Below are 106,944 nucleotides of genomic sequence, written 5' to 3'. Positions count from 1 at the left end.
AATTCCAAGCTTCTGGGTGGAGATATGCATCAACTCCACATTCTACCCACACCCCACCTTTTTCTTTCTTTTACAATATTTTATTATTTTATTCTCATCATGCACAACTTGCTTTGATTGATTTATTTATTTGTTATGAATCAATGTAGCTTGCGAGCTAGTCTTCCTTTAAGTTTCCTCTTTCCTTTAATCCAAAGATTTAACGCAAAGAGCAAATGTTAGCCTGGATTACCTTTAATTAATCTCTACTTGCTTTGTGCTTAGGTCATCATTAATCGTTTCCGGTTTTCTTCTATCGTTTTTTTTTTTTTTCTCAATTCTTTGATTATTTTTTGTTGCTTTTGGTTGGAACGAGAGACCAACTTGCACTTTGGGTTGGCTTTTGAGATTCCGAATGTTGGCTATGGTATCTTATTTCCACCCCAGTTTTAATTAGTATATATCTCTCTCACTTTCCTGGTCACCAGTGGGACGTTTACAGCCTTCATCGGCCGTATGGGCTGCTAAAAACAGGGCATTTTACCCTTTTATTCAATTTTAAGGCCGTTGATTACTATTAAGGTCCTGTTTGGTTTGCAGGAATAAGAGTCTGAAATTGAAATTGGAACAAATTAGAATTTCATTTTCATTTTCGGTGGAATGGTATTCTTTCATTTGATGGGATAGCATTTTCTTCCTCTCCTCTAGGAATGAAATTTCATTCTTATTGATTCTAATTTTTATTCCCATTTCTATCTGAACCAAACAGACTATGAGAATAGACCAATTCAATTCCAATTACAGATCTAAACTTCATTTGGCCATTTCCATGTATATATATAAAGATAAAATAAACAATAACACCGCTACGCAATAGGCGTGAAATGTCAGAATTTTATGTGGTATAAATAAATTTGTATATAAGGGATGACACTTTGCCCATGTTCAGATGCACATACCAAAATTGCAGAAAAGAAGCCTCTGCTCCGCTGAAATATTAAAAAGGCACATAAATGAGTTTAACATTATTCAGTTCAGATGAGTGGGTTTCTGCTCTCTAGGATCACAGATTTTGTGTTAATGTAGAGTTAAGGATGCATGCAAATTCTAACAATCTATGGAAGACTAAGGTAATATCTTCAATTTTTTCTTGAAGCCAAGGTAATATCTCTAATTAATCGAACACAATTGCAAGTACAGCCAAAATGAAGATAAGTGAAAGAAAATATCGTGTCCATCAGATGTTTGTTTTTTGATGCACAAATGGCACCCATCAGATCACCATAATTGATTGGCGCTTAAAAGATGGAATATGTTATATGTCAGCACATTCCAATATACCCTAAAGGTTACAAACAAATGAATACACCACTTTCATTAAAGGATCCTAAGTAGCTTATCTAACCTAAGATTTTAAGATTTTAAAATCTTAAATTCTCATATTTTATGCATTCATGTTTGCTTGTAAATTGGCATCAATTTCAATTTGGCATTTACCTCAAATGTATTTTGAACTTATAAATTCTGACCTTAGGCTTAACCGTCATTTTCCTAATAATCAACCCCATAAAAAAAATATGGCCAATTAGTCTTTGATTTTATTGATTTTTTCACAATTTGCTTTCTCGTAATTACACATGGATCAATGGATCTTAAGTTAAATCTTTGAAGTTTGAACAAATACAAAGAATTAATTAATAGGTTCAAGGGCAGTACTAGTGACAAAATGTTGAGAGAGAGAGAGAGAGACAGTAATAATAATAAACATCCTACATTAAAAGGTTAAATTGTAAAATCTACGCGTTTCTTGTCAAAGTTATACGCATTAATCAGGGGTTTAGCTAACCAGAGTTTTCTTTTTTCGAAGCCTAACAAGGCAAAGTGTACTATGATTGAGGTAAATGCCCTTTTATAATTAAGAGAATGTATGTGGACATTAGTACAGTAGCCAGATTTTATGTTAAATTTGCATAAATAAAAAAAGATGATTTGATTAATAAGTTTAGCTAATTGAATAATTGATGATGTTAAGAATCTGCTCGTTTGCTCTGAAATCTAACATCTAAAAGTGTAATAATTACATTAAGAGGTATATTGGTATTGGCAAATTTTTCTTTTTTTTGAATTTTAAACATAGAGAATGTTGTTTCGAACTTTGAATTCTGAATTTTAAAAGTTATCAAATATCCATTTTAATCTCATATATGAAAGTTTTTATTTGTCTTTTTGGGTGTATCATTACAAAACAAAAAATTATATGATTGCAGTTTAAGAGATAAGAGAAAACTAATAAAGTTAAAAAATTACTATTAAGAGATAAAATGGATAGTCGAAAAGCCGATGATTAGAGTTGGGCCGTCGGCCATTTGAGTAGGTCTCAGCAAGCGGAACAATCCCAATACAAACAAAGACCCATTGACACATTTCCTTCGTGTAATTCATTCATTCATTCATTGAGTTAATGATTGTTTGGACAAGTAGCCTGTTACAGTCACGTCCGCTGGAAGCAAAGGAAGGACAATCATGTCAGCATCATCGATGTGCATGCAGACATTATTGTGTGAGGTGGACGATGATGATGTTTATGTTAGAATATAGAGGTGAGTGGGCGACCATGCCCATCTCTCGCAGGAGCAGTGTCAGAGAGCTAAGGTATATTGATGGCAACGGACACGGAAGCAGGTGGCCGGAGAAATCAAATGCTGATTTCTTCTAATAAATCATTTACTATTATGGCCTCTGAAGACTTTTCAGATTACATAACTGTAGCACAGCGGAAGTGGGGGGTATTCCAGACGAAGAAGCATCATGACCCAAGTAAAAGGTCCACACCTCCCATGAGAAAGGAAAGGAATCTTTTGGTACCTAGCTAGTACGTACGAACAAAATCGGTCGGCTCTGCCATGGACGGGCGGATGCCATCCCCCCTCTCTTTCTCTCTCTCTCGCTCTCACACAACTCCCAAACTCCAAGGCGTACTCGCATTACCTGCGACCGTGGTCTGAGGGTAATGTCGTCGCTGGGTTATCCATGCAACTATGTAGATTGCACATCTGTAGCCAATTGATACAGTTTTGGAGGGAGGGAGATGGTCTGGTGCACTACAGTCTGCCGGTGGCCTTCTTGGAAGCTAGAACTTGCACAGTAACGAAGGTGGGACTTTAATTTCTGAATTGAATATTGGAATGTAATAGAAGGGGGGGGGGGGGGGGACGACATAAAAATTCAAAATGGAGAAGTGGGGGATGTTGACAATGACATCCAATTCCTATATATATCTTCAACTATCTACCAAATATCAACCGGAGGAGAGGAGGGAGAACTTGCTACGTCATTTTCCACATGATCTTTGTTTGGGGGATCTTCTCCTCGTCTTTAAAGTCTTAAACTCATACCAAGGTCAACGTCTGCCTGCTCTCTCATGATGAAATGAGAGAATATATGTGTATGTGAGAGAGAGAGAAAGAGAGGAAAGAGTGAACAGTGAACCTAGTACTGAACTCGTGGTTTAGTGAATAGTGATGGCAGAGGTCTCCCATACACCAACTTCTGCACGTTCAGGAGGTTCTATAATCTATATTAATTGAGAGTAGTGAGCTGCTGCTGTTCCCAGTATCCCCCGAAACCCGTTTAAAGGAGACAAGGTCCCGATAACAGAGAAACCCTTGTGTAAGTAAGCAGCTATACCGGGATAGATGGAATGCTCCCTGCCGGCACTGGCACACCCCTCCAGAAAACCAGACTTTGGCTTTGTTCTCTCTCTTGGAAAGTGAAAAACAATAGAATGGGACTGACTATTTTACTCCATTTGGAATTCAAACTTGGGGGAACAAGTTGTACTTAAAAAATCCAAACTGTGAAAAAAAATTTAACCCTACCCTTTGACTATTACTTTACTTCGGACGCAAAGGGGAAAGCGTGTGGTGGGTTTGGATAAAAAAACAGTAGGATATGGATGGAAAAAGTTTGGGGGGAAAACGAATAAGGAAGACTAGGCAATAGATGATTATCAAGAAAGTAAGACAAATAGTTAGATAATCTAATTCGTATATAGGGAAATAATGAAACTTTAAATTGTAAAGGAAAATGACAAATCAGATTTAACACACGGATTTCCATTTCCTTCGTTTTTTCCAAATAAGCTTCTACCTGGTGCCCTGCCCATTCTCAGTTTCTCACCTACCTAGAGTTCTTTTCCAGGGTTGGTTTGATGGTCATGGTACTCTTCTCAGCAAATGCACTCCCAGCTAAAATAATTCCCAGGAACAAGCAAGGCAGTATTCTGATTCTATGGTATGGTAAAATCACTACCATTCTATACAGGTTCTTGTCAAGCAACTAATTTCGAACAAATTAACTCTTCAGTCTTAGTTCAGACAACCGACGCAAACAGAAGACAAGCCAAATCAATCACTCTCACCTGCAAACGAACTTGTTAAATCCTTCGGGCTAGTTAAAGTCACTAGACACCGCAAAAATTCAAGGTTCTATTTTTCAAAAAAAAAAAAAAATCGTGGTTCTGGCTCTGCACACCTTTCATCCAATTCGTTTGCAATGCAATTTCGTTACACTGAAAATTATGAATGCAAATGAATTGAATGCAACTCATGGATTATTTTTATTTTATTTTTTATCTTAATTTGTTTGTTTGCGGCGAAGAAATAAAACAAAAACTAAAAGCAAAAATAAAATTGAAGTATTGAACTACAATTTGTACTCCTCATGTGTAAAACCCATGCATCTGTACTAGTACACATGAAATTGCATTACAAACAAAAGGAAGCACGGAGCCTAATACACAAGCAAAACAGAAATGCTTTTCCTTTCTGTGTTGATCTTTTCAAGTGGAGAATAGGTAATAAGCACCTATCACAATGATAGACAAGCTCAGACAAGAAAACAAAAAGTTGGTAAAAATAAACTGAGAATAAAGGAGAAGGGGGGAATTGGGAAACATCATACACATATTTACAGCAGCCTTCCTTTTTAACTATAGGGGTAAAAAGGAGAAAAAAAGACAGATTTGTTTACACCTAATATGAATTCCCGAGAGCAAAAAGCCATTTTCTGTAATCTGTGCATACAAAATACATGATACAGCTGGTCTCCAACGGGTACCAAAGAGGACAAATTAGAGCTCTTGTTTTCTCTCACACGCAACCATTCAATACTCTTACAGCCTCCGGTGCTGCCTCCGGGTGAGAAAAAGAAAGTTTGATGTGATGTTAGCATTTAGAGTAGGAAGTCAGATAAGATCAATCTACACTTATGTTATCAGGCTTGTTGGTACACGTTTTAGTTGTAATATATGTGTTCTCAGGCTACAATCCTTCACCTGTTACCACAAGTTTTATCAGCAATCAACCCAGAGAAACCAAAGCAAAGAAGAAATCCGAGCAATACTTACCTGTAAAGCTGCTAATGTGGACAAGAAATCTTTGCACTGAAATAACAAAGCCCGCTCTTGAGCGGCAACATTTGCAAGTTCAGCCACCAAGGAGTTCATCTCATCCACCTGCAAGTGACAGATGGTTTTAACGATTAACAGGTAAACTGGAGTTAAGTCAAAGACAAACGATACGTCCTCCAAGTATTTTCTTTTTTTTTTATTTTGTGGGTGAGGGAGTTAAGGGTAAAAGAAGTATAAAATAAAGGGAGAATGACTGTTCAGTCCACCCCCAGAATTCTTAGCTCCACTGTTACATGGACGGATATTGGTGTTTAGGGTGGGGGTGTTTGACATTTTGAATTGTTGTAAATCTGCAGTGGAATTCAGAATTCTGAGGTGGAGTGCAGTGTACTTATCCCTAAAATAAAATGAAATACATGTTACTATCTTTGACTTCAACCATGTTTTAAAGTATCGAATACACTCATTCACTTGAAACTCTTGCTTCTTTAACTTTTTGGGTTGGTGATTTGTCAATAGACATGTCACATCACCTATTGATTTTATGTTAGGAAATTCCATTAAACCAACCAAGGACAAAGAACAACAACAAACAACAAGACTTATTATCCTTTAAAACAATTGAAATCACCTAGGGTCACATGGAGAGGGGGGGGGGGGGTCTTACATGATAGCTGAATACTAAGATTAAAAGAAAAATCCTATGAAATAGCAACAAGGCCACAAGTGCTGAATGGAGCCAAGTGGTGGGCAATCAAGTAACATGTCAAAAAAATGAGTGCCAGAAACGTTTACGCTAAGATGGATTTGTGGAAAAACTAGAAATGATAGGGTCAGAAATGAAGTCAACTGAAGGAAGCTAGAAGTACCTCACGTGGAAAAACTAGAAAGGATAGGGTCAGAAATGAAGTCAACTGAAGGAAGCTAGAAGTACCTCCAATAGGTGAAAGAATGAGAGAAACGTAGACTAGATGGTTTGTTCGCATGCATAAAAGACCATCTACAACACCCATTAGAAACAGCCAACTGTTGGCAAGTTGAAAGGGCTAAAAGTGCCAAGGGCTAGTATAACAAATGGCGATAAATGATTCATGTGCTGACCCATATAGTTGGGACAAGGCTTAGATGAAGTTGAATGAAAAGATGATGATGGTTTCAGGAAAAGAAGAATTCTTGTTAAAGTTATCAAAAAACAAAAAGTTAAGGTTTGCTTTAGTGGAAGAAAGTAGAGAATAAAAAAGACGAGAGTAAAAGTAGGGGATCCCGAATATACACATAACTTGTATCATGCTGTAAAAAGGCCATTACCCAATGATGGTCCTAGCTATCTGGGGTCTTGGGAGGGGTGGACTAAATTCCTAATGTTTGGCACTTAACATGATCAATTTGTATAAACAATATGTTGATCTTTGTACTTTAAAGACACAAATGCCACCTCCCTACGCAGACATGTATGTAACATGGTAAGGCCCCAAAATCTAGAAACCCATATATATAAATAAGTACAAACACAGACACCTAAACACATTAATGTAAGTAGAAAAATAAGCACATTTATGCACCAAATCTAAGCAGGTCATAACCAAACTGCAAATGACACACTTATTACACTTCAGAAGTAAAACAAGATATACAAGTTCTCATGTGACCAATTGTGTGTCAAATGTGCATTGACAGGGCATCATGTCAACAAGATTCTTAAGGGCCAGAAACCTATAGGAAGAGTTTTCCCACATATTATAAAAAAAAAACACGTTTTCCCACATACTATAGGCTTGTTAAATATCAAATCAATACTGATGATGTTCTAGCAAATGATAGTTACTGCTGCATGTTTGAGAGACACACTTGTTTATGTTAATGTTGTGCAATTTATGTGAAACTATGAAGTGTTAATTCTAATTTTGATTTGCAACTTTCCAAGTGATATTGATTGGTTATGATTCTTATATAATTATGGAAGGTATACTTCAGTTCTCTATTTAAATGTGATGGTTATATTATTAGAAACTGCAAACATAAAAATGTCTAATTTCTCATAAATTTTCTATTTGTGTGGGATATTTACCATATTTTTAGTTATTTTGTATTAGTTTAATTATTTATTAATTAAAGTAATCAATGCTCAGGAGACTGCAGGTTTATGCCACACGCCTTAGCATGTACAACTCCTCACATCCTTTCTCTATGTGAAACATTGGACTTACAACACCAAGTCAGAGTTTTGGTTTCCAAATAAGATTGGCCATTTCAACGTCACTAGTCCTTATGGTCGTGGTTATTCCATTTTTTGTTGGGTGGCTCTTTTATGTATCCTATGCTCATATCTCCTTCACTGTGGTACAAACTGCTAGTATGCTCCCCTTTTCTCTTCCAATTTATAAGGTTACTTGTTACTGATTAAAAAAATCAAGAATTTTGTAACTGATAAAAAAAGAACACGGATGATATTTATAAGGTTACTAGTTCTGACCTGACTAGGAATGTTGGTCAAAGTTCTGATGGAATTTCAAGAAAGTTAAGCCTGATCCAGAAATACAAAGAAAAATAATACAAAAACCAAAAAGTTTAAGCCTCTACTAATTCTTCTTTTACTTCATTTTACATCTCCTACCTTTTCTCTATTTCTTTTATACCTAAACATATTTTCCTATTGTCTATCCATATTAGGTCAGAGCCATAGATATTTCCATTGTTTTTCAGGGTTTTATCCAATCACCCCCCAAGGGTACAGAATCTTGAAATTCAAACATGCTCCCAGAATTTAGAATCCTGGTCAGAAAGCATACCATGCGATATGCTAAACAAGGATGATAGCTATTACTGCATCCAGAAAAATGCTTTGACATGGACAATTAAATAGTGTACAAATAAAACTTGCTTCTTCTAACATTCCAAAAACTTGAATTTGATATGTTTAACAGCCAACTCCAGTACCAGTTCAATTAGCTTTACCTTTGACAGCAAAGAGCATATTGAGGATGCCATTGCCTGCATAACATCAACTGCTGAACCAACAGCATCCTTCACATTTTGGATATCTGCCTGCAAAAAGAAAGAGCATAGAAAAGTTTTGTCAAGCATCATATTTCCAATCGATGGGGAGTTTGAGGTACACCTCATTTAAAAATCTCATGACACACACCTTTGCTCCACTGACAACTGGGAGGCGGAGAGTGCTAGCCTTGAGAGCTTCAATAGCACCTGATAAAGAATTTGAGTGTTCTCTATCCAGAAGGGACCACTCTTCCAAATAGGTCGTCTGCACACATCAAGTGTTAACAAGCTTCAGATGTAGATAATTAAAGAGTTAACTTAAGTGAAGTCCATCCATCCAACCCTTTTTAGATCAAGCATGCATGCCAATATTTTAACACAGTTAATAGAGTAAAACCATGACAAAATAAAACTTGGAAAAGCCAAGGTGTTTACTCATACATACAGGGAAGTTTCTTTCTTGTGTTAAGTTCAATGCCATACTTTCAGTCCCTTAGTCAAAGTATCTAGATTGCTCAATCAGTCCAATTCAAGAGGGAGCTCAACTATTAGGTTTCAAAAATCTATGCTTGCAAACAGAAACCCATACAAAACCAATCTAGTCAATATGTGCCCAATTGCTTTGTGATCTCTCAAGCAAACCATGCATGCATACCTACATGGGAAAGTGATAGTTTCATACTGTTGCATCAAGTTGTTAAATCGGTGTGATCCATGATTCAAATTGTATGATTTGAATAGAACCATAACTTTACTGATTCAGGTCTATTCCCTCAATCTCATTTCAGCAAAGATTGCGGTTCAATCATGAATCCCACATCTATACAATTTTACATAGACCAAAGAGTGGAAATTGATTAGAAACATAAGATTTGGGGGGCAGGGTGGGTTTCAAATCACAAAACCCTACTATACAAAGATCTTCATATCTACTTCATTTCTTAACAGATCTGAATTCCTTTTGTTGTTGTTTTCTACTTCAAATGGGAGAAGTAGTGAAATTTTTGTAAACTCCAATCTTGGTGAATGGTCTAAATCACTTTCTCCATTTTTTATATTTTTGGTTGGCAATTTCTCCATTTTTATATTTTTAATCAGCAATTTCTCCATTTTTCATATTGATTTTTTGGATCTTCTATATTTGGGCATAGAATTGATGAGGGTATCATGACCTTCTTTTGTAAACTTATAACTAATCTTCTTGCAGTCACTTTGTAAAGCTCAGGTTGGTTTTGGGCATTGAAACATTTAGAGAACTCAAAACTAGTTTGTTTGGATCATGAGTTGCATTTTGTGAAGCTTAGTGTGGTTTTTGGGTTGGCGTTATAGTGAAGTAGTGAACTCACGATTTGCCTTTGTTCTATCACAAGTTATAACTTTTATATCTATCACTTACATTCAAAAAGAAAAAAAAGTGACAATGGCTTAAATTGATAAAACAGTCATTACCCAATGTTGGTTCTAGGGTCTTGGGTGGAGTAGAATGGATAGTCTTAACCTTTGACATTTTTGCACAAAGTGGTAATTCTCAGACTCGAATCCACATTCTCACACTTGCTAGCACAAGATTTTACCATTACACCAAGTTCATTACACTGTTGTTAATTAATAATCATCTTTGAAACTTGTACAATTCAAAAATCTATTTTTTAAAATTTAATGATTTTCCATAATTTTTAATAATCCTAACAAAGTCTCAACATTGAACTTTATGATTTACAAGTTCCATCTTGAATTAAATCTCAACTATTATCCAAAAGAGAAAGTGAAGAGAAGAGAGATCTATGAGCAAAACTCCGTGTTGGCAACGCTAGCTTTTTTGGTATTTATATTAGGGCGACCATAACATAATATAAAATAAGGGGAATTACAATAGTACCCCTGTGATACTAAACAGAAATAAAAACAAAAGACAAACAACCTATAAACAGCCTTTTAACACTCCCCCTCAAGTTGGGGCATGGATGTCAATCATGCCCAACTTGTCACATAGACCATTAAGACGCAAGTGATGTAACCCTTTTGTGAAGATGTCTGCAAGTTGATCTTCGGACCTGACATACCCCTTCCCCTTTGACAACCTTTTCTCTAATAAAATGCTTGTCTACCCCAATGTGCTTGGTTCTATCATGCAATACTGGGTTAGCAGCAATATTTATGGCTGCCTTGTTATCACAATATAAAGTCACAGGTCCATCAACTGTAAATCCCAGCTCACTCAATTTTTTTAGCCACATTATTTCAGCCACTCCATGAGACATTGCTCTATATTCAGCTTGAGCACTAGACCTAGCCACCACATTCTGCTTTTTGCTTCTCCATGAGACTAGGTTTCCTCCCACAAAGGTACAGTAGCTGCTGGTAGACTTCCTATCATCCAGTAATCCTGCCCAATTTGCATCAGTATACACTTCAACCTTCAAATGCCCGTGCTTTTGGAACAATAAACCTGCACCTGGAAATTTCTTAAGATATTTGAGAATTCTTTCAGCTGCTTCAAGGTGGGTGGTCTTAGGGGCATGCATGAATTGACTAAGAACACCCACTGCATAAGCAATGTTTGGCCAAGTCATGGAGAGATATAGCAGTCTTCCTACAAGCCTCTAAAATTGCTTCACATCTTTGATGAACTCACCTTGACAATCACTTAATTTGTGATTATAAAAGAATCAACGGGTTTCACTCCTAATTTTCTTGTATATTGTAACAGATCTAAGACATATTGTGTCTGAGAAATGAAGATACCCTTTTGTGAGCGAATAACTTCATTTCCAAGGAAGCATCTCAAAGGACCTAGATCTTTCACCTTAAACTGAGTATCAAGAAATCCCTTCAATTTTTGAATTTCATCTTTCCAATCATCATTGATAACTATATCATCAACATACACTATTAGGGCTGTAATTTTCCCTTTTTACAAGTAGAGTATTCTGCCTGAAATTGATAGATTTTTGCATAGTGGCTTAATTTAGAATAGGTTGACTTTGCTTGTTCCCAAATCTCATAAGTTGTTTCAGCCCACATAAAATTTCTTCTCACCTGAGATTGCATAGACACTAAGAGCCATGACATTACCATGTTGTTTTCCCGGTTCCATCAGCCATGTTCAACACTTCTAGAATTAGGTTCTTTAATTCTTCCATTTATATATCCTATCCTTCCCCTTGCAATAATGTATAACCTGATCACCTTCGACCATTCTAAGTAATTGAGACCATCAAGAGTTATGACAGCCATAGGGACGGATAAATCCATACCCCCACTCAATCCATTCTACATTGAGGAAACACAAGATGTGGTAGATTCTTCACTATTCATGATAATTGGTTCAGATCACACTCAAAAGAGTTCCAAAAAAAAAAAGAAAAAATACAGTCCAACTTGTTTCCCTTTCACACACTGTATTATTTCTGGAAAAAAAAAGCACCAGGAAACTAGAGCCAACCACCTTTTAGTTTGAACATAGTCCCTTTTTTTATCAATAACACAATTCATTAATTATCACAATAAGAATTACAAAGAGGAAGCCAAACTTTTTATCTTCCAACTTCATCTTGAGCCACAAGAAAGGAAACAAGAGAGAAAGAGAAAAAAGAAAATAAAGAAATTTAAATTACATATGTGCCTAGAACATTGAATCCCGTCCACCCCTTGTTTAGCTAACCCATTATACAAAGAATTAGTTGATCTTTTTACCCAACTAATTTTAACTTTCATTTCTCGAACCAGCCATCTGAATTTCCTCCTCACATTGCTATAGCTCCATAAACCACTATCGTCTTTATTCAGCCACCCTACCACCACCTTTGAGTCCCCTTCAATTATGAGTTTTCTAATATTCATCTCCCTAGCTTTCTGGACTCCTTCCATAACTACATGTATCTCATCTTTGAGAGAGTCACCCACTCCAGTTGGGCCTGAGAACATGGCAGAAACAACCTCATTCTCATCCTTGAAAACACCCCCAATCCCTGATTGTCCAGGGTTCCCTCTACTACTTCCATCAAAGTTTAGTTTTATGAAACCCGTAGGTGGGGGGTCCAAGACACACTCATTACTGCTTTAGCCTAGGTACAGCTAGCAATCTCACCCCACTTCCTCAGCATGTCATCCATTGTATAATCTGTGAATAGCTCTAGGGATTTCATCCACTATACAACCTTTATATGGATCAGAGCCCTTAGATTTTCGCCACCTCTCTCTACTTCAGAGAAGATCCTAGAGTTTTTTCTTCCCATAAAGACCAGCATACTACAACCCCCAGTCCTCTCCACATAGTCCTTCCCCTTTTCATACGCCACCTAAAGAAAGAAGAAAAAAAGACTTTGCAAATTTGATGGAGGATTCCAACTACACCTAAAAAGATAGAAAGCCCACTCCCAAATAGACTTTGCAAATTGGCAAGACACCAGTAGATGAAAACCAGTCTCCCCATTAGCTTTACGAAGAACACACCAATGAGGGGACAAGCATAGTCCTTCAATCACCAAAAAAAAAGTTTTACTGCTGTTACGGCACCTACAAGTCATCACCGACCTACAAACTAACAATTGGATTGCTGTCACAGCACACACAGGTCATCTTCGACCTACAAAGCTGTTGTCACAACACATACAGGTCACCTCCGACCTACAACCACCACAAGGATCACTCGATCCTACAAAAAAGGAAGGTACAGGTGTTGATCACCTCACATCAATTGATCGATCCCCTTGTTTTGGTTCTGTCCTGATACACGATCAGGAAAAAAAAAGGAAGATAGAAGCTTCTGAGATCAGTCCAAAGATTTACCTTGGTTCTTCAGAGAAAAAAATTCAGCAACAAGTGAAGGGAGAAGACAAAAGAATGCTTTCTCGATATCCTTTCAGATCAAATGGGCTTGCTCTGATACCATATTATCCAGAAGAGAAAGTGAAGAGAAGAGAGAAGGAAGAGGAGAAAAGAGAGATCTGTGAGCAAAACTCTGTGCTGACGGCGCCAGCTTTTTTGGTATTTGTATTAGGGAAACCATACATAATATAAAAGAGGGGGATTTACATTAGTACCCCCTATGATACTAAACAGAAATAAAAACAAAAGACAAACAGTCTTTTAACATAACCCATTAGGAATTTCTAAATTGATTCCACTTTGACAACATTACTATACATCTTCACTAATACTCAACCCAAGAGGAGAATCAAACTTCAAGGAATCAAGTTCAAATCCTTTCAGCACAAAGTAGCAAATTAAGATGTTAGAAGATGACAAAAGAAAGGATTTTGGGAGATGACACCGCTATTTTTAAGAGGAAAGCATTTTTGAGGAATTCTATCAAAGATGCATATGTGAGGAAGATGAGAAAAGCAAAGAAAGATGGAAAAAATATTGTGAAAGATTATTAAATAAAGAACATGTAGAGGGTGCTAATGGAGGAGAGATTAGTAGCTCCAATAGTATCAAAACTAACATGTAACCTTTGTAAAATTAGAATTACCGAAGTGAAGGAAGTGTTAAATAATATGAACAAGGGAAAAACATTAGGGTTAGAAGGTATCACAATAGAAGTGTAGAAAGGTATGGGAGAGGTAGGATTGTTATGGCTAACTAAACTATTTAATAAGATAATGAAAGAAAAGATGCCTAATGATTGAAAAAAGAGCAGTACGATGCCTATACTTGAAAACAAAGGCGATATACAAAGTTGCAATAATTAATGTGGGATTAAACTCATGAGCCACAATATAAAACTTTGGAAGAGAATAGAAAAGTTTGGGATTTTGACAATAAGATGGAAAAGTTTGGAGAGAAGAAAAGAGATCTTCATATAGTGTTCATTGATCTAGAGAAAGGATACAATAAAATCCTTAGAGAGATGATGTGGTGGGTTTTCAAAAGGAAAGGAGTTTCAAATAGGAATGTGGGCCTAATTAAAGATACTTATGAGGGAGAAACAACCTATGTTGGAACACTTGTGGGAGAGACATCAGATTTCATAGCTATTGATGGGTCTTCACCAAGGCTCAACACTTAATCCTTACTTATTTGCACTAATTATAGATGAATTGACCAAATATACACAGAAAGGGGTTCCATGGTGTTGTTGTTTGCTAACAACATTGTATTAATTGATGAAACTATAGAAGGATTAAATGCAAAATTACGTCTATGGACAAATTACTTCAGAAAATTAGTAGGGCCAAAATAATATATGCTATGTAAATTTAGAACAAATCAGGATACACTTAGAATTAAAGACCAACAGATAACTCAATGCAACTTTCTCCATTACCCTGGTTTGATTATTCATAACAAGGGAGAGATTGACAAGGATGTTGACCACAACATTAGAGCAGGATGGGCAAAATAGAGTGGTGCATCCAGAGTCTTCATTGATAAACAAATAACAATTAGGTGAAAAGGAAAGTTCTATAAAGCAATAGTAAGACCAGAAACATTGTATGGAGCTATGTTTTAGGCAATCAAGATACATGCCAGAAAAATGAGTGTTGCAGAAATGCGCATGTTAAGATGGACAAGGGGAAAAGCTAGAAAGGGTAGGGTCAAAACGAAGTCATTTGAAGGAACATAGGAGTACCTCCAATATGTGATAAAATGAGAGAAAGTAGACTAATATTTTTTTGGAGATAAAGTAGACTAATATATAATTTATTCACATGCATAGAAGACCATCAACATCACCCTTAAGAAGAAGCAGTTTGTTGCAAGTTGTGGGGCCTAGAAGGGCTAAGGGCAAACCAAAAAGGACATGGGTTGGAGTAGTAAGAAATGACTGCTGATAATTTAACAATGGATATGGCACTAAACAAAACAGAATGGCTAAACAGGTTTCATGTAGCCAACCCCATCTAGTTGGGATAAGGCTTAGATGATAATGATGATGAAGCATGTTTGGGGAAGAAATATTGTCCATAATGCATACCCCCTTTTTACTAGAGAGTTTCTTTATTATCAACAAAAGAACATAATTGTCAACAACTACACAAAAGATATAACAAAAGAACATAATTGTCAGCAACAACACAAAAGATATGCACAACTCTACGCAATTTGTCAAAACGGATTGATAAGTTGTCTTCTGTTCATACTAACTCAACTAAGCCTTGTCCCAAATATATGGGGTAGGCTACATGAATTTGTTCTTCCACCCTTTTGTTTTCAAAGCCATATCCACTGTTTAAGTTATGGGCCCTTAAATCATTTCTCACTATTTCAACTGATGTCCTCTTTGGTCAGGCCCTAGCTCTTCTAGACCCTTTCAACTTATAACAAATAACTTCTCACTGGTGCTTAGAGATGCAATCAGGTTGGATTTGGATTGGATCAAGCCAGCAGCCACATTTGAATCTGATCCAAATATTGAAACTTCAAATCCAAATCCAATCCAAAATCTGATATACCGGACTTGGAATGGATTCAGATTTAAGTTGGTCCACTTTATTGTCTTGAAACTAAATAAAAATTAAGAAGTTTTTAAATAGTAATTACCTATTAACTTATACATATAATAAATATATATAAATATAAATATTGAATCTATTAACTATAAACTTTACTTATTATAACTTTTATATATGAATAACTATATTACATATCTATAAGTCTAACAAATTAAATTTTAATCACATTCATATCTTAATCAGATCAGATGGGGTCAAATCTGCATCTGATCTGATTATTAAATGGATGTAGATTATAATATCTGATCACAAAATAATTGAATTGGACAACAGTATGTGTTTTAGACTTGCAAAGTCCATTGACAGCCCTACTATACATGGCTTCTCTGCATGTTATCATTATCAAACCATCTTAATCAATTTTCTCTCACTTCATTGACCAATAAGCAACAGTACAACTTAGTATTACTGCTGGCTAACCACCTCCTCCTTTATGTTAACCCCACCAACAGTAACTCTTGTCTAGATTGACCTCAAGACTGGACATCCTCTTATATACACATATTATATCCTTCAGACTCCTTACTTCTTCATTTCCTCCTTCAAAGAATAGAATGATATTATCTGTAAACAGTGAGTGACCACCACTTCATCTCTTCTTACTCTCTATCCCCTAATCAATCAGAATCTGTTAGTCCCCGAGATCAGCCTACTAAAAACATCAGCTACAAGGATGAAGAGGAAGGAGAAGGGATAACCTTGTCTCAACCCTCACCTTGCTTGACAGAAATCTTTAACCACCTCATTAATTAGATAAATTGGCACATTTTTTGTTGCAATTCAACCATACTACATCAATGATGAAATAAAATTTCAAAAAATTCTAAAGCTAGCTGGTATTGCTTAAGTTGTAGCCTTCTGCTGGGTCCTAGGAACTTTGTCCGATTACCTAACTTTGAGTATTTGAGACTCTCTCAATGATTATTGCACTATGGTCATTTGTGCCTAAGTTGTTACAATGCACTATATAATGCTTCTTTTTTAGTGCCCATGCTTTTGTTGGCCTCTAAGGTAAGACTTGGGAAAAAAACCTTCCAGCACCATTTTTATATTTATTTTATTTAATTGATTTGCAATAAAAAACAAAAACAAGGTGTTAAAAAAAGGAAAAAAAGAATGAGATGCAGAAAAGTAACAAGAAAAATGTCACCCAACCAAAACCAAAACAGAGGGCAGTTATAGGAAGAGAAAAGGGGTAAAAACCAAGTTAAGGTTCAATGGATGTCTATAAGAAGTAGAACAAACTTTGATCGAATCCATGACTCTTACTTGTCCCTTAAGGATGGAAGTGAGCTTCAAGTTTTGCCTCAGCAACTGTAACTTCATTTTCTTAACTGTAACTGAATTACGCAATTCTGATGTAGTTACCCATGCATTATATAGATTTTTCTGGAACATAGAAAAGGTACATATTTAAATGAGCAAAGAGAACTAATTAACATAAATGAAGCAAATTATCAGAATAGTAATCAGCAACAGGTGCAACACAAGCAATAAGTATGACGTTGGAAGTGTTAATAGTTTGAGCTTTGAGAATAAAATGGGCCTGGCATTGCTACTTAAAAATCTGTAACAGATTACTGTTTCAAGATGCGTTGGAAATGTTAAAATTGCTCATAATGCAACTTATCATGAACTACTTATTATTGTGTTAACATAATAAAACTTTTTCAGATTAGCACAACAAACAAAACTTTGTATAATGCACCCAATTTTCAGAGTTGGCACCTTATATAATGAACCCAATAGGTACCCATCGCCCAACCCTTACCCACCCACTTAAAATCCACCAATGGGATGTCAGCCATCTACAACCTGCTACGCAAATGGGTAGTTTGGGTCTGAATTGCCACCCCTACTTGGAAGTGTTTTCAGTGAGATATTACATAATAGATCTTCAGTCTTGTAACTCAAAACAAAACTCCTTTTGATCCAACTTCAGATCTACAAACTCAATTTATGAAATCCCAAAGAGCCTTTGATCTCCTTGTTTCCTTTTGTGTCATAACTAATCTTAGGAAGACAAGGAATAATACTTAGCAGGCAATTTAGAAATTATGTTCCTCTGTTCTTCCCACCTTCTCTCCAAAGAACCATTAGATTCTTGGTTTCTTTTTGTTTTAATATTGAGTTAATGACTACAATACCATGGATGTTTTACCATTGGGAGGCCAAGGAAAAATATCTAGCAGGGAATTTAGAATGTCATAGAATGCCATCCCTCCCTCCCCCTCTCTTTCTCTCTAAACAACGGTTTGGGAGGTGCACTGACGAAGAAAATATGAATTAAGAAATCAATTCCTTTTTTAAAGCAAGTATTGTATTAGATAATTAACAATTACATCAAAAACCCATGTACATTGAGGAACAGACCAATGGAAATGTATAAAAAGCATTAAACAGTATTCTTTCACCCTATAAACAGCCATCCTTGTAAGAAAAAGAAAAAAGAACATTGTAATCTGAACTGTTCTCTTGGGAGGGTTAAGAGTTTTTACCCCTCCCTTTGTATTTTTTGTTGTGGATGCTTTTACAGCCGCAAACAGCAGCAGTAATGGACAGCAGCAGTAATGGGCGATTAATTCAGTGTTCCTATCTTATCTCTTAGCCAAATTCAGTGTTCCCATCTTATCTCTTAGCTAGATTCAGTATTTGTATCTTATCTCTTAGCTAGATTCAGTGTTCCTATCTTATCTTTTAGCTAGATTCGGTGTTCCTATCTTATCTCTTAGGTAGATTCAGTGTTCCTATCTTATCTCTTAGCTAGATTCAGTGTTCCTATTAATTAGGCAGTAGCATTATCATTTAAAGATAAATGTTGTTAGGATGTCTTCCTAAAGAAGGACTCTATCTTCTTGTAATCTCCTATTTAAAGGAGCAGATGTTATTCAATGAAATCATCGAAATTTTCAATCAAGAAAGAGCAGGGGAGAGTTGGTGATCTCTTTAACAAATCACCATTAAGGCGCCAAAGATAGGTACCTCGAGGAGAGGGAGAAATAAGGGAAAACAAAAGGTTTTCCACCGACCTGTGACGAGATCCTATTCGCAGGTAGGCCCATAACAATTTGGTATCAGAGCAAGGCGTCATGGGTGACTTTGAGCAATTGAAGACTAGGGTTCATGATTTGGAGCGCAAACTCATGTAAAACAGCAAGGAGGTGCACGAGATCAAGGACGACGTCCGAGAATTGAGGCGCTTGATGAAGTTATATTTTTCCAGCAAAGAAAAGAGTTTAGAAGGGGCTGCAACCACAGACGGCCGCCGACCAGACATGGCAGAATCATCCGATGAGCAGCAGGTCGTGGCCCAAGGAACTGCGATCGTTCCCAAATACAACAAGCTGGAATTTCCTTCCTATAATGGAGCTGGAGATCCTTAGGGATGGTTGTACAAATGTGAACAGTTCTTCTGCAACCAACGGACAGAGGACAGGGGCAAGGTAGGCTTAGCCGCATTCCACATGACAGAGGAGGCACAACTCTGGTTTTAAAAATTGGAGCAGGAGGAACCTAGGCACAGTTAGACCCAATTCAAATCCTACTTCCTTCTCAGATTTGGGCCCCCATTAACAAGCAATCCATTAGGCGAACTAATCAACCTCAAACAGACTGGAACTGTGGTTGAGTATCAGCGTCAATTTCAGACCCTCCTTGCAAGAGCATCTTCGGTACGACCAAACCAACAGGTTGACATGTTCACCGCGGGGTTAGCGAAAACTTTGAGGGTGGATGTGGAGATGCAAAATCCCCCCAATCCGGTTACTGCTATGAATTTGGCTTGCGCTTTTTGAATGCAAATTGCAACTCAACCGCGGAAGTATCAGTATAGGGCGGCTGGCTCCGTCTTCAGCAGCCAGCCAAGAACAGAAACCACAGACGAGCAACAAGTCCAGATCGGCATCCAGTGTGGGAAGCAACGTTGTTGCACCCCCTATTAAGTGCTTATCGAGGGTTGAGATGGCAGAACGCAGGGCGAGGGGACAGTGTTTTAATTGTGATGAACTTTACTCAGCAGGGCACAAGTGCAAGAGACTTTTCTGCCTCTTGGTGGAACAAGAGGAAGATGAGGATGAACCCTCTTCATTGGAACTCGATCCACGAGGGCAAAATCATTCCACCTATCATGGATTCCTTTGACTGTGTTCCAAGACACCTATCCTGAATTTGAGCTTGAGGACAAGCTCTTACCCCAAGAGGGAAGTAATGTTGTGGATGCTTTTACAGCCGCAAATAGTAGCGGTAATGGGCGATTAATTCAGTGTTTAATGGACAGCAACAGTAATGGGCGATTAGCTCAGTGTTCCTATCTTATCTCTTAGCCAAATTCAGTGCTCCTATTTTATCTCTTAGCTAGATTCAGTGTTTGTATCTTATCTCTTAGCTAGATTCGGTGTTCCTATCTTATCTTTTAGCTAGATTCAGTGTTATCTTATCTCTTAGCTAGATTCAGTGTTATCTTATCTCTTAGCTAGATTCAGTGTTCCTATCTTATCTCTTAGCTAGATTCAGTGTTCCTATCTTATCTCTAGGCTAAATTCAGTGTTCCTATCTTATCTCTAGGCTGATTCAGTGTTCCTATTAATTAGGCAATAGCATTATCATTTAGAGATAAATGTTGTTAGGATGTCTTCCTAAAGAAGGGCTCTTATCTTCTTGTAATCTCCTATTTAAAGGAGCAGATGTTATTCAATGAAATCATCGAAATTTTCAGTCAAGAAAGAGCAGAGGAGAGTTGGTGATCTCTTTAACAAATCACCATTAAGGCGCCAAAGATAGGTACCTCAAGGAAAGGGAGAAATAAGGGAAAACAAGAAGTTTTCCCCGTTAACCGACCTGTGACGAGATCCTATTTGCGGGCCCATAACATTTTTCTATATTAATATCTCTTAATAAAAGTCTTTGTTATTTATCAAAAAAAAAGGAAAAAAAGAAAAAAGAAAAAAACATTACAATTTACAAGGAATAAATTTGAAACCAATTCCTAACACTCCATACACAACCAAGAACACAGTCCACATTTGCGATAAGAAGGCTCCAAATGAGTCTATTGGGAAAGGGAAAATAGTTCTTTGTTAACTTTTTACTAGTCAATAGTGTTGAGAGCATATGGAGGCATAAACCTTCTTCCCCTGTGCAGGTTTTGCCCATCTTCCAGGGCATCGACTAGGGCATACTTTTTTCCTGCAGTATTCTGAAATAAGGCTTTTATACAATGTGTTGCATGGACTTTCTAAAATGAAGGGTCTCTGTCAAGCACATGTTAGATTCAAACACCATTTTTCTCTTTTATAATTTGGTATTAATGAACAGCTAATGTACATGAAGGATGCCATTTTTCCTATAAAACATTAAGTAACAAAATTAGACATCTAAACTTTTTTCCCATAGTCATGTAATGTTAGAATTACAAATATTTACACAGAATCCTGGAAATGTTGGATTCTGATTCTGTGTCCAATATGCAATCAATACTAGGTACACCCCCCCCCCCACCCCCCTCTCTAAAGAAAGGATGGAAGAGGACCATGACTTCATGACTGACAAAACAAATAAGATTATATAGACTGCAACTACAGATGCCCTGGAGCATGGGATCCCCAATAATGAAAATTCTTTTTTTTTTTTTTTTTGCTTCATCCAATAATGAAGATTCTATTCACCCCTTTCTCTAGCTAAGCTAGCTGCAGGGTAGAAGGCAGAATTTGGACCGTAACTGAATGAGACAAGTGTATGTTTACTTGCCAAAAGAGAAACTAGGATACGCATATAGAACATACCTAGAAAATAGGTTCTTGCCCTCTACTATCAAAACGATTACCTTATTTCACAAAGTTCTGGCATTATATAACATATTTTCTTGCCATATGAAAGCTAACATACCTATATCTTCAACAAACTTTTTTAAGCTTCAAAACGATCCTGATGAATGTCCAATCAATTTCAATTTTATCAACTTTGAGGCTGTAGCTCCCAATTAAGGTAATCTTGTTTCATGAATGCTATTCTTGTCAACTAAGAGTTTTATTTATTTAATTTTTTTGATTGGTATCAAGTGATATAAGATTACTGGAATTTTTTATAAATTTACATCCAAACCTATAGTTGGTCTTATCGACGGTATGCCCTCCTAAAAAGCAGATAGTCTGTCTGAACTCTGATCTCTGAAGCAATTGTATTCATAAATTAGTTATGCTTTTGCAAGAAAAGGCTATCCATGGCACATCCTATTTTCTGAAGATCCAAGATGACCTAATTCAACCAATTTCCATGGTACAAGAGATCATGTCAAAGCCAATTATAACATTGTAAGTACTACCGCTAATATGCATAGATTCTCTGAGCAATAGCCATTTTACTAAACTGCACCTCCTCTCATCTTCGTTGATGGAGCATAAAGAAAATGAAAATTCTAAGGTTTAGTTACAACCATTGTGCTTGTGATGACAAGGCCGAAAGGAATTGATAAATATAACAGTTGCATCCCAAGAAAATAATATGGGGCAACTCAAACGAAACCTTTACCATGTGTGCACTTGCATTGGTTAACAAATAGCAGAGAAGAAAGAAGAGAGCTCGAAAGAGACAAATAAAAATTTAGAAAGCCATACCTCTGCAGTTAACCTCTGCAACAACAAGGCAGCGTCTGCTCTCGCATTTACAAACCGCCACTGCAAGTGGCGGTTATACAGAAGCCTCAACAGATGTGCATCAACAATCCGGTTCTCCCCCATCTTCCCTCTCCGAACGTCAACAGAAAAGCTAAGAATTGACGGATTGTTGACAGAGTGACTACTCAGGGAGATTGCTGCTGCATTCCTCATCCGTGAAGGACTGGGCATTCCCCTGGACGGAGAAGAAGTTGAAGTTGTCATTAGCTTACTAGGGGATGCAGGTCTAATCGGCCCCCGGAGAGGTGATGACAACGTTCTGCTGCCGGTAGTGGAGATAGTCCGAGGAGATGATATGGGACTATCGCTTAAACTCAATGGTTTCTTGGATGGAATAAGTATTGGTGGAGCGGTCGTCCTTGAACCAGTGTTCGTCGACAATGGCGAACCAGGGTCTTGTAAACGCCGCAACCGGCTATTTGTCTCCTGCCAAAACCTAGCAGGGACACTGATTCCACGAGGCCCGGTCCGAGCTCGAGAAACCCCGTTGCACTCCTGTACTCCAGAAGTGCTGCCAGAGGAGACACTCTCAGTATCAGATGCAGTGAGATCGGAGGGAACTGATGACCCGTTTGTGGAATTGGCATCCATTGCATGCTGAACAGTCTTCACAAAGTCGGCGATGCTTGAATCCCGATGTAATCTACCGTCAAACGATACCCTCCTACCTTCATCAATCATTGATTGCTGCAATGCGCGAACTACGGTTCCAGATCCAATGAGTTTTTTCTTGTCAACCGTGTAATCTAAACTTTTTGTTAAAGGATTTGCCGTTCTGGTTCTGCCAGGCCAACGTTGCTGATCAATGGGTTTTGAGTTCTCCATCTGATCCACTCCTCCAGAACCATCAGTCTTCCCTCTCAATGAAGTCGTCCTCCTCCGCTCCGGTGTAGCCTTTCTCGTATTACTCAAATTGGGCGTTGGAGCGGCCTTCGTCTTACTAATCGGAAGTGAGAACGATTCCCCTTGAAACGAAACTGACAAACTCCGCGTAGAAGTGAACAACATTTTTGAAGCTACTGAAACTTCGGCAGCATTGCCCGTCCTCGTCGAATCAGGCAGTGGCGTGGTGGGTCGAGGGGTGACTGGACGCCTCCGCTCGGCAGACTGAGACCGTTTGATCAAAGACGGCAATGGTGTTGAAGCGGCTGTCGAGGTAGTGGGCCTCGAAAGAAGAGGAGATGGGCATCGTCTAGAAGAAGAAGAGGAAATAGAAGAGGTGGAAGTGGAAGAAGACATGTACCTAGAAGTGATTTCTCTGGATTTCGGTCTCCGAGAACCAACGACGCCATTGTCCTTTTCAGAAGGTAACAGGGGAGGCCTTTTTGGATTTCGACGAATCTCTTCTTGTTGTGAGGAGGTCTTGGGGTTCGATGAATTAGTTGAAGCATTTGCAGAAATGGCAGCCACCATTATCAGATAAATTGAACAAAGATTAAAAAAGAAATCTCCACTGTCCTCACATCTCCTCGCAGACAAGAATATAAAATACTCTGAAACTCTATAGCTTGACTGCTTCACTTCTCTTAGCTAGTCACTTGAACCTGCACAAATAAAGAAGACTAAAGAAACCCAGAAAGATTTTGAAGGATTAAACATGTACAAGTGAAAGCCTTCTCTGGGTCGCTCTCTTTTTTCTGGTTTTAAGAGAGAGAGAGAGAGAGAGAGAGAGGTGAATGTATGGGTATGGGAGTTGAGTGTGAGATGGCAGAGTGTTTTTTTATTAGAGACCGGGGGCGGAGGCAACGGTCGCTACGCTTTTCCGGCGAGGTTATACACCGGAAAATCGGAAAGAGAGGAGAATGAAGGTTGTTTTGGGCGAGAATTAAGAGCAGAAATGTCGCCGTAGCGATTGGGAGTAAAAATCCAAGTAAATGAATTAGACAAAATGCATTTTGTGTATATGGATCACAATTTAGATCCTTAATCTAAACCCTTGGATTAGAATCTTGGCTTATGCAATTTGAAAATTTTACATTATTTACAACTGGTTATTTCCAGGCTTTAGATCTCATAATTCATGAACGGTTGAAAACAGGTGTCTGTCATCGTGGCCCCAGGAAACGTATTTATGAAAACGAAGGGAGAGAGCTTGGGTTTTGTGAAACTTTGGAGAGACGTTTTGTTTACTGTTTTAGTTAGACGTCTTTAAGTTTAAATTTCTGTAAATTTTATTTATTTATTTATATCAGACTTGAGACTTTCTTCTTTCGTTTTCTGTTTTTACGATATTACCCCTCCAGAAATATATAGACGTGGAAATGGGATAGGTCACTCCGTTGTCATTTAACCAAGGCTTTTGGTAATTTAGTCATTTACAATATTAATAAATACAAGTGCAGAAAGAAAAAAAAAAGAAAGAAACCGTACACACACATGATACATGTCAATATGTCATGTCATGAAAAGAGAAACCAAATAAAAGAGAATAAAGGGTCGCGATTCATCAAAACATATTTTTACACCGTTGGATTGGTGATTGGGTTGTAATGTCATTATTGGATTGTTCTAGTGGTCCCCATTTGACGGTGCAAAGTGTGGTAGGGGGTATTATGTAGATTCCAATCTGACGTCCAATATTCACTCTAATGTCTGTGGCCCCCTTATTCAAAACCTTCAGTTATGTCACGTGGTAAAACAAAATTTTAAATAATAAAGACTAATAAATCATAATTAATAAAATATCACTTGAAAGGGAAAAGATCGAGAGAATATACCATGTATATAATCAAGAAAAAAATTAGTTAATTAATTTTTATAAGGTATAAACACAAGATTAGTGATTAAGCAATACAATTAAGGCCCAATAATAAGATCTTGAAGCGGTTAGCTTGAAAAATAATTAAAAGGATCAGTCCTAAAACCGAACCAATTATTAATCGGTTGATGAAACAAGTATTACCTTCAGAATAAAAAAATTATATTTAACATCTATAATTACTTGTATTATTACAACTTAGAACCCCATTTTTATAATCCTACCTTAATAAACATGCCATTCAATAGTAAACTGCTTCTTAAAAAAAAAAATAAAAACAGTAAAATGCTAAATTGTTGGTAAAATCAGTATTTTTAACTAAAATTATCATATATTGTCTATAAAATGTACCTTTTTGGCTCAATTTGGAAGTAATATAAATACAAACATGCATTTATATTTGGTTAAAGTCTTAATAAAGTAGCCCCAATTATTAATCGGGACACAAATTACAAAAACCAAAATCGATATAATCAATTTAACCTCTATGGGTAGGTAGGTAGTACACAGATAACTAAATCAATTAATAATACTCTCCTTTGAATTAAAATGCAAATATAAATATGTTAAAAGTGTAAAATACAAACATTGTCATTTCAATGAAGTGTGTCCAGGCTTCTTTTTTTATTTTTTTGACTATCACCTAAAAACCTGTAAGGCCCGCCTGACCAGCTGGATATATTTGATGAAAAATGAGTAACATTTTGGGAAATTTTCATATTAGCATTTTAACTTCAAAAGGTGTCAATATTTATATTATATATAAAAGTGTGAATAGGTGTTTAAATTTATGGAATTTTTATTGGACAACAAATGCCCCCTCTTTAAAGCTTGAATTGAAAAACGGACAAAGGTAAAATTGTTATTTTACATCTTCATTTAGTGCTTATTTGATAAAAAGACACAAAAGTACTTCCTCTATTCAAGTAATTGGAAAATAAGCTATAGCAAAATGTCATTTTACATTTTCCATTTAATGCTTATATTTTTTTGGAAAAAAAATTAATGCTTATATATTATAACTAAAAGTGTAAATAATGGAATGGAGCTTTTGTTTGACTAAATTACCCTAATTTTTTTTAATTTGGTCATTGTATAATTTTAAGGACAGAAATGTAATTTGAAAAATGATTTTCTCCTTATTCAAATCCCTCTCATTAAGTCTCATATTTAAAGTATTAAATTCCATTAGCATTTATTGAATCCTATTCTTGACTAGAATACCCCTATTTTTGAATTTTGTCCCTCTTTAATCGTGAGGGCACAAAATGTAATTTAAACTACTAAATCTTCATTCAATTCTCTCTCATTAAGTCTTATCTTAGGGTATTAATTCTTATTCTTTTAGTGAATCCTATATTTAAAATATTATTTTCACAAAATTAAAACAAATAAGCTTTACCAATGGATCTATGTCCAATACTTTTAACAATATAAAATACATGTTTTTTAAAATTTACCCCAAAAATGGAACCATTTTTCCATCATGGTGGCAAGTAATCAATTCAACCATCTAGGCCAAGTGGGCTAATCCATGATGTCATAATTAAATAAAAATTTAAAATATAAATAGATAGCAAATATACAAAATTGGGCACATCTCTAATGTTATATATATATATATATATTAATCATGCGAAAGAAAAATAAGTGTAACTATTCTCATTGATGTTGGAATGAAATATAAATTTAAAACCAATCAAAAAAAATTGGTCAACAATTCAACCTTTTGAGTCAAATGTGTAAACCCTTGATATCATATCATAATTAAATAAAAATGGAAAGATATAAAAACACAAAATGTTATGTAATAATACAAAATTTTTTAAATAATAATTATGCATCTATTAAATATTTTATATTAATCATATTCAAGAAAAATAAGTGTGATAAAAATAGTTACCTTATTGATGTTGAAAATAAAATATAAAATTTAATTCAACCTAAAAATGAAAATGTTTTCCTAGTGTCGGGTCAACAATTCAACCTTTTGGGTCATATGTGTCAATTGGATTTCATAATAAAATAATAAAAATAAAAAAAAAGATAAAAATGCAACGAAATAAAAAAAATATAAACTATATAAAAAAACATTTGGACACATTTCTAATATTTTATATTAATCATATAAAAATTAGACATAATAAACAAGAATTGTTTTTAACTTTTTATTGATGATATAAATTAAATACAAAATTCAAAGCTAACCCAAAAGTTAAATTGTATTCTTATTTGGTGGTAGATTAATTCAACATTTTAGGTCAAATGTGTCAAATCATGAAGTTATAATTAAATAATATAATTTTAAAAAGATAAAAACACAAAAAATATATAAATTATATAGAAAACATTTGGGAATAGCTCTATATTAATGAGCCATAATAAGTGTGACATATAAAATAATATTTATAGACATAGAAATATAAAAAAAGTAAAAATAAAATAAAAATCAGAAACATATTATATACTATCATCATCATCACAAAACTTATCACATGCAATGCACTTACACACATACTAGTAGTACTTAAATGGGTAAACTCCCTAAAACTGCTAGTTTAGTCCAAAATCATAAACTAATGTTAAGTGGCATATGAAAGGACAAAATGGTCCTTCAAGTGTCATCTAATTTTCTTTATCTACTACTCCTACTTCCACATAAACCAACGTAAACAAAACTCATCCAACTAAAAAGCCTGTATGAGGATGAAAACAACCTTCAAATGATCATTGGTTCATAACCTAGCCTTTTTCCCACACATTGATCTCTTTCTTTGTGCAATAGATGCAGAAATTTAGTGGAAATGACCTTTCATGTTGGGCAACCATGAACACAACTCACCATTTTCTTTTTTTAACTGATAAATAAATAAAGTACTTACTTTTGATTTAGAAATCTTGACTACTTAGTTGTCATATTACAAGGCACTGACGTATTGTTGTGTTTTGTTTTGTGCTTCTTATTTCTTATAACTATAGGTAAGATCATCAATCTTTCTCCTTTTTTTCTCCCTTTCGTCCTTTTCCATCTTCCCATTTTGCATTTCTTTTCTTTTTTTAGTCAACTATATATGTTACATTCTATTTGTCCTTCATTTATTTGTTGGATTTCATTAGTTTTGAGACTCCTTTTTCTTTCTGCATTTTGGTGTTTATGTCTTTATATAGATTGGAATTTTAATTCTTTTGGAGAAAGGAAATAGGTAGTGGTTAGATAGATCCATTGATTACTCGAAATATTATCAACAAGATGGAAGAACCTATGGACCGTATAAAGATGGAAATAATGAACAATGTCTATTTTGGTTAAATCTTAAGGTATAATACAATGAACAATGTCTTCTTTCGAAGAGTAATTTTGACATTTTCAAAAGTTTTAAGTCGCACATGACATCATGTGATACAAATAGTTGACGGATTATTAACGCGATAGTAACTAAATTGACAGTTTTTGAGAGTTGAGGTATTGTAGTGGCACATTTTGAAGTTCGAGTACTAAACTGAGATTGCCCCTAAAATATAGGGTACTAATTTAAAATTTTTCCTAACATTTTTTAGCATTTAATGGGGGAGGAGCATCAGTCTCCTGTGGTCAATCCCATATAATTCAGACAAGATAATGATAATAAAGAGTATAGGAACACATGAATACAATGTTAGACATTCTACGAACTTGGATAGTTTTGTTCTGATATCTTCTACATCAAAAAGTATTTGTTGACACCATATTGATGCATGATTACAAAATGTCCTACAAATTTGCACCACTCAAAAAGTTATTTCCTTAAGTGCTACTCAATTTAAAATGAAAATCAAGCTTAGTTCTCTTTTATTTTTGTAGATAAAATGAGAAAAAAAAAATCATATTCCTCTCAAGATATTCTTAGTAAAACATTTAAAGTGATTGTAATAGTGAAGATGCCTCCTCAAGATAGGCCATTTATTAAAGCAAGGAAAGTGTACTGGAAGGTTTATTCCTTTCTTTTTTTATTATTTGTTCACTTAGGGCAGGGGTGCAAAGTTGGGTACTACTTTTCAAAAATTCACATGTATCCATGCCTGAGGTGAGCCAATTGCAATTTTAACAAATGCTCTACAAGCCCACCCAAGTGAACCTTTACTTATAGGGGTTAACTTGGAGTGGTTAGTCTAACCCAACTACTAAAAAAGTTGGGTTAGGGTTGAGGGCTTAAGCAACCCAACATGTTTTTATATAGATATTATATAAATATGTATTTATGTATATATGCATGTATATGTAATTAATTATGCATTCAAGGAGAAAAAATATTTAAAAGATAAAAAAAATCAGATTTAATATAAGTACAACATTCCTAAAGCTCATAATATTGTCCATATGTAAGAACATGACTCTACACAAGGTGTGGTTAAGCCTTGGCTTTCTGAAGGTCTCAAGATTTGGTAGAAGGAAGATATCAATAAGAGAGAAAATAATTGAACGACTAAGATGTGGAATTGTTGTTAGTTTAACCAATATGCCAAAAGCTTTAAACTGATGGAATGTGCCAATCCAACCACTTTAACATTTACCACCATGCTTCCATAGCCACGGTCTCAATGGTTTTATTTTGGACAACTTTGACTCTAGCTACAAGCAATCCTCTCCATGATGGCTCACACTCGGGCAACAAGTAACCCATTTCCCTTTGGTGGCATTCACTTTGTTCTAAGCATGGTTTTTAAAAACGAACACATGACCGAGTCGATCAGGGGTTTGGTTACCGGTTCGAATGGTCCAACTGTTCGACCCGAACGAACGGTCCGTTCTAACAAAAAATAAAAAAAAATAATAAAAAATTAGAAAATGATCAAAACCGTTCAAACGATTGACCGACCGATTCAACGGTTTGTTGACCAAAACCAACGATTTTAGGGAAAAAAGCGATTTTGGAGGAAAATAGAACCAGTCAGGTGATTGGTTCCCGGTTTTTCTAGTCCAATCGTCCGGTCCGATCCGGTTTTGAAAACTATGGTTCCAAGTGCCCCTTTTTGTGGTGGCTTTCATTCTACTCTAGGTACCCTATCCATGATTTGAACTTAAAACGTGGTGGTAGGCTTTGATACCAAAAATTGTATGTTTGACCAATACACCAAAAACCTTAAAAGCTCATGGAACATGTTAAACTAAACAATTTAACATTTAGGAGTATAACAGAAATGTTGGTGGAAGATGGAGGAAATTGTGAGTAGAGAATTGGATGGAGAGAGAGTGAGAGAGATTCAGGTGAAGGGAGGGCAAGAAGGGTTGGGGTCTAGATGTGAAAGAGAAATTTGGGGCTCCATGGATCCCCTATTGATATATTTTTGTTTTCTCTAATTAATGAACTTTATAAAATTCTTTAAGAGCTATATATGCTAGGTTAGTATAGGTGGCCAGCTGTTTACCACTAGTCAGGTTTGGTTTTGTAGCTTGGGTTAGACCAGGCCAGTTTGGTTTGTGTTTGTCCTAGTTTACTACCTTATAAACCAAGTTAACCATCAGTTTAAAACAGATTGAATTGGGTTTATGGTCTTTTTATAAGTCTATGCTCTTACACCCTACACATATAAAAATGCTAAATTTAGCAAACCTTAGTATGCCAATATTAAAAAAAATAAGAACGTTTTAACAAAATTAAGTGAAGAATCCATGTCAACCCAATCCCAACCAGACCTCAACCCAACCTAATGAGGTCCAACTTGCACCCCTATCACCCCATATACTTAGGGGCTTACCCAGTAGAAACCTAATATCATATTTCATCCTCTTTGACCCTATTTTGCTTGTTAGCATCCTTTTAATACAAGACCTATTCATCACATCCCCCTATTTTGTCAAAGCAAATAATTTAGCCACTTAGTGCTAACAATGCTTAACTCATAACAAGTTTTTAGCTTATCAGGTATCAAAGGAAGTATTTTACATTGTACCTAACTTGTCCATTGTAAGGTTCTTTTATTTTCTTGTTAGGTTTATGTGCTTTAATAGTTTTGTAAATGTATAGGTTAGGTTGAAAGTTAAAACAACATAGGAACATTTAGACATTGAAGCATGATTTGGGGCCAAAACACACCCCACATGTCCCCTAACCATCCCTCTTGTAGGGACAAATTTTAGGTTTAAAGCTTTTTTCTCAAGTATCGAAAATGAACCCCCCTTGAGGGGTTTGTTAATTGGCGATAGATCTGATGAAAATGTAGGATATAGGGATAAAATGCATCGAAATAAGTAAAACACATGGAATGCGCAATGCGGAGGATCTCCGACTCTCTTATAAGATGGGTAATTCTCATCGTCCACATCAATCTTGCTTACATGCATGCATGCAGAAACAAATAGCGTTATCTAGAAAAGAAGCCTAAAATGTCCCAAATGACATTGCCTTTTTGTCTTTAATAGATGATGACCATATCTTAGAAGTAGATTATCTAGTTATTAATTGAAATTGATTTTACAGGATGCCACAAAAGCAAAGTTTAGAGGGTATTTGGATTTTGTTTTTTCTTTAAACAAATTTATTACTAATGTTGCAATATTGCATTTTAAGGATGCAACCAGGGGATACTAAGGGGAGCCTTCGCCCCCATGCCTCAAACTTTCCCTAGGGTCCCCATCTATATTATTAATATAATAAACCACTCTCACCCTCTCCTAAAAGAGGAAACAATGACTTTTAGGGGTGCTTGACAACATGGTTGATTTTATTTTTAAAATCAAAACAACTGCCATGTCAACAAAACAAACAAAAACAGGAAAACAAAACCCTTAAGGGTGTTCTACAACAGGAATGTTTCTATTTTTATTTGCTTTTGAAATCAACACATCGGAAAAAAACAAGAATATGTTCTTGAACTTTTGTTTTCAAAGTGAAAAACAAGTTGGCTGTTTTGAAAAATAATACATACTTTTGAAACCAACAAAATATTGGTTTTTAAATCAAAAACAAATTTTCTAGTATAAAAATTATATGATTTCAGAGCATGATGTTGAACAATCAGATAAAAACATGTTTCTGAAACCAAATTCAAGAACATGTTTTTGGTTTTAGCTTTGAAAACAAAAAACATGTACACAACCAAGAACATGTTTCTTATGTTTTTGTATTAAGAAACAATCTGTTTTCAAACAATATTATTTTGATTTGTTTTTGGAACTGGTAACAAGAAAAACAATTCACGTTGTAGAACACCCCTTTAGTGTAGAAATTATATGATTTATAGAACATGATGTTGAATAATCAAATGAAAACACGTTTTTGAAACTAGACTCAAAAACATATTTTTAGTTTTAGTTTTGAAAATAGAAAGCACAATCAAGAATATGTTTTGTTGTGATTTTGTTTTAAGAAACAATCTATTTTTAAACAATATGGTTTCGATTTGTTTTTGTAAATGGCAACAAGAAAAATAATTCACATTGTAAAATACCTGCTTAATTTACTGGAAATAACACTTGAGTAGAAGTCATTTGGGCAAGAGCTCTTTATTGTGGCACAGTGGCAGTGTTTTTAAAAGAAGACATCAACCCTAATCGATTGGTGGGGTTTGGTGGCTCAATCATGCAGTTAGCCAATCAAAATTGAATTGGTTGAGACCATAAGATATATGGATAGCAGGTGGTTCACCACTTCAACCATCTTGGTCTTTAATGGCAGTTTATTGCAAATTGATGACTCATATGATCTTATTATAGGCCATTCAGGATGCTCACTCAGCCTCCAATGCATTGGAAGAAGACAAATCATTGCTAAGGGTAAGGTCTGTTGGGATGATGATGCAGAACTAAGAGCCCTTATTGTAGGACTTGAGGCAGCTTGCGACTTGAAATGTAAGAGAGATAACTATCCTCAGTGACTCTTAGCAATTAGTCTCTTTTGTGAACAACTAAATTAAGCCTACAATATGGATGGGGCAGTTTCATCGATTGAAGATATCTACATTGTTAAAAAAAGTTATCTTCAGTCTCTTTTACTTTTGTAAATAGAACCAACAACTTGATTGCTCATACTTTAGCTTTTTTTTATTGCAAATCCTAGGCTGGAGTATCCCATAACTCTAGAAGCTATCAATGTGTACAGTTTAATACAAGGTTTTAAAACTGACCCTGAATTGGGACCATTTTTGCCACCGGTTTCCTGGTTGATGTTTCAATCATTCGGTTCAAAAAGACGGCCCATTCAAACCAAAAAAATAAAAAATAAGTAAAATAAAAGGGCCTAAATCGATGAACAGATCGAACGACTAATGGTTCAACTGCCTGGGTCAACAGATTGCTAACCAATTCAATAGTTTTTGATCGGAGACTGGGTTTGGGGTTAAATGGAACTGGTTACCTGGATGGTTCCTGAACCGAATGATCTGACCATTCGGGCCAATGATATTTCAAAAACATTGGTTTGATACTTCAATGGAATGAAGCTGTCTTCTTTAAAAAAAAAAAACTGGGTTAGTGATAGTATGAAAATTGAAAAGACAAGGCCTCATAGAGACAATGGTATATGTAACTGGATCACCATTGAATCATACGAAGTATTTGTAAGAGGCTAAGAGGCTCAGGCTTCACCTGAACCATCTCTTGCTTTTTATGATTTCTATGTACCCTTAATCCCTTAACACCCCTCCCCCAAATAAATAAATAAATAAAAACTATTTAACTTGTTTATTTACTATTTTTTTAATGATAATTTCATATTCACAGTTTTGGATGGTTCAAGTCATCACTGTAAAATCTATTCCCAACAGTTTGAAGTCAATTTTGAAGCATCGGAAGGAAAAGCAACCCTTGAAAATAAGTATTTGGCTTTACCAAATATTGGGTTGTACTACCTAACCCATGTCCACCCTACCAATCGATCAATCAATGCCATTTGGGAGGGTTGATGCACAATGGCTTCTGGCCTTTCCAAGTGGTAGAGGTGTTCATCAAAAACCAAAAAACTGAATCTAAAATTCCAGTTATATATTATTTATATATTAATATAAATATATATTTATAATATATAATGTATTATTTATTATTTATAATGTAATATATATTTTTAGTATTTATATTATATTTATATATTTATTTATAATATATTATAAATATCAAGAAGTCGAATAACCAAAGAACTGAATTGATAAAAATTTGAACTGATCAATTGGTTAATTTATGATTCAATTTTGGTTCATTGTTTTCCTAAAACTGGTGGTACCAATTCATTTTGGAAAATAGGCCCATTATTCGATTAATCAAATTGTGAGCACCCCTGCCAAGTGGGCCTTGCACGGACAATCTATAAGTTGTGTTTAATAAATATTGTGGAGAACCTAAATTGACTATCAGTCGGTCATTTTTAGGGCTGTTGGCTTCAATCTCTCTAAATAACATTGAATCTTCAACTTAACCCTCCTAAATGAACACTCGCTTAATATATAAAATGTTGGCCAACCAACTACGATCTTTGTATCTATGAAACCATTGTAATATAATAGGCTTAACAAGTCAAGTCGGGTCAGATAACACCTAGCCAAAATCACATGTTGTGTATGTGACTAACTAGAGTGATATTGATAGGTAGCCCCAAGGTTCAAAACATCCATATAGGTTGATATGCCGATCGGGGCATTTCAGCTTGTATTGAGGCTCGCTTTTATTTATTTTTATTTTTTTTCAAATTGATTAAGATGGGTCAATTTAAGGCCTATCTACCCCTTGAATCAGGTCAGACTTCGAAACATCCACTGTAGGGGTGTGTCGTGAGGTCACCGATCTTGATACGTATCGATATTTTGAACCTTGGGTAGCCTAATGGGTTGGCTTGATCCAACCAATTCCTGGTCAAACTTGGACAAGATTTTAGGCCCATAGGCTCAAAATCGGGTCCAAAACACTAGGCCAGACTTTTTTTTAAGTCGGGCTTGGGCTTTCTCGAAAAGCCCAAGTCGAGGCCAAGCCCAACTTGATAATGTTTTATATAATAAAAAATATATAATACATATTTTTTCTTTATTCCCCTTCTCTTGAGAAGCCATAGTGAGATCATTCAGTATTTTTAGGTTTTGAGGTGGTTTAATATAAATATATTAGTTTTATTGTTGAGTCCAAAACACTAGGCCTAACTTTTTTTTAAGTCGGGCTTGGGTTTTCTCAAAAAGCCCAAGTCGAGCCCAAGCCCAACTTGATAATGTCTTATATAATAATAAATATATAATACATATTTTTTCTTTATTCCCCTTCTCTTGAGAAGCCATAGTGAGATCATTCGGTATTTTCGGGTTTTGAGGTGGTTAATATAAATATATTAGTTTTATTGTTGAGTAAAAAAAAAATCTTTTTACCCAACTTTCTTAGTTGGGCTTTGGGCTTGGGCCTAAATATCTATTTTCTATATATTAAAAGGAAGGAAGGAAGGTAGTCAAGTTGAAGCCTCCCCCATTCAGACATGCGGCCATAAAATTTTATTCAATTAAGTTAATAGGCCACGTACTTAAATCTCAACAAACTAAAACCCCATACCACTTGAATTTCAAAAAAAAAAAAAAAGAAGAAGTTTGAGCAACTAACAACCAATATTATCGACAATTTACTCATTTTGTAGAAACTTTCAATTCAACGATTTTGCAGCCTCTGCAATTTACTCATTTTGCAAAAACTGTCAATTTAACAAATTTGCATATGAGAAACAAGAGCTGCTGCATCAAACTTCATCGGCGTTCTGGAACAAAATCGGGAATCAGTTTTAGTAGATTATCTACCTCAATCCAGTTAGTTTATCAGTTCACAATACATGCCCTATTTTTACAGTCTTTAAATGCTTTGTTTTTTATAGTTATTAATAAACCATTTTCAAGATATAAATTTAATGTAGATGACAACCAGCCACAGACGATCACTTCTAGGTGATTGCCGGTGGTCGGGATGATTCATTAATAGTCGACCACTTGTCGGTGGTCGGGATGACAACCAGCCCCAGACGATCACTATCAATAGTCAGCCACTTGCGAAGACTTCCGGGTGATTGCTGGTGGTTGGATGTTCGGTTGTCACATTATTGTAAATTGGTTGTGATACTACTGTAAATAAATACTCAAAAAACTATTGAAAATGTAGAAGAAGAAAAATAATAAGAAATGTAGGAGATGGAAATGGACATGCATACTAGTGGAGTGACGATGAAGTTTAATGCATTGAGCCAAGAGATGGGACCAACATATTGAACATCTCACCCATCGTTAGATGATGTGTCTCAACATTTGAGTTAGGAAGAAGGTATGCATGGGTCGAATCATGGATAATCCAACCCTGTATTGTTTCGCAATTCAAAGCACTTGCATATTTACTAGTAAAACTAAAACATGCTCACAAAAAAAAAAAAAAAGAAAGTTTGCAATTCAAACCCATCCCTTTCTTCCCACGTTAGCATTGGCCTTTTTCCAACTATCTATTTTGGGCCGATAAGGGGATGAGAATTTTCCCTATTGGGTACTCCATAGGGATCAGGTTGGGGATGGGGATTTGTTTTAAAGTTGGGGTTGGAGATGATGTGTATGATCCCACCCTCTTGTTTGAGAGTTAGGAGGGCATAATGAACATTCAACTCTGGTTGAACTGTTTAAGATGCTCCTGATAAACTATCTAACGAGGCCAAATCCAACAAGCCAAAAAATGACCAACTGAGTGAGTGGCCACCCATTTGTGCTTTGCCTCTATATTAATAGAATATTAGAGAATGACCCCATACTAAGTATAGGGTTAGTATTTTTTAATACTTTTTATTTTATTTAGGCAAAAAAATGTCTATATTTTCAATTATATATATATATATATATATATATATATATATATATATATATAATGGTGATTTTTTGCCTTCCAGCTTAAAGACTTGTATCAAATCTTCTTACTTTATAGCTTATATCTATATTTTCAATATATTGTGCTAATTGAAGCATTACTTGCCTAGAGATCGATCAAATTAATTGAATAGTTACTTGATCAGGATTTTAGGTTCATTTTCTACCAAATTGCTTATTTGTAAAAAAGCATTGGCTTGACTAATAACATGGCGGCCTAGCTAATCAAATCATTGAATCATTAGATTTGTTTAGTAGGGTGATGGAATAGACATTAATTTCTTTTTTTTCATAATTTTTGTATTCCATTTCCATCATTTAACAAACATGATAGTGGTTTTATTACTAAGGAAGTTTTAAATTTTGTATTCCACTTCTATTATTCATAAAAATTCTTCTTATTTATCATAATCAAAAAGTGGTTTTATTTCCAAGTTGATTTTTCATACATTAGTTTTTATGACGAGAAACAAAAATATATTAAACATGCGATTCTATGAGGGAGAATGGAAGTTAACCTTAAATATGAGACCTAATGAGAGAGAATAGAATGAAATGAAAAATAATATTTAATTTACAATTTATATCTTCATAATAGAGAGGGAGAGGGGTATTTTAAGTCAAGAAAAAGTCTAGAGCCTTAAAGATCTATTTCCACTTCTTATAGATTCCAAGTAATTTGTAATTCATCTACAAATCAACATGTAACTCCAAGTTTAGAGTATTTAAATTTGTCCAACTAAATACTTTATGTAATTTCAATTACAACTCATTAAATTCTGTAATTTATTGATGTCTATTTAGACGCATTGTGATACATTGTGAGATATAAAAAAAAAATCAAACATGTTGTGTAGTTATTTAAGAAGCATAAAAGAATTCCATTTTTATCCTTTTGTATAATTCAAAATTAACAACGGATGACTCAATTTGTTCTATTTCTCATTTTAAATAATCAATAAAATACTTGATTTTCCCTCAAATTCAAATACAAAAGCATTAACACAAGGAAAAATACTTTTTATAGATTTTTTAGAAACTCTAGGGCTTTTTAGTGATTTTCCCAAAAATAAAAGTCATTACTTTGTAAAGCCTTTTTCTAACTTGTCTTACAGATGCCCCATTGCCTTCTTTTGGGCCTTTTAAAAGAATTGACCTTGAATTTTATCAATCCTTTTGGAAGTATTTTCATTTGAACATCATTTGAAATTGAGGAATTATATTTTTTTTATTTTTTTTCTTTTTTGCTCCATGGGGCTACACATCTGGGGTGGCCCATTCTCCAGATCTATAACCCCCAACCTAGGTATAGGTGGGATTTGATCCAAGAAACCTTACCCACTGGCCAATTGGTGTTTTGTAAATAGAAGAACCACATTCAAAAATTATTTGATAAAGATCACTCTATCATCTTTAAAAACAATTTTCAATTTCCAACCCTAAGTTTTCTTCTTAATTTTAATTGTGATGTTCAAAGCCTTTTTATCAGTTATGCATTGAATAATTGGGCACCCATGTATTTTTCTTTGTTTGTTGATATTGAGATGCTCTTTATCTTAGAAATCAATTTTTAAATCCTATCTGGAATTGTTTTTAGATAAAAAAAGATTTTTTGAAATGGATGTTTCGGATGAGACCCTCTCAAACATTTGAGATTGAGCATTAGAAGCCAATGGAAAAACTAAATTGACTTTTCCTTCTGCAGATTCTTTTCATTCTAAATTTCTTGTACACACAATCAAGGAAAGAAGGGAAAAGGCAAAGGCGTTGGAATTGCATTAAAATTGAAGTCTAATGTTCAGGGTTTTCAATCCTATAAGAGAAGTAGGCGAACTAAACATCTCCAGGGGAGGAGGAAAGTCAGGAAACCAGACATAACGATAAACAATCATTTAACATAAGAGAGGGAGAGAAAGAGAGTGGAGGAAACATGAGAGTAGGTGAAATAATTACCTGATCAGCAAAGGCATGAGAGAGGTAGAGATCTAGCTAGCTGCTTGCTTCTGGAGAAGTCTCAACTAGAGTATTCCATCTGGGTGGTGTTAGGCAAATGCGAGAAGCCCAAGCTCCCAAAAACGAAAGAAAAAAACCAAATACCACAAAGGTGAAGGAGCAGCTCTGATACTTATTATTTGCAAGCTAAGCTAAGCCCTTCCTTTCTAGGACTAGGATGACGCGTCATATTCCGTCTCTCTCTCTCTCTCTCCCCAATGCCCAATCCCCATTCTCTATCTCTCTCTTCACTTTTCCATTGCTTTCGATGGGGTTTTTCTTCTGCCTTGCCTTCTTGTAAATGTAAAATGCTCCACGCTTTTCTGTTTGGGTCCCATTCCATGTGATTTCTCCTATGCATTACCAACGTACATGATCTCTTCTCAAGGTGGTTGGTCACTATTCCATCGGTTCATGCTTGCATCCTCCTTTACAATTAGAGCATAAAATGGGCCTAACCAGGGATACTTCAGTTATGTAGATGTGGACTTGGTTCCCTTTGCAATTGGTTTAACAACCCCCCTCCAAAAAAAGAAAAGATAAATAGGAAAGTAGAGCTCTCTCTCTCTCTCTCTTAACAACCAGATGTTTAAGTTAAGACCCAATAACAACTAGTGCCTATACAGCTATACTTTAATTGTATACCCAAGATCAGTTTGACTAAAGGGGTTGGCTTGTAACTTGAGTGCGACTGCTTGGTAATTATTTCTTTAGCTGCCAAAAGAAGATGCAGAAAAAATTCAGGATGAAATATTTGAGTCAAATATATTTTCACTTGTTTTTACCGACAACTTTGTTTTCTTTTTCCATTTTATATTAAGACAAATTAAAAGGGGTGAACAACAAAGTTCTCACAAAGGAATAGAAATAATAGGTAACATCCATTCAGTTACACTAATAGGCCGGCTGGTGGGCTCTGAAATTGATCCATCAACCAGAGAGAAAATGTGAAGGCACGATTTTTATTACCTCGATATATTGAAACAAAACAAGGTACTACAAACAAACAATGTGCACAAAGAAGTCTGACTCATGGAAGCTGTATTTGGATTTTGGGGAGGCCTTCCAAGTTCCAACAATGGAGAAAGAGAAGCCGTGGTGAAGGGATATTGCAAAGGAGAAAAGAATGCGTTTTTAAGTCAAAAGGAACTCGGGCCTCAAGATCACCTTTTCTTCCAATGTCAGTTTTTTAAGGCAGTGTATTGGGCGTATTGTATCGTATCTTTTAAAAATGATATGCTTACAGGTGTTTTGGAACCCCATATTTTTTAATTAAAATAATTTATTTTTAACTTTCCAAAAAACCAAAATTTGAAAAAAAAAATAAAAAAAAGAATTTTGTGTATTTCTAAGTACCGATATGATACTGCCACTATGTTATAGTATCGATACTTTGAACCCTAAGACCAGATGGGTCTGAATCCAGGGAGGGCGGTAAAATCCGGAAATGCACCAAATAACTCAAAATTGGTTGAACAATTTAAGGGAAGACAAAGGGGTCAAAGAAGATTTACAGACCAAAATGGTGATCCTGTAGTTAAGAAAGATTACTATGCGAATAGGATGAAAAAAAAAAAAATATATATATATATATATATATATGCATTAGTTTCCTAAGCAAATGTACTAGTTTTTATACCAGACCCGAACCATTTTTTATATCAGAACAGCCCAACATAATAATGAGAGAACTCAGAAGAACAATAAGATAATGAGTTAACGAGTGAACGTATACAGATTACAGAATGGAGCATCAATCTTAGATCTTTATAATAAATATGTAGACAGGTCCTACTCCTATGTCAATAAAAGCATGTGCATTTCTGCTGTTTGATTTTTTAATGCTTACATTTGTTGGAAAGTTCATGGCAGCGGTTGGAAAGCAGAAGCAACTTGTTTAGTGAACAAAAGCTCCATTTGGAAGGAGTGTAGAGTGCAAAATATTGTATTTTATATTATTTTGTATGTATTTATATTCTATATATTTGTATTTATATTCTTTCCAAATTGAGCCAAAGGGAAAGAGATATTGCAATATTCATGTATACACCACCAGATTGAATGAGAAGTTATTTTCCGGATTCATCTCAGTCTGGGTTAATATATGTATTTATTTGCCCAAGTAATGTTCGATGAATGTTTGGTTACTTCAAATATGAAAAGGAGTCTGCCCTCCGCCCCAACCAAAATACAATAAAAAAAGGACAAACAGTAAGATGCCAGAAGGCCAAAAGCAATTAACTTCTTTTGGAGTGTTTATGAGTTGGGACCTTGGGAGCTTTAATTGCTTTGTAATTTTGCATGGATAATGAATCAGTTTTGCTTTACTTGTAACAAGGAGAATAAAATCTTATTGACCACCCCCCCTTCCTCTCCCCCAACTCTCCTTCAGATGGAGCTGCTGTATTAATTATTAATTATTAAATAGTTTGTACTGACTGAAAGCCACAACACAATTGCTTTATTTATTTTTAATACTTTGGCTGGGTTAATGGGTTTGAACTTTGAAGACATAAAAAATAATAATCAACCCACCTGGGAGAGAATTCTGTTGAAACGTAACAGTGGGTGGAGATGGTGGTGGGGCTCAAATCAGGTGCCGTTTATTAACCATAAAATGGCCAGTGAGCTTAATTAACTGATTGAACAAATAAACATGAAAATAACAAAGTACTAGACACTTGGGCCCGAGGTGAGTCATGGTGGGACGTTGCAGGTCAATTTGAGAAATAAGTAAAATAAGGAATTAAGGATGCTGTTCAGTTAAGCGATGGCTTTGTTAACAAATAATGATGGTTGGGACTTCTCTCTAAATCTTTGTCACTTGAGAGATACTCCAGGTCATATTTGGTCTTAAAGTAGACACGCCTATTAAGTAGTGTTTGTTAACCAGGTACGGTAGCCACGCTAAAAGCTATTAGAAACTAGGGATATTAATGATTTTGTCTTGGACCCCCTCTCCCTCCCCCTGTCTTTATGGCTTTGCTTCACCTTTCCACTATCAATCCCACCAAAGAGAAGATTGTGACCAATTAAGACCGAGACTGAGTGGAAAAAACTCCGGCCCCACAATGACCCACCCTATTTCCTATTGATGAGAACGTAGAGTCATAGAGAAGAAAATGAGCTTATATGAGAATTCCACTGGGTGGGGTGTGAATTGATGGAGGAGTTTCAAGTACTCTGTGAATTCAATGTTGAAAGGATTTATTGATGTTTGGAAAGAAATTTGGAGGGCTAATGGGAATAGCTTTAGGGGAAAGAAATCTTCTCTATTCTGCAAATCAAGTGGGGGAGGTTGGTGCAATAGGTAATGCACTTCTTTGGTTTATATTCTCTTATTTTATTTCGCTTCCCTTTTCGAGTAGGTGAGAGCTTTAATTTGTAGAAGATTAGATGTTAGTTCTGAACATAAGTAGTTAGACGTTGCTGTTATGACAATTACAACTTACAAGGCGGACAGTGTGATAATGCAACAGGGACGAAGAGAAATCAGGGATACATGGTAAACATTTTCTGGAGATATTTATGCTATGTTTGGTTTTAAGAAAAATGTAAGGAAAGGAAGGGAAAGGTATAGGTTTCCCTGCCCTTCCCTTCCTTTCCCTACCTTTTCCTTCAAACCAAACACAGCTTTAGGGTAAAAATAGGGCCATAGATTTGGTCTTTGTTTAGGAAATACTGATACTGGTAGAACCCCCTCTAGGCCTCTAACCACGAAATGGAGGATGTTTCAACTATGGTATAAATGAAATAAGTTTGATACCAAGTTAAACCGAAAAAGAGGCCCAAGCCCAACCCGAGATATTTGGTTCAATGAGCAAGAGTGTTAAGCATTCAGCAGTGGGATTATTTACTGTCATGTGACTCTGGTGGGCTGGGCTTAGGAGGAACCCAGATGAATCTACAGTCTAACCCAGTTTCTGGCCCAAGAAGTTCTGCAAAACTCCACCAGCAGCCTGGCTGACATTGAGACATTCTTCTATGGTTGGAACAAGCCCAAGACTAAAATAACAGACGCCTGGCCTGGATTCCCCTCGAGACACTGAAGCCCACACTCCTAAACAATGTTGCTGCGAGTTCTCTCGCTTTGTGGGTGTGTGTGCTGAAGATGATGCCAGAGGCTATTGGATACCACAGATTGTAGCTGCTGTATATTTGTGCATTCAATAATGTAATTGGTCAGTATCTGCTTATCCCCATTTACCTATTAAGAATGGACAAATTTTTGCAGTGCCCATGAACAGATAGATATTTTTTTGAAAGCAGAACAAACAGATTATTACCTGCAACCATCCTTAACCATGATGAACAAGCCAGAACTATTTTCTGGTAAACAGTTTGCTGCTGCTGGTGTGTGGCTATGATCTGTTTTGTGCACAAGGTACAGTAGTTTTCATGATTGACTAACTATGAACATCTGACTCCATTGGAAAGCCATTGGACATAAACAACGACTTTCAGCACCAGACTCCTTAACTTTTGCTATGACCAATGTGCAGTTTCATGCAACAAAAGAAAGCACCATAGGATGCGAATATGTAATGTTCAGAAAGAGGCTTATTTGTCAAAAAGAAGTTCAGAAGGAGGCTTATTGTAAGGTGTTGAAATGTATCTAGGTGAAAGTAGCCCATTGGGTAAAACCCTTGGACTGCTTTCAAGTCTTTTAAGTCGCAGATATTCTAAGAACATGATCCGAAGTAGCTCAATCTTTGAGAGTAAGGCTGGAGTGAAAACCACCTGAAGGCAGTAAAGTAAAGATGAATTTTGATGGGTGCTCATATGGAAATCCAGGCATCTCAGGAATAGGAGTATTAAGAAACTCTGACAGGAGGATATTGGGTATGTTCTCAGGACCAATCAGCAATAGAAACTCGCTGAAGGCTGAACTATTGGCATTACTACAAGGGTTAAAGCTAGCCAAACAACTAGGATGCAGACATGTTGAAGTGGAAGGGGACTCAAAAGTAGTAATTTCATGGGCAACAAATAGCAGCCACGGGGAAGTGGAGAAGTGCAAATGGGCTAGCTGATGGATTAACAAAACAAGGGCTTTGAGACAGCACTTATTTTGGGCTACACTGTAATGAGGGGTGAATAGAGTGATGAAAGGGGATCATCAGTCCCATCATCAAGTTGTATAAACTGATTACAATCTGAATTTTAATAAAATACATATTTACTCATTAAAAAAAAATTAAACTCAAGATGATGAGAGGATGTAATGATCAAAACGATAGAGATGAGAACAACAATGATGATGATCCCTTGAATTTCAGAGGGTCATCATCAACTGGAAAATTTACATGCCAGGCAGGCCATCAACTGGAAAAAAATAATATATATTAAATAAAGAGGAAAAGGATCACCACATATATTGATAATCTCCTGCATACAGACTATGTAAAGCTTGATAAAAGAAACTGCTAGTGCTAAATCACCTAAATATTATGCTACTATATTATTTAGCTTAAGCATATCCACTGGTGTGGAATGATCTCAGGTCATTCGAGAATCCAGGATGTTCTAAGTGGGTTAAGGAGACATATTGCCCTTTGGAGGACTTGGGGGTGCTCGCTTTGGAATATATGGAATAACAGGAGTTCCATACTCAATTGGTCCAGATTTTATAGTCTCCCTTGAACTTGAACTTGGAGGCGGATCAAGATGACCATAATCTTCCAGGTTCAAATTTCCCAAGTTTTTCCTCTTGCTTGGACTATAGTTTTCATCCTGAAAAAAGAGCCATATCTAAATCAGCAAAAAAATTCCCAATGGCATATTATTTAATGAAAAAATGCAGATCTATGGCCTTTTTAGCCAAAATAGACTGAAATATTTACCTTCAATTTCCTGTAAGATGAAAACACCATCATAGTATCCCCATGGCTTGGTGAGACCTTACCTGGATTTCAGTGCAGCCTTAGTGGACTTGGTAAATAGGGTGAGTCAAGACAAGAAATGGTATGAATTGTAATTTCATAGCATAATACCACATACCAAGTTTTAGAACTCAACCATGACCTCAGAATGGTTTATGACCTCAGGATCAGGCACAAGCACCATCTACAATTGAGCATGCACTCAACCATGACAACTCAGAGGGAGCATCCAAAGATGGGAACTTTTGCATGTTGTAGCTTTTAAATTTTGGTTAGATTCAGTTACAAAAATGGAAGTGAAGGCAAAGGACCAGGCCACAAGCACAATCTCCCCCACTGAGCATGGACTCAACCATGACAACTCAAAGGGGGCATCCAAAGATGGGAGATTTTTGCCTTGTGCGGTTTTAAATTTTGGTTGGATTCAGGTAAAGAGGAATTGAAGGCAGATGATATTCTGGGGGTTCCTTGAATAATAGATTCACAGGGAGTTTTTAGTGGAGGAGAAAAGGAAGTAGACAATAGCAGTTCGCATCCAATAAAGGAGAAGAGAGGACAGGAGAGATGGCACTATTAATATGGTCATTTATCACATTATGAAAATGTGGTAGTTCTGCTTTTAGATGAAAGAAAAAAGGAGAATATTTTTTGTCTCTGGTTAAACATAGATTCAAAAGGAGTTTTTAGATACTTTGAATGGAAAACAATGGAACTTGTCTAATGGAGTATAAACAGTGGGGCTACGGTGTTATTAACAGGTGGTAATAATCACATTGGAAAAAGTGATGGTTCTAGTTTTATATAAAAGAAAAATGGCAAGTCTTCAATCAGCGCCAGAATTGAGAAGTGCAAACTCTTACTCAAGAATGTAACTTGTAGGTTTCCAGTTTCCAATGACATTTATAGGATACCAATTATAGAAAGAGATTAGCAACCCAAAAGAAACTAAAATTTGCACCTGCCCCAAGATTTCCACTAAAACTAGTTTCAGCTCATAAACCATAAAGAGATAAAGGTGATCTCCTGAACTAAGATCAAAACAAAAGTTTAGAATACTATTTCATTGACTCAATTACAACACGCTACTTTGCTTCAATATCCACTCAAATTAGTGACCATGAGCAAGTGTGCAGCTCACTGTAACAGATATATATTTATGAATGTCACTTGCCATGCACTAGATATTTTATACAGTGAATATAAAATGGATGGTAGTATTTCATGTAGTAGTTGTAGACAATTTGTTTATGTATTCAACCAATTCACCAAAAATCATAATCAACAGCTATAAAATATTTGGTGAGCCTTGAATTTATTTATATATTCAACCAATTCATCAAGATCCATAACTGTCAGTTATATTGGGTTTTCTTTCAGAGGTCCAGCAAAATATTTAGATAGATCATTTAAGTCAAGGGTCAAAGACAAGGATGTTCATATCCAGTGTACCCTTCCCTAGACCCAATATACCAGGTCCATTGTTGGGCAATGGCCCTTCATTTAAGGAGTCAAGTTCATGTTCTTCTCTGCACGGGCAGAAGAAGGGGACCACCCCCATGCTCACCCCGTATGCACACAAACACACATGAAGGCACTTTACTTTTCTGTACACTGGCCCCTCAAGGACAATTTTATGAGTTCACCTCTGTCTCTCCATAGTACATACAGTGGCTTTGACTTCCCTGTTATCACCTTGTTCCCATAGAGGATTCAAAAAGACAAAAACTTTGGTTTAGGCTGCTATAGCCTCTACTATATATGAACATTCAAACCTCATGGGAGTAGAATTTGTTGAAGATGAACGTCAGCGATACAGCTATATGTGATTAGCTTACTGAAACTTATTTTTATAATGAAGAATAGAACTCTTGCCAAATTCTGAAATCATTTGCATCACATTACTTAATGGCTTGATAGATACTGGTGGTTACTGAAACTGTGATTAGAACTCCTTAAAAAGTTGTATATACTAAAACCATACACACTTGAATTAGGGGACATTGAGAACATAGAAAACCATGTAAGTGAAGTTACAGAACTCAGGACCATAGGACCCCCCAGCCCCCCACATCAATCAGTTCTTGTTCCTAAAGCCCAAGAAATGAACCAATGCTCCAGAACACGACCAATTTCATTATGCACAGCCCTTCTGGATGCAGACCCATAATACAAGCACATTTCATATACCAAATCTGTATCCTCTACTGAAGCTTCAGTGGGCATTTCTCTACCATCAACCATGATAGCACATTTTCTTGCAATGCAAAGGTAAATTACTTATACCTCCCCTGAGGTTTTGGTCAAATACTAGTACCTCTCATTGGGTTTACCTTTTAATTTACTAACCCCTTTTAGTTTTAGTGACAGAAAGATTTCGGTTGACATTAAAAACTTTAGGTCTATTTTACCTTTTATTTGGCACTTTCTTGTATATTGTATCATTTATACTTCTTGAAGGGACAAAATTTTTCCACCAGTTAAAGTGTGAACAAACAATTGAATACAGATTCAAGAAAAATAAAATAAAATCTTGATATACAAAACAGTAATTAGTGCTTGTAAATTTTAAAATATATTTTAGAGGCAAAAACTAGTATTTCATTGTTAAAAGCACTTTGGTAAAATGTATATTTCTGTCTTTTCCATAAGCAAACCACTGTAGTTTTGTGGTCGAAGTGGGTAAAGTTATTAACGTGGTGTTTGGAAGCGTGGGTGCTTTTGGGACCAATTTTCAAGAAAAAACGCCCATGCTTCCAAGACCCGTTTTTCACAAAAAACGCTTCTGCCATGTAGGCAGTGAGCAAAAATATACTGTTTGGTAAGGTGATTTTCATCATCGTTTTTCATGTATGTGCTAACAGGTAAGCACCACATAGGATACACATCAGTCAACCGTTGGGGGAAACAGTTCACCGATGCATGAAAAGCCAAATTCATCGGTGGGGTCCCGATTTTCGAGGCATGCCTGATTTTTTAACAATCAGCTGAACCAAACAATGAGATACATGGGCATTTGTTGAAATGCCTATGTGGATCCGACGTGGCACTGTTTTTTTGAAAAACGGCCACGGTTCCAAACATCCCCTAAGTAAACTCGAGGGGTGGCAATGAAACCCCAAGGGTTGGTATAAGTAGTTTACTCAAAGGTTTTAGCTACTAAATCATCTCACGCACGTATCCACTCGCATACAAAATTGATTCCCCGACCAAAGTGGGATAAATGCCATCCCTTTTGGTTCACCAGAGCTTACTAGAGGATCTCAACTCCCATAGTCCCATGTACCTTTCTTGGGTTATACTTTGCTTTGAAAGTTTGAGGTGGTACTCTGTAACCAGAAATTGCATGTAAACACCGAAAACGATTAGAAGAAGGGGGAAAGATAATAAAAGAGTAATCTAATTTTCCTTCACAGATCAATAACCAGATAATTATGAAATTATGCAAAACAGGAATTACACAACCTCCTTCCTCTCTCTCTCTCCCTCTCTCTCTCTCTCTCTCACACACACACACACACAAACTTAATAACTGTTGTTTCAGCAGTTCTGAATTCAGAACTTACATAAGAGGCGCCAAATAGGTAAATGCAGAACACACAAACACATACAAAAACTCAACAACTGTTGTTTCAGCAGTTTTGAATTCAGAAATTACATAAGAGGTATCAAATAGCTAAATGCAGAAAGTTGAGCACTGGAACCTCATAGAGAATAAAATTTTACGTTTTCATGGAGGTGGGTCTATTTGGAATCTCCCCTTATCGGTCTAAATGCAGGGTAAGTAATAGTTCCCCCAGCTTGTTCTCAGGCATCCAAGCTAACCTCACCATTTTCCTTCTCAAAACCGCAGCTTAATACGGAAGCAAATCAGAAATGAGATTCAATCAGAAGTAGGCAACAATAAAACAAAAGGCTATAGCAGACGACTCCAATGAAGTAGTACCAAAGAAACTCCAATCCAATCAACTAAAAACATTCTCTTAGTAGAACTAGCCAACAAGGTGAAAGCTTTCTATTTAATACCAGTCCAATATACATGGAAAGGGAACATCAGAGAGAGAGAGAGAGAGAGAGAGAGAGAGAGAGATACCATAGGCGGAGCTGCTGGTGAAGGCGAAGAACATCAATGCTATTCCAGTCAATGTAACAAGAACCCAGGACCCAAAAGTCTTCATTACTCAATGTAAATCCCACTTTTTCCTCAAAAGCCAAAACACGAAACGGAGTTCTTCAGAGTTCAGACAACTTTTCTCTCACAATGAGTGCTCTCTCGGCAGTCGGCACTCAACCGCTCGCTCCTTAAGTAACAAAACGCAACCGACGAAAGTTTCCTCTGGGGAAAAAAACTCAAAAAGACTCTCTCTCTCTCCCAGAATACACGTGGAGACGAGCGGAGTTCATAGAAACCCATGTCAGAATTTTTTTAATGTGTCAGTCAAAAATGTTCAAAACAATAGAAATACGAGATCTTCTTTCTCTCTCTCATTTAATATCGGTCTTTAATGGAGGTATAGAGGTTTGTCCAGACTCCAGAGTTGTAATTTGGTGGAGAGAAGAGAGGGCGCGCGTGAAAGAAAATTGAATGTTGGCTATGGTGTAAAACGAGCCTCTCAGATTGAGAGGGACTGAGGGAGCATTTGGCCGTAGGCACGTCACTCTTCTTGCTTCTTTCTCCGTTATTGACTCTACGGAACGGAGCCACCTCGGAGTTGTGTGTTTTGAACCGTGGGAGTAATCGCTTAAAATACAAAAATTTTGTTTTTTGGAGCCAAATACAAAAAAAAATAAAAAAAAAAATGACAACTGTCTCGTGATGCGAGACATCTCTACATCAATTATCTGGCTTAAATGCTCGTTTGGACGCTGGATCACGCAAGCATGTTTTTATGGGAAGTGCTCAAGTGGCAACATTGTTCAAGATGATAATATTAATAACACCTCAAATCGGTAGGTGTTTGCAATCATGCTTGAAATTTTAGCAGAGGTGTTTGCAATTATCAAGTTATCCTGTTTTTTATTTTTTTGATACAATGACATAGATTTACACCCAATGTGAAAAAATACCCCCTTATGACCTTCATTTGCTAACCAATCTGCAGCCTGGTTGTCTTTTCTATGAATGTAATTGTATACCATCTCAGAGCCTCACAGCCACCTTCACTTGTGATCCTTTTGCATTTATCTATTACTAATCAAGACCCGTGCAATGCATGGACTTTATTTATCAGCAAAATTGAAGATGGAGTTCCATGACATTTCCAATTAAATGGTGTCCATGTATATCTGATCACAATCTAAATTGCACTATAGTGAGAGTGACCAATTTTTTATTCTCTAGATAAATTTGTATTATTTTTTGTATCTTAATCCTAATTTTTATTATTTTTTGGAATATATATTTTATTGATTTTTATTGGTTTATTATTATTTATGTATTATTTTTAGGTAAAATTATAAAAAAATCCCTTTATAACAATTCTATAAACTGCCTTTGTGTTTTGACCCTAACAAAGGCCTTCCCTATAAGTTTTGAGAAAAAAGTGAAAATACCTCCTTTCCCTTAGCTCTTCGGCATCTAAAATTACCAAAATACCCTTATCATTGTTAATGCATTATTATACATAATTTAAAATTTCAACTTTACCCTCCACTAATCTATTTTGTTAGACAACTTTCAAAGAATAATTCTCTTTGCTCTCTTTAGACAAATGTAAAAAGGTTGAAGTGAAGAAAAATTAATGCATTACAACGTCTTTTATTTGAAATCCTCACAAAAGGAAGGTATTTACACTTTTTCAATACAATAGGGGGGTTGTTAAGGTCAAAACACTCAGGAGTTTCATAGGATTATTAGAAAACCCAAGGAGGTTTTTTTAATTTTCCTGATTTTTATATCAAATTTATATTGATTTTAAAGTAATTAAACTATGTTTAAAACTAATATTTTTTATTAATTTTTGAAATTAGTAAAAAATGAATTTATTTAAGTATATTAAGTTTTTATTAAATTTGAATTCTGTGTGAAATTTAATTAACTATATAAATTTTTACTTTTTAGTGGAACTTAAGTTGGTTTTAAATTAATAAAATTTAATTATAAAACTAATAATTGTTAGATAATTTTGTATTAGTATTATATTAATTTTAAATTGATATTCGTTTTTAATTTATAATATTCCATTTATTTATTAAATTCTTTTTGTTATATTAATAAATATATTTTATTATGGTTATTTAAGTAACTTACTAAGTTATTTTTATTATGGTTAATTAATTTTTATTATTTTCAAATTGAATATAAATGGAAGTAAACTATTTAGTGCAATAATATATCCTTTAATATCTCAATTTCAATATAATTAATCTTTACCGATAATTTAATACAAATATGCTTATTATAGAAAATTAAAAAAAAAAACAGAAAAAAAGATAAATGACTTTAAAAGAAGCCAGAAAAGAGGAGTGGTTTTGAGAATAAACCATAGGGAAAGAAAGTGCCAGCTTGGCACACTGCACTTTAATATATAGACATAGATTCGTTAGCGTATCTATGGCGTCAATTGTTGTCCTCGAGTCTTCTTCAATGATTACCTTCCCCGCTCCTATCATGATTTCTAATTTATGAGTTCAAGGCATTCTCTCGTTTCAACCACTATCACTAATAAGATTCCAATGGGACTAGTACTTAAGTCATAAGTATTAAGAAAATATAATATAAATTAATAAAAAATAAAATATTAATTAATGTTAACGATTAATTAATTAACAATAAAAATAATAAATCAGAAAATATTATTAATTAATTAATAATTACCAACAAAATATTTAACAATTAATTAATGGTTTTATAATTAATAATTTAATTAAAAATTAAAATAAAAATTATCAATGAAAAATAATTTAATAATTTGTGAATAATTAATGTTAAAATATTAAAATTATTAATTAAGTTATGGGTATTAGTAAAATATAATATTAATAATAACTTATAAACTAATAAAATATAAAATTAACTAAGTAATTAGTTAACTAAAATAATTAATAATAAAAGTATTATTAACTAATTAATAATTAACGTAATTAATTAACTAAGTAATTAATGAATAAATAAATAAATAAATAAATAAGGATTTTGTTTTTAATCTAATTAATAATAAAAAGTATTAATTAATTCACAGTAAATTTTGATAAAATAAATTTTAAAATATTAATTCTTAATTAATCATTAATTCAATATTAATTAATTATAAAATTACTTCATTAAAATATTAATGATCAATCATTAATAGTAGTAAAATATAAAATAATATCAATATTACGAACTAATTAATTAATAATAATTACTAGGGTTGATTTTCCCACTATTTTACCTTTTGCATCCAAACAATGGAACACAAAAAATTTTCACCCATTTTCTCTTTGCTTTTCCTATCCCAGCAAAATATTCCCATAAACCGAACACAGCGTTATGTTCCCTTAGGATTGGGAGGCAGCCAAAGGAATTGTTGTTTTCCTCATCTTTTGAGGCGTCAAAAATTATTTTGACTCCATTTTCCTCAGGCGGGGGGTCCAATGGATCCATATTCTAGTATAAATTTTGGATTGGGCCTTCCCTAGTCTTTCCTAGGCTTTAATGTATTCCTTCATGTTTCGGAATGCTTTTGTTACCATTTGTCCAATTTTTTATTTTTAATTTCTTCCCACATTTTTAGTATTATTGATTGAGCATTTAGTTGAGTAGGTGTTGGAAGACATTCTGATATATAGTAGGGCCCTTGCTTGCCTAGCCATTTTTGGCAATGCATGAACATATGACCCTCAATCGGGGTCACAATGGATCCATTTGTTATGGAGTCTCTCTCTAATTTTTGGATGGTAGCTAGTAAATTGCTAAATTTTCTATTTCTTTCATCCAATTCTTCCTCCCTTCCATATACCATTTTCATCCTCATTCTCCTGAGTTAGTTGGTATTACTATTGCTTGTATCTCTTTTGCAATTTCCTCAAGCACTGATTGCCACCCCCACCCTACCGACCATGAGAGAGATGTTTCAGATGTGCGGCTGTATTTGTGTGTGGGTGATCAATTTGGAGCTTATTTGTTTTTTTCTTTTTTTCCTTGTATAATGTCTTTGGGTCGCTGTTTAAGCCATGTTGTGAATCGGGTGGGGTGATCATAGACCAGGATTAATACCCATGAAAAGGGGATAGACAGGACCGCCATCCTGCCTGCACCCCAGGGATGGATTAGATTAAATCAGATTTTTGAGTTTATAGTTTTAAATAATCTATTACTATATATTAAAACAAAATTAGCCATGTCGGATGGCATCTCCTTTCCTTTCTCCTTTATCTAACATTGTGTTCCTAGCTGACTGCGATCAATTTGAGCTCTAATTGAATAGTTTGGGCTTGAGTTTGATTTATATTCTAATTGAACTCAAATCTACTTCCAACGTTGAGGTAAGTTCAATTAGTTATGTGAACATGAACTCGACCAATAAAAAGTTTGGTTTGAAAGCTCGCAAATCTGTCTCAATTTACACATACATACATAAGTATACTATTAAAAGTGTGTGGATAAGAATTAAGGATTTTTTTAATAAAATACCCTTATTTTTTAAATTGTTCTTTCTTTATTTTAAGTGCAAAAAATATAATTTGAACTACTACTTTTATTAAATTTATTAAATTCTTCATTATTAAGTTCTATATTAAGGTATTTACTCCCATTTCCTTTCATTAAATCTTATATTTAAGGCACATTAAATAAGCGAGCATTGTGAAATTTTTTTGACTAAAAAAAAACTATGAGGGTAAAAATATAATTTAAAGTATTATTAATTTTCACTTCATTAAATTCCTTCTCATTAAAGTATTAACTCTCATTCTCTCCTTAGATACTTTATTCAAAATATTTTTGTTTCTCATCAGTAAATTCTATAAATTTAATCTATATCCAATATTTTTAACAATGTAAAACCAATATTAAAAACCAACATAGAAAATAACTAAACAAACCACTCTTTTGTTTGAGTGTCAAGTAAATAGTTCAACCATCTGCGTCAAATGAGTTGACCAATGTTATCATAGTTAAATAATAAAAAAATATAAATATTACAAAAATTATGAAAAAAATTAGACGCATCTCTAATATTATCTATTTATCATATCAAACAATAATAAGCATGCTAGATAAAACTATTTTTTATTCAATGGAAATGAAATACAATATTTAAAATTGACCCAAAGCGAAACCATTTTCCTATTCAAGTGGTGGATCAATGGTTCAACCTTTTAGATCAAATGGATCAACCCATGATACAATAAATAAATAATGATAAATTAAAAAATAGAGACACACAAATTATTAAAAACATAGTAATTTTGTAAAATAGCACTTAGGTGCATCTCTATATTATGTATTCATCATAATAAACAAAAATAAGTGTGATAGACAAGAGTTATTTTTATTAATGGTATAAATAAAATTAAAAAGTAACTAACATAAAAAGAAAACTATTTGCATCTAATTGATGGTCAATGATCCATAGTGAGGCAAATTAGGTTGGCTTAGCTTGAGCTCAAATTGACCTATCTCATAATTTTAGATAAGTTAGCTTTGATTTTCGGTCCTTGCCTTGGCCCTAGGCCTAAGCTCAAAAGTTTGGGATTTTTTATTTTTTAGGTTGGGTCCAAGCATAGCTAGGGGTGGCAATTTATACCCTACTCGATGGGTACCCGCCCCCAAAGTTCAAAAAATTGATTTATACCCTACTCAGTGGGTACCTGCCCTCAAGGTTCAAAAAATCGATACGATATGCCTGTATCGAGCATATTGTATCGTATCTTTTGGGTCCTGAAACACTTGTAAATACTGGAATTTGAAAAATCCTTTTTTAATAAAAAAAAACCCTTTTTAACTCCCAAAAACCAAAATTTGAAAAAAAAAACACTTAAAAAAAGTTAATTCCGTGTGTATCTAAGTACTGATACCCAGAGGCGTATCGATACTTTGAACCATGCCCGCCCCTACCCTCCCTGATGGGGCAGGTTTTTTTTTTGCTTAAAGGATGGGTTTTGAGATTCTACAACTCGTATAGGTACAAATAGGGTACGGTATTAGGCTAAACCCAAACCTCCTTGGCCCGCATATTGTTGGAAAACATATAAATTTTATGTACTAAGTCTTGAATGTAACAATATTTTGAATTTCACATGAAGGATAATTGATAGTTTATGTGTTTTTTACATGCCTTAATCAAATAATTGGATTTTTTTTGTTTATTTGTGTTATTTTACTTGTTTATTTCTTATATAGGATAAAAAATAATAGGTGTAGGTTCAAAACCCAACCCACCTCTACCCTCGAATGTGGGGAGGGTAGGGTTAGAGAGGGTTTTGCATTTTCATGTGTGGGGAGAGTTTGAATTCTCAAAACCCTCCTTGAACCCGTCCTATTGTCATCCCTAAGTATAGCCCTTAGGTAGCTAAAGTTGGACCTAATTATATACATACAATCATAAATACATAATTAACACATATTTGCATACATGTATGTAATGCAATTATACACATACATTTTATGTCAAATTTTGTCATGGGACTAATTGATAGAACTAATTCCAAGATTAACCTAAGTGCATCAAATTTCAATGCAAGTTGGGCCCAAGTTGGACAAATCAGGCTTGACTTTTGATGAGGGGTAATTTGGCCCAACCTATCGACACCCGGACACGTGGAAGCAACCCGATGACTTGGCATTCTCTACCACCTCAGCGAGCCAAGTCAGCTCGGGTACCTAAGGTACCTCGGCCAAGACCGAGGTCCGAGCAACTCGTGATGGCCCGACTTTCCGATGTGACACTTAGTAAACTTCTAAAGCTAGCCAGTTGTCTCTGACCTCTTCGGGATCGCGCTATATGTTTGCAAGCCTTATCCTCATCCTGCCTGGATTATACAGACTCGATAAACCTTATCAGCTCACACGAAGTCCACCTCCTGGTGTGGAATAGATTCCTAGTAGTACGGGGTTAGGGATCTCAGAGGTGTTTTGTAAGACCTATGACAACTCACCTATATAAGGGCATCACCCCCAATGTTACAAGGTATGCGTGATTATTTGCTCACTAGCCTTCTAGCATACAAGCTTTCAGATCACACACAAGTTACTAACTTAAGCATCGGAGCACCCACACCGGGTCCTCTAATCATTCCTCTTTTTGTAGTTCGATCGGCAAACAAAGCGGACCGATGTTCGAGCTGTCCTCCATCTAAGAGCATCTAGATCGCGTACCATCAACTTTAATCCAAAGCCTTAGGTTCAGTGAATAGGGTTGGGTTAAGGTTAAGACTAAATTAAGCCCAACTTATTTGACTTGCACCATAATGGTCCAATTGTTCAAGTAAATGGTTAACCAATGTTATCATAATTAAATAATAAAAAATTTAAAAAATAGATAGAAACACAAAAAATAAAAAAATACATAATATTTGTAAAAAATGTTGACACATTTTAGATATTATAAAGTTATCAAACAAAAATAAGTGTGACAAACAAAAATTACTTTTAGAATTAATTATGTAAATGGAATATAAAATTTAAAGTTGCCCAAAAATGAGATTTTTTTTCAAGTCAAATAGGCTAGAACATGTCATAATTATATAATAAAAATTCAAAAAATAAATATAAAATCTAAAGCTCCATTTGGCGTGTCTATTCATGCGGTCAGTCGGCTATTTACAAGCTCGATATATTGTGATTCGGTCATTTCCTATTTGGTTTGTGGCAGATCTAGCAGCCAAAAGCCGATGCGACGAAAAGACACGATAAGGTTGATTTTCTGGAAGCTCCAAATGATTCTTTTGCGTTTTTTTTTTTTTCTATTTGTCTTTGCGTGGAAAGATGTGTGGAAAAACATGCCTTAACCAAATGGGTTTCAAGTTGCTCAGATCTTAATGCAAAAACTCATTGTGTCTTTTGACTGACAGAGCTACTAGAAGATCTTCCAAATTTGCCAAAAGATCCTTAAATTTGTCTTGCCATGTTCTGATGTGCAACATATATGCATATTTACTAGTACTAGTAATTAAGCACATGCATTGCACGTGGGGAATTTTTCTTCATATTAATTACTCGAATTTTGGATATATCATAGTTAAGATAGAAATTGAAAATTAACAAAAGTAACAATATGATTAAAAATAAACTTAAATATTTATTATTCAATTATGACATCATGGGTTTATTTGAAAAGTTGGATCATCGACTCACCATCTAGATAAGAAAATAGCTTTGCTTTTAGATTAGTTTTAAGTTAGGGAAAATTATAGTCTAAGCCGGTTGTACATTTAAAATTAAGCTACAAGTTGGTCCATAAACTAACAAAACTCTAACAACTTGCTCTACATTTCAAATTATAAAAACATTCGCCATGTCATCGGAGGCTTATGTAGCTGTTGCCAACATGGGAATCTTAATCCATGTCGAACACAACAAAAAGCTTATATTAAAATTTCCCTTTAATGTTAGGTGATTGGAAAATAAAGAAAAGGGTTTTTAGTCTCTCTGTCTCTCTCTCTCAATCTTCCATACACTCTCTCACTCACAATCATCTTTATCTGCTCAATGACTATGTGATTTGAAAATAAATAAAAATGATTTTTGGTTTTTGCATTTACATTCTCTATATTAGTTTCTCTTATTCTCTCTCTACCTATCGTTCTCCCTCAATCTTTCTCATTCTCCTTCTCATTCGATCTCTCATTCTCCCTTAATTTCTATTGTTCTCCCTTAGTTTCTCTCCCGCTCCCTCTCTCATTTTTTATTTTCTTACACACTTATATGGTATTAATCAGATCGTATAAAAGAACATGAGACCAACTTGGTATGGTTCAAAAATCATTACACCAATTTGATAAAAATTCACAAGAAACTCTTGGCTATGAAATTTGCACTAACTGGAGAACGATAGAGATTGAGGGAGAAGGAGATATTGACTGAGAGGGAGAGTGAGGGAGAAGAATGAGAAAGATTGAGGGAAAACAATAGAAATAGGGTTTTTGATTTGGCTATAGACCAAAGCTGAGAGAGTGGGAGAGACAGAGGGAGCGGGAGGTCGAGAGATGACTATGAGAGTGTGGGAGAAGGGAGGGAGATCGAGGAACAAAGGGAGTGAGAGAGAAAACAAAAACCTATTTTCGGTATAGGTATCTTGTTGTGTCCAACATGGACTAAGAGTCCCATGTTGACAACAACCACATAAGCCTCCAATGACAATGCGGGGGTTTTTATAATTTGAAATGTAGAGTTGATTGTTAGAGTTTTGTTGTTTTCTGGACCAACCTACAACCTAATTTATGTACAACTGACTTTGACTATAATTTTCCCTTCAAATTATATATTTCATTTACATTATATAAAATATTGTTTTACTTATCACATTTAATTTTTGTTTGTCTATGGTAACATTTGACTCAAACCACTAACCCACCATCTAAAAATAAAATTTGTTTGATTTTTAAGTTCACATTAAATTATGTATTACATTTCCATCACTGATAAAATTATTTCTTATGTACAAAACTTATTTTTGTTCAACATAATGAATGCACAATATTAGTGATGTACCTAATATTTTATTTTTTATAAATGTATAACATTAAATATGTGCCCAAAATTTTCTTCATCTTTTTTTTTTTAATTTTTGGGATTCTTTGTATTTTCTATTATTAAAAATTTTATTATGTGACTATGACATCATTTCATTTCTAGGTAGATTTTGAATTTCGTAATCCATTTTCATCATAAATAAAAATATTTCTTACATTTCATAGTTATTTATTTTAATTTTTTATTATTTAATTATGAAATTATTTATTAATCTATTTGACCCCAAATGGTTGAATTGCTTGCCCACCACGAAGAGAAAAGAAAATGATTTTATTTTCAAATTACTTTTCAAATTATTTATTTTTATACTATTAAAATTAATATTATGGATTTAATTAGAAGAATTTATTGATAAGAAAAATATATTTTAAATATAGGATTTAATGAGAGAGAATAGAAAAACATTTTTATTTCCAATTGGTTTTAAACTTTACATTCCATTTCCATCATCAATAAAAACATTTCTTACTTATCATACTTATTATTGTTTAATATGCATGTTAAAAATGTTCCCATTTTTTATTTCTATTTTTTATTTTATCTATTTTTAATTTTATTATTTAATCGTGGCAACATGGATTAGTCCATTTGACCAAAAATCAATTTGATTTCTTACCACCACCTAGATGAAAACACTATTTTTGCTAGGTAGATTTTAAAATTATAAGATTTTATGTTATTGGAACTATTAATTTATTACGTGTTGATTTAATTAATAGAACTTAATGATGAGAAGAAACAAAAATGATTTAAATATATGATTCAATGAACATGAGTGCAAGTTAATAACTTAAATGTTGGATCTAATGAGAGAGAATTGAATGCATTGAATATCTTTAAATTACCTTTTTTAACTCATTTAATAGCAAGAACCGATTACCCTATTTGCCCTCATTTTTTATTAATAAATTTAAATATACAAGGGTAAATTTTGTCCTTAGAAAATTCCAGAAATATCCTTAAGGTCATTTGTGCTTTTTAAAGTAGTATAGATATTATAGAATGCAAAAATATATTTTATAATATATTATGAAAATATATTTTTATATTCTATATATAAGAATATCTTGTATATTATATATAAATTTATTAAAATATATTCATTTTTTGAGATTCCAAGCCAAATTTGAGCTCATCAAATATTTATTGAATTGAGCTTGAATTGAAAAATATAGTCCGAATCGAATTCTAACTCAAATTCAAACTTAGTAGTATTTTAGTTGAATTGAACCAAGGTATGCCAAAATTAAGCTCAATTGCACCCCTATTCCTAGAATTTGTCCTGTTACTAGTCAAAATGGGTTGAGGGCAACACTATCAATTTGCTCCCAAGCCGAGGTGTGGTCGAGTAGTCCGAGGTCCAAAGTGGTCGAGGGCTGCTAGGCCGGTCTTGTAAGAAGTGAAGAAAGGAGAACATCAGAGGTCCCAGGTTGGTACCCAAGGTGGAGACTCCGATGAACAATTTAGTATGAGAGTGGTGCGGGATGGACGAGGCCTAAGAGGGAAGCACTCAAATGAGGCCACGAAGGAAGTACCAAGTTCTTAAGTTCAAGTAGTAGGTTCCAAATTTCAGGTGTTTACCTTGAGGGGGTTGCCCCCTATTTATACTTGAGGCCATCTGGAGGTAGGTGAGCTCGGACGGCTAGGATGCAGTCCAGACACAAGGGGTGTGGTCATCTTGGGCTGCCAAGTCTGTCCATGCCATTGGCTTTGGGTTCCCTGCTGAGCTCTGTTCTACGTGCACCCTGATTGGGTCCATTCTGAATGCTATCATTGCACACGCGTTGTCGTTTCATTGGTCTGGGCCAAGTGTGCCTACATCATTTGCCCCCACTCTCAAGGTTGTGGTGGATGTCTGAGTTAGGGACCTTGGCTTCGGCCGAAGGGAGTGTGCTGTCTACGCTGGGAGGCATAGTTGGGCCTCCATGATTAGGGCTACGGCCTCAGCTTTAGCTTGTTGGAGGTGATCTTGGCATTGTGTGTAGTGGCATCGACTTGATCTTTGCCCCCTTCTCTAAGGGATGCTGTGGAGGCTTCTACTATTTGGAGGCCTTGACTTTGGCTTAGAGATGGACGAGGGGGGTCCTTGCCCCTTGCCCTACTTCTTGCTGGTGCCGAGGCAAATCCATGGAGACCTCGTCCTCGATTAAGGATGTCGAAGGTCTAACACTTAGAGGCATGAGGTTATGACTTAGTCACATGCAAGATGGGTCTTACTATTGATAGTCCGCATACCATGAGGGGGACAGGTCTTGGTGATGGGCGTGGACCATGCGTGTCATGGGTTTTTGATCCAAGGGGTCAAGGCCGTGCCCCGACGGGTCACAATGCCGCACCCATAGGAGAGACAGGAGTTAGGTGAGCCGGGTCACGAGTTTACTGGTTCAGCATCGTTGGTCGAACTGGTGAATGTGGCGAGGGGACCAATCGGCTCGCTCAGCATTGTTTTGTCTTCCCAAGGTGAGCGACCCGTGTCGGTTGGTGGATAGAGCCGTAAAGGCGGTCATGGCATAGCCGTTGGATTGGAGACAATCTAGGCCATCCATTTTTCTTTAAATAAGGGCATTAGTCTCATTTTTCTCCCACCATTTGCCTCCTAGTGCTCTTGCTTTCGAGTGACCTTTGCTTCCTAGAGACCTCAGCTTGTCTACCTTTCTTAGAACTTTCCAACCTTCGTATTCTCTAGGTAAACACTCCTTCTCCATCATGTCTTATTCCGACTCCGGTCCAAAGTGCTATGAGCTCCCAAACCCCTCGGGGGCAAGCTCTTGTTGGACCCATCACAAACTATCCCCAGTCGAAGCTCTTCGGTGGTTGAGAATCCACTTCTGAGGCTTGAAGTTGAGGTGCTGAGGGAGAGGATTGCCTCTGTAGGTGCCGGGTGCAACTGAAGGGGCGATGACTCCCCATGAGAGCACTACATCGACGATGCCAAGGGAGGCCAAGGGATCCCCCGAAGTGGTAGAGGGGGAGGAAGTTCTTGAGCCCTACCCAAGGATGGTGGATGAATATGCTGCCCGAGGGGCGACAATCAAACGTCTCCCTCGTTCAGAGTTGGATAGTGCCCTCGACTTCAAGCAAGTGAAAACCTTGTGGATGAAATATTGCATACCTCAATCCTATAGGCTTTGGGTCCCCAACACCGGTGATCGATCGTGAATGCCAGATGAGGGGGAAATCTGTGTCTATCAACACTTTTTGGAGTTTGGCCTCAGGTTTCTTTTCTATCCTCTGATTCCCGAGCTGTTGAGGTGGTATGACATTACAATCAATCAGTTGGCCCCTAACGCTCTTAGGACAATCATTGCAATGTTGGTCGTGGCTTGGATCTATTACATGGAACTTACTTAAAAGACTTTTCGTGCCATGTTTGTGCCAAGGTCACACTCTCATGAGGATGGTATGTACTACTTCTAACCTCGGAGAGGTCGATCCATAAACAACCCTTTGTCCATACATAATTGGAAGAGCAACTTCTTCTTTATCTCTTGCCTCGAGGGTTGGTCGTTTAAGATGGACTGGAGGGAGATGTACTTAGCTACTGAGAAGCCCAAGCCTCTTCTTCGGGATGATGAAGCCATAGTGGTGATGCACATTCTCGTGTTGGGGATGATCCAGGCCAAGCCCCTAGTGGAGGAGGATCTTCCCTTAGTTTTCGCCAGGCTCAGTCCTACCCACCTCAATAGGAGAAGTCCTGTTGTTGGCTTTAAACACGTTGGTCTTTCGTTTTACTTGGAGGTACTAATGCTCATCCTGTTTTCTTGTAGAGATGTCGATCGATGTGAAGAGGTTGCTATTGGAGAGGGCCAAGGACAAGAAGAATGCCCCAGGCGAGGGAATGTCGGGGAGACAGCTGCTGAGGATGCCTGCTCTTGCACCTGCTGAGAGAACGCCTTGGCCCCAAGCTACAATTGGTGGAGGGGCTGACTGAGGTAAGAGGTCGGCTGAGGCCCGAGAAGAGGTCGGCCGATGCACCTCATCCCTCGAAGGTTGGCGTACAAAGACCGCCCAGCTGAGGGCAGTGAGTGAGGAAGGGAAGCCATCATTGCACCAAGGGGGGCTTCAACAAAGGGGCTCGTGATCGGGCCTTCATCCACCCCTCCATATTCAGTAGAGCCTCGGGGAGAGGGGGAGCTTGCCACCGATGAGTATTCCGCTCCCAGTGGCCTGCCCAGGAGGGGGATTCTATTAATGCCGAGGGGGTCGACAGGGCTTTGGTTAAGGGGATGATCCCTTAGGGGATCATCTCGCCATGATTAACGGGAACCCCCTCGCTCTTTGGGACCACGGTCTGGACCACTTGGCCGAGGTAAGTTTTCCCTTCAGTCGCTTCTCTAGTTGTCTTTTTCACATTTTTGGTTAACTTTGCTGATGGGGATGCTTTTATTGTAGGTTTGTCGGTACTTCGGTGACTTGGGTGACTGAGTCAGGTTCCTCCTCGACCACTTGAAGAAGGTCGAGGGTAAGAAGAAGAGGATCGAGGTCCGGGTCACCGAGGCTGACAGCAGTTTGGATGCCTTGCTCTTGGCTCTGGATGAGGAGAAACAACTCCATAAGATGTTGGAGGAGGACCTAATGGTGGAGAAGTCTCGAACTACTAAGCTTTAGGAGTCCTTAAATAAGTCCAAGCTTGAGCGCGTTCGGATTGATTAGGCTGTGGGGGTGGCTGAGGTGCGAGCAGTAGAGGCCAAAGAAAATGCCAAGGATGTCGTCCTCATTTGGAAGATGCCAGTGGAGTGCCAACAATGCCTCGCTGACTATGGGGCTGACTCCTATCTCAAAGGAATTGAGGACACAAAGTTGGAGGTGCTAAGGTTGGCGTCGTACTTCCTTGTGGATCAGCTGAAGGTTCCAACGGATGTTGAAGACCCCCTAGTCCTTGCTGCCAAAGACCCTGTTCTCCCTGTTGTTGAGGACTCTGTTCCCCCTGCTCCTGTTGCCGAAGGTGGTGCATATGTGGCTCCTCTGTTCTTTGCCTTTTGTTGCTTTCTTTCTTGTATTTTTGTTTATCTTTTTGTAAAGGGCTTGCTCTCACCATCTGAGGCCTTCTTTTGTAAGTGCTGAACTTTAATACTTAATGAAATATTCTTTTTACGTATCTTGTGCCTTCGTTACTTGTGCTTTCTTTTTTCTTTTTTTGCCTCCTTCCAAGAGGACACAAGTAGCAAAAAGTCAATGTCCGAGGTGGCCTATTACTTAGTCGCTCGCCTAGGAATTAAAGGGGTTTAGCCGTGGTGCTCAGGACCCCTTCCCTTGGCGGGGAGGAAAGGGAGTTATCGTCAGCTCTCTTGGCCTGCTCTTTATTCCCTCAGGAATTGGTTGGGTGAGGTCGAGGTGAACCACCGAGGTGCTCTGGATTGTGCCCCACCTGACCTTTGTCGCGCTAAGTGTGTAAAGCAGAGGTGGCCTATTGTCGTCGAGGGTCAGGGCAAGGGGTATACCTTGGCCGACTTGGCTTACATTTTTTAGAAGTGCCTTGGGGGTGATCCTTCGGACGACTTGGGTCACTGAATTTTTCCTGCTTAGCGAGTTACTTAGGTTATTTTTAGTGTGTTTGTTTGTTATAGGCTGATGCTTGCAGCCGAGGCCCCTATCATTCCTTGCCTTAGCACGAATGCGAGGTGGATGTATGGTTCATGAAGAACCGTGTGTCTTGACCACCATCCAATCCGAGCGTGGGGCTTTGGGGGAGATTGTACGTGTTGGCCGGTTGTATGGCTGAGGGGTCCTAGCCACTTATAAAAAATAAGAAATTGTACACTAAAACAGATCCAAAGGGGGAGGAACTTTGCACTTGTATTCGCTACTTAGCTTAATAGGGAATACGTTCACTGATAATACATCCGGAGATTTTTCGAGTTCCATATACGAAGGACTGATCTTCCATCTAAGTGTTCAAGGCGAAATGTATTGGGGCCAAGAACTTACTTCACTCTATAAGGACCTTTCCATTTGGGGCCAAGCTATTTCATTAGAGGAAGTGCCACCCTATTTCTGTTTCTTGTACTCCCATTTTTTTTCTCAGTTTTGTCACTTGCAGAACACCATTTACCTATCCTCTGAGTTGAAGAACCAAGCTGCATAAGCGTTTTAACTAGATCCTATATATATCCTGTTTGGCTGTTTCTCCCAGGTCAACTACATTTTATTTATCGATTTTTTTCTTCTTTTTGTTTTTTTTTTGGCGGATTTTGTGCTCTTTGGCATCATTAGAATGCATTGAACCTATCCCTTACCGGCTTACCCTGTATGTTAGGTGTAGAAGAAAGTATTATTTAATTTATATATATTTGTTGGTTTGATTTGCTATTGGACCGGCCTACCCTGTATGCTAGGTGTAGAAGAAAGCGTTATTTAATTTATATGTATTTGTTGGTTTCATTTTCTATTGGACCGGCTTAATTAAATTGTCGTAAATGAACCAATTTAATTAAATTGTTCTTTATTCTATTATTTATTTTGCTAATTATTCAAATTGGTGATTTTTTTTTAAATCAATTAATGCCAATTAACATCATTTTTGTTAATTTGTACACTTTTTTCTGCTCATTAACAATATTTTTCTACGAAATAACAGTAATTATATTATAATAATTTTACGCAAATAATTAAATTTACAAAAAAAAATTATTTAAACCACAATTGTAAATTTACAACCTGACACAATCTCACAAGTCACAAGTAACAAACTCAAGGCTGGCCTTGGATTCTAACTGATTGGAGATGGGTTTTAATTTATTAATTAATGGGTAAATAAGTAAATCATTTTCGGCTTATTTATTAATTAAACGAAGGGTTTTCTTAGAAAGAAAAAAATATATTGCTATTTTATTGATGATTGGATTAATTTGGAAAATAAATGTGAATAATTGATAAATACACGAGTGTTACAAGATCGATATGAAACTAAACTCAAGAGATGGAAATGATTTTTAATTACTTGGAAAGTGAAATGCAGAAAATTCCAAAGAATGCCATTTTCTTAGAATTGGTATGACCTTTATATGGAAAATGTTGATCAGTTGGGATGCGATTGCCTGATGGTTGCGGGAAGGAACTGTTGTTCAGTGCACAGAATAAACAGACTTCCCTCCTGTATGCTATACGTACAGGCTACAGGCTACGGGCTACAGCTCACTTAATGAATATGCTTGGGGGGCTGCACCATCAATTATGAAAATTAAAGTGGCAAATATTTTGAGTTGGACACTTACGTACATATTAGCTGATTCGGACTCAGCATTTTAGACATTTGCATGCATAAGTTCATGCATGCAGGAAAATTAAGGAGTTAACTGAACCAAGTAATGTGATTGTGTACTATATTATAAATAGAGGATAGAGCATCTCATCAATCTCGTCTATGGTGGGCGTCTGCCGTCTGCGCCTCTCTCTCTCTCTCTCTCTCTATTACTCTCTATATATAGGACCACCACAGAGTGCGACACAGCCTTAAGGCTGTAATTCTGGGCTGCTGGCAGCATGCATGCTCAGCCTTGAAGCTGCCACTCTGGCAACATGCTCGCAGTGTGCCACATCCATCAGAAACTGTAACAGACACCAAACTATAGTTAATTTATCCAAGTAAGTAACTATTACTCAATTCTTAAATTAAAAAAAAAAAGTAATAGTAGTAGTAGTAAATTTAACTGTTGAATAAAGTTTTCATTTACTTGGGCCTTTGCTACCTTCGCTTGGATGCCTGACGGATCTTTGGTCAATCTGCTGCATATCCCGAGACCAGAGTTAGGCAGTTAGTTCAAAACGTATAGCCACTTGATGAGGTTAATTTACGCCTTCAACCATTGTACTAAACGAAGCAGTCACATCATTAAATATGGGTAAATACAACAAATCAATGACGTGAAGACCGATACCCTAATTTGGGACTTGGGAGTTGCAAAACATGGCCCACACAGACGGTGGTCGGTGAAGGTGATTATTATCAAATATTGGGTGACCTTCATCATCTATGGTCCATTATATTTGCATGGCGATAATATTATAATATTAATGGCGAGGTTCTTCTTCAGTCCAGTTGCAGCGTCAACTCAGCTTTGGTTTCTTGGGCACTGTAGCTTAATCGGCTGAGTTCCCTAACTCTTGAATAAGGCCAAAAGGCCAAAAGGTGAGGGAGAACAAGAAAGCTTAGATGGGCATTTAGTTAGCGGGGCTACAAGTGGATCAAATTGAATCAGATGGAGGAGACAGGATTTGTTTCTCCACTTCAATTGTCATCCTCAAAGCAACGTCGATAAATGCTTAATTTGTTGAGTCGCATTATTATATGTCTCATAGTCATAAATTTATTTTTATTTTTATATATGTAGAGCTTCAACATATATATCATGATTTTCCGGCCTAGGCTAAGCCTAGAGCTTGGACCGCAGTACCACCAGTTATCAGTGAGGCCCTTCTGGCCTGTGACTCGTTTTCAGCAATAAAGGTAATGATTTTCTCATTTTCATCACACTATGCCACGGTTAAACCTGATGGAGGAGGGAGGGATGGAACCTTGACCCTTGGCTTGGGCAGGGAGGGACTAAGCACCACTCATTTTTCTCCCTGGATTAATGATAATAACTCCGATCCCATGCATCCCCTTCCAAAATCTGTACGGGCCGGTTTAGATGCACTGGCCGTGCTACCAACGTTCAGACAATGCAATGCACGTGTCTCTCTCTTTTACGCAACTTGTAATGGAGCTCAAGTAGTAGATATTGGCAACGTGGCAAGGATAATTTCGGACCCCATCCCCAACTCACGGTCACGGGATCGTCTCTTATTCTCCCATTAACACAAACGTAATCAGTTAATTTCACAGTGGTCCACAGATACAGATCCAACCGACCCAAGTAAAATTTAGTTGGCCTTGCATTGGAGAAGCTACAGCCACATAAATCCTTGTCCGACTCAACTGGACCACTGTAGTTTATTAATTCTTATTAATTTGTTTATGTATTTGTTCAAGGGCTGAGGCGCTGAGCCACGATCACTCCCACACAGATTGGAATTCCTTCATCGATTTTATACATCAAATTCCGACGAGCCTAAACTACCATATATATATATATACTATTGATGTAGACTCATTTGGCTGGCCAATATGGGGCTGATGCGTATCAGTCAGCGGGCGCTAATATAGGGTTGTCATGAGAGCGCAGTAGTCATTCGGTGTGAATCGGATGGGCCCAATCACGGGGCGCCGCATGGCTCTGTTGGAACATCTTGCCTAGTTTTCGTACGACTCGCATCTGAGTCATCCAAGTCCAACTACTAACTCCGACTATAGGCACCTCCCACAAGATAAATGTTCTAGAACCTCTAAGACTCTTAGAATTCTTCTTACAGAGGATTGGGTGTTTGCTAGTGGTTTCGTTTGTGCGTCTTGGCACTGAACCTTCTACTTACCTTGTGCGAATACTAATTTGATCACCGGAATCCTCGCCTTGGGTTTTCACTCGAAGACTCTGACACTTCTTTCCTTGTAGAGCAAACTCATAGGCCCCCTTCAAACCACTCGTACGCCTAGCCAACCATCCACACTTCGTCACCAATTCTTCCTAGATCATCCACCTCGACCCCTAGGCCTCAGTATCTTCAACACCCAAGAAGGTGGTCTGCCTCGGCTTTGGCATACCCCTATTGATCATCTACACGGCCTCGGCTTCGGACCCCTCTTAGAGTACACGGGGCCTCGAAGCCCTCGGTCAAGACCCTTGATCTTAGGAGTAAAATTATTGTATTGTCCATGGTCAATCTGAGCGGCAATATATATATGAAACCTTTCATTCTAATTTTCTGTTTTTAATTTTTTTTTAATTTTTTAATTCACGTATTATTAAAAGAGCCAATTAAATCAGCCTGAATTAAAAGTGGGCAGAGACGGTTGCACTTCCGATGCGTCTCCTGCCCACATCTTTACAACAGACTTCAAAAAAGTTCTTCTACTCTTCTTACAGACGTTCTATCAGGATTGGATTCTGGACTCTCCTGCTTATCAGGTTTGTTTCATTTTTTTCTCTGAATTATCCTGCTTTTAAACTACCTTCTTACATACGTGCCAAGCTTTTGGATTCGTCCACTGCTCTTCAATGTATTTCAATCAGCCCTCTCCTTGCCCCGGCATCAAGAGTATATCCTGCATTCAAGAAACATCTCAGTGTCAATTTACTCCTCGTTTGCTTGCTATGCATTAGATTTTTTTTTTTGTTTAAAAATATTGGTAATGACTGTAGATGATTGGTGAATAAAAAACGATACATACCATGGAAAAAAAAGCTGAAAAAATTTCTGCACCTATTACTTTTAACAGATTGATTTTTCACATTTATCTCCTTCATTTCTAGATTTTTCATTGAAATATGTTGAAAACGATTACAAAATGATTATCTAATAGGTAAAAAAAGTATATTGAAAAGAAAAAAGTGAAAAAAAAGAAGCATTTGAGTCATCGTAGGACTCGTATTAGCATTCGGGCAAAGAAGACAATCGAAACGGGTCATATGGACCCGATTTCGATTCGTATTCGGGTTGCGCGAGCCTAATCGTGTGGCTCACGGTTAACATCTAACCCTGTGATACATGGGTTACTTGTACTGTGTAGCCACGGTTCAACCCAAACCTTGCACCACACGGTTTTCCCATACTGTGTGATGCACGGTACAGTATTAGATAATTACTATATTATAAAATATTTATTAATAAAATAAAATAAATATTCATTATAAAAATTTGTTAAAAAATATAAAATCTATAATTAAGTACTTTTGATAATTACAGTAAATAGAGTATTTTAAAGAATTTCAATAATACAGTATTTGAAAATACCAATATTTTTAATTAATTGTATTTAATGATTACATTATTTTTTATAATTATCAGTATCTTTAGTAATTACTGAATTAATGTACGGTATTATTAACATTTAATGAAACAGTATTATTAATTAATAGTATTATTTTAAAAACAATGTTTTTATTAAGTCATTAAATAAGTAACAAACGGTATTTTAAATACACTATTTTAATAATTACTGTATTTATTAAAAATATTGTATTTTAAATAATTACATTAACAATTACTGTATTAATGAACAGTATTATTAATTACCAATATTTTTAATTAACAGCATTAAAAATAATGTATTTAAAAAAATACAGTATTTTACTAATTAGCAGTAATTTCAATAAATAATGCGTTAAAAGACTGTATTTTATTAATTAATCGAATTTTCAATAAATACTATATTTTTATTAATTAACAGTTTTAATTAAATACAGTATTTGAAAAAATTACAGTAATGTCAATAAAAATACAGTAAATTTTATAATTAGCAGTTACAATAAATATAGTAATTTCAATAAATACTGCATTTTTATTAATTGACAGTTTTAATTAAAAGCAGTATTTTAAATAATTACACTAATTTCAATAAAAATACAGAAACTTTTAGAATTAACAGGCTCAATAAATACACTAATTTCAATAAAGAATACAGTAATTAACATTATTATTAATAATTACAGAAATACAGAATTATTAAACAGTACTTTAATAATTAACAGTAATTAATATTATTTTAATAATTAACATTATTTTCATTAACATTATTAATTAGCAGTATTTCCAATAATTAACAGTATATTAATTGCAGTATTTAATGATTAATTAATAATAATTTTAATAATATTTAAAACTTATTACCAGTATTTAATAATATTTAAAACATTATTACTAATTACCAATTAAAAGGCATTATTGAAAATTAACAGTATTTAATAATTAGCAGCTAAGTAAAAGTATTTTAATAGTTAACAGTATTTTCATTAATATTATTAATTTTCAGTTTTTCAATAATTAGCAGTATTTTAATAAAAACAGTATTTAATGATTATAGTATTTTACTAATTTACAGTATTTATTAAAAATATAGTATTTAAATACTTATTAATTAATTAACAGTATTTTTAAATTGTTAACAATATTCTTTGGATATTTCCAATTTAAAAATATAGTGTTTAAATATTATATAATAATATTTACCATATGTGCATATGAATATAATATTTACATAACACATTCTATATTAATATATAGAAAAATATAAATAAATTAAATTATAAAAAAATCATACATTTATAATTAACACGGGAAAGGCTGTAGGTCTAGGCAAATATTATTACACTTAAGGTGTGGGCTGGGTTAGGGCACACAACCTTAAAAACTACTAATGTACAATCAAAATTTAGCCCAAGATTTTTAATTTATGGTTTATTATTAAAAATGATAGTATTTATTAATTAAGAGTATTTTCAACAAATAAAGTATTTAGTTAATTAACAGTATTTATTAATTCATAATAAAAAATTATTTAGTTATTTTTTATTAATTAATTAATAAATACTGTATTTAGTTATAATTAATTAACACTATTTAAATATAATTATCAGTAATTATCAGAAAATCAACATATGGTAATTTTATAATTAACAGTAATTATCAGAAAATTAACAGTAATTATTTTGTATAACTAACAGTGTATTTATTAGAAATAGTATTTCGTATTTATTAAAAATAATGTATTTATTAATTAACATTGTTTTTAATATTTATAGTATTTTTAAATAATTATCCGTGTTTATTCAAAGACAGTATTAAATAATGTATTTATTAGTTAATATAATGTAAGCTATAATTTATTAAAAACCGTATTAACAATTACAGAATTTATTAATTAATAGTAGTTAAATAATTACAGTGTTTTATTAATTAACAATATTAACTGTACTTTTTCAATAATACAGTATTTTTAATAATTACAATATTATTAATTAATGAAAAGTATTTATTAAAATACTGAATTCATTAATTAACAGTATTTTTAATTAATATAGTACTTTTAGTAATTACATTATTTAATTATAATTAACAGTAATTATTTTATATAATTAACAGTTTTTTAAATTTTTAATTAACAGTCTTTTTATTAATTAATATTAATTATTTTTATTTTAAATCTACTGTATTAATACTAATTAAAAATATTTTTAATAATTAACAGTATTAACCATATTAATTAAAAATAATGTATTTATTAATTAACTGTGTTTTTAATAATTTTAGTATTTTAAATAGTTATCATTATTTATTGAAAAGCAGTATTAAATAATATATTTATTAATTAGTATAATGTAAGTTTGAATTTATTAAAAAAGAGTATTAACAATTACAGTATTTAATCTTTAACAGTAATTAAATAATTACAGCGTTTTATTAATTAACAGTATTAACTGTACTTTTAATTAATACAGTATTTTTAATAATTACAGTATTATTTATTAATCAAAAGTATTTATTAAAATACTGAATTCATTAATTAATAGTATTTTTAATTAATATAGTACTTTTAATAATTACAGTATTTTAATTAATTAACATTATTTATTAAAAATAATGTATTTTATATTTAAAATAATTTTAATAATTACAGTATTAATAATTAGCCATATTTTACAGTATTTTCAATAACTGCAGTATTATTAATTAACAGTGTTTAGTAAAATGACGTATTAAATAAAAAATATTAATATTCTTTATTAATTAACAGTGTTTGAATCTTTAAGTAAACTAGATTTTAAATTGTAATTAAAAGTAATTATATTTAAAATATTTATTTAAATATAATTTAATCTAATAATAGCAGAAAATTACATTTAATGAACAGAAATTAACCAAGAAAATAACCAAAAATAAAATACCAATACTTTTGTCTTAATTAACAAAATTTATCAAAGAAATTACCAAAAATGGATTAACATGATTTCCAATAAATATGATAAATTTCCCAAAAAAAAAATATAACCACTATTATTGCGTTTTGAAAAATGTACTAATTATTAATAATCTTCAGGAAAAAAATGTAATTAGTTGATAGTGTATTTAAAATATATTTATTTATTTTTGTATAAATTATAAATTATATAATTTAAACATTATGCATTTCTATTATTTCACTTTCACTCAACAAAGCCCATGCATCGAAAATGGTGTCTTCATACGTTTGGCAGGCTAACTCATCAGCCTTCTAATATATGCTATTACTAATTTAAACCAAAGTTAATTTGTGTGGTTGTAACACATAATTAATTAAGTTAAGCAGCATGTGGATCGAAGCTTTTTCCTTAAACATATGGTGTCTTGAATATAAATAGATAGACCATGGCTGCATGCATGAGATCGATAACATTCCCCCCCACCCCACCCCACCCCCTGTGACAAATTCCAACATGGGCTTGGGCTTGCACTGTTTGCTTTAGACATCATGTCCTTTAGTCCTTATTGTATGTCAAGCCTAGGAATCCTCCTCATAATTCTCACTCACAAGTCACAAGTCACACTATATATAAGGAATTTTTTTAAAACCTCTTAACTTTTTTTTTTTTAACTTATTTAATTTTGATGATATGATTTCTCACAGATTCTTCTGATGATCTTATACCCTTCTTGATGAGTTGCATGCTTTTCTTTCGTAGAGAACATGATTCATTGAAAGAGAAACAGAACAGTACAAAGAGAAAAGCACAGAGCTACAGGAACTCACACCAACATAGCAACAAAGCTACTAACTGTAGACTAAACAGATTAAAGCTAACTCCTAACGCTAGAGGCTAGACTAGAGAAAACAGAAAAGAAGAAACACAAGAAACTATAGCCTAAACCTGAACCAGCAGAAGAGATAGGAGAAGTCTTCAAAAAACTGGGCAAGCAACAGTCCACAACTCTCTACCCCGAAGACCTCTTTGCGCTATTTGGTGAGCTACCTGATTAGCACTCCTTTGAACAAAACTGAACCCAAACCGGAAGAAACAGTCCAGCGAGAAAGATTCGATCGCTTGCTTGCAATCAGATGAAGTACGTATGTGCCTCGATCACTTGCTTGCAATCAGATTCGATCACCATTCACCACCTTGGAGAGTTTCAAATGCTTGGCCAGGTTTAAACCTTCATACCTGTCGAGGAGACGAACCATGGACTGGGAAGCACTTCAAAGTCAAACACCTTCCCGCAATATCACGGACTACTATACCTACAGCTGCAGAATCTTTATTCACATACGCCCCCCGTCTACATTTAACTTTACCTGAGCAGATTCAGGGAGTGTCCAAAATACCGGGTCTGTTGTCTCTGCCTCAGAAGGGAGCTGTGTTTGTGATGCTTCTTGAAATTGCTTAATTGGCTACCTTGTCAAGAGTTGCAACTAGATTAGGAGCATTATTATTGAAAATAAAACCATTCCTTGTATCCATAAAGGCTGCGTTTGGAAGGAGTGCAAATTCCGGTTCAGCACAAATTTGCATCCCGGGTCAGATTTGCGAGCATTTGGAAAGAATGCAAAAATGTAATGAAGATTGGGACAAATAAGCATTTTTGTCAATATAGAGGGAAAAAGGTTTCTTCGATTTTTTCCAAGCAAACTTTGCTCTCTTAAACAATCGTGGCAAACAAGCCAACCATTTCCATTTGCGTCCCTCGTCACAGCTTCCTACAGACCTCCATCGAAGTTCGACAACAATGGCTACTATTGATGTCTGATATCTATCGTTAGCAAGTAGTCAAGATATCTCAAATCCTTATCTAGATTTGAGATCCTGCCTTTCTCATCGCAATCAAACCAGATTTGAGCCTAAAATTTCACCATCGTAGCTTCATTCTCAATGGTAAGTCTAGATATTGTTAGATATGTTTCTGTTAGGATTAGGAGTCCATTCATGTATATATCCTCTTTGTGTATATCTTCTTTCCTTCTTTCCTTATCATGAATTGTTCAGATAGGATAGGAAAGATTGAGTCCTTGTAAGCTTAGGAGTTCGGTGGCTGTGGCTGTGTATTCATGTATATATATTTGAATTTTCAATCAATAATGCACAGAAAAACAAACCAGAAAAGCTTTGTTTTTACATGGTATCAGAGCCACGAAACGGAAGCGAGAGGTTTGTGTTCCAAGACCTCTGGAGATCAGTGGCAGCAACGACGTTATTTGGTGCCGGGAAAGGAGAGACTCTGCACTCCAGATTCCATTCGATACTCCGTCTTCTGCAGAGTTCGATCTTCGCCTTCATCCTACCAAGACTGCAACTGGCGGGTCCGTTCTGAGTTCCGGTTCTCGCAGAACAGACAAGAACTCTGCAGAGTTCTTCGGTCTTCATCTTCTACAGAAGTTCAGTTTTGCTGAAACTGATAATCATCTTCTATTTTTGGGCAACCAGCGGAAGCGACGGTTTCTCCCCTTAGCGAACACTGAGAGGTGAGAGTCGTTCCAACGGCTGCGATCTATTACCACCGGTGTGAACCCTGAGAGGTGGAAGTAGTTCCAGCGGCGGCGATCTATTACCAGCGGTGCGAACACTGAGAGGCGGGAATTGTTCCAGCGGCGGTGATCCATTACCAGCGGTCGTCTTTCGTTCCAGCGGTGGCGATCTATTACCAGCGATTGTCTTCTTTTTGGAGCAAAAGCTTTAGAAGCGGTTGGTTGCGGATGACTCGCGAGTTCGATCACTGCAATGCCAAATCCGACGAGCAACTTTTATAAGGACTGACTCGCGAGTTCGGTCAGTGCAATCCCAAATCCGAAGAGCAGTTTTTTTATAAGGACTGGAGGTATTTCTGAAGCTCAACTCCCTTTTGTTTTTTTGGGATTTGGATTTCTGTCAAAACTTGTGAAGTACGACATCAACCCACCGATGGCCGAAAACAGAGAAAAAGAACAGAGCAGTGGTCAATTGACAAAGAATGTGATATCGCCCTACCTTCTATCAACCAATGACAATCCATGTAGCATTATCACACAGATCTATCTTAGAGGCGACAATTATGATGAAGGGCTCAAGCAATAAGAACGGTGCTGCGAGCCAAGAAGAATTTCGGCTTCATCAATGGATTTTGTGAAGCAACCTTCGGACGATTCGATGGAATTGGAAGATTGGTGGATGGTGAATTCCATGCTTGTGTCATGAATTCTAAATACGATTGAACATAATTTACGTTCATCCATAACGTACATTGAGATTGCACAGACACTCTGGGATGATATAAAGGAGCGATTCTCTGTTGGTAATGGACCACGAGTTCAACAACTCAAATCCGAGCTGGTAAATTGCAAACAAAGAGGAATGACAATTCTGAATTACTATTGCAAACTCAAGATGATTTGGGAGGAATTGGGAAATTATGAGCAATATCCCACTTGTCAATGTGGAAAGTGCAACTGCAACATAAGTAGGGCATGTGATAAGAAGCGAGATGAAGAGAAACTTCATAAATTTTTGATGGGGCTAGACGACACGGTCTATGGAGGTGAGCGCCCGCATATACTGAGTACAGAACCCTTGCCAAGTTTGAATCGAGCCTATGCTATAGTAATTCAAGAGGAGCAAGTTTAAACCATGATTAGAGCAAAGGAAGAGAAGACTGAAGCTGTGGCCTTTGCAGCCCATGCAGGGAAGAGACAAAGCGAAGGTAGAGACAAGAACGTAGTATGTACTCAGTGCAACAAGGCAGGCCATGATACAGAGTATTGTTTCCAACTGATCGGCTACCCTGAATGGTGGGGCGATCGGCTGAAGAGTAATGCCCGTGGAATAGACCAAGGGTGTGGTGGACAGAAACAAGGAGCGGGGACAGGAGGAAAAGGACATGGCGACCAAGTCAAGGCCAATACAGCCAAAGCCTCTGCCCAAGGCAATGCGTCTCAAGGAGAATCAATTGATGCAGCCAAGACTGGGTAAAATGGACTAAGTAGTGAGTAGTGGAACAAGTCACTCAACCTTCTGGATACACAGAAAAAGGGGAGTTAGCGAATAAGTGATAAGCAAAAATTGTCAAAATGGATAATAGACACAGGGGCCTCTCATCATATGACAGGAAGCCTCGAGTCGATGAAAGACATAAAGAATGTCATTCCGTGCTCTGTCGGGCTACCAGACGAGAAAGTGACAATAGCAGAAAAAAAAGTCATAGTTGCACTGGACGATCATCTGAAACTGACTAGTGTTTTATATGTGTTTAGTTTGAATTGCAATTTACTTTCTGTATCGCAATTTATTGAGGAATCAAATTGTATTGTCAAGTTCACTAATAAATTATATGTGATACAGGACCGCACTACGAGGATGCTGATTGGAGCGGGTGAGCAGCGAGATGGACTCTATTATTTCCGAAGCATTACATCAACAAGAGCAATGAAGACTACAAAGAGCAGAATGTGGGATATTCTTTCCTTATCATGTATTGTTCAGATTGGATAGAAAAGATTGAGTCCCTGTAAGCTTAGGAGTTCTAGTTGCCATAAGCTTTGGAGTTTGGTGGCTGTGTATTCATGTATATATATTTGAATTTTCAATCAATAATGCATAGAAAAACAAACCAGAAAAACTCTGTTTTTACACCGATCTGGAAGTATAGCCACTGACGTTCCAAATCAGTGGCTATACTTCCAGATCGGTGGAAAACAAACCGGGCTTCCAATTTTGTGGTTCTTTTCTTCACGTTCATTTCATTTCTCCAAACCGGGCTTCCCCTCACTGCATCTACACTTCCACTGGTAATATCTTACTTCAAATTTGTTTTTGTTCTCAAACCTATGAATCATTGTATCTGATAATGCATTTTTTATGTTTTACACTATCGAAAATGATTTCTCTCTTCCTTACATGCTGCCATGGCTGTAGATCTAGTACTGTTGGAGCACTTGGAGTAGTTTGCCCGGACATTTAACATATAAGACTTTGGTGTTCTCGATACTTTCAGAAATTGTCAAGTATATATGATCTCTAATTTAATTTTTCTATTGACTTTATGGTATACATTCAGTTGATAGCTTCTCTAAGAATCTAATTTAATTTTTAATGTGAATTTTGTCATGTTTTCGGTTTACTATTTTGTGGTTTCCCTTTCTTATATTCAGTTCTTTTTTTCGGATATTTTATCATTATTATTTCTTGCTAAGGTATTTGCTGCTTTATTTCTTATTTATCCTCTGGGCAGTCTTGATGCAAAGATATCTTTGTTTCTCCTTGAGCTTTAGTCATTGTGTTGAAAAAAAACAGAGCAGGAGAAAACTTGATTCAGGGGAGTGACCTACTATAAAATACTCCCTCCTCTTCTCAAACAAGCTAAGGGTTTGGTGAATGAATTGGTGGCTTGCCAAATTTGTATTTCTGTGGTTTTCAAGGACTTAGTAGTGTCTATAAATAGGCTTGCCAACTGGTTTCAGGCAGACCTTGATTATCTTCTGAGCTGAATTGTTTGAACTTTGATTTCTGTGTGAGGTCTAAACTCAAACATTAGTTTGCAGATGAAACACTTTCTTGACTTTAACGCCCCCCTTAGTTCTATAAATACATACATGATCATAGTGATCTTTGTCTTCTGAACTACTTGTTGTTAGTATGCAATCTATTGGATGACTTTGAACTGATGGTATTGGCATTAAGAGTCATTCTGTTTTGGCTTGATGGTATTGGCATTTAGAGTCATTTTGTTTTGGCTTGATGGTATTGACATTTATCTAAGATGGATTGTTGACCATTGGTTTGCATTTGGTGTGATCTTTGTCTTCTGAACTACTTGTTGTTAGTATGCAATCTATTGAATGACTTTGAACTGATGGTATTGGCATTAAGAGTCATTCTGTTTTGGCTTGATGGTATTGGCATTTAGAGTCATTTTGTTTTGGCTTGATGGTATTGACATTTATCTAAGATGGATTGTTGACCATTGGTTTGCATTTGGTGTGATCTTTGTCTTCTGAACTACTTGTTGTTAGTATGCAATCTATTGGATGACTTTGAACTGATGGTATTGGCATTAAGAGTCATTCTGTTTTGGCTTGATGGTATTGGCATTTAGAGTCATTTTGTTTTGGCTTGATGGTATTGACATTTATCTAAGATGGATTGTTGACCATTGGTTTGCATTTGGTGTTGATTGGATGAATTGATCCCCTATTGTTTCCTTCTAATTGTATTGGTCTAAGGATGCCTAAATGAAACTGAAATAGTTTCTTGTCTTTTTACTGGCTTGCATTAGTCTAAGGACTGGTCTGGTCAACTGGGCTTGAATGGATCTATTTCCATCTTTTTGATAGGTGAAATGGTATTCTAGTGTTTTCAGCATGTTGCCTTGAATTTTATGATGAGAAATTTGCCTTTTTCTTGAATTCTCTGTTTTGGTCACCAATGCAAAAATCTCCTAGGAGGTGAACTTGATTTTTTTAATCTGATTTTGCAATGAAAAGGTGGGTGGCTGAAAGGGCTAGGGAGTTGAGTTGCATGTTTTTCTCAAAACCCTATAAATCAGGTACAATCGTTAACTTGGCATTACAAAAAAGAAAAAGGGTGAGTCCTTTTGATGGTTTGACTTTCAACTTGGAAGACTAGAGTTCTCTCTTTCTCTCTCTATACATAGGGCTTAGTTTATCCTGTTGTTGCCCTGCGGTTATTGCAAGGATTATAATACTAGCTACGATGTTGGAGCCGAAGCTTTTTTCGTTTAGCTAGTTGGCCAAAAATGGTTGTAACCTTGTAGGGACGGGGAATGGTTTATGCGATGTTCAGTTCCGTGTTAATCTCGTGGATGGACTGTTTTGGTCTTGCCGTTGGGATGAACTCTTTATTGGGCTGGCTGTGAACGGGATTGGTTTACGTTATATTGTAGATCGGCCCGTTCACACCCCAATTTAGGGACAATGACAAATTCTTGTAGTTAGAGTCCGTCCATAGTTTACTTTGACCCCTATTTCACATTCTCCCTAAAATACTATTGCTTCTTCACATTTTACCATTGGAGGTTTCCATTGCCTTTCGAAGCTCTCCTCTGCCGCAGCTAGACCAGTTCATGGGCTGAATTCGGGTTTGGCTTTTGCCAAAATTTCAATGAAACCGACCCGAAGCCCGAGCCTGACACAATGTAAAGTCAGGCCCAAAACCCGACCCGTGAACAGGTCTAGCCACAGCTCTCCACCACCGAATCTCTCCTCCATTGCAACTCTCCTCCACTGGTCCACCTGCCAAGGCTCGATCTTGAAAAAACTCACGCTGTAAGTTTCTCTCCTCTCTCTCTCTCTCTCTCTCTCTCTTTAGTCCTCAGTGTAAGTGTTCAATTCATCTTGTTCTTGACAAATGGTAGATCTGTATCCGAAAACCCTCGTTTCTTCTTGTTGTGTGCATTCTGATATATTCTAATGTAGAAATCTCAAGTTTTCTCTCAAGGCTGATCTTGTGATACGGCATTCTTAATTTCTTGGTTAGGAATTTTTTCTTTTTGCATTTTTTTGTTGGAAAATATATATCTTATCCTTACCCTTCTTCTTGTGCATTTTCCTTTTTCTATGATGATGTTGAGGATCTCTTTTCCTCCTCGGTATAGTTTATCGATGTTAATGTATACTCTGTCTCTTAAATTCAATTTCCTTCCCTTCATTTTCTTTCTGATTTGGTTCTTTAAACCCTCTTTTACTGTGCTTTCCCTCTTAGCTATTGAAAGTTGCTAGATCCTTCTCTATTGTGCGAATAGTATGGAGCTCATTTTATGTTTGGAGTCTACTATTCACTTCATGTTATTCAATTTTGTTCAAAGAACCTGAACCACTGATCGTTTGTTTTTTTTAGTTGTGTTCTTGATGCATCCATCTCGTTTGTTTTCTGTTTTGTGAAACTTAATTGAACTGTTTATCGTTTGTTTAAATATTATTTTTAATATTTTTTATCAATAAACTATTAATTATTTTACTTAAGTTTTTAATTTTTTGATGTTTTAGCAATAAAATAATATTTTCAAATATATATTTTTAATTTTTTATTATTTTATTATCATTTTTTTAAAATTAATATTAATTTATTGATGCCTTTTTCAATATATTTATCATATAAAATGCAAAAATTAGATGTGATTAATTGTGTAGATCATTCATAAACTATATATGAGATACATGGAATTAAAAAGTGTGGTGTGGATAGGGGTGCAAATGGATCAGATCATGATCCGATTTGATCCAATTGGTCGAATTCAGATAACCCCTATTTGATCTAATCTAAGAAGATCCGATCCGATGTGTTATATATTTATAGATATATATGTAATTTATTTATTTATAAATATATTATTTATATTATATTTTTATAAATTTGTTATATTATTTATTTTTTCATAAAACATGTATATATGATGAAAATAATTAAAAAAATACTTATATTTTCTGTTTTTTCTTTAATTAAATTGGTATATTTTATTTTATTTTTTAATAATTTATTAATTTGTAAAGAAAACAAGTCGAATCAAATCAGATCCGATAGGATTCAAATTCTGATGGAATCCTATCAGATCAGATTGGATTTTTGGTTCAGATCAGATTTGAATATACCTTAATTCGAATCCGATTCGATCTGTTTATAAACCGGTATAATACACATAATTTGTCCATAATTCAAAACAATTGTGAACTATATACCTACCAATTTTTCATCCGCATTAAATAACATCTTCTCTTTAACCCTTGCAATGGTTTTTAAGCTTTTGTGGTATCATATCAATGATTTCATTTTGCAAGTTTGCATGTTGGTTTATGAAATTTTGATACAGGGTACAGATTGAAATCAGGAAAAAGAGAGACACGTATGAGAACTTGGAATTATGTGCAGGGGGGGAGCGAATGAAAACGACTACGCAATTTGCAACGATTTGTACCATGTGAAATGCACGTGTTAGGTAATCTCCTTCTCTTATTCTCCTTGTTTGATCGGAAGAACAAAGACAGTCTCGTCAAAGGGTACAGTATTGGCAGAAAGAGAAAAACAATGTCCTTTGGGCTCCGCTCTGTCATGCGTGTCTGTTCTAAGAATTATGGGCTAAATTGCGAGACGAGACACTGAGACACATGGAATTTACCGCAGGCTAAGGCATTGCCATACCAGCTTTTATACTTCTGCCCATTTTGGAAATTATGGTTTAATCTTTAAACCATTGGGCCTGCAATATTCAACTTAGGGGGTATTTGCTACCATGCGTGATTTTGTTTTTTCAAAAGCAAAAACAACTGCCATGTTAGGAAAAAAAAAATAATTGCTTCAAGAGAAGGAAACAACAATGAACATCCGATTCCATTTGATTTAAATATGTATACTCACATATACTTAAATTATATATTTTGTCTGCTAACAAAGTTGGTCTGAATGTTGCATTTTTACTTAATTGTCATATGTTGAAGTTATGCATTCAATTTATTTTGCTCATGAAACATAATATTAAAGTCCATTTTATTAATAATATAAAATATTTTGATAATTTTTAGTTTTATTTATTGATACTATTCAATATTCGATTACAATCCAAATTCAATTTGAATCTTATGTATAAGATTCGATTAGAATTCAAATTTAAATGTGAATTAACAAAATTTGGATACTTATATCCGTTTTTAGTGGATCCGTTTGCAGCCCTAAGCATAAGGCTAACATTAATACAAATCAAGTTTGATTTTTAAATCTATTTATATATATATGTTTTTTAATGAACAAAATAGAATGCCACAATGGAATACTAGCAATTTTCCAAAACCTTATATCATAAAAAGATAATATATTTGTTTCAAGAAACTAACGTTTATCACTAGTATGTATTTGAGTCTCTTAACTTGTTGAGCTTTTTGTTAGGGCATTGAGAAATAAGAATAAATAAAATAAGTATTGCATATTTTATTTAATTTTTATGTTGGGAAATACGATAATTAAGAGGTTGTGCTTATTTCTTGCCTCTTGTTATCACATTGACGAATGTCGATATTAAAATAATCTAAACAATGAGGTTAATTAGGTGATCGACTAACTAATAGATAAGAAGAGGACGAAAATTATGGCAGATAATCTTATCATTATAAGCACAAAAAGGGTGAGACGTAACATATAGAAGAACTCAATTTACATGGCGCATATGCTAGGGGGACTGTAAATGAGTCGGGTCTGGGTTGGGACCAGCTAGAATCGGAATCAAGCTGGACCTATTAGGGTCTATAATTTTTAGGCATAGAATCGAATCGATTGATTCTCGGGGCAATTGGGTTTGACCTAATGGGCCTGATTATAATACATAAATAAATGTATCTATATATATAATTTGGGTTGGGTCTGAATTGGTTTGTAACAAGGTGGAATTGATTCTAAACTGATGATAATCGAGACACTATATTAAGACCCGGAATTGATTCATCAGTTTTAATCCCTAGAACCAAAACTGCCCAATTGTTTCAGATATGTCGAATAAGATTCGACTCATTAACAGCCCTAATGATAGATGATCTTATCATAAAACCACTAAGATGAGTCTAAATCCTGTGAAAGCAAAAATTGTGCAAATACCCCTAAAAGCTTAGCATCAAGATGCATAGTAAAAATATTTGAGAAAATTCCTGATCAGTACCTTATATTTTGGTTTGAGTGTCAATTTGGTCCCCAAACTTTAAAATGCGACAATCCAATGCTTGAACTTTCAAAATGTGACAATCCAATACTTGTCGTTAACCAGTCCGTTAATCAACTGTTAAGTGACACTTGGAAAGTAAAAAATGACTTTTGAATGCCATGTAATTCTCTTTATCAACCATCCAAACGTTGACAAAAAACTGAATAGTCCCAAATCCTAGTTTCTTCTATTCAAAAAAAGGTCGGTGACTGTTTAGAAGAATCTAGAATTTGACATTGTTTATTTTATTGTCAATGTTTGGATGGTTGATAAAGAGAATTAGATGGTATTTTTAGGGCATCTTTGACTTTTCAAATAAAACTTAAAGACTGATTAACGGACTGGTTAATGGCAAATATTGAATTGTCATGCTTTAAAAATTTGAGTACCGGGTTATCACATTTTAAAAGTTCAGATACTTAATTGTCATATTTCAAAGTGGGGGACTAAATTATCACTCAAACGAGAATACAAGGTACATCAGGAATTTTCCTAAAAAAATTTTTAATTTTATATTTATGTTACATTCATGGTAAGATATTATTGATGGGCAAGTGGATGCCGTGTTGTGTGGGAGTTATACATGATATTTGCTTTCAGGAAATTCTGTCTAAATGAAAATGGTATTATGCTCGAATAATGATCCAAATAATTCGAGATTGGCCCGATCATAACCCACTGAAGGGTCATAAAATTTGCCGACTTATTGGAAATTCACGAGTATTTATCTGTTAGTAGGAGAATCCTTTCATCTGGTCTTATTTACATGCTGGAAGCAACGTTACTTTTGGAGAAGTTGGCAATGGATCCCGCTAATGGATAGTCGGCAGATGGAGAGGAATATAGATGGATGGGGCCCGTACAGTGGAGCACAGATATATTACTGACCATTGAAATACTCTTACGTGCCACATTCCAATTACTTGTGGATGCCCAACACCAGTAGCGGATAAGATGTTGATGGGAGATGGTGAATTGGTGATATTCATCAGAACGTTCAATACCCTGAGAGAGAGAGAGAGAGAGGAGTTTTAATACCCTTCATGTCCTTAATGAGAGCGAAGTGTCCATCTACTTTTCTTTAGGGAAGAGAGAGAGAGAGTTGCAAAGTTACAAATTTAGAAAGAGGGTTGTACTAATTAGAGAGAAAGAAAGATTGCGACATCGTCCAGCCAAACTCTTTAACTACAGATCAATAATCTTCATCCATCAATCCATCGTTCAATCATACCAATATGAAAGCTAGATTTATATTTAACTAAATAGCTTTAAGGTTGTAAAACTCCATGAACTTAAGTTCTTTCAAGAGAGAAACATCAGAAATGATTTGTTCATGATATCATGGCCCGTGACTGAGCCAAAAATGGCCTTCCTTTCACTCCCAATCCAATATCCCTACTAGTTGGTACATGACAAAAACTAAACCCTCACAACAGGACAACTCCCTGGCCGGCCACCTCACATGACACCAGAAGACAACAGGAGTCCGTCTCCGATCCTCAGTCCTCTCCATCTCTCCTTCCTTTCTCTCCCCTTGGGACTTGGGAGGAAAAAAGAAAATAAAACCCTTTGCAGCCATGAAAAAGGTTCTTCAAAAACTGCTTCTATAGCCTCATTGTATCCCTTCCGTCCTACTACTGAAAAAGCTGATACTGTTAAGAGGGGATGTCTTTAGCCGAATTTGACTTCAACCAAGTTATTGGGATGAGGGTTTTTCTTCCCCTATCCCCTATGTTCAGTCCTTTTTCATGGGAAGAACTATGAATCCCCAAAAAGCTGAGCTGTCTATTTTGCTTGATTCAATTGCAGAATTTTCCTAAAATATACCACTAACGGATCGTTTCCCAATGGAACCGCCACCAGTCTGGTCTCTTTCTTACTCTGCTCTACTTTGAAATTAATCTCATTTTCATTTTCATTTTTCACCCTCTTCGTCCTCTCTTTATTCTCAACAGCCTTCTACCCGGCCCCCTTCCTCTCTCTCCCAATGTTGCAATTCACTGAAACACCAATACTACCACCTCATCCCTTGCACCAATATGAACTTACTTCCTTCTCAAATAATCTCATAATGAGCAACAACGTTAACCCTTTTCATAGGACCCGGCCGTGGCCTGGTTTTCTCACATCCAAGACGCTTGGGAGCTTTGGTGATGCTAACTGCATGGAGCAGCTGCTAGTACACTGCGCCAACGCAATTGATAGCAACGACGCCACTTTAGCCCAACAGATCCTTTGGGTTTTAAACAATATCGCTCCTCCGGACGGCGACTCCAGCCAGCGTCTCACTTGTGGCTTCCTCCGAGCTCTTATCGCCCGTGCAGCAAAGACTGGAAGCTGTACTATGCTCACAGCAATGGCAACCGCCCAAGTAAATCTTCCTCTTCACGTCCACAAGTTCTCCGTTATCGAGCTTGCCAGCTTCGTTGACCTAACCCCCTGGCATCGATTTGGCTTCACCGCAGCTAATGCTGCCATATTAGAAGCCATCGAAGGGTTTTCCGTGGTCCACATCATTGATCTAAGCTCCACTCACTGCATGCAGATCCCGACACTAATTGATTCAATCGCCAATCGTTCAGAGGGTCCACCCTTGATCAAGCTCACAGTAGCCGGCGCCACCACCGATGTCCCACCCCTGCTCGACCTTTCGTATGAGGAGTTGGGGTCGAAGCTGGTCAACTTTGCAAGGTCTCGGAATGTAGGGATGGAGTTCAGAGTGATTCCTTCGAGTTCCTCTGATGGGTTTGCATCATTGGTTGAACAGCTTCGAGCAGTGCAACAGCTAATATTTGCTAATGGAGGCGGCGAAGGAGAGGCTCTCGTGATAAACTGCCACATGATGCTTCATTACATACCAGAAGAAACCCTCGGTGTAACTCCTTACTGCTTCGAGTCCTCTTCTACTTCTTCTCTTCGGACGATGTTTCTTACAGCTATTCGCAGTTTAGAGCCGACCATTGTTGTTCTGGTAGATGAAGATGCAGACTTCACATCCAACAACTTAGTCTGTAGGTTGAGATCGGCTTTTGATTATCTGTGGATACCTTACGATACTATGGATACATTCCTTCCCAAAGGGAGCAAGCAGAAGCAATGGTACGAAGCCGATTTATGCTGGAAGATAGAAAATTTGATTGCACAAGAGGGTGTGCAGAGGGTCGAGCGGCTCGAACCCAAAAGTAGGTGGATTCAGAGAATGCAAAGTGCGAATTTCCGAGGAATCCAGTTTAGCGAAGAGACTGTTCTGGAGGTGAAGAGCATGCTTGATGAGCACGCCGCTGGTTGGGGATTGAAGAAGGAAGAAGATGAAGGTCTTGTGCTTACATGGAAAGGACACAATGTTGTGTTTTCCACTGCTTGGGTACCTGCTTGAAACTTTCTCCTCCTTAATTTCTTTTCATTCTTAATTTTCTGATTAACATATCTCTAATCTTCTCCTTGGGACCTCTCATTCTTCTGCTAATGTTTTCTCCACAAGTAGTGGATGAGAGATTTTTATTTTAATTAGGGGGCTTCAATTAGTTCCTCTATATTAATCTATTTTCTCCTAATCATTTTTTAGCGTGATTAGGATCATTGGATCAAGAACCTTGTACATCTCTCTCAATCTCCCTCTCATGTTTGAATGGTACATTTTCCCCCTTTCCACTGTAGCTTTAGGCAGTAGTTGTCTCTAGTGCATTTATGTGCGTGTCAATGTTCTTTTCTGGTTGTTTTTGGTGTGTGAGCGTGTGTGTCACTGTTCTCAGCTTTTATTATATTCTTCGCCAAGTTGAATTTGAGTTCAAATAACTCATTGCTTTTCCATAGTGTATTAATTAAGGATTCTGATAACAAACAGCTTAAAGACCACAATACCATACAACACCATTCTTGAATCCAGTTGTATATATGCGTCATAGCTCAATGCATTAATGTTGATTTCTGTTTTCTTATGCACATCATGCATTTTTTTTTTGTTTTTGAATTTCAACTGGTTAAAAATAGCTTTACAATCGACTAAAGAGGGTTTTCAAAGAGCTTTTCGGCTTATAATGATCATTTAGGTTGTATTTGGGACCATTGCTGTTTCTTCATGAAACTTTTGAGATTGATCAATAGAAATTGGTGTTAAAATATGAGTTGTTATGTTACATACACATTTTGGGTTGATAAATATAAATTGCTGTAATTACTTGAAACATTAATGATGTTTGAACTCTAAGCACTAACAGTCCCCACATGCATTTTTTTCAGTTGAGGTGACTCCCTTCTATAATCTGATCACTCATCTTTTCATCAATTTCTGTTGACCTATCCCAAAACATTTCATGAAGAAAATGCAATGAAACCAAACACAACCTTAGTTGTCTTAAAAGATCTTTGTGAAATTTTACCAGAGAAATCCGGATGGTCAGGAGATTCATGGAATGTGGAAAAAGGAAATAACAGTGGATTTACACTTGTAGATGATCCCATTAAAGTCTTGATCACAAGAAGCTGGCTTTTAGTATTGATTTCTTGATTGTGGGTGGAGACTGAGATAGGAAAATGTTGGGAAGTATGTATGATCTTGGATGTAAATAGTGTCAATATAATAGATCAAAGCAACATTAAGTAGGATGAAATGCATGCCAGATCCGGTCAATTTAAGTGACACTATTAGAATGCAAAATGTTACCACACTAGAGTAACGAAGGTTACTATTGTTAGAGAATAAAGCTAGCCATTCAATGACCTCACCCAACAGCTTAAGCTTTTAGGTTGAATGGTTCCTTGAGATGGTATAAGAGCCTGTGTTTATCAAGTGATCTAGTGTTTGATTCTTATTGTCCCCATGATATTTAATTAAATTTAAACACAAGGTATGGGTGGGCCTATACTTATTCAAACTTGGAACCTGATGGACTTTCACATGAGGGGGTGTGTTAGAGAATAAAAACCTATTCAGGGACCTCATCTAGTAGTTTAAGATTTTAGGTTGAATGGTTCTTTCAAAAGTATTGTTGTTTGTATGATCTTTTTAACATTATTTGTTGTTTGTGACTATGATTTGCACTCTTGATACAAAATTTCTACTATTTTTTGTCCCATTTGTATTCATTGGTAGCAAAGGTTAAAATACCGATGTGATATACCTGATAGAGTGCATATCTTATTGGTATTGGTATCAATGTAGATACTTGATAAACTGATACACAAATATTTTGAAAACTTTAAAGAGTCTCAAGCCTATTCTAGGACCATCTCATTATTATACAATTATAAAAATAAAAAAAATAAAAAAAGAGTATCAATTATATCGAGACACATTGATACCCAATGATGTTTTAAACCTTGATTTACATTACAAATTTTGAATCTCATAAATTGATGTAAATTCTGCAGCACCTTCTTCATCTAATCTATCTCATATATAGTGGAGACCACATTATACTTGATTCCTATCTCCCAAACAAATAACTCAACTGATCATGTCTTGGTTGATAAGTACTTTAGCTAGCTGTAGCAGAAACTTGGGATTAAATTCTATTGCCATTAAAGTTCGGGGGTAATGGGTATGGAGGACGAGCTGTTAGGCTCCCACAAATAAACAATACAAAGTCAATCAGAATTTAGTAGTTCACACTTGGCCTTTTTGCATTCTCGTTCATTTACACTTTGGCTCAGTTTGGAAAGAGTACAAATACATACAAAGCAATACAAAATGTAAGATTTTGCACTGTACATATTTGTATTTGTACTTCCAAACTAAGCCTTAATGATAATGAAATTTGATCTCCAAACAAACTAAGCATTAGAAGCTATTTGGCACTTTGTGGAAGTGGACAAAAATGTAGTGGTGATAAAATCATATTATTTTTCTACCTGCAATTAATATACTTTAAGAAACAAGAATGAGGGTCCTCTTCTTATTTGGAAACGACAAGCTGTTTATCTCCCTCGAGAGTTGGATTTTATTTGTTGGAGTGACGTTTGGGGACGTGCTACCCCAGGCTTGTGTAGCTCTTTCTGGTTCTATCAAGAAAAAGAAACGACAAATTGTTCTGCCTGCTACTGCTTGAAACTCTATTTGAAACAGTTTCTTCTAGTATGATCTTCTCGTCGTCTCACTCTCTCCCTTCGTTTAACCTATTTACTTTAGGTTGTTAGAAATTTAGAATTAGAGCTTAGAAATTCAAGAGCTATCATAAATAAATAAAAAAAATTTTGATGCCAATGTTCTTCAAAGTGTGAAGTTGTGAACTGTGGAACCACAGACACCTTACCATTGAGTGATTGCAATAAACGTGGGCAGAATTCTCGTGGACAGGAGATCCAGACTCGCCATTGAGTAGTGTAATACCGCACCCAGCAACTCTTGTGACCCAACGAAACAGTTTTCTACAAAGAGGGATGACTTTGTAATTTCTTCTTAAAGGGCTCTGAAAGCATATTTGGACGAATATTGATGGTCATGTGCTAATGTTCAGAATCTTTAGATTATGTGAACACAATGGATGTTCATATATTTTATTATTGACATGAAATATTATGACCACTGAACAGACACTGGGTTCAGCTAATCCTTTCTCCAACCGGCATAATGGACTAACCGAGAACCAACTGGCATAATCAACAAGCATTTAAATCCTGAAGCATGGGAATCAGCAGGGAGGGACAAAGGGTAGGATTTAGCAAAACATTCATGATTATGAACAAGACATCAGTGGGAACGGGCAAAGATGGGCATTTTTTTTTAGATCTTAACAAGCACCGGACATTCAAATCCAAACCAAAATTTGGTATCTTGTCCATGTTTCGTGATGAACAATTTGTTCAATGTGAATTGTTTTTCTAACACTGGTTTTGATTTGTATTTTTAGTTTTTAAAATTGAATTAAAGAATAATTGAAATTTATAATTTAAAACGAATTAACGAATTTGGAAGAAATACAAATATAAATGGGTGCAAAACCTTGCAATTTTGTATGTTATTTGTATTAGTATTTAGCACACTTTCCAAACCAAGCATCAAGGATAAATGTATTTCCATCAATCATCCAGAGTCATAAAAATGGTAACCAATAAAGTGGGTTTTTAATCAAAATTCACCCGGGGGAGGGGAAGGGATTGGTCAAATCCTTCAGATTCCATGCTCAATAAATCAAATAACTCATGACCCACGAAACCTTTTGTCGTTGTTGAAGTTCCCCAAAAGCAGCGTGTTTTTAGACTGAATTAAAGGGTACGTTACTGTTTTTGCTCTGATGAGGCGACTTAAAAAACAAATGAATACAAAAAAATTGATCATCCAGTAAGATTCCTATTCCCGGATCACTAACAGACGGGCGATCAGTTACTGTTCTAGTCCTAGAGTTTCAGATCTTTTTTTTCATAAAAAGTGGTCACATTCAGATTTAGCATATGTTCTTGCTTTTTAAAACGACCAAAGGGGCAGAACTGTGGTGTTCAATAGCCCCATGATCACGTCTGATTGGAAAATATTCAAGTTCAAAAATTGTACATTTACATCACAACTAGGCTGATTCAAGGAAAAGCAAATAAAACAAACAAAAGAAAAAACCTATTGATGATGCCAAAGTAAGAATGATTTATCAAAGACCAAATCCCAGTCAACTTAACAAAACTACTAGTTCATAAGAGTATCAATATTCGCTGGCAAACTTCCAAAGTAAATGCTCATGGATAAGTCTCCTCTCCTCCCAAGTCCAAAATTCCTCAGCGGTACTGAAACAAACACACAAATCATTTGAAATGGATCCTCACATCTTAGAAAGGAAAGCAAGATATAACCGCTCCACAAAAACCCATATGCACAATTACCAGAATATAGAAAGTGGTAGAGAAACACTAAACGGTGTAAAAGGTTCTGAGTGCATTGAGAAGATAGGATTATTTTTAAATTGAGAATAAATACCTGACTCCAAATAGTTCAGGTTAAGGTTGAATCAAGCTGATTTAAGACACATTTACAAATACATATCACAACAAGCTATTTACCTTAATGAAACCAATTTCTTTGGCATTGCTGCGGAAGCACTGTCTGCAACACATCAGGCCATATTTCCGGATTAGCCCATGAGGGTTCCCGCATACTCGGCTGACCAAAATAATAAATAAAAATTAAATGACATACCAAATCACTAATTTTTCTCCTGGTTCAGAATTTTTAAATATATCTACAAATACCACCTCAACAGCCCAAAAAAACCAAAATAGTGAATCATCATCATCACAAGTAAAATTCGACCATTAATTAATTGTAATCTTTCTGTGTAATTCTTGTTTTGCTTAAATTAATTGTCTCTAATAATAAATTAAAACGTCTTGCTAGTGCCAACAATACAGGCCGGCCTTAAAAGATTTGGCCTACTAGAAAGATTACTACAAGATTATCACATTGACCAGGCTCCAATGATAATGACATGAAACAAGCAAACCAATGACAGGAAAACAGCACAGCTCAGAATGACCAATTGTGACTATGAAAATCTAAATGTCATCAGAGCGCTTCAGTAAGTAACCAAAGAACTTCAAATAAGAAACGGGAATAAATAGGCCACAGCCGCCACAGAAAAGGATGTTTCAAGTCAAAAACAATACCAAGAAATACATGTATTTTTGCACTACAACACAGGGAAACATAATCGGATTCAGCTAATTAAATCGAGCAATTCAGAAACAAAGCAACCTCGTTTTGTTGGAAAGGACAAGAGTTAGGATATGGGAAGGAAAAGAAAACAACAACAAATGTTTCCCATATATGCCATTTAAATCATCCAAGAGCTGCGACTAATGCAGTTGGTGTCGAAACAAAGAAATATTTTCCACCGCAACAAATTCTGTGATGTGCCAAGACTAGTAGGCAATCTCAAGACCCTGAAATCACTAAATAAACCTTCAACTAACAATTAGACGCCTAAAACTGCGACATCATCTGCAGGGAAAAAATCAACAGAAAGACCAGGAAGAGAAAATTACCTTGCCTTTCTAGTGGTTTGTTCACAGCAAATCCCCACAAAAAAACAAGAATGTAAATCCAATATTCATGGATAAAGCACAGCTCTTCTAGAGGAGTTTATAATTTTGTAAGATTGAACTTTCAACGTTTTTCCGCAGACCTTGAAGCTCCGAAGAGATCAATGGGGCTCTTTCACCTTCGTTACAATACCAGATTGTTCTCCTTTGTACCATCTTTTCATTTCCTTCCTAGCTATGTTTTAGTTCTCCTCCCGAATAAATTCTTCAATATACCAGTTCACACAAAAAAAAAAGAAATTCTACATCTTCCATTGGCTATACGCAGCATAAACTTTTTTATCTTATCTAATCAGACCCATTATTTGAATATTCTTTTCAGAGTTCCGCAAACCAGTCCATCAGTCACTGGCTACAAGTCAATCTCCAAACTATATTTTCTTAACAAGGGTAAACAAAAACAAAGATTGCATCCAAGTGGATCGACCATCCTACGCTTAACATTTTCCAAATCAAAAAAAGGAAAAAAAAAACAGACTACCCATATAAACAAGTTCGAAATTCATGCAATACGGGGCAGAGTTGGTCTCACATGCAAGAAAGAAAACATCACATTAAATGGGCCATTACAGAATCAGAAAAACATCATAGGTCGTGTAAATACAGGGGGGAAATAGCTTCAGATTAGAAGACATCGAGAAGAAATCTCTCACCATGCCCGGGAGCCGGGACCGTAGTTTTTCGGATGAGAATTCCAGACATTAGAATGGCCCATTGCTCCAAGCTCAGATCCTAGATGCCTGCTGCTGCTGCCGCTGCCGCCGTTGAAGAAAGAAAACCCTTGAGCAATAGATTTCAGCAAGTTGAAAATTGGAGGCGTCTAAGGGCTTTATAGTTCTTCTTAAAACCCTAGTTGTGTAACCGGTGGATTGGTGTGACTGACATGGGGGCATGGCGGTGGAACAATACTGGGTGAGGTTAGTAGATTCCAATCTGACGTCCGTCCCCTCATGTGAGGAAAGGCTTTTCCGATCTACAATCCCAACACGCCAAATTTCCAACGCACAAAATAATCCCAATCTAACGGCACAGAGCCTAGCATTGAACGATTTTTTGAATGACTAAAATGCCCTTTTCAGCTAAAAATTGATCATCTCATCTGCTGATAGCACGGCACGCTTCATCTTCTCAGACTCTCAGATCATTAAACTTCAAAGTTCAAACCAAAACGTCAATGGAGAACGGAGCTTCATCGTCTTCCGCTGCATTAGTAACTTACATTCTCTTTTTTTTTTTCTTTTTATAATTTATAATTTCCAAGATTTTACACTTCCGCTTTCCTGATCGAGGAACCAAATTTCAGGACGAACAACAAAGAGAAGAAGAAGAAGAGTTATTCTATTATGGCGCCGAATCGGGTTGGGTTGAAGCTCGAACTTCTTGCGACCATCTGCATACTCTATCTTCTGATCTTTCGCACGTCCCGGCTCCCGGTACTCCTTGCACCAGGTCATATTTCCATCTCCGAACCCTTACAATAAAGCCACCTAGAATTCCAGATTCCTAAGCAATATCCCAGTAATTTATGCTTTGGATTTTTTTTCTTTTAGGATTTTCCAAGGTGTCATGGGCAGGGCAGAAACGGTAGCGTTTGTCGTTTGATAGAGTTCTTGGAGAGGATACTGAATTAGTGATCGTAATTTCTGAGCGTGATCTCTTATTCTGACTGGGTTGGGAATTAGCTTCTTATAGACTCAAAATTTGGCGGTTCTCATGGCTGCCTACCATATAGGAGCACTTTAGCTTTGGGACAACTGTGGCTATACAAAGAACGTGAAATGGTTTCGCGGACATGTGATCTTATGAACCAATCCGGCAGTTCTATTGACCTGCTTTCATCTACTTCAGGGGAACCCTGGCTTATTTCTCTTTCAAAGTTGTTCCTGGCTATCCTGTCGCAAGCTTAGTTAACCCATCATAGTGTTTAATACCTGTTCTATCTAATACCTTTCTCCAGCATGAAGGATGGTCCATCCAGACAATTAGTAGAGATCTTTGTCAAAAGAATTTTGGACTAGCGCTATGTTGTTCGCTGAAGAAAACCTTCCATTTTGAGTTGCTGATTTAAGAGATGTTGGCATTTAGTACCATCCTAATGTTGGCAAATACTTTGATAAATTTAGAACCAATGTTAAATCGTTATCTTTATCAAGGAATCACCTTCCCTAGATTTCTTATAAAACATCATCATCCTTACCTTTCTTTTAGGGCTCATCTCGTTTGGGAGGGTTTGAGCTTTGGTTGAGTTGCTTCAGCTAAGCTGCTTTGAAGAACCCACTAAAACAAACTTCAACAGAGAACCGTGTAACTTACTGAAAAATAGTCAGTTTGATCTATCCAGATATTGCACCAAATATTGCTCTCTGGCCTTCTGGGTTGCCTCACCTTGCAAAGCCAACGCAGCAATATAAAAGCCCTCCTAAACGGGTACTTAGTAGTCCTAACCATTATCCTATTCTACACCTACTTTTGCTACTTTGTTTGAATTAACCATCCCATCCTTGGATTTCTCCCAGGCATCTTTTTTTAATTCTTGATTCTAATTTAGGATATTAATTATCAAAGGATCCTAATCTAGGAAAGTTCTTCCTAACAATTTGCGGGTTTAGTGAAGCAATGTCATGATTAGTCAAGTACAAAAATTGTCCATAAATTTTGTACTGCCAATAAGTAGCGCTAGAATAACATGCCTCATCAGTAGGGCAATGCTAGACAATCAGCTTGATATCTTAATTTTCTGTCTCCCTGATTTCCATATACATTTTCTTTCATGCACCTTATACATCCTTCTGCTTGGCAAACATAAGGTTGTCATTATTCCTACCTCTTCTGCACATTTTTTTTTCTAAGAAAAGCTAAACTATCTATATCTATATATTAAAATGGAATGTGCCAATCAGCAATGTCATTCCTCAAAGGCACCTTATCTTTTTTCTGCTTTTTTTGAATTTTCTAATTTTAAAATTGAACAAAATAACTCAAGTGACCAATTACCTTTAAGATTTTTAACTCTCCTCATTAATACACCATTCTCTCTCTCTCTCTCTCTCTCTCTCTCTCTCTCTCTCTCTCTCTCTCTCTCCTCCCATTAACTCCTTTAATAATCTATCCTCATTAATTATGCCATTAACTCTCTCCTCCCACGCCTTTTAAAACACTGGTACAAAAAGACTGTGTACAATGGGAATTAAATGGATATGTAGATCCTATCTATGTATTATCTCTATACATATTTTCAAAACCAACATAGAGTTATGAGCCGATGCAACTTCTTTGTGTACAGAACACCAAGATATTAATGATCCAGTTGTCCGAGCTAACCAGTCTTGATTACTACATGCCACATTCCTGAATAGCCAAGCATTTCTCTCCCTCCAAATGTTCTAGATACCTCTTCTGCACCTTTTATATTTCCTTAATTTGTTGGTTTAATATTTAGCTTCTTCTTTTTTGCCTGATTAATCGCGGACAACTAGGTAACACTATTTTTCTCTATATTTTCCCGGGGGTGAGCTGACATTGTTGGATCAAGTGTTAATTACTGAGAATTTACAGAAGATGGAATGGGATTCAAAGAATCCCAAGATGGTGTTGAGACCGTGGAGATGTTCAACCACCTTGTCCACCTTCATATTTAAGGATTCTATATACAAAGTACAGAGTTCCTTAATATTAGTATTGTTTGTTTCTACTGAAGATCATTCATTTATTATCTAGGTTATGATCAATGTTTGTACTTTGTACAACTAAATTTAGTGGACCTTATTTTTGGTTTATTATCAGAATAATATTCTGTCCTGCTCCTAGAGAACAACCCAGTTTTGCCCAGTAAAGAAATTGAAACAGGCAATGTGTAGCATTATGCATTTTTCTCCTAGAGCATTACGCATTTTTCTACACGAAGAGTGTAGCATTACACTAGCAGTCATGAGTAGTTTTTTCTTTCATATTTATTTATTTATTTATTTAGTTTTTGAGCTTAACAATGGATATGGCATTAAACTGAACGGAATGGACAAAAATGGGATTCACGTAGTCAACCCCAGTTCTTATTTTTCTTCTTGCCCAGCCTGATTTCTGGATAGGTGTCAGATTCTGATTACAATGTCTTGTCCATGCAACACTGTTCACAATAGAACTTTCTAGGCATCAATATTTACATCATTGCAAAAATGATACAAAGTTAACCAGTTGGTTAGCTTCTCTAAGATTCTAAGTCTCTAACCAACTTTGCAGCAGTCATGTGTAAATCTAAGTAGGCATTTACATGAGGTCTTATGTTGTATAGTGTTTTCTTTTATCAGTAACTGATAATGTTTAATGATGGCATAGTACAAATTAGTGAGCCTATAGCGGGTTAATGCAAAGTTAAAACTACAAAAAGGAATCTAAATGCTTAAAGATAGTTAGGACCAGAAAGCAACAATTTTCACTACCTTGGTTCATTGAAACCCTGTATTGTCAACGAAATATCATTCCTTATCTTCTACACTCATTTGAATTTTAAGGTGCCACCACCCTGCGGAGAACTGGTTATGTTTGTGCTGTAAGGATGTCCTATGCAGCCGCTTCATAAACAAGCACATGCTTGACCATTATCAGGAACAAAACCACTGTCTGGCACTGAGCTTCAGGTATATGTTTACTGATCCCTTTTTTTTCAGTAATTTTACTTCTCACCTGGAATCAACGTGTACATTTGTTTTTTCTTTTTCTTTTTGGAGCAGTGATTTGTCAGTTTGGTGTTACGCATGCAATGCATATTTAGATGCTCAAGTGATATTGCAATTGCGATCGGTATATGAGACCACCTACTTACTGAAATTTGGTGAACCCCCACCATTTCGGATGATAGAATGTTCACAGGTTTCTGATAATCAGGCAGCAGATTCATCAGTACTTAAAGTATGATAACCTTTATTCCTCAAAAGAATAAAAAGAACCTGAATCATTTTGTGCTCATTTTTGTTTTTCTTGGTGTTTGTAACTGAATGTAGTGCTTAAAATTACATATACAGTTGTACCATAGAATTTTTAAGGAAAGGAAAAGAAACTTTGAGACAACTATTATGTATTGGTTCCTCGGGCAGTTACTCCCATTTTTTTTCTCACGTGTCTCTCTCACACAAATCCAGAAGGAATGGGGATTATGGTTGTCCTCTCGCCCTCCTGCCAGTTATTTATTTAAATCACACTCATTATGTGAAGTAGATCAGACAGTTTTACTGATTGTTATCTCAGTGGTTTATGACTGTTTTCATGTTTCGCAAATTTCTCTAATGTCTTGAAAACAAGAAAATAATCTTAGAATAGTGCACAAGCAGGAGAGGGAGGGAAACATGGCGTTCCATATATGTTCGAAGTTTGTGCCAACACCTTTAAGATTGATTATCTGCTTGGATGTTTTGGTTTTTGGTTCCCAGCTTCATGGCATCCGTCCATCACTGCAAGGCAAGCTTGAGGGACTGCCGATGACCCTCCTGAGACAAAGGACAAGTGACTCTGAAGAAAAAAAAAAAAAAAAAAAAAGGAAAATCTATGGTTTGCTCTCCCTCAGAAATTAAATCCTCCCTTTCAGTTTGTGTGCCATTGTAATCCGTTCACATGTGGTGTCACATGACTTACATAATTTTTCTTAATTTCAAAACTACCCCTTTAAGGTCTATTTTACCCTTCATTGCTTTTTAAGTTTTCCAAATAAAATCCAACTTACCGATGAAAGAATCTTGGATTAGCTAGGATAAATTATTACGGAAAACGAGGGATTCCATCCAATTGTGGAAAGGGATGCCCGACCATCCTATTGCAGGGAAAAAGCCGTGAATAGACATTGTAGTTAAGGTGAACATATTTGTATTTGAACTCCTCCAAAACATAGCCAATTTATGTTTAGAAGGCACAAATTAGAGAATTTACACCTCAAGACATTAAATCCTACAATTAAGTTTGTAAATTCATAGGGAAAATTAAGAAGTCACAGAATATTCACCTTGTATGTCAAGAGGCAAAAAAAGCAATCCCCTAAGAAACAAACATCCAGACATGCCCAATAAACTATTGAAATTAATATTCAACTCTTTGAACAAGGTTTTACTTGAGCACCAAAGCAGCTTTCAAGGTCTTACAGTGGGCCTATTTAAACTTCGAATAATGGAATTGGGCCTATTGACTTACAAAGTTCTAAACGTAAGATCTATATGGTGCTAAAACCCACAACTTAACTAAAACTTGCTTTCATATCCTAATTCCATCTTCATTTACAATTAGACAACTTATGCTGTACATTGAAATCCAATAAATTTTAAATTAGATTGCTTCATTAATTGATCTATATTGAATAATTGAAGTACTTTTCAATGGAACTATTCTTTAGGCTCAGTTTGGAAGGAGTACATATGCAAATATGTAGAGTGCAAAACCTTATATTTTGCATTATTTTGTATGTATTTGCACAGTAAATATTTGCATCTGTACACTTTCCAAGCTCAGCCTTAGCATCTAAAATTATGGGATTCCTCTGATGAGTGAAGAAATCATCTTGAATAGTTGAACATCGAATTTACAATAGGAAATGCTAAAATCCTATATACAACATATAGAAAATGCTTGTCTAGTAACATTAGGAAATGTCTTTATCATTTCTTCAAAGAATAGCTCAGGGTATCCAAATTTATGGAGAAAATAAGCATTGGGTAATATGTTAAGTCATCTTGTCTCACTATTGAAAATGCCCAAATTTGATATCATACTATTGAACATTTAAACTATTCTAAAAATGGGGAAAATTAGCGACCTATTAAGCTAAATAAAATCCTAAAATATCATATTCTCAAGTTTTAGATCAAAACCATCTTACCGAAACCACAAAACACAATCCAAAGACGTTGTTTTTACTTTGGCTACATTGAAGATTTTTCCGGATTTCTGAAGCATGAGGATCTTCTTTTTCCCAACTGAAGGTGAAAATCTAATTTGAGAAGAGACGTGACAAGGAGAAGATAGTGGTGGGTTTAGATATGGTCTTTGAGATACCTTGCGGTTCTTGAAAATTTTCATCAATTGGGTTTTATTTTGAAATTTTGAGAAATAATGGAGGGCAAATTCAACATTTTCACCTTTTTCATCAATATTTAACAGTGATGTCTATTGTCAAAAACCTTAAGGGTACTTTAAGTAATTCTTCAAACAATAGGGTAAGTTATTATCTATTTGCTAAACCATAGGAGTACTTTAAGTATTTAACCCAAACTTTTATTTGTTTTTTAATGCTATAGTACCCCACCTATTACTGGTTCCAATTATACAAACCCTTGAAAATTTCTCAGGTGGAGGAATGAATTAAAAAATCCTTAAAAAATGCCAAAGGTCAGGTCCGCATCTAGTCTACTTGTTTCAAGGCCTAATATGGCTGGGATCATTATTAGGTAACAACCCCACATTGATACAGTAAATCATAGTATCATACTTCTCACACTTCCAACCCTGAGGACTTTATTGGTAGTCTTAATGATGTTGTATATGGGTGATTGTGTTGTATAATGTCTTTGTAGTGCACCATGAGCTAGGAATGCAAATGGATGGTATCAAGTTTGGAAAGGGGTATATCTAAATTTGATTTGATGATCGGACGAAACTCACAAAACTCAATTAGAATGTCAATATGTTAAGGATGTTGCATATCTAAGTCTGATTTGACCCAATTTGATTAGCATAAGTCTATATATAAAATTTAACAAATTATTAATGGATAATAATTCTATATAAAGAAAAACAAAAATCTGGCGGGAGATATCCAAATTTGAATCGAATGATCCGATCCATTTGCACTCCACTATGAACCCATTAAACCAACCATGCATTTATGGGGGATTTGGACCACATACTCCTTCGGAGAGGTCCATAAGAAGATTCATCTAGTTGAACAAGGAACATGGTACATGTGTTATAACTTGACCTGTAGGCTTTCCCATGAATCGGTCCCTATATATTGTTTCTGTGTCTAGATTATCCTCTTAACATCAAAGGATAATCCTTTCCTTGACTTGTCAAGCCAATGTGTCCCAAACCCTTGAATACCGTTCATTGCATCTCAAAAATATTGAGTAATCGGACACGTCGGCGTAGCCCGGCTGAGCTACGCTATTGTGGTGGCCCCCATCTTTTCCTTTCAGCCACATCATCTACACGTCACATGGATGAGCACAACCATGAATAAAGAGGAATAAGGAAGACGACCCCGTCGGGGAATGGGACTCTATCCCGAATACCTTGGCATCTAATCTCATCCAGCAACTCCGAAAGCCCAATCTAACTAGGACACGAATCATTGGCTGTAAAAAGGTACTCCATGCTCAAGATAAGGGATCTGACTTCTGAGACCTACATAGCTACCTAGTTCGGACTGACATCCTTATAGCTCGGCCTGACCATCCTACCTCTACCTACTGACTTGAACGTCGGAGTTCTTACCCGGGGATAACTCCTCGGGTCTCTGACTTCTGTTTTCTTGACCACAGATCTTGAAGCGTGGCCTCGTCCTTGTAGATCAACCCGCCCTGCCAACAAGGACTATCTGATCGTCTTTCTCAGTTCGTGCACTACCTCGGATTGAGCAGCATCATATATATATATATATATATATATATATATTTCCTCATTTATGTATTAGACATCAAGATTCAAGATGTACTTGCCTTGCATGAAAATACAGTTTGACATGAGTCTGCACAAAGTCTTAAACAAAAAAAAAAGACATTGAGTCTACAAAAAGTAAATGAGTTAAGGCCCTCCTCTTTCACACATCCCAGTGTATGCTTGGCAGCAATAAAGCACATAGATGTGGAAAAGATATGGGTGGAGTGCATCTTAACCATTCCATTTACATCACCACTTTGCCACATCAAAATTGAGAAGACAATATCAATGAGGTTCTACATTTCTACTTGTCATTCTCAATAAGTATTTTATCATATTACAAACCTTAGCTATTTATTTTATAGTCAGAATATTGAGCATACAAGACTCAAGAGTAAGGATAAATGCATTAAAAACATACATATGATATTCCTACTATGCAAATCAAAGAAACCAAGTTGGATGCCTCCAAAAGCATCAAGCTAGCCAAAACCCTAAATTATCAAAAATTTTGCTTTGCAGAAGTCAAAGGAATGTCAGGAGGGCTGCTATGCGGATGGAAGGATGACATGCATGGTAACATCTCTTCCATTGATGACAACTTAATTCGCATAGAAATTAATGACAATCCCCCTTCATCTAAATGGGAAGCTTTACTGATATATAGGCACCCCTAGAGAGACAAAAGAAGCCAATTCTAAGATAGAATCAAATCATGGTTGTATCTTTGTACCAAAAAATGGGTTATATTGAGTGATTATAATGATTTGTTATCCTCACAAGAATATAAAGGTTCTTTTGTCAAAACGTGCAAAATACCAAATCCCTTGTCAACTTCATAGACTTCTTTGGACTCGAAGACTTGGGATTCATAGGTCCACCATTCACATGGAACAATGGGAAAAACAGTCTTGGAAGAGTTTGGGAGAGACTAGATAAGGCATTTGCAACCCAGGCTTGATTGGACCTATTTCTAGATGCTAAGATTAAGCATCTACCAGTCATACATTCAAATCGTTGTCCCATCATCTTAGACATGCTATTCACCCAACAATCCATAAGAAGCCAATTCCATTTCCAACCATATTGGGCAGAAAACAAGGAATGCAAGGAGCTTATTAAAAAAACTTGGATCATCAACTGGAGGGGTTCCCCAGGCTACATCTTCCTCTCTAAGCTAAAATCGTGTAAAAGTGAATTGTAGGAATATATAACATTGAAATTTGGGAAAATCGATGAATAATTGCACAAAATAAAAGACCAAATCAGTTACTTGCATTCACAAAAGATTGACAACAAGAACATATCATAACTCAATTCATTACAAATACAATATGACAAATGGTTGCAAAGATAAGAGGAACTATGGAGATTGAAGTACCGTGAACTTTGGATTTTAGAAGGAGACCACAATACAAAATTCTTGCATCAAACGGTGAAACACAAAAGAAGAAGAAATGGAATTTATTGGATTAAAGGCGATGGAGAAAATTGGATAGTGGACAATCGGGAGATACGAAATTCATTTCAATCTTTTGGGGAGTCCTATGGAAATGCAAAAGAGCATTATGACTTGAAATTTTAGACAATCTCTCCCTCCCCTCATTGACAGTTGAACATCGAGAATGCCTTTTGTAGGAGGGGTAAGGCTTGGTTGGGGAGCGACCTCTCTGAAAGACAGATAAAGGTTTCGTGAGTAGGGGAGAATGAAGATCTCTAGGTTAAGGGCACAGAATGGGAGAATTCTAGCATACTCAGGAGTACTGGGTGACAAATACTTGGGATCTGATGGCCCTTCAATACGAGGAGGACCTCTATTTATGGGGAGGTCCCGAGATCCTAAAAGGTAAGAGATGAGGATATTTGCTCAGTATTAGGAAAGGGAATATTTGATTCACTGTCAATTATTGGGTGTGCTACTGGGGTTTCGCCATGTGTCTCTTGAGGATCTTCTCAAGGATTGGCTTTCCTTATCCTTAAAATCCCTCATTACTCATGTGTGCTATTTCATTTTGTGCACTATAACTAATCCTACGTGGCATCGGTATGTCTCCGTTCGACGGATGGTACTTAGCTGGCTCCACATGGTGGCTCGCCATGTCCTTTGTTGTCGTGGGTTCCACATGCCTCTAGGTGTACACAGGCCTTGCCATGGGCTCGGTCTGGGTCCCCCCCTGACCCGTCACCACGAGCGTGTTTATGGGTTGCGGGTTCATTGCATGCCTTAGCGGGTGTGGCTTCATCGCACATTCTTGAGGGCTTGGGACTCTCAAATGTGTTCGACTGTGGTTTCTTTGGGTTCACACGCTGACTTTACTCAGTGAACCGAGACTTTATCGTGATTACTACGATATGTATTTCGGGTTCATCGTAGGGATGCTGGTGTGCTATGGGTTCATCGCAGCATAGGGGTTGGTTGTGAGCTGTTCGCGTGTGGTTTGTAGTGTTAATCTTGATGTTTGATGTTCTCTAAGAGTCTAAGTGAGCGTTACATACCTACACCTTTCACATTGACCATCAAGGAATGAGATCTCTTTGATAGCAAAACAAATGAATCCGCACAAAGCCCCTGAGCCAGATGGGTTCTCAGCTTTCTTCTATCAACAATATTGGAACATAATAGGGGAAGATGTCTACCAGATGATTCAAAGGTTCTATAATGTTGGGCATTTACCAAAAACAAAGCTCTGGAATGCACAACCCATTACCGCCCTATTAGTCTTTGCAATGTTGCATATAAGATGATCTCAAAATGGATGGTCAACAGACTCCAACTTATTTTGCATGATCTGATCTCACCAAATCAGGCAGAATTTCTCAAAACTCGACAGATTACAGACAACACTACCCTAGCAAGAGAAATTGTGCATAAAATGAGGAAGCACAGAAAAGGAAAAGGTTGGATAGCTCTCAAGCTGGACATGCCAAGTCTTTTGACTGTATGGGATGGGATTACATCATACCAATAATGGGAAATATGAATTTTCCAGAGCATTGGATCAACTTAGTCTGCGAGTGCATATCCACTCCCACCTTCTCAATCAAAATGGGAAGAGAAGTTTCAAGACACTTCCATCTGAAGAGAGGACTAAGGCAATGAGATCCCTTATCACCATATTTATTTATCATAGGGATGGAAGTCCTCACATAATTAATCAACAAGGAAATTTCTCTGGATAATTTGGAAAGCATTAAATTCAACCAGGACTCCCAACAAATCACACACCTTTTTGCAGATGACTGTATCATTTTTTGTAAAGCTGAATACAACAAAGTTAAAAGCTTGAAATCCTTGTTACAAAAGTTTAAAGAAGCCTCTGGTTAAAAGATCAACTATAGCAAGTCAAGCATCCTATTCAGCAAAAAAATTCACAGACAACACAGGAAATTCATCTCAAAACACCTAGGGGTCCATACGAGCTTTGAAGTCGATAGCTATTTGGGTGCAAAGCTATGGCTAGGGAAAAACATCACACAACAACACAGATACCTCACTGAGAGGATTAAATCGAAAACAGAATCTTGGAGAGCAAAATTGCTTTCTCAAGCTGACCGCACCACTCTCATCCAAGCAGTCACTTAATCTATACCAACATATAACCATGTCCACTACCATGTTACCAAAAGATCTTATTGATAAATTGGATAAAGAAGAAAGAAACTTCTGGTGATTATACAATGAAGAGAAGCAACAAAAGCACCTAATCTCTTGGTCAAAGCTTTGCCAACCAAAATCAGAGGGGCGATTAGGCTATAAACAAAGTCTACATATGAACAAGGCAATGTATTGCGAAGCAAGTATGAGAATTCTCACCAACCCCAACACACTCCTAGCTAAAAAGATCAAAGCAAGATATATCACAAACCGCAACCCATTTCAAATTGAAACAAAGTTCCATGGTTCTCTCTGGTGGAAACATGTAGTTAAAATCATGAAAGAACTCAAAGCAGAAGTGATCTGGCTGATCAAGGATGGATCAAGTATTGATGCATTGCATGATCCATGGATTCCATCACTACCTAGAGGGATTCCCCAACTATCAAATAATGATTTGCAAGTTTGAACTCACTTAAGAGTTTATGATTTGCTACTTTCAAATGGATCATGGAATCTACAAGCTCTCCAACAACACTTTACAGTAGATTCGATCAACCATATAATTGAAATAAGGGTAAACTCACAACTAGAAGCAGATACCCTTGTTTGGAAAAGGAACAACTTAGGTAGATACACTGTCAAATCAGCATACATATCCTTCTCGCAAGCGCCCCCCCCCCCTCGTCTTCAAATCAAGTATTTGATTGGAAGCTATTATGGAAACCAAAAATCCCATACAGATTCCAAGTTTTCATGTGGAAGGCAATACATGGGGGTATCAAAACAAAAGAAAAATGCAAGGCCTAGCTCCAAGAACTAGACATGCTATGTGCTATATGTTCACAAGAAATTGAATCATTTCACCATTTGTTTTTTCACTGCCCTCTGGTTAGAGCAATCTAGTGCCATGCTCAAATAGGAGTAAACCCATAACACACTAGAGACAAACCATTTCATCAGTACCTTACAGAATGGTTCTACTTATTACTAGGCCATCTCTCCAAAATGGAGAAAATCTACATGCTCTCCAAATTCCAAGTGATACTATACAAGTTATGGGAATCAAGGAATCAATGGATCTTTCAAAAGAAAAAAAAAATTCACCCCTTGAAAATCATTGAATCAACTTGCAACACCCTCAAAGAATTTTCAATAACTACAAAAGAAGAGAATGAACACCTCGTCACAAGGTCGAATCCGATCACTCCTTCATTTACCTTGTTCACAGATGGCTCATTTGATGAAAAAACAAGTTAGGCAGGAATTGGATATGTACTCAAGAATTCAGAATAAAAAACAATCCTGAAAGGGCAAGGAATAGCATGCAAAGAAAATGGGAGCAATGATGCAAAAATTAGAGCTCTAATTCAAGGTTTGGAATCAACAATCCGTTACAATTGCAATCATTTACTGGTATACTTAGATGTTGAAGGACTGGTCAAAAAACTCAAGAACCATTCCCTTGATCGCTCATGGGTGGGTCAACTTCACTAGGGTACCATTCAAGCCAAGATACAACACTTTCAAACAATAGAATTTGTATATATCCCTCATACAAAAAACAAACTAGCTCACCTCTTAGCGTACAAAGCTTGTTTTCATGGTGAATCAGAAAGACACCATGTACTAGCTTTGAATTGATAATAGAACAAGAAACTTTACCCCCAAAAAAAAGTAAGGATAAATGCATTAAAAATATAACCCATGTACTTGGTGGTGTATATGCGACACAAATATTTCAAGGTATGTAAATCGGGTAACCCGATTTGAAAAACTACCATTTTGGCTTAGACCTTCAGATAAAGGTGTCAATTAAACTAGATTTGGTCCAATCCTATTTGGTCTAATATGAGCCCATTTTTTATGAACCAGGTTCAGTTCAATCCAATTAATATTTTGGATCATTTTGGAATGGTCCAATTCAATTTATGGACAGTTCAATCCATTCAAATATGTTTTAATTTAGATTGGTTCCAATCCATACCTGGTCCATTGGCACATGTATTCTCTTATCTTCATTCAGTGGACCAAATATTAGTTCAATCTGGCCCGATCCAATATAAATCCATTACGGATGGACCAGGTCCAATCCAATCGAAAAATGCTTTGGACTATTAAGTCTGAATTAGTCCATTTTAATGTTGTATTAGTTTGTCCAATCTATCCAAATTGATTTTGATTTGGGTGGGATCCAACTCAAAACCGATCCATTGACACTCTTAACTTTAGACATGGCACATTCTCATTTTTACAAAACCCTCAACCCAGGCCCAACTTGCACCCACGTGAGTTTTAAGGAACAAACCAAAGCATTGAAACTGTCTATTGACCACCAACAGACACTTTACCCAAAATAAAAAACAGAGAAGTACGGATAGGCCCAATGTAGATTTCTAATTTCCACTACGGAGCTATAAACATTTAAAAGGTCAAAAACCCACATTCTATGCACCCATGCCCGTGAATTGGCATCAATTCCAAGTTGGCACTTACCCCAAATGTACTTTGAACTTACAAAT

General features: G+C 35.9%; 5 protein-coding genes and 2 long non-coding RNA genes across 12 annotated transcripts; 4 read left to right on the top strand and 3 right to left on the bottom strand.

Moving 5' to 3' along the window:
• Positions 1 to 4,673: 4,673 nt before the first annotated feature.
• QWRF2 (QWRF motif protein (DUF566)) lies at positions 4,674 to 39,346 on the bottom strand. Of its 2 annotated transcripts, XM_088985587.1 has the most exons (7): positions 39,064 to 39,346; positions 22,458 to 24,061; positions 17,116 to 17,235; positions 8,535 to 8,651; positions 8,345 to 8,434; positions 5,387 to 5,494; positions 4,674 to 5,314 (listed from the first exon to the last, which is right to left on the bottom strand). In XM_088985587.1, exons 2-7 carry the CDS (start codon positions 23,928 to 23,930, stop codon positions 5,246 to 5,248), a joined length of 1,977 nt encoding a protein of 658 aa, XP_088841713.1. In that variant the 5' UTR covers positions 23,931 to 24,061; positions 39,064 to 39,346; the 3' UTR covers positions 4,674 to 5,245. The 2 variants fall into 2 exon arrangements, with proteins under 2 accessions (XP_088841713.1, XP_088841704.1); XM_088985578.1 differs by lacking the exon at positions 39,064 to 39,346 and having other exon boundaries at positions 22,458 to 24,405.
• Positions 39,347 to 44,428: 5,082 nt separating this feature from the next.
• On the bottom strand, positions 44,429 to 49,699 carry LOC148877359 (uncharacterized). 2 transcript variants are annotated; one of them, XM_088985566.1, is made up of 3 exons: positions 49,075 to 49,699; positions 44,946 to 45,007; positions 44,429 to 44,835 (listed from the first exon to the last, which is right to left on the bottom strand). In XM_088985566.1, exons 1-3 carry the CDS (start codon positions 49,157 to 49,159, stop codon positions 44,638 to 44,640), a joined length of 345 nt encoding a protein of 114 aa, XP_088841692.1. In that variant the 5' UTR covers positions 49,160 to 49,699; the 3' UTR covers positions 44,429 to 44,637. The 2 variants fall into 2 exon arrangements, with proteins under 2 accessions (XP_088841692.1, XP_088841684.1); XM_088985558.1 differs by having other exon boundaries at positions 44,429 to 44,853; positions 49,075 to 49,528.
• A 24,425-nt stretch (positions 49,700 to 74,124) lies between these two features.
• On the top strand, positions 74,125 to 77,088 carry LOC148877358 (uncharacterized). 2 transcript variants are annotated; one of them, XR_016113135.1, is made up of 3 exons: positions 74,125 to 74,375; positions 74,587 to 76,438; positions 76,812 to 77,088. It is a non-coding gene; the product is annotated as an uncharacterized LOC148877358 (long non-coding RNA). The 2 variants fall into 2 exon arrangements; XR_016113134.1 differs by having other exon boundaries at positions 74,126 to 74,375; positions 74,627 to 76,455.
• Positions 77,089 to 79,500: 2,412 nt separating this feature from the next.
• LOC148877357 (uncharacterized) lies at positions 79,501 to 81,903 on the top strand. The gene is made up of 2 exons (XR_016113136.1): positions 79,501 to 79,753; positions 81,295 to 81,903. It is a non-coding gene; the product is annotated as an uncharacterized LOC148877357 (long non-coding RNA).
• Positions 81,904 to 84,459: 2,556 nt separating this feature from the next.
• LOC148877356 (scarecrow-like protein 32) lies at positions 84,460 to 89,717 on the top strand. 3 transcript variants are annotated; one of them, XM_088985502.1, is made up of 3 exons: positions 84,759 to 85,540; positions 85,715 to 86,533; positions 89,450 to 89,717. In XM_088985502.1, the coding sequence occupies exons 1-3, from the start codon at positions 85,157 to 85,159 to the stop codon at positions 89,483 to 89,485; spliced, it is 1,239 nt and encodes a 412-aa protein (XP_088841628.1). In that variant the 5' UTR covers positions 84,759 to 85,156; the 3' UTR covers positions 89,486 to 89,717. The 3 variants fall into 3 exon arrangements, with proteins under 3 accessions (XP_088841618.1, XP_088841610.1, XP_088841628.1); XM_088985484.1 differs by having other exon boundaries at positions 84,474 to 86,533; XM_088985492.1 differs by lacking the exon at positions 89,450 to 89,717 and having other exon boundaries at positions 84,460 to 86,977.
• Positions 89,718 to 90,564: 847 nt separating this feature from the next.
• On the bottom strand, positions 90,565 to 92,993 carry LOC148877355 (small ribosomal subunit protein uS14z/uS14y/uS14x). Its single transcript, XM_088985526.1, has 3 exons — positions 92,847 to 92,993; positions 91,156 to 91,255; positions 90,565 to 90,882 (listed from the first exon to the last, which is right to left on the bottom strand). The coding sequence occupies exons 1-3, from the start codon at positions 92,906 to 92,908 to the stop codon at positions 90,874 to 90,876; spliced, it is 171 nt and encodes a 56-aa protein (XP_088841652.1). The 5' UTR covers positions 92,909 to 92,993; the 3' UTR covers positions 90,565 to 90,873.
• A 49-nt stretch (positions 92,994 to 93,042) lies between these two features.
• Positions 93,043 to 97,257, top strand: LOC148877354 (histone deacetylase-like protein). Its single transcript, XM_088985512.1, has 4 exons — positions 93,043 to 93,403; positions 93,497 to 93,642; positions 96,702 to 96,827; positions 96,921 to 97,257. The coding sequence occupies exons 1-4, from the start codon at positions 93,368 to 93,370 to the stop codon at positions 97,102 to 97,104; spliced, it is 492 nt and encodes a 163-aa protein (XP_088841638.1). The 5' UTR covers positions 93,043 to 93,367; the 3' UTR covers positions 97,105 to 97,257.
• The last annotated feature ends 9,687 nt before the right edge of the window (positions 97,258 to 106,944 follow it).

Source organism: Nelumbo lutea, chromosome 1 (assembly GCF_056320005.1).
Source record: "Nelumbo lutea isolate HS-2025 chromosome 1, American lotus-T2T, whole genome shotgun sequence".
In the NCBI taxonomy this organism is placed as follows: domain Eukaryota; kingdom Viridiplantae; phylum Streptophyta; class Magnoliopsida; order Proteales; family Nelumbonaceae; genus Nelumbo; species Nelumbo lutea.
This window is presented reverse-complemented; position numbering and strand designations above follow the sequence as displayed.

Excerpts from the sequence above, each read along its gene's own strand:
- QWRF2 (XM_088985587.1), bottom strand. The coding sequence starts at position 23,930 with ATGGTGGCTGCCATTTCTGCAAATGCTTCAACTAATTCATCGAACCCC. Across the intron at positions 17,236-22,457 it reads TGCAGAGGTTAACTGCAGAG|AAAAATCTATATAATGCATG; the intron begins GTATGGCTTTCT and ends TCTATGTTCCAG. Across the intron at positions 8,652-17,115 it reads CTTCCATCCTTAAGGGACAA|ACGACCTATTTGGAAGAGTG; the intron begins GTAAGAGTCATG and ends TGATGTGTGCAG.
- LOC148877359 (XM_088985558.1), bottom strand. The coding sequence starts at position 49,159 with ATGAAGACTTTTGGGTCCTGGGTTCTTGTTACATTGACTGGAATAGCA. Across the intron at positions 45,008-49,074 it reads CACCAGCAGCTCCGCCTATG|GTAAGGTCTCACCAAGCCAT; the intron begins GTATCTCTCTCT and ends ACTGAAATCCAG. Across the intron at positions 44,854-44,945 it reads CATCTTACAGGAAATTGAAG|ATATGGCTCTTTTTTCAGGA; the intron begins GTAAATATTTCA and ends TTGCTGATTTAG.
- LOC148877356 (XM_088985484.1), top strand. The coding sequence starts at position 85,157 with ATGTTGCAATTCACTGAAACACCAATACTACCACCTCATCCCTTGCAC. Across the intron at positions 86,534-89,449 it reads TTGTGTTTTCCACTGCTTGG|AATTCTCGTGGACAGGAGAT; the intron begins GTACCTGCTTGA and ends AAACGTGGGCAG.
- LOC148877355 (XM_088985526.1), bottom strand. The coding sequence starts at position 92,908 with ATGGGCCATTCTAATGTCTGGAATTCTCATCCGAAAAACTACGGTCCC. Across the intron at positions 91,256-92,846 it reads GGTCCCGGCTCCCGGGCATG|CCGAGTATGCGGGAACCCTC; the intron begins GTGAGAGATTTC and ends TATTTTGGTCAG.
- LOC148877354 (XM_088985512.1), top strand. The coding sequence starts at position 93,368 with ATGGAGAACGGAGCTTCATCGTCTTCCGCTGCATTA. Across the intron at positions 93,404-93,496 it reads CATCGTCTTCCGCTGCATTA|GACGAACAACAAAGAGAAGA; the intron begins GTAACTTACATT and ends ACCAAATTTCAG. Across the intron at positions 96,828-96,920 it reads TGTCTGGCACTGAGCTTCAG|TGATTTGTCAGTTTGGTGTT; the intron begins GTATATGTTTAC and ends TTTTTGGAGCAG.